General features: G+C 35.1%; 2 long non-coding RNA genes across 2 annotated transcripts; one reads left to right on the top strand and one right to left on the bottom strand.

Moving 5' to 3' along the window:
- Positions 1-2,770: 2,770 nt before the first annotated feature.
- Positions 2,771-110,007, bottom strand: LOC135969816 (uncharacterized). Its single transcript, XR_010585223.1, has 3 exons — positions 109,779-110,007; positions 36,562-36,634; positions 2,771-3,095 (listed from the first exon to the last, which is right to left on the bottom strand). It is a non-coding gene; the product is annotated as an uncharacterized lncRNA (long non-coding RNA).
- Positions 110,008-110,039: 32 nt separating this feature from the next.
- Positions 110,040-117,261, top strand: LOC123572258 (uncharacterized). Its single transcript, XR_006696637.2, has 3 exons — positions 110,040-110,094; positions 111,565-111,626; positions 116,965-117,261. It is a non-coding gene; the product is annotated as an uncharacterized lncRNA (long non-coding RNA).
- Positions 117,262-144,179: the final 26,918 nt, after the last annotated feature.

The raw sequence follows: 144,179 nt of genomic DNA on the forward strand, positions 1-144,179 counted from the left end.
GGAGTGAATTAATCGGACTATCAAAAATAGTTTAGGGAAAGTACGTCAGGAAACAGGATTGAAGTGGATACAGGCCCTCCCCTTGGTGCTGTTCAAAATTAGATGCACCCCTTTAAAGAGAACAGGATATTCTACTAATGAAATATTATATCATAGGCCTCCTCCTATACCCTGGGAACTTCCAGGCATACCTCGAGAGTTAGGTGAAATTGAGTTACAGCGACAGCTGCAGGCCTTAGGAAAGGCTGCACCGGCAATTTCTGTTTGGATAAATGAAAGATGCCCTGTTAGCTTATTCTCCCCAGTTCGCCCTTTCTCTCCAGGTGATCGTGTGTGGATCAAGGACTAGAATGCAGCTCCTTTATGGCCATGGTGGAAAGAACCCCAGACCATTGTCCTGACTACTCCTACCACTGTGAAAGTAGAGGGAATCCAGGCTTGGATTCGCCACAGCCATGTAAAACCTGCAGCTGCTGAAACCTGGGAGGCAAAACCGAGCCCAGACAACCCCTGCAAAGTAACTCTGCAGAGGACGACAAGCCCTGCTCCAGTCATGCCCGGAAACTGACTGGTCTACTCATGGCTGAAGCATGAGGAAACTCACTGTGGGACTCGTTTTTCTAGAGATTTGGACGTGTATAATAAAAATTTTCCCCAAATGGAAGATTGCTCCCAGTTCCTCCATCAGGTTACAGAGGTAGGGCAACAAACTAAGATTATCTTTCTGTTCTATAGTTATTATGAATGCTTGGGAACTTTAAAAGGAACGTATTTGTATAACAACACTCAGTACAAAGTGTGTAGCCCAGGAAATGACCAGCCAGACATGTACTATAAACCCTCTGAGCCTCCCATGATCACAGTTTTTGAAATAAGGTTAAGGACTGGTCCCTTCCTAAGAGATACAAGTAAAGTACTAACTAGGGTAGAAGAAAGGGGAGTTCCCAAAAAGATTACTTAAAAGTCTGATGCTTGTGCAGTCATTAATAGCAACAGGCTAGGAATGGGATGTGGATCCCTCGATTGGGAAAACAGCTATACACCAGAAAATAAGTATATATGTCATGAACTAGGAAATTGTGGAGGTTACTTCTACTGGTCTTGCATCATTTGTTCTACTTGCAAAAAAGATGACAAAGACCCCGTCAACTTCCAGAAAGCAAAAAGTAACTCTTCTTGCACTAGTGGAAACTGCAGCCCATTAGAACTAATAATTGCTAACCCACTAGAACCCCGCAGGAAAACAGGGGAATACGCAACCCTAAGAATTGATGGGACCAGTCTTGATCCTGGAGTCTGTATCTTGATATGAGGAAAGGTCCGAAAATGCTCTCCTCAACCAGTATTTCAAACTTTCTATGATGAACTAAATATGCCAGTACCAGAAATTCCAGGAAAAACTAGAAACTTGTTTTTGCAATTAGCCGAGCATGTAGCTCAGTCTCCTAATGTCACTTCATGTTATGTTTGTGGAGGAACTATAATGGGAGATCAGTGGCCATGGGAAACCTGAGAATTAGTGCCTATAGACCCAGTTCCCAATGAATTCCTGGCCCAAAAAATCATCCTGATAACTTATGGGTCCTAAAAACCTCAATAATTGGACAGTATTGCATAGCTAGAGAAGGAAAAGAATTTACCCACCCTGTAGGATGGCTCAGTTGTCTTGGACAGAAATTGTATAATAGTGCTACCAAAACAGCCTTTTGGTGGAGTTCAAACTACATCGAAAAGAATCTATTTAGTACATTTCCAAAGTTGCTGACCTTGTGGACCCACCTGGAGTCCCATCAGGATTAGACGGCTCCCACTGGATTATACTGGAAATGTGGTCATAGAGCCTATGCTAAGCTGCCTGACCAATGGGCAGGTAGTTGTGTTACTGGCACTATTAAACCATCTTTCTTTCACTGCCCATGAAAACAGGCAAACTTCCAGGCTTCCCTGTCTATGCTTCCCACAAAAGGAGAAGCATAGCCATAGGTAATTGGAAAGATGATGAATGACCCCCCTGAAAGAATTATACAGTACTCTGGGTCTGCTACGTGGGCACAGGACAGTTCATGGGGGATGCTGGACCCCCATTTACATGCTCAACAGAATCATACCGCTGCAAGCTGTCTTAGAAATCATCACTAATAAAACTGACCAAGCCTTGACTTTACTGGCCCGACAAGAAACTCAGATGAGAAATGCTATGTATCAAAATAGATTGGCTCTCAACCACTTGCTGGCAGCTGAAGGAAGGGTCTGTGGAAAATTTACCTTTACTAATTGCTGTCTACACATAGATGATCAAGGGCAAGTAGTCAAAGACATAGTCAGAGACACGACAAAGCTGACACATGTGCCCATGCAAGTGTGGCATGGATTCAATCCTGGGGCTATGTTTGGAAAATGGTTCCCAGTGATAGGAGCATTTAAAACTCTTATAATAGGAATTATAGTAGTGATAAGAACCTGCCTGTTACTCCCTTGCTTGCTACCTGTACTCCTTCAAATGATAAAAATCTTTATTGCTACCTTAGTTCACCAAAATGCTTCAGCACAAGTGTACTATATGAATCATTATCGATCTGTCTTGCAGGAAGACATAGGTAGTGAGGATGAAAGTGAGGTTCTCAAAGGGGGGAATGAGAGAGGAGACCACTCCTCATATTGTCTTATACCTAATTTCTTGTATGCTGAAAAGGTGGAAGTTGAAAAAATAAGCAGAGTTGAAATTCATAGTCAGACAAACTGGTGCCACATTTCAGGCCTGGTAGTTAAAATTCAACCCCTGACCTCACTGCTTGTGTTATCTATAGATTCCAGACATTGTATGATGAAGCATTGTGAAACTCCCTGTTTTGTTCTGTTTCATTCTGATTATTAGTGCATGCAGCCCCCAGTCACGCACCCCTTGCTTGCTGAATCGATCATGACCACCCCCCTCACACAGCCCCTTTAGAGTTGTGAGCCCTTAAAAGGGACAGAAATTACTTATTTGGAGAGCTCTGCTTCTAGGATGTGAGTCTGCCAATGCTCCCAGCTGAATAAAGCTCTTTCCTTCCTCAATCTGGTATCTGAGGGATTTTTTTCTACGACTCTTCCTGCTACAACACAAATGTAATTACTGTGTAATTATTCACTGGCATATATATTCATGATCTGTATACATTTTGATATTGTGTTAAATTACAATAAATAAATATATTTTAAAAAGAATGGAATTTCTAGATTCAGTTCCAAAGGTAAAGAGCTTACAAGTCATCCCTCCCAAATAAATTATGTTTCCTGAACCTTTCAGCCAATTGCAGTTGCAAGGCAAATAATCACCCGGAAATCTGGCTTTCCAGATTTACAGCATTCGGCAGACACTGCTAAGATCTGATTACCTGGAGGAGAAGCTGCTAGGAACATAAAGTGACACAACACTTGAATTTTGAAGATTTTCTAGAGGTTAAACTATGGGTTAGCTTAAAAGTGAGACTCTTCTGGTGGCCACAGTCTTAGGAGGACCCTACACTTTTTTTTTTTTTTTTTTTTTTTTTTTTTTTTGAGATGGAGTTTTGTTCTTGTTGCCTGGGCTGGAGCACAATGGTACAATCTCAGCTCACTACAACCTCCACCTTCTGGGTTCAATCGATTCTCCTCCCTCAGTCTCCTGAGTAGCTGGAACTAAAGACACCCACAACCACACCCAGCTAATTTTTGTATTTTTAATAGAGACAAGGTTTCACCACGTTGCTCAGGCTGTTGTCAAACTCCTGACCTCAGGTGATCAACCCGCCTTGGCCTCCCAAAGTGCTGAGATTACAGGCATAAGACACCGTGCCCAGCCAGGAGGCCCCCTACTCTTTCATGAGCTTTACCTCCAAGAACTCCATAAGGTCTTCAAAATGAAGATACCAGAATGATTCCCTTTTGTCTGGAAGAATAGTCATAGAAAGAGTCCTTCAGAAACTTCTACATTACAAAGGCCTACTTTTCAGTGGAAAAGACTTTCCTAGATTCTTACCACAATGAAGGAAGAACATTCCTTCAACTGCAGCCTACTTTTACTCTCCAGTTCCTGCTGAATGGGGAAAACAGCTATACAACAAAATAGTTGTGAAGTTCTCACCCCAGACACACAGGCCCAATACAAGATTGAAATTTAATTATAAGATTCCCTTCCCACACATCTATCAGAGCAGCAGGGGTAGAATGGATCCTCATAATTTGCAGATTTTGCATTTGTTCATTTTCCCTCTTGCTAAAATGTATTTGTAGCCTCTAACTCAGCACTCTCGGAGCTTTTATGATCACATACAGACATGCAGAGTGGTGAAAATTTTGAATCACCTGACATGTACGTCCCAGCTGAGATGGAACAAAGTAAGAGCAGAAACAAGAAGCTCTCATACTTTAACCAAGTGTCTTTTTTGTGGTCTAATTAGTGCTATGTTTAAAAAATTGTTCGTGCTTTTTTGTTGTTATTGGTGATGGTGATTTCATTATTTAAAATGGCCCACAAGGGAAAAGATAAAGTGGTGTCTACAGTTTCTAAGTAAATATAAAAAGGCTGTGATGTGCCTTACAGAAAAAAGAAAATATGTGTTAGATTTGTTTCATTCAGGCATGAGTTATAGTACTGTTGGTTGTGAGTTCAATGTTATGAATCACAATATGGTTCAATGATAAAAAGAAAGGAAATTCACCAATCTCTACATGAGGTTTCTCTAAAAAGTGCTAAAGTAACATCTGCAGTGTGTGATAAAGCTATTGAAAATATGCAAAAGTGGCTAAGTGTGTGGATTCATAAGATAACAATAATAAAAAGAACATAATGGACAGCATTGTTTTGAGGTCAAAAGCCAAAGAAATGAACAATCGTCCTACACAGGATGAGAGAAATGCTAAACCAGTCTTAGCAAGTACTGGATGACTCACACATTTCAAAAAATAATATAGCACAAAAAATGTTAAACTTATAGGTGAGGCAGTTTCTGTAGAATACGAGGCTGCAAAGGATATTTTTTTTAATCTCCTAAGTGTTACATGGGAAAAGGGTTATGTGAAAAACAGGTTTTCAACCTTGAGGAGAGTGGATTTTTTTAAAGGATGATAGCAAATGGACCTATATAACACAAAAAGCATTTCAGCGGGTGAAAATATGATGAGAGGCTCAAGGGAATTTAACTCTTGTGTTTCCTTTAGCAGCAACAGCACAGTATTTGTTAGAACATAAACTATGGTGAATAATGAGACTTCCATCTGTATATTAATAGCAGATATGGCTGAAAGTGCTGCAGGAAACAGGCTGTTTATAAGGGAGGAGTGCTCATGAAAGTTAAAGGAAAAATAAAAACAATGATGCTGCACCATTGAGTGTCTCTGACACTTGTTATGTAGTAAATAGTAAGTACATATTGCTCTCTAGATTAACACAAATTCTTTTGCTGACTTATCTACCTCAGTTTATATAACCTAATACATCATATTTGGCTTTCAACAAAAAATGCCACAAGGTGAGAAAAAAACACACTAAGAAGAGATTAGGCAATTATCAGAACCAGACTCGGAGGTGAAACAGATGTTGGTGTATCAGACAAGAATTAAAAACACCTCTGTTTTACGACTTCAGGGTTCTAACAGACGAAGTAGACACAATGAAAAAACATATGAATAACATATGAGAGAGAAGGAATAAAATAAATAATAAAAATTAGAAGAAAATTAATGAAAGTCAAAACAGAAAGATAACATAAAATATAAATGAAATCATAGGCTGGTTCTTGGCTGGCCAAGAAAATCAAAATAAAAAGATGGAAGACACGAATTACAAACATCAGAAATCAAAGATCACCTATCATTGCTTATTCCCATTGAAAAGATGATGAAGGGATACTAAGGAACAACTCTGCCAAAATAGCAGAACTCAGTTGAAACGGTTAAATTCCTTGAAAAACACCAACAACAAAACTACAGAATCTCTCACAAGGAGAAACAGATAATTTTTTTTTTTTTTTTTTTTTTTTTTTTGAGACAGAGTCTTGCTCTGTCCCCCAGTCTGGAGTGCAGTGGCCGGATCTCAGCTCACTGCAAGCTCCGCCTCCCAGGTTTACGCCATTCTCCTTCTCCTGCCTCAGCTTCCCGTGTAGCTGGGACTACAGGCGCCGCCACCTCGCCCAGCTAGTTTTTTGTATTTTTTTTTTTTTTAGTAGAGACGGGATTTCACCGTGTTAGCCAGGATGGTCTCGATCTCCTGACCTCCTGATCCGCCCGTCTCGGCCTCCCAAAGTGCTGGGATTACAGGCTTGAGCCACCGCGCCCGGCCCGAGAAACAGATAATCTTCCTAGTGCTATATCTATTAAAGAAGTCACATCAATAGTTAAAAACCTTTTTAAAAAAGTATGAAACCCAGCACTTTCATTGGTAAATTTTACCAAACATTTGGGAAAAAAGTGAATAAAGCATGACCAAGTGGGATACACCCAGCCATTCAAGCTGGTTCATCACTTGCAAATCAGTCAATGCAATCCACCACATCCAAGTGTTAATCAAGAAAAAATATATATAATATATTATAAATATATATATTAGCTCAAGTGATGTAGAAAAAAATATATATTATATATGTAATCTCTATATGATCATCAAATGATTTAGAAGAAGTATTTGGCAAGATGTAACATTTATTATTAACAACAACAACAAAAAACACTCTTGGGACACTAGAAACAGAGAAACTTCCTCATCTTGATAAAGAGCACCTCCCAAAACCCTACAGTTTATATTATATTTAATGGGGAGAAACTTAGAAACTGGTTTCCCTCCCGCTAAGATCAAGAGCAAGGCAAGAATGTCTCACAGACCACTTCTATTAAACATCGTATTACAAATATTTCCCAGCACAATAAGACAAGAAAATGAGATGAAAGACACACAAGTTGTGAATGAAGAACTAAAATTGCATCTATTCGCAAATGACATGACTATCTCTGTAGAGTATCACAAAGAATCAACAGAAAAATCCTGGAACTAGGAGGCAACAGCAGCAAGACTACATGACACAAGGATGATATGCAAAAGTCAATTACTTCTTTATTAATAAAAAATGATTGGAATTTGAAAAAAGGTATCATTAATTAAATCAACCAAAAATGAAATATTTGAGTATAACACTAACAAATACGTACAGAATTTATACATAAAAAATTAGAAGACATTGATGCATTCAATCAAGGAAGTTCTAAATAAGTGGAGAGAAATTCCATCTTCATTGTTTGAAAGACTCAATATTGTTAATATGACCAATCTTACTAATGTAATTTATAGATTCAACACATATACCACTCTAAATGAAGGCAAGATATATTTTGCAGATCTTGACAAAGTTATTCTTAAATTTATATTGAATAGCCAAAAAATACTGAAGAAAAAGAATAAATGTGGGGGAAATATAATATCCATTTTCAATACTTGCTATAAAGCTACAGTAACTAAAATAGTACCATATTACAAAAGAACAGGCACACAGAATAATGAAACAGAATAGAGAGCCCCAAAATTGATCCATGCAAATGTAACAATGAAACTTTGACAAAGGAGCAAATGCAATTCAATGGCAAAAGGGCAGTCCTTTTTAATAACTGATGCTAAAACAATTCAAAGTTCAAATATGAAAAAAATTGAATGTAAACACAAACTGTACCTTTTCCAAAAGTTAACTCAAAGTGAATAATAGATTTCATTCTTAAATAGAAAACTCTAAAAATTCTAGAATGAAACATTTTAGAAAAACTATGTGAACTTGATTTGGGTGATAATTTTCTAAATAAAGCACAAAAAAATGCCCATGAAAGAAAACAATTTTATCAGTTGACCTTTATTAAATTAATAACTTCTGCTCTGTGAAAGACAGAAAACAGTAACAAAAAAGCAAAAAAAAAAAAAAAAAAAAAAAAACAATCAATAGACTGGGAGAAAATATTTGCAACCTACATATCCATTAAAGGTCTTGTATTTAAAAAATCAAATTAAATTTTAGAGAAATTTTGAAAATTTAACAATAACCCAACCAAAAACCCAATTAAAAACAGGCAAGAATTCTGAAAACCCACCTTCCCAAAGATGATATAAATATGAAAAATAGGTATAAGAAAAGAAGCTCAACAAAACTTACCATTAGAAATATGCAAATCAAAATAAAAATATCACTATAAAATATTCTAATAGCAATTTTTTAAAAGACTATACTAATTACTTATAATATGTGGAACAACAGAACCTGAACTCTTATTCATTGCTGGTGGGAAGGCAGAATTGTACAGACACTTCCGTGGCCAGTTTGGCCATTTGTTATGAAGCCTAGCATAGCTTCACCATGCAACTCAGAAAGTATTCTCCTAGGTATTATACAACTTGTTTGAAAATAGTTTCCATACAAAAACCTAAATGCAAATGTTGACAGCTCTGTTATTCATAATAGCCAAATTCTAGAAGCAACTAAGATGCTTATGAATATGTGCATTGATGAACAAACTGTGGTATTTCCATATAATGTAGTTCTATTTACTAATAAGGAAGGAACTAGCTATCAAGGCACAAAAAGACACAGAGGAACCTGAAATGCATATTGCTAAGTAAAACAAGCAAGTCTAAAATTCTACCTACTGTATGATTACGATGATAAGACATTTTGCAAAAGGTGACACTATAAAGATGTAAACAGACAGTGGTTTCCAGAGGATCAGATTGGGCAAGAAGGTTGAATAGGTGAATAGAAGTTTTCATAGTGGTAAAACTATTCTGTATGATTTTGTGTGGTGGGACATAATACTAGCATTTGTCGAAACACATAGATGTTTAGAACAAAACAGCAAGCCTTAATATATCCAAGAAAAAAATAATTTAGGAGGTAAAGGATTCCAGGATGCAAAGTAGACTGTGACCAAAGCATTTAACTATATTAGAGTTGTATTGTGGAACTTCAGTGATGAGGTGGATGAAAATGGTGCTTTCTTATGGAACTTTGGAAATGACTAAAGGCAAAGTGACTAAATAAGACTGAAGGCAAAAGTACTGCCTGTAAATATTGTACCCTAGTGGATAAAGGTATTTCTCACTGTTGTATAAAACTAATAATACTGAGACCACCATACATATATGTGTATATGTAAATATAATGAGATCAAAAATTTAACTTAATGGGTAGTAGGTAGTGAAAACTGGTATCTCACTATAGGAGTTTACAGATAAGCAAGATGAGAAAGCTGGAATGATTTATATGATAATGAATTAGAGCAATCAGTATGGGCTCAGTTTATTTTAATATAGATACAGATGATGCAATCAGTATGGGCTCAGTTTATTTTAATATAGATACAGATGATGCATACAGACACTTTTTAAGATAGCTACATGAATACAGGTTAGTATTTACTTGTATATTTCTTTACCCTGTCAGCTAACAGACAATAAAAGCAAATGGACCCCATTAAAAATGAATATAACTAGCACCATGACCTTGGTTTCTAATACCATTCTCCAATAAAAGAAGCTAGAGTCCTTTGGAAAAACAACTAGTTCTAGAATTGGGGCACAAAATATACAATATAAGCCCAGAGATTATTTCTGTTCCACAAAGTAAGAAAGTGCTAAAAACAACCAAACGATAACAATGGCCAAAGCTGGGACAGTTTGAGGAACAAAACAAAGTACTATTGGATAATAGCTCAAAGTATATTCATGAATCCATACTAATATAAACAAATGATTGAATAAAAAAAATGAGGAGAAATAGAAAATAATTCTGCTGAGTTTCAAATAATTTATGTAGAATCTTTACCCTGAATCTGGTGGAACATAACTCCCCAACACTCACTTGTTGAGGGGTCTGTATAACAATGACTTTCTTTCAAGGAGTGTAGTATCAAAAGGGAATCTGGAAAGAGTAAGTTAACAGTGGATAATCCAGATAAACACTTCAGCAGGGTAATCAAGTTAAAAATTAACAGTAATGACACTTTGGGAGGCCGAGGTGGGCAGATCACGTGGCCAGGAGACCATCCTGGCTAACACGGTGAAACCCCGTCTCTACTAAAAATATCTGCCTAAAATTCCATAACACTAGTCTAATCATGACAAAAATATGAGACAGGTCACAAGCGAGGGACATTCTAAATCTGCCTGACCCCTACTTCTTAAATGTCAAAGTCATCAAAATCAAAGAAAGTCTGTGCAACTGTCACAGCCTATGAAAACATGATGAATAAATGTAATATGTTCTCCTGATTGGGATCCTGGAACAGACAGTGGACATTAAGTGGAAATTAAAGGAATCTGAATATAATATGGAGTTTAGACAATAATTTATCAACATTATTTCATTAGTTGTGACACACATATTATACTAAAATATTAGCAATAAGGGACCCTGGATGTAGTGTACATGGGAACTCTCTGTACCATGTTCTTTTATGTAAATCAAAATTTATTTTATATTAAAATATTTTTTAAAAATTTTAAAATGGAATATAAGTGTTATTCAACAAATATTATTTAGAAACAGCTATGTGCCAGGCATTGTTATAGATCCTATGTGTATAGTGTATAAAATACACATTTAAAAATAAAATTCTTGCTGTTACAGAGCATATATGCCAAAGAAATTGGTTTAAAAAGTGAATTGTACTACTGAATGATGTCATTCCAAATTTGAAATAAAATATATGTTTTCTTAGATTATTAAGGCTATAACTTTTAAATTTTTATTATTCTGATTAATTGTAAACAATTTCCAAAATGAATTCTAATTCTCAGTTTTCACTGCAAACACAAGTTACCATAATATACTATATTTCAGATATCTTAAGGTCATAATTACTAAATAAAATTGAAGTGTTAAGATTCCACACAGATATTTCAAATTGTGCACCACATAGTTTTGCCACACATAAGACCACGTATATTGATTTTGCTCTTGTTCTTGTTTTTGTATGTATTTTTCATATCTTATAAGTATTTATTGAACTAGAAATATTCCTTCAAATGGATAATTTTGATTGTGAAACAAATCTCTCCTCCAAAATCTCAGTGGTTTATAACAGCAAGGATATACTCTCATTAATCTGTGTGTTTCTCCCCACTTTCTGGAATGAGTGCTCTGGTCAGCAAGTTTTTTTTCTTTTTCTTTCTTGGTTTTTTTTTTTTTTTTTTCCTCACACTGATGGCAGAGGTACAAGACTGTAAATGAAAATCCAAAAAGCAATAAAGTACGTTACAGCTTAACAAATTATCACTTCTGCCTTCTTGAACATGCCTAAGCAAGTGAGACGGTTTAGCCAAGATGAATGGTTGAGAAATCTTTGTCATTGTTTTAGCAAATTTGTGGATATAAAGTTCAACGAGAATTTGGGGATAACTACATGTATCCCACCTACTATGAGTCAAGCACACTGAAATGTAGTACAGTGTAAATTAAACCTGGCAGGACCCTTGCCCTCATGGAAACCTGTAAGTCAGTGAAGTCAAATTTCTGGTAGAATAGAAAGTTCTTTGTGTGAATCAGGAAAAAAAATCCTTTGAGTGTGCAAATTAGGGAAAGGGAAAAACTTATCCTTCCTCTGGTTAAGTAACTATATCCAAGGGTATAGTTTGATGAATGGAGTGGAAAATAAATTTTAATCTTCATAGTACAAGATAGGCAAGCCCCAAAATTGGGGCTTAGTCTGGGAGGGACCTTGGATTTGTCAGCAAAAGGATTCAAGGGCCACCTGCTGATGTTAAAGTGCGACTTATACTGAAGTGGCAATGTACAGTAGCAGCAGAGATACTGCTCCTTGCATGCAGAGCTACCCCAGAGGCAGTGTGCCAAGATTAGCAGCTCAGAGGCAGTGTGTATTAGTTGATTTTCACACTGCTGATAAAGACATACCCAAGACTGGGCAATTTACAAAAGAAAGAGGTTTAATTGAACTTACAGTTCCACATGACTGGGGAAGCCTCACAATCATGGCAGAAAGCAAGGAGGAGCAATTTCTGTCTTACATGGATAGCAGCAGGCCAAGAGAGAATGAGAGCAAAGTGAAACAAGTTTCCTCTTAACAAACCATCAGATCTCATGAGACTTCTTCACTACCACAAGAACAGTATGGGGGAAACTGCCTACATGATTCAATTATCTCCCATTAGGTCCCTCCCACAATACATGGGAATTATGGAAGTACAATTCAAGATGAGATTTGGGTGGGGACACAGAGCCAAACCATATCATTCTGTCCCCTGGCCCCTCCCAAATCTCATAACATCACATTTCAAAACCAGTCATGCCTTCCCAACAGTCCCCCAAAGTCTTAACTCATTTCAGCATTAACTCAAAAGTCCACAGTCCAAAGTCTTAGCCAAGACAAAGCAAGTCTCTTCCACCCATGAGTCTATAAAATCAAAAGCAAGTCAGTTGCTTCCTAGATACCATGGGGGTACAGGCATTGGGTAAATACAGCCATTCCAAATGGGATAAATTTGCCAAAACAAAGGCCCCATGCAAGTCCAAAATCCAGCAGGGAAGTCAAACGTTACAGCTCCATAATGATCTCCTTTGACTCCATGTCTCACATCCAAGTCACACTGATGCAAGAGGTGAGTTCCCATGGTCTTAGGCAGCTCTACCTCTGTGGCTTTGCAGGAAACAGCGTCTCCCTGGGAGCTGTCACAGGCTGTTGTTGAGGGTATGCAGCTATTCCAGGTGCACAGTGTAAGCTGTCAGTGGATCTCTCATTCTGGAGGACAGTGGCACTCGTCTCACAGCTCCACTAGGCAGTGCCCCAGTAAGGACTCTGTGTGGGGGCTCTGATCCCATATTTCCATTTCCCTTCCACACAGCAGTAGCAGGGGTTGCCCCTGCAACAAACTTCTGCCTGGACATCCAGGTGTTTCCATGAATCTTCTGAAATCTAGGCAGAGGTTCTCAAACCTCAATTCTTGACTTCTGTGCACTGGAAGGCTCAACACCAGAAAGAAGCTGCCAAAACTTGGGGTTTACACCCTCTGAAGCCATAGCCCAAGCTCCACATAGGCACCTTTCAGCCATGGCTGGAGTGGCTGGAACACAGGGCACCAAGTCCCTAGGGGGCTCATAATTCGGGGACCCTGGTCCCATCCCAAGAAACCACTATTTCCTCCTAAGCCTCCTGTGATAGGAGGGGCTGCCATGAAGACCTCTGTACATGATCTGGAGACATTTTCCCCATTATCTTGGGAATTAACATTTGGCTCCTCATTCCTTTTGCAAATTTCTGCAGCCAGCTTGAATTTCCCCTGAGAAAATGAGATTTTCTTTTCTATTGCATTGTCAGGCTGCACATTTTTCACACATTTATGCTCTGTTTCTCTTTTAAAACTGAATGCTTTTAACAGCACCCAAGTCACCTCTTGAATGCTTCAGTGCTTAGAATTTCTTCTACTGGCTGAGCACAGTGGCTTACACCTGGAATCCCAGCACTTTGGGAGGCCAAGGCAGGTAGATCACGAGGTCAGGAGATCGAGATCATCCTGGCTAACATGGTGAAACACTGACTCTACTAAAAATAGAAAAAAAAGACATCTCCCCATTTCTTCCCCAACTCTCATACCTGTGATAACCATTGTCTCATTCTTTATATCTGTGTATTTGAGCTGTCTCTCTTGATTAAAAAAGGTTCTTCATAAAAAAAAAAAAAAAATAGAAAAAAAATTAGCTAGACATGGTGACACGTGCCTGTAGTCCCAGCTATTTGAGAGGCTGAGGCAGGAGAATCACTTGAACCTAGTAGGCAGAGGTTGCAGTGAGCCAAGATTGCACCACTGCACTCCAGCCTGGGAGACACAGTGAGACTCTGTCTCAAAAAAAAAAAAAAAAAAAAAAAAAGAAAAAGAAATTTCTTCCATCAGATACCCCAAATCATCTTTCTCAAGTTCAAATTTCCATAAATCTCTAGGACAGGGGCAAAATGCCATCAGTCTTTTTGCTAAAACATAACAAGAGTCACCTTTGCTCTAGTTTCCAACAAGTTCTTGATCTCCATCTGAGAGCACCTCAACCTGGACCTTATTGTCCATATTGCTATCAGCATTGTGGGTAAAGCCATTCAACAAGTCTCTAAGAAGTTCTGAACTTTCCCACATTTCCTTGTCTTCTTGTGAGCTCTCCAGACTGTTTCAACCTCTTCCTGTTACCCAGTTCCAAAGTCGCTTCCACATTTTTGGGTATCTTTACAGCAGTGCCCCACTCCTGGTACCAATTTACTATATCAGTCCATTTTCACACTGCTGATAAGGACATACGTGAGACTGGGTAATTTACAAAATAAAGAGGTTTAATTGGACTGACAGCTCCATATGGCTGCAAAGCCTCACAACCATGGCAGAAGGCAAAGAGGAGCAAGTCCCATACTACACGGATGGTAGCAGGCAAGGAAAGAATGAGAACCAAGTGAAACGAGTTTCCCCTTATCAAACAATCAGATCTCATGAGACTGATTCACCACCATGAGAACAGTATGGGATTAACCATCTGCATGAGTGAATTATCTTCCACCAGATCCCTCCCAGAACATATGAGAATTATTGGAGTACAATTCAGGATGAGATTTTGGTGGGGACACAAAGCCAAACCATATCACAGTGCTTCAGTTATATGTATACCTACTTTTAATTATGTGTAAATTAAGCAGTAGTTTAGGCAGAAATTTCTAGGAAAAGGGTGGTAACTTCCAGGTGCTCAGTTCATTGCCATGGAAAAGGGTGGTAACTTTGGGTGTTGCCATGGCAATGGTAAGTTGACATGGCATACTAGTGGACATGTCTTATGAAAAGCTGCTTCCGCTGGGCCCTATTTCAGTCAGTCCTCAATACAGTCCAATGTTCCAGCTGCCCCATTTGGTAGGGGCAGCCAGTAATGGCAGCCTATCCTGCCTCACTCTGGAGGAGGCAGATTAGATAGTCCTGCCTCCTACCTCACCCTCAACTATTCTTTGTGGTGACTTTGTGTGCAAGGAACTAACCATAGCAGCCAAGTTATCACACAAAATTATCATAAAATACACAAATACATTCATTAAATTTATATTTGCATTGAGGTATGTGATGGTCTGAATAATGTCCTTCTCCGAATAAGAGATTCAGGTCTTAATCTCTAGAACCTGCGAATGTTACCTTATATAACAAAAGAGGACTTTACAATTGTGATTAAATTAATAATATTGATCGGTAGAGACTGTCCTGGGTCATCTAGGTGAGTCCTACCTGCAGTCACAGGTGACCTTGTAATAGGCAGGCAGAGGGAGATTTGACACACACAGAGGGGGCAAGGCAAAGTGACTCTGCAGGCATAGATTGGAGTGAGGCAGCCACAAGCCAAAAAATGAGGACAGCCACCATAATCTGAAAGAAGCAAGGAATGAATTATTTTCTGGAGCCTCAGGAGTAGCCCTGCTCTCAACTTGCTTTCATCCCAATGATACTGAATTCATACTTTTTGCTTTCTGAAAGTGAGGGAATGCATTGACTTTGTTTTAAGCCACTACGTTTTTGATAATTTGTTAAAGCACCCATAGGAAATGAGTATAATCTATAATATAAATATGGTAAAATTTAAAATTTTCATATGTTCGATACTATGAATTTTGAAAAAATGCATCATTTAACCATCAAAACAACCAAGATACAGAATAGTTCTATTATCCTCCCCAGTTCTTTTATGCCCATTTATAGGTAACCTCTCCTTCAGCTCCTGGCAACTACTGATTATGCTCCTTTGTCTCTGTATTGTGCTGCTGCAGAATGTCATAAAAACAGAATCATATAGTATTGTAGCTTTTGAGGTTGGCATCTTTCATTTACAAAAATGTATTTGATATTTATCCTATTTTTTGTGGGGGTGGGGGGAATGGAGGCTCCCTCTGTCATCCAGGCTGGAGTGCAGTGGTGGATCTTGGCTCTCTGCAACCTCTGCCTCCCGGGTTCAAGCAATTCTCCTGCCTCAGCCTCCCAAGTAGCTGAGATCACAGGCTTGCACCACCACGCCTAGCTAATTTTGTATTTTCAGTAGAAATGGAGTTGCACCAATTGGCCAGACTGGTCTTCAATTCTTGACCTCAAGTGATCCATCTGTCTCTGCTTCCTAAAGTGCTGGGATTACAGGCATGAGCCACTGTGCCTGGCCCCATATATATTTTTTCTATATGTACATAATTAGCTCTTTTTAATAGCAGATTAGCATTCCCTTACATGAAAATTTGGCATATCAGAATCTGTGTCCATTCAACAGGTTAAGGACATTTGATTTATTTCCAGTTTTTGTCAATTATACAAAATAGTCACTATAAACATTCACATATGCTTATTTTATGTGAATATAATTTTTACTTTGGGATAATGAATACTGTGAATGAATGCCGTGTCATTTTGCAGAGCAGGTTTACACTTTTCTAAGAAACGGTCAGCCAGACATGGTGGCTCACACCTGTAGACCCAGCACTTTGGGAGGCTGAGGAGGGCAGATGACAAGGTCAGGGGTTTGAGACCCGCCTGGCCAATATGGTGAAACCCCATCTCTACCGAAAATACAAAAAATTAGTCAGGCGTGGTGGCAAGTGCCTGTAATCCAAGCTACTATTTTACTTCCTCGTCCTGCACCACTGAGATAGGAGAATTCTGGTTGTCCCCCATCCTCTCCAGTACTTGGTATTACTTTGTCTTATTTTTTAACATTCTAATAAATATGTGATAGTCTCTCATTTATTAGATACATTTGCATTATCTAATAACCAAACATTATCCTAATTCTTTTTGGGTTGTTTGTGGTAGTCTGTTTATTATTATATTTTGAGACTTCTTTATGTGTCCTGGAAACAAGTTCTTTACCAGATATGTGTTGCAAATGTTCTTTCAGTTGCAAATTTTGTCATTCTCCGAATAGCATCTTTCAAAAAGGTGGAAAATTTTACTTTTGATAAATTCCAATTTACTGATTTTTTTTTCTTGTTTGAATTATGCTTTAAGTGTCATATACCTATATATCTTGATAAACAATATTTGACCTAGTTTCCAGCTGATTGTCAATTCTGGGAATATAATTACTTTAGTCCCACAACTTTTTACTTTTCTGAATTCTCAGTTTTTAAATTATGTTGTCCATATGGCTCATTTAATGAAAGACAAATTCTTAAAGAAGAGGGCTTTCACTCCTGACCATAATGGAGTAACAAGGATCATATTTGCCTTCTTACCTTAAAACCACTTGAAGGCTAGACAATATCTATGGAAACATAAAGCACAAATGAGAATCAAGCATCGGACCACAAAATAATGCAAGAAAGTTAGCACTGAGGAAAGGAGATATATGTGGTGAAACCTGCATGGACCCATCTTTTCTTTTTTTTTTTTTTTTTTGTGCCAAACCAATTTTTTTTTTAATTCTGCTCTCTTAATTAATTTTATTATTATTATTATTATTATTATTATTATACGTTAAGTTCTAGGGTACATGCACATAACGTGCAGGTTTGTTACATATGTATACTTGTGCCATGTTGGTGTGCTGCACCCATCAACTCGTCAGCACCCATCAACTCGTCATTTACATCAGGTATAACTCCCAATACATTCCCTCCCTCCTCCCCCCTCCCCATGATAGGCCCCAGTGTATGATGTTCCCCTTCCCGAGTCCAAGTGATCTCATTGTTCAGTTCCCACCTATGAGTGAGAATATGCGGTGTTTGGTTTTCTGTTCCTGTGATAGTTTGCTGAGAATGATGGTTTCCAGCTGCATCCATGTCCCTACAAAGGACACAAACGCATCCTTTTTTATGGCTGCATAGTGTTCCATTACTATGTATTATACATAGTATTCCATTACTATGCAGCCATAAAAAAGGGCCCATCTTATTGCTTGGAGAGAGTTCGAAGCCTGCATGACAGAGCAGGAGAATCCAAATTCAGCAGAGGACTTTCATTGAAAGGAAGAGAGTTTGAAATTCATGGAAGCCCCTGTGGCTAAAATTTTCAGAGAACACTAAAGAGGGAAAAGTATACAGGAAGAATCTCAGAGATGAGCAGTGAGTTCCCTAAAGTTTTATCTAACTACTGATCTAAGCATGTATGTGAGGAAAATCCTTAAGGCCAGAAAACATCAGAGAAGGAGTAGGCTGACTGGTCAGTAGAGCTCACACAGAAAGGATGTTATATTCCCCCACTCAGGATATAAGAGCGGATATTTCATAGAAAATTTAATAGAGCTGGCCGGGCATGGTGGCTCATGTCTGCAATCCTAGCATTTTGGGAGGCTGAGGCAGGCAGATCATCTGGGTTCAGGAGTTCGAGACCAGCCTGACCAACATGAAAAACCCCATATCTACTAAAAACACAAAAATTAGCTGGGTGTGGTGGCATGCACCTGTAATCGCAGCTACTCGGGAGGCTGAGGCAGGAGAATCCCTTGAACCCAGGAGGCAGAAGTTGCAGTGAGCTCAGACCTGCCACTGCACTCCAGCCTGGGCAACAGAGCAAGACAAGAAAGAGAGAGAAGAAAGAAAGAAAGAAAGGAAGGAAGGAAGGGAAGGAAGGGAAGGAAGGGAAAGAAAGGAAAGAAAGGAAAGAAGGAAAGAAAGAAAGGAAGAGAGAGAGAAAGAAAAGAGGAAGGAAGGAAGGAGAAAGAAAAGAAAGAAAGAAAGAAAGAAAGAAAGAAAGAAAGAAAGAAAGAAAGAAAGAAAGAAAGAAAGAAAGAAAGAAAGAGAGGAAGGAAGGAAGGAAGGAAGGAAGGAAGGAAGGAAGGAAGGAAGGAAGGAAGGAGAGGGAGGGAAGGAAAGAAGGATGGAAGGAAGAGAGGGAGGGAGGGAGGGAGGAAGAAAGAAAGAAAAAGCAAGCAAGGCGGGAGGAAAGGAGGGAAAGAAGGAAGGAAGGAAGGAAGGAAGGGAGGAAGGGAGGAAAAGAGGGAGGAAGGAAGCAGGGAGGGAGGGAAGGAAAGAAGGATGGAAAGAAGGAAGGAAGGGAGGGAGGGAGGAAGGAAGGAAGGGAGGAAGGAAGGAAGAAAGAAAAAGCAAGCAAGCAAGCAAGGAGGGAGGAAGGGAGGGAAGGAAGGAAGGAAGGAAGGAAGGAAGGAAGGAAGGAAGGAAGGAAGCAAGCTGGGAGGGAGGGAGGGAAGGAAAGAAGGACGGAAAGAAGGAAGGAAGGAAGAGAGGGAGGGAGGGATTCAGTAGAGCCAAATCTGAAGGCTGCCCTGGACTCATGAGCCAAAGGGCTTCTGAATAACAAGTATATCACTGAACCAATTCCAATAAGATAAAATAAATATAATAAAAGTTAATATGTAAAATTACAACATTCAAAACTTCTTACATTTGATCAAAAATAACCAAGAATGCTAACTGCACACATAAAAGGTCATTTATGTTAGAATTAGTAATCAAGGAATTAAAAATAGTTACTATAAATAAACTCCATATTTTCAAGAAGGTAGAGAAAATCATGAACATTAAGAGGAGAGAAAGAGATATTATAAACAATGAAAACTGAAATAACAATTTCTAGAGATGAAAAATATGATACCTAAAGTGAAAAATATGCTGAATTGAAATAAAATCTAAGTAGACACTATAAAAGAATATATGAATTAACTTAAAGACATAGCAATATAAAATAGTGAAAAATAAAATGCAGAAAAAAGACCAAAAGAAATGAAAAGAGCATCAATGACCAGGTGGACAATATCAAGTGGTCCAATATATAAGTGAAAAGTAGAAAGCAAGAGGAGAAAGAAAATGTATTTGGAGAATAATAGCTAATTCTTTTCAAATTTTGAAGGAAAATAGAAGGCATCGTAGTTTAAAAAACTAACAAACCTCTTAATAAATACAAAATTAACATAAAGGAAAAACACTTAAGAATAACATAAACGTATTCCTGAAAAGAATAATAAAAACAAACTCTTAACTCTGACTACATATCCAAAATCTTAATGATTCCAAAACATAAATAATATGAATAGAATACAAGAAACTTCACAATTAGGTTTCTGAGAAACAGTGATTTTAAAAGCATTAAAAACAGCCACAGAAAAATGGACACATTACATACGGAAGTTACAAAATATAACAATAGCTGACTTCTTATAAGAGTATACATGCCACAAAATAATGAAGCGAGTCTTTAAATCATGGAAAACAAACATCAAAACTAAAATTCTGCCTCAGAAAAAATACTTTTCACCAATGAAGGCAAAAATTAAGTATTTTAAATTATTTAGATAACGAGCACATAATAGTTGTTTATATTATGGAGTACATGTGATGTTTTGATACAGGCTTATCATGTGTAGTGATCAAATCATAGTCATCGGTGGATCCATCATCTAAAGCATTTGTCTTTTATTTGTGTTCGGAACATTACAATTATACTTTTAGTTACTTTGAAATACACAATAAAGTATTGTTGACTATAGTAACTACAGTCACCCTATTGTGCTATCAAATACTAGATCTTATTCAATCTATCTAACTGGATTTTGTACCCATTAACCATCCTCACTTTATTAATCCTCCCTCTTCTCTACCCTTCTCAGGTTCTGGCAATCATTGTTCCACTTTGTCTGCATGAGTTCAAGGTTTTCTGGGTTTTTTTTTTTTTTTTTTTTTAAGCTTCCATATATGAGTGAGAACATGTGATATTGATATTTGTCTTTCTGTGCCTGGCTTAATATCCTCCAGTTCCATCCATGTTGCTGCAAATGACAGGATTTTATGCTTTTATATACATATATATATGAATTTTTCTTTATTAATCTAATGATGAATATTTAGGTTGATTCCATATCTCAGCTATCACGCATAGTGCTGCAGTTAATGTGGGTGTTGACATCTCTTCGATATACTGATTTCTTTTCTTTGGATATATACCCAGCAGTGGGATTGCTGGATCATATGGTAGTTACTATTTTAGTTTTTGAGGAACTTCCATACTTTTAGCCATAGGTGGCTGTGCTATTTTATAGTCCCATCAACAATGTATGAGGATTCCCCCTTTTCCACATCCTCACTGGCATTCATTATTGCCTATCTTTTGCATAAAAGCCATTTTAACTGGGGTGAGATATCTTACTGTACTTTTGATTTTCATATCTCTGATGACTGCTACTTTAATGCATGTTTTATATACTTGTTGGCCATTTGTATTTCTTTTTCTTTTTTTTTTTTTTAGAACTGTCTATCCAATATTTTGCCCATTTCTTAATTGAATCATTTGGATTCTCTCCTATGGAGATGTAGCAAGAATAATTCACCAACAGCAGACCTGCAATATCAGACCTGTTAAAGGAAGTTTCTTATGTAGAAAATCAGTTTTAGAAAGTAATATTTTGTGAACTTGTGGAGAGTTCATGATTCCAAATTACAACACAAAAATAGTCTGCTAATGAAATTATTAATTAAATATCCCCAAACCACTAATGTTATCCCCAGAAACAAATTACTCAAAATGTAGTGCTCTGAAATAACTGCCTTCTAAAAAAAAATGTTTCTGGATTCTGTGGATAAGATATTTGGATGGTTTTACATCAGAAGCTGATTTTCTTTGCTCCACAGTGCCAGGGACCTCATCTTGGAAGACTCGAAGGCTAGGCTAATGCAACGACTGAAGGTTGGCATCAACTGGAGGGTCCTTCACTGATAGGTCTGACAATGGAGCTGCAATGGCCCGAAGACAAAGATTGTCAATTCAACTTGGAAAGTCTATGTATTCTGGTTCCTCACAGCGTCATGGTGAATACCCAGAATAGCTACATGATGCTTCAGCGTGTCCAGATTGTCTATTCCAAAGTCAAAGGGAAATCTGCTTTTTATTTCATTACTTACCATCAGACATGCCTTGGCATCACTTCTGCCATACTCGATTACAGTCACAGCAGTGAAACGTCTGCCCAGATTCGATGGGACAAAGCATATACCCTACCTCTAACTAGGAGGAGTGTCAAAGACTCTACTGCCATTTTTTTAAGCATCCTACTTAGGCTCTCTGATTCTTAATCAGCTTCTATACCTTTTTGTGTGTTCTGTAGCAATGAAGTGTGCAGTTTTCTGCTTTCCTCTGGATTTCTCTTCCAATATATTCTTATCCTTTTCCTTAACCAGCTTCCTTTTGTTATTCTTTTTTAACACAACTCAAATGACTGTCAATGGTCATTGCATGTCATTTCATCTCAAAATAGGATATACTATACCCTACAAGAGAAATCTCCCCTTTATTACTTTTTGAGAGAGTGTATGATCAAGGACAACTTTATCTAAAACCACTAAATGCGTGAGTCAATGACCAGCACTACATTGAACAAGACCAGGAAAGGGTGATAGGACGTAGAATGGAGTAATTTTATTGCTTCTCTTATCGAAGGAGATCTTTGTGTTTCTGTGAGTCTTTCTGGAATGCTTTAACTATATACTATATAAATATCTTACCAGTTCCATCAGACTTTTGGTTTATGACAGCAAATCAAAAAATAAATGTCTTGCTTTAAAAATTTTTATGAGCACAAGTCAAAGGCCATTTAACTAAAATAATATTGAAAACAATAAAACATAAAGCAGAACAATCTATTTAGTATCTTTTTTTGGATTGACAAAGATGTTCCACATTTGAATAATCTATAGACAAAGAAGTGTATTTGAGGTAATGCTAGCACAACTATTTTTTTGGCTTTTGAAAGAAAATGAAGGATCTCATATTGTATTTTATATTAAAATAAAACCAGTCTCCTTAACAAAGGGAATAATTATCTTAAAGAGGACTTTAAGTGATTTTTTTCCCAAACTTCAAGTCGAGAATAAATTAGAACTATTCTCTATTCCTATTGAAATGATATCATAAAAACCTTACTCTCCAAAAATTTAATTAAACTAAATTGGACATTTGCCATATAATAGATACCACAATAATCAGTTCATTTTCACTTTTCATATTAGAAGTCTCAAAAAATGCAGGAGATGGCTATTATAATCTGTATTTTCCAGATCATATTACTGAGCCTTAAGGGTTTAAATAACTTAACTGGTAAGGTATATCAATAAGGATAGAATAAGAAATTAAATCTGTCATAGTCCAAAATGGGGGGGAAAAAAAACAAAACAAAAAAACATCTGGCTGGGCACAGTGGCTCATGCCTGTAATCTCAGCACTTTGAGAGGCCAAGGTGGGTGGATCACCTGAGGTCAGGAGTTCGAAACCAGCCTGATGAACATGGAGAAACCCCGTCTCTACTAAAAATACAAAATTAGCCAGGTGTGGTGGCGCATGCCTGTAATCCCAGCTACATGGGGGGCTGAGGCAGGAGAACCACTTGAAGCTGGGAGGCAGAGGTTGCGGTGAGCCGAGGTCACAACATTGCACTCCAGCCTGAGCAACAAGAGCGAAACTCCGTCAAAAAAAAAAAAAGACACCTAAGAGTAGATATTTTAGATATTTGACCAAACTGGTAGATAAGAGAGACTCAAATTTTATTATAATTTTATTTGGATAACTAAGGAAATGTGACTTTTCTTATATACAGTCATTAGAAGATCAAGTATACTGTATAAAAGTAAAGATACTAAAGTTTAAAAAGTGTAATTAATTTGCTGAGTACATATATCTTGTTAGCTGCTAGGCCACAACTGGACCCAAATCTCTTTTCTCCCATGCTGCAAAACTCTTAACTATTTTCTTCATCATAATATTCTATTCATGTGGAATTTCACTCACGCTCCTTACACAATCACTATAAAACTTATCTACGGCCCATCTAAATCTCCCCTACTCCACAGGTCTTTTCTATAATTCTACATATAAAAGCGACTTTCAAAAACACTTATTCATAATACCATCTGATAGTGTATTGACAGTAATTTGCTCTGCATTATTCTAATTAATTAACAGTGACATATCTTTTATAAGCTTGATAATTTTAGTAAGATACAGGATAATATCATCAGCTTTTTCTTTTTCTTTTTCTTTTTTTTTTTTAATCAGTGTGCCTTGTCTATGGAAGCTTGTTAATGCAAACTAACAATTTGGGGATAGGAAGTAATCTTAAATCATCAGTTAACACTGGTAAAAATTGTCTCAAAATATGCATTAGTTCCTAGAAATAAAACACTACCCCAAGACCAAAATAGATTTGCTCAAGAATAATAAGCTTTATTACAAATGTTATTAAAGATTTTTTACAAATGAAAGTGTGCTTCTATGTGCCATTTAGCTCTGTCTTTAAAATGGATTCAATGTATTTATTTCATGTATTGTAACAATAGTATTAATTACATTAAATTAGGAATAATATCTTTTGGATTTATTTCTAAATGTCTGCTTTTTGTTGTCATTGTAATTAAATTTTAAAAACACAGATTGTTTATTTAATGGATATTTTCTTCCAAGAATTGTTTTGCTTAAGGATTGCACTGGGAACAAGATGTGAGCAACTTTCATCTAGTGCAAACATTATCTGACAACCACTACTAAAACTCTTCTCGGGTCAGTTTTGTGTTTCAGACAGATAAACCTAGGAGTAGGTGAATAAATCATTTAAGTATCTAGCTTATCTGCTGCACTAAGATCTTACTAAATAATTTGTTTAAATTGGTACACATATGACGTCAGGCACTACCAAAACAAAACACCTGATTTAAATCTATTAGAATAATAAAACATATTCTATCCTTTCATCATCATTCTCAATTGGAAAAAAAATGGTGTAGGGTTTTATTTGCATTTATGGAAAACAATGTCTGCTTGGGAAAAATTAAGGAACACAGACAACCACTTTAAATGTGCAAGGTTAATGCAGTGTATTATTTTCTTAAAATACATTTTTTGGATTAAGCAAGTCTATTTGCCAAAGTTCAATGTTGTTTTGTTACACACACACACAGACACACACCACACGCACACACACACAAATTTTGACAATATTTCCATTAGCAGGTGTTTTTGTATCAACAATGCCACCTTTGAAATGTACAGGACTCAAATATTATTTGATGTTTAGTATTGTTTTATTCCAGATTATAGCACCACACCCCTGCTAATCCCTGAACGATTTGGCAGTCACAGCGATGGTTGGAGGATAGCTTTAAGCTGTTTAAATCATCCCAGATTCTGTGTTCTTTCTTTCTGCCCAATTTGACTGATGTCTTGCTCCTTGATTCTATTTGCATATGGAGCTCAGTCACTTTCCTCAGATTCTTTAAAACTAAATAGAGGGTTAATAAGCACATACTTCATCTTGCACCATACAGTAAATTGACAAGGTTTTGTTCTGTAGAAGCTTTACTGAAGTTACGGATAATGAAAATTTTAATTACAACACAACAGAAAATATAACATAAAATTGGGTGTTTTGATGCTCTACAATCATTTTCAATCCACTATTTTTATCCTCCCACAACATTATCACTTTTTCTTTCTGCAAAAACAAATTAACTCCACTCCCACTGGGATTTCCTCTAAAAAATGTCTTTTAAAAAATAAACTAAATAGGGCCGGGTGCAGTGCCTCACGCCTGTAATCCCAGCACTTTGAGAGGCGGAGGCAGGCGGATCACGAGGTCAGGAGATCAAGACCATCCTGGCTAACACGGTGAAACCCCGTCTCTACTAAAAATACAAAAAAATTAGCCGGTCGCGGTGGCGGCACCTGTAGTCCCAGCTACTCGGGAGGCTGAGGCAGGAGAATGGCGGGAACCCGGGAGGTGGAGCTTGCAGTGAGCGGAGATCGCACCACTGCACTCCAGCCTGGGCGACAGAGCGAGACTCCGCCTCAGAAAAATAAATAAATATCCAAACAAACAAACTAAATAGAAATGAATAGAAAGTGTGATGGTTAATATTGAGCGTCCACTTGATTGGATTGAAGGATGCAAAGTTTTGTTCCTGGGTGTGTCTCTGAGGATGTTGCCAAAGGAGATTAACATTTAGGCCGACCCACCCTTAATCTGGAGGGCACAATCTAATCAGCTGCCAGTGAATATAAAGAAGGCAAAAAAAAAAAAAAAAACATGAAAAGGTGAGACTGGCCTAGCCTCCGAGGCTACATCTTTCTCCCATGCTGGATGCTTCCTGACCTCCAACATCGGACTCCAATCTCTTCAATTTCAAGACTCAGACTGGCTCACTTTGCTCCTCAAGCTTGCAGACAGACTATTGTGGGAACTTGGGATTGTGTAAAAGTTAATACTTAATAAACTCCTTTATATCTATCTATCTATCTATCTATCTATCTATCTATCTATCTATCTATCTATCTATCTGTCTATCTATCTATCCATCCTATTAGATCTGCCTCTCTAGGGAACCCTGACTAATACAGAAAGCTAAACAAAGCAGTTCAGCTCTTATGAAAATACTTTGTACTTGCCGTGTCCTTCCATAAATTGCCTACGTCCAATTTTGTCCACACTTTGATAGGCTATCGGGTGTTTCCCTTAATAGGTAATGTTCCTCCACTAATAGATGCCAGCTTTTAAAATACTTTATTTATTTTTTTTAATTTATTTATTATTATTATACTTTAAGTTGTAGGGTACATGTGCATAACGTGCAGGTTTGTTACATATGTATACTTGTGCCATGTTGGTGTGCTGCACCCATCAACTCATCATTTACATCAGGTATAACTCCCAATGGTTTTATCCATTGTTTGTATGGAAGAGTACATTATATCTGTGACTATATTGATGGTAAATTAAGTATATTATTTCAATAAAATTTATAAAGAAAGCATTAATCACAGGATCCATTTCTTTAAAATATAACTAAATTTAATCCCACTATTAGTGATTAAACATAATGCCTACTTTAACTGATTTGTCTGGGTTTGTTGAATCTTCAAATATTTCAACTAAATTTTTTCATGTATATAGAAATATATCTATATGTTCCTAGATGGAAGACAACAGGATTTTATTCACCAAATAGTATTTTAAGGAAGAAAGAAATGGCTTAAATCCCTGTTCCTGGTATGGAAAAATGAGGAAGTGTATATTTTAACATTGAAATCAAAGGAGTACTCTGAGTTGAATGAGAAACAAAGTATAATATATATTCTTTCTTGCATTTTAGCACAGCATCCTTTTTACACAACGTATTTGACTGCCTGTGATTTATGCAGCACAATAGCTTTCTTATGACACTTATGTTAATCTTTTTCCCCCTTTCCATTACCTGAACATATCAGTATGTTTTCTTGTTGAAATAATTTGGAGTAGTAATTTGCAAATTTCTTCTGACAGCCCTTAAGGTACAATAAATTTCTCAAATCAGTAGGAGCTCTTGAAATGTGTTTTCAATATCCCTGCTGCAAATGAAACTAGCGAGCTACAAATGTGCAAGTGCACAGAAAATCAGAAAGAATGAATTTTTCACTTAGACAGAATTGGATGTTTCCTTAATTATTTGTAACCTAGGGCCATAAAAAAGTTTCTCATTTTAGAATTTGGTTTTACAACCAGGATTTTTTGTTTATATGAATGTACTAATGAATTTGAATCCATAAAAAAACAGAAGGACAAACACAACCGCCATATTATACCATTTCTTTTAATAAATTATAAGATTGTATGTATATAATATTAAATCAATATGTAAAACAATGTTACTGAATACCCATGGGATAGAATAACAAAAATATTTAGTCTAATATAAATTTTCACAGATATTAAAGATTTTCTTCTGTGACTGATAATGACGATGGCAAGAGCAGGTGGCAGAGAGTCTAACTTATGTAGAGTTTCTCCATGAGAAAATATGTTATATCCTCTATATCTTTAAAATTCTACCATTATGATATATTTTATTTTTGATCTTTTAAAAAGCATTATATTTCACAGTCATGACAAGTGCGCTTTTGCCTCCAGGGCAGTAGGCTGTAATTAAACTGTACGTCTGAAGACAGAGCACTGGAGTGCAAATCCTTGCTTTTTACTAATTAACTTGGGCAAGTGACTTGGTTTATTTAAAATGCAAAAAACTATTTCTAAGATTGGCAGCACATACAAGAAAATCCAATATAATAATGTCTTAAATATGTAATTGGCTACTTTTCTCTCATGAAGATTAATTCTAATGGCCAACGATTCTGAATTTCTAGGAAGACTTGATTGAGTCAACAAAAATTTAGTCTCCTTCTGTATGTCTATCTCTACTGCCATCTTCAGGTTTCCATCCTCAATGGTATATGATGGGAACTGGAGCTCTAATAATGATGGTTACATCTTTATTTCAGGGTGCATAAAGGTAGAAAAGGGAAGGACACAGACTCTAACCTAGCTTAGCCATTTGTTTCCTTTAAGAAACTTCTGGCTGGGCACAGTGGCTCACACCTGTAATCCCAGCACTTTGGGAGGCTGAGGCGGGCAGATCACGAGGTCAAGAGATGGAGATCATCCTGGCTAACACGGTGAAACCCCACCTCTACTAAAAATACAAAAACAAAATTAGCCGGGCGTGGTGGCAGGCACCTGTGGTCCCAGCTACTCGGGAGACTGAGGCAGGAGAATGGAGTGAACCCGGGAGGCGGAGCTTGGAGTGAGCTGAGATCGCACCACTGCACTCCAACCTGGGCAACAGAGCGAGACTCTGTCTTAAATAAATAAATAAATAAATAAATAAATAAATAAATAGAAAAGAAACTTCTAGGTAATTTCCAACTTTCATTTATATCTCATTGGCTCAAACTTATTCACTTGACTATAGTTAGCTTCTGCTCCACTTATTATCACTGACTAATCACCTCAAACTTTGTGGAATCAAAGAACTACCATTTTGTTATGTTTGCAGGAATTTAGAAAGGACATAGAAGTAATGGCTTGTCTCTACTCCAAAATGATTAATGCCTCAGCTAGACAGACTGAAAAGCTAGGAGTAACTTGATGGCTGTAGGCTGAAATAGTCTGAAGTCATCCTCACCGATGTGTCTTAGGAGTAAACATCCAACATAAAGCACAGAAGCTGAGTTCTTTTCTAACCTAGACTTGAACATCACATGGTATAATTTGAATGCAGTCTTTTCCTGCACACATACATAAACCTTTGCAGATTAAAAAGGAGTAGTGGCATATTTCCAGAAAATCATATTTTGTAGGAGATACTGTTTGTCATCTTAGGAAAATTCAATCTCCTGTCTTTACAACTGAGTCTCAGAAAATCTAATCCTTTGTCTGGGTGCATTTTACCCCTGTAAAAATTGTGGTTTGGGTGCCTCTATAAAGATGAGAGGTTATTCAGCAGAGGTCTTTGAATGACCTCTGTTTGTCTATCTATAAAATAAGCAATATGATAGTAGCTACCTCTAAAAGTTATTATCAGCTGTAAGTGAAATAGTAGCAGTTATCACTTTGGGGACATTGTAAAGAAATATGATGAAATATGATAAAGCACCCACAGCCTGGTACTTTACTCCACATGGATTCCCCATTGCTCAGGATACTTCCAATGTGTTATCATAACCTGTTGATTCCCAGCATTTTCATATCATGGCTCACACAAAAAACATAATAATCTGTGACAAAAATTGAAGTGTCAAAGGTTGCTCATAGCCTGAGCTGCCAGAACAAAGAGCTCTGAGTCACATAGGCCCAACTCAGTTCACCTGCCTGCTGAGGAGATCAATAACTCTGCAAAACTTTAACACACTGTCCACCGTTATCAACCTTTGCTGGGCCAAGAACCTTTAACTTGTAAACTCCTTCATATAATTTTTCCTCCTCCCTGGAAGTTCATGAGCTATTCCATCAGATTAAAGATTTAAATTTTAACCAGAAATTTATGTAATCCTGAAAGCATTTCAAAGTTTTCTATCACTAAACTCTAGTTAAGTTTGAATCTATGTTCCATTTCCAATGAACATCATTTTGCTTCCCTAAGATTTATTACTTCTGGGTTGAGTAGGATTAGGTCTTTATAGTTCTGTAGAAATCCCTTAAAGTGAGTATCACATTTTCTTTACTAAATTTGTTTTTTCTGTCAAAGAATTTGCTGCACCTCTTATGTGTCCAGCTCTTTCCATTAATTGCCACAGAGAATCCCACATTTAAGGAGATTCTACATTAAACATTCTATTCTAAGCAACTCGTGCAGGTATTTTCCTCTAACATAAGTTTCCTTGCTAAGAGGAATTCTGGCTCCAGTTATTCTGTTACCTGTACTACTTTACAGAGAAATTTTTTGAATGAGAACAAGTTGTGTCAGGTGGAAAATCACCACTTTGCTATGGTAATCTTCAGGAAACTATGAGGCAAGAGCTCCTGGAGTTGAAAGTCACACACACCTCCTGAAGATTTGAATTACATTGTCTACTGAATCAATTTAAAACATAATAGAATCAATAGCAAAATGGGATAGGTTAACACAGTTAGAATAGGGCACATGTTGGGTGGAATGACCACAAATGTACACTGTGTTACACAATATTAATACGTCCTGTCTCTTACTCTTTTTCTGCCACAACATCCTTCTCTGCTGATAATGTGGTTATGAGAATCAAAGGTAAGATTTGAGCAAGGGGATTCAGCAGAAAGAGGATGCCTGGAGCCAAGTATACTAGCTCTGTTGGAAGGATGAGCAGCCAGTATGCCTGTTCAGTAAATATAGCTTGCCTGTGATTTGCAGAGCAGCCATGCTTATTAACTACATTTCTGCAGTAGAGCACACAGGAGTTCCACATTGGATCATAATAAATGTCACCAACAGGTGATTTATTTAGGGATAATTTCACTGTCAAACTGAAGGGGGTATGATTTGTGCTTCTTAAGATTTTAGATTTACTGGTTCCTTCCATCCCTTTCTATCCATAATGGAACTCTTGCTTTTGTCTTTATCTACACCATTTATTCTATTTATCTTTTACTTTATATTATAGGTTGCTAACTTATATTTTCTTCTTAACAATTTTATGAATTTTTCTTTTGTCTCATAAGCTATTTTCTTGCTTACTCTGTATCCTTAATACATCCTATGATTTTCACCCATTCTACTATTTTTTCATCATCTTTAGCAGAATTGAATATTCTTAAATAATACAATACATTGCACTTTGATAATACAACTGTTTGAAACTCTGGCTATGTTTAATGAGGTAGAACATAGACACCACAAGGATTCTGAACTCTAGATTGCTCACATTCCATTCTGAAACTCATCAGCACTCATCCTGTTTCAGTTGCCATTGAAACCCTGTGTAATTACTTTTCAGTGACTGGTGTTAGGGATAATTTGTGTTCTGCAACGACACTTCTCTGGTTTCTGGTCAAATAGCTTCTTTAAAAAATTTTCCTTGCCCTATTGTAAGTTTTCAAGAGGATTCAGACATCCCCCAAGGTAGTCTATAATTTCAGATCACCGGTAGCTCTTGGAAGAAGACTAACTTCCAAGAAGATATAAAAGAAAATATAAACATCTTCTTTTTTGCCAGAGACAATTCATTCATTCTAATACATTTATTGATTATTACTGTGACCCATGTGCTCTTGCAGGTGTTTAGCATAGGACGATGAACAAAGAGGCCCCTGTACTTCAATAAGTAGAGACAGACTTGATGCATGCCTGTCAGATCTCCATTTGTGAGGAGTGTAATTAATTGCCAATTACAGATCTTATGCTCTAAAATTAATCGTTTTTGCCAAGGGCATGCTTTCTGTTGTTTTTCAGTGCCAATGACTGAATGAGGCAAGGGTGTTAAGGTGATCACGTTCAGGAGGGTGATATGGTGCTTCTTTGATGGGACATTTTGACGCAAGAACTTTACAATAGCCTTGTCAAGTCTCTTGGTCTATACAGCAGGCTAAGTTGTTTCATTCTTTCCTTTGTTCTTTTTATCCCTTGCCCAGGGCCAACTGGCATCAAGGTCTGATAACTTTTCAGACTTCCCCAGTTCCCCTCTGTTATCCCTCCAAGGCATTGTCCCTGGTAGGTCTCTTGCATGACTAATTTCATCTTGTCTGCATCTCAGAGAAGCCAGATGAACTTATAGAACAATGGAAATAAACAACAAAATATATAAGACATTACTTTTTGAAAAGTTCTATGGCGAAAAATGTGAAACAGGAAAATAGAGATAAGAAATAAAAGGTAAGTGGAATTGCTATTTTATGGTATTTGGGCAGTGGAGGTTACAGACCTCAGAAGGTGAAGCAGCGAATATGCAGTTATCTCAGGAGGGCTGTATTCCTGACCCTACACCAAGCCTGTCCAACCTGTGGCTCACAGGCTGCATGTAGTCCAGGATGGCTTTGAATGTGGCCCAACACAAATTCTTGAACTTTCTTAAAACAGTATGAGGTGGGTTTTTTTTTGGCAATTTTTTTTTCACAATTTTTTTTTTTTTTTTTTTTTTTTTTTAGCTCATCAGCTATCATTAGGAATGTTAATGTATTTTATGTGCAGCCTAAAACAATTCTACTTCAATGTGGCCCATGGAAGCCAAAAGATTGCACGCTCCTTACCTAGACTTTGCATCTTAATCTTTGGGTATTGCTGTGATACACCAAATTAGGGGCAACATCTAGAGGAATAATGACAATGTATTTTTTTCTTATTCATGGATACATTTATCCTATTCATATTACCCCATGGTGTAGAAGGGCCATTGAGTAATATGGATCAAAGCTAAATAAAAGCACCAAATTAACATAGCCTTAGAGATGATCAAAGAAGAGACATCTAATAGAAGGTAATGAAATTATGTAAGACAATATTGTAAGTTGTCTTCTAGATACTGTGATTAGAGTTAGGAAACTTTTTGAGACTGTAGTAACTTAGGATAAATGAAGTTGCTGGAAATGCTTGAGTTTGCATACAATAGACGGGCTAGTCTGTTCACAATGGGGGAGTTGCTTACTTAGCTATACAAATAAAAGATTTCTCCTTTAAGCCAGAGGCAGAATATCAAGATATTGAAATCTGGATCTACTATGTAGATAAGTTATTTAATTGATTTTGTTCTTATTTTTCTCATTTATATAAAAATTGGATTTATTTTAAGTGATTAGACAATATATGTAAAGAATTTAGAACTGTACCAGGCTTATTATAAGAGCTAAACAACTATTAAACCAAGTGAATTTTAAACAACCATGGAAAAAAGATATCTCAGCAATTCTAAAAGCATTGAAAATTATTGTTCATTAAAGAGCTATAGTTAGGAGTATGCAACAGATTCTTTAGTTGAATTTAACAACACAGATTGATTCAATTATTGATGAAGTTCTATTTTCACTTACGAGAAACTCTGAGAAGTATTTTACGGCATACTTGTTTCCTTTGACTTAGTTTTTTGAGATGTCATTGCAATCATATTGACTTAAGTATTGTGTGGATGGCATTATGTTTGCAATAAAATACAATAAGATAGTTTTCATTAACTACACAAGTCATAGTGATAAAAGAGCATGAGTATCCAGTATTTTAATTTCTCATTAGTCATTCATAGAAAAATTACTTTTGTGAAGTCCTCAAATAAAATAGCTCCTAAAAATAGTTATAATCAAGAAAGGAGACTTGTAAAGTGGAAAAATTATAAGTTACTTGAGTTACCTTTTCAGTACAAGTTTATCTTGAATATATATTTATAGCTTGGGAAGCAAAGGTAATTTGAATTGAATAAATATTACCACTACTAATTTGAAGGATTAAAGAAAAAAATTAAAATTTATCATTATTTATCCTTTGCAACATCCTTGCTATAATATCAAAGAAATTTTAATAAAAAAAGAGCCGTTACACTGTGGCACAATTTAGCCTCTATTTACGGCCATGGACAGATAGTCTGTTCTTTTACTAATACCACATTGTCTTAAATATTGTAGTTTTATAGTAAGTCTTAAATTCTAGTAGAACTTTGCTCTCCTTCAGTAATAAGTTGGCTATTCTGGGTCTTTTGCCATTCAGACTTTTTTCTTTTTTCTTTTTCTTTCTTTCTTTTTTCTATTTTTTTTTTTAGCTGGAGTATAGTTTTTATTTTTGAAGGAGATGAAGTCTCACACACTCTTGCCTTGGATAGTCTCAAACTTCTGTACTAAAGCAATCCTCTCACCTTGGCCTCTCAAAGTGCTGGGATTACAAGCATGAGCCACTGCACCTGACCCAGATCATTTTTAAATTAATGTTTACTCAAAAAGTGCCAATTTCCAAGGGAGGCAGGAAAACCTGAGAGTCATTTAGTTCACTATTAATGAACACACCATGTCTACACTTAATAACTCAAAAACAACCCGCCAAAAGAAAAAAAAAAAAAACTCTTTAAGTTCTGCTATGGAGAGTCCATTCTCCAAAAACACAAACTGTCTGTGCCCATAAGTAAAGGCTAAATTGTGCCATATTGTGATGACTCTTTTTTTATTAGGCAACTATATAAATAGAACAGAATAGTGAATCTATAAACTGACCCACATAAACACAGTCAACTCATCTTTGATAAAGAAGAAAAGACAATACAGTGAAGAAAAAATAGTCTTTTCAACAAGTGGTGCTGGCACAACTAGGCATTCACATGAAAAAAAAATAATAATCTGGAAACGCTTCACAAAAATGAGCTCAAAATGGAATATAGATCTAAATGTAAAACAAAAAATGTAAAACTTCTGGAATATAACATAAGAGAAAATCTAGATGAGCTGGGGCATGGGAATGACTTTTTAGATATAATATCAAAGGCACAATCTGTGAAATAAATCACCAACAATCTGAACTTAATTAAAATCAAAACTGCTCTGTAAAATGAAATGTTAAGAAAATGAAAAGACCAGCCACAGACTGGAAAAAAATATTTGCAAAAGACTCATCTGATAAATGACTGTTTTCCAAAAATCTACAAACAACTTTTAAAACTTAACAAGAACAGGAATAAAGATGTTAATAAATGGACAAAAGACCCAAATAGATGGCTCATCAAAGAAGGAATATGATGGAAAATAAGTATATGAAAAGATATTCAACATCATATGTCATTAGAGTATGGCAAAGTAAAACAACAATCAGACGTCATTATACGCCTATTAGAATGACCAGAATCCAGAACACAATACTAAATGCTGATGAGGATGCAGAGCAATAGGAACTCTCGTTCATTGCTGGTGGAAATGCAAAATGCTACAGCAAGTTTGGAGAATAATTTGTATAATTTGGCAGTTTACAAAATTAGACATAATCTTACCATACAATCTAGCAATAGCTCTCCTTACTATTTACTCAAATGAGTTAAAAACGTATGCTCACACATAAACCTGCATAGGGACATTTATGAACAGTTTTTCATAATTGTTGAAACTTGGACGCAACTAGGATTCCTTTGGTAGCTGAACAAACTGCTACAAATAAACTGGCACACCCAGACAATGGATTATTTTTCAGCACTAAAAAGAAATGAGCTAACAAGCCATGCAGAGATATGGAGGAATCTTTAATGCAAATTACTAAGTGAAATAAGGCAATCAGAAAAGATTACGTGCTGTATGATTCAAATGATATGACAATCTTGAAAAGAAAAAACTGTGGAGACAGTAAGAAACTCAGTGGTTGCAGGGGAAAAGAGGAGCTGTGATAGGCAGAGCAGAGAGGATTTTAGGACAGTGAAACTATTCTGTATGGTTCTACAATGGTGCATACTCATCATTATACATTTGATGGAAAAAAACAGAATATGTAACACCAAGAGTAAACACTAGTGTAAATGATGGACTACGTATGATAATGATGTGTCAATGTACATTGATCAATAGTAACAAATTCACTCCTGTTGTGCTGAATGTAGATGATGAAGAAGTTTGTGAATGTGAAGGGGCAAGTCTTACATAGGAATTCTCTGTATTTTCCACCCAGTTTTGCTGTGAACCTCAAAGTGTTCTAAAAGAATAAATTCTATTTTTTAAAAAAGATCCAATCTCTCATCTCAAATTTGTAAGTCCCAAAGGAAACTGTTGTTTTTATATGAGTAGGAAAATGATGCACTCTCATAATTATATAATGATTTTCTTATAAAAACTGTCATATCAAATATCAACTAAAGCAATAATCTATGTCTTTGAACTTTCAATAAAATGGATCAACCAGCAGCAAGATGGATGAGAAACAAAGACAAAATATTTAAATACATTTGTATTAGAAATATTAAAATGAGACACTTCTGCACATATCCTACACAAATCATTTTCATACAGGCACATCTTGTGGTGGATATACCCTAATGAGCAACACCTTTATAAAGTCTCCTCCCCTGATGTGAAGCAGAAGCAGTCACTTCCAGCTGGTAGAATAGGGCAAAGACAAGAGAATGTTGCAAATATAACCAAAATCCCAAATCAGCGGATTTTGAGTTAATTAAGAGGAGATTATATTGGATGGGTCTAATTCAAACAGGTTAAAGTTCTTAAAAGAGGGATTGCAGCCCTCGTAAGGTGAAAGAGCCTCTGTCCTACTTGCACTGAAAAACCAAGCTGCCATAAGTTATTCACCAATAAGAAAATGAATTTTGCCACCAACCCAAGAAACTTGAAAGCTTAATTTCCCCCAGTTAGATCTCTTATGAGAATATGTCTCCGCACATACCTTGACCACAGCCTTTGGATATCCTGAGCAGAGGAACCAGGTAAACCATATACAGACTCCTGGTTGATGGAAGCTGTAAGATAAGAAAATGTGTGATGTTTTAACCTAATAAGTTTCTGGTAATTTGTTATTCAGCTGAAGCAAAGTAATACAATTACTAAGAGTGTAACAGTGATTTATGAGTAATGAAAAATTACAACAAAAAAATAGCGTTTCAAAAACCAAATCCATAGTCTAAATTTTTCCCCTGACAATGTACATGTTCCATGTATTTTAAAATCTAATTTTAGGGAAATATATGGGATATAGATAGTCCTATTTGTTATACAGAAAGCTATTTATTATTTACAAAATAAAAATTTAAAGCTTACAAAATAATTAACTAGTACAATTTACCCTAGGAACGCAAAATAGGTTGATATTTTTAAGTTATCATTTGAATTCTCCACATTAATTGATTACAGGAAAAAAACTCTTGGTAGATTCAGAAAAAGCATCTGAGAAAAACGTATCAAATGTGACAGATTATAGCAACTTGATAAACTTCTCAAAAATCCAAGCAAAATCATCCTTAAAGAAGGGAAATGCAGTCATTTTCCTAGTATATGCAAAGTGCTAGCTTGCCCACTGATGTCACTAATAATCTACAGGGTACTGGAAGTCTTACCTGAAGAAATACGACAAAACAATAGAGTAACAAAAAGTAGAAAATGAAAACAAGCTGGTAAATTTTTAATATAAATCTCATAATGATGCAGAAACTAAAAGAAAATCAATCTTTAAACTAAGATGTATTTAGCAGAGTAATTGTATCAAAATATAAAAGTAGTAGCATTTCAACGAATCAACAATAACAATTAGTATGTTTTAAAATATGAAAGGAAACATTTAATATGACGGACATATTCATATATGAAGCTACAAAAAGTTTTCAAAACTTAATGAAGAAATTTGCTAAATGCTTTTGAATATTAGATTTTGACTCTTAAAATTTAAAAACCTCTGTGATGTCAAAAGCCAATAACCTTTTGACCATTTATTAATCAAATTATTAGATTTTTTTATATTGAGTAATTTGAGCTTCCTTTGTATTCTGGGTATTAATCCCTTGCCAGAGGAATAGTCTGCAAATATTTTCTCCCATTCCGTATGTTGTCTGTTAACTTTGTTGATTATTTCCTTTGATGTGTAACTTTTTAACTTGATGTGATCTTATTTGTCCACCTTTCTGTTTCCTGTGCTTGTGGAATATTACTTGAAAAATATTTGCCCACTCTAATACCTTGAAGAGTTTCCCTAAAGTTTTCTTTTAGTAATTTTATAGTTTGAGGTTTTAGATTTAAGTCTTATTCCATTTTGATTTGGTTTTTGTATATGGCAAGAGATAGGGGTCTAGTTTCATCAATATACATTTCCCAGAAGAAGACATGCAAATGACAAACAGGTGTATGAAAAGGTGCTCAACACCACTGATCATCAGAGAAATGCAAATCAAAACTATGATGAGGCTGGGTGTGTTGGCTCACACTTGTAATCCCAGCACTTTGGGAGACTGAAGCAGGTGGATTGCTTGAGCCCAGCAGTTCAAGACCAGTCTGAGCAACATGGTGAAACCCTGTCTCTACCAAAAAACAGTAATTAATGGGGCATGATGGTATGCACCTGTAGTCCCAGATACTTGTGGGGCTGAAATGGGAGAATCATCCAAACCCAGGAAATCAAGGCTGCAAGGGAGCCATGATTGTTCCACTACACTCCAGCCTGCCCTGCAGAGTGAAACCCTGTCTCAAAACAAAAAAAGAAACAAAAATCAAAACTACAATGAGATACCATCTTATCCCACTTAAAATGGCTTTTACTCAAAAGACAGGCAATTACAAATGCTGGTGAGGATGTGGAGAAAAAGAAACCCGCATACACTGTTGACGAAAATGTAAGTTAGTACAACCACTATGAAGAACAATGTGGTGATTCCTCAAAAAAATAAAAATATAACCACTATATGATCTAGAATCCCACTGCTAAGTATATGCCCCAAAGGAAGAAAATCAGCATATCAAAGAGGTATCTTCATTTCCATGTTTACTGCAGCACTATTCACAACAGCTAAGATTTGGAGGCAAACTAACTGTCCATCACCAGATGAACAGATAAAGAAAATGTGATCATACACACAATGGAGTACTATTTAGCCATAATAATGAAAAGATGAGATCCTGTCATTTGCAACAACACAAATGGAACTGCAGATTATTATGTTAAGTGGAATAAGCCAGTCACAGAAAGACAAACTTCACATGCTCTTACTTATTTGTGGGAGCTAAAAGTTAAAACAATTGAACTCATGGAGTCAGAGAGTAGAATGATGGTGACCAGAGGCTGGGGAAGAGTAGTGAAGGGTAGAGGAGAGCGGGAGGAGAGTGGGAACGGTAAATGGGTACAAAAATATAGTTAAATAGAATGAATGAGATCCAGATTTGATAGCATAACAAGGTAACTACAGTCAACAATGATTTATTGTGGATCCTAAAGTAACTAAGAGAGTATAATTAGAGTTTTTTGTAACACAAAGAAAAAATAAATGCTCTAGGCAATGGATACCCCATTTACCCTGAGGTGAATATTACCTATTTTATACCTGTATCAAAATAGGTCATGTACCCCAATAATATATACACCTACTATGTACCCACGACAATTAAAAATGAACCAGAATAATAATGTTAAAAAAATTTTAAAAACTGGAAACGGATATTTACATATAAGACAACAAATGACGGCTGGGAGCGGTGGCTCATGCCTGTAATTTGGGAGGCCAAATTACAGCACTTTGGGAGGCCGAGGCGGGCAGATCACCTGAAGTCGGGAGTTCGAGATCACCCTGACCAACACGGAGAAACCCTGTCTCTACTAAAAATACAAAATTAGCCCGGCGTGCTGGTGCACGCCTGTAATCCCAGCTACTAGGGAATAAAGAAAGAAAGAAAGAGAGAAAGAGAGAAAGGGAAAAAGAGAGAAAGAGAGAAAGAGAGCGAGAGAGAGAGAAGGGAGAAGGGAGGGAGGCAGGGAGGGAGGGAGGAGGGGAGGGGAGGGGAGGGGAGGGAAGGGAAGGGAAAGGAAGGGAAGGGAAGGGAAGGGAAGGGAGAATGGAGTAGGAAATGGATATAAATGGTAAGTCTATATTAAAGTGTGTGTATTATTCTACCTTTATACTTTTCTGGATAATTATGTTACCCCCAATATACTTCCACCTTATAATTTACCTGAATGATAATAATAAAATCCTTGCAATGAATTTAAGCAGCCACATAGTGATGCTCTGAAAAAAAATGTATCTGCAAATGGAAGGTTAAATGACTTTATGAAAACTCAAGTCCCAACATTTTCATTATAGAAATGAAACACAGTTTTTCTTTCAAATAAAAAACTCACATTCAAGTTTGAGGAAATAAGTGTATGTTATTAGAATGTAAAGCATGGGAAGTGATAAGTGAGAATACTATGAAAACATGATGGAAGAAAATATGTTAGATTTGCTCAAGAAGAATAAAGGGGATAAAGCTTAAGCTAAATTTTAAAAGGCAACAATAAGATATTACTCAAGATAGGTGACTCGAATGAGAATACATTTCTAAAAGAAAACCTGCAGGAAAACCTAATTTTGAAGAGCACAAGGATAGACATAGATACTTCAAAAAACTATAATTTATTTTTCCTTAATCATGCTCCTGGCCATGTACTAAGCACTTTACGTGTATTTCTTTCCTACAAAAGTCTTGTAAGTATATATTAGAAGATAAAAGAATTAGACTTAGAGAATTTAAAAGGGTTAAATAAGAAACTCCTTATAGACACAAATATAAGCCTTTCCTGATTCCAAAACTCCTGTTATAAAAACTAATGGCAATAAACATTATGAGTGGCTTCATACAAGGCAATAAACAAAAACTTCCAAAAGGATTACAGTTACAACAGAGAATTGAAATGAAAATTATACAATAGAGTGTGAATTAGAGAGTGGCAGGTAGCATTTATAGTGTCACTGAAATAGGATAGAGGAAGTCCGTATGTGTTCAGTTGCAGAATGATTAGGGAGTGAAGAGCCAAGGTTACTAGGTGTACTATTTTAAATGACTGCACTGTGAATGAAAGCAAATGAGAGAACATTTACTAAAAAAATTGTACATGCATTTTTAATCTGAGAAAATTTTATGGATTTTGAAAACTATTTTGTAGTCTATCAACATGGTACTGGAAGTCATAGTGTGATAAGAAAAGACATTTTAAAAAGAGAGTGGCATTAAGATTGGAAGGCAATAAATAAACTGTGTTTCTTCTACATATAGCATATATAGGATTTTTTAAAATTATAGACAAATAATAATAATTAGTAAGGAAATTTAGCAAGGACAAAAATTAAATGTAATTCTCACTATAAGGAAAAACATGGAAAATAGAAGATAAAAATGAAACGTTTTCAATAGCATTAGAAAGATAAAATACATAGTAATATATCTAACAGAAGAAGAGCAATAACCTTTCAATATGAACTACAAAATGTAAATACCATCAATTAAAGACTCTCTAAACAAATACACTGTTCAAGGTTCAAGGTTTGGAAAAGTCAGTATTGTAAACATGTAATCTCTCCTAATTAATATATTGATTCAATGCAACTCCAACAAAAATCCCAGCAGGTTTCTTGGCAAAACTAGATAAGCTGTTTTTGAAACTTATATGAAAAATAGAGCCAATAATAGTTTGAGAAATCTTGCAGAAGTATTAAAGAAGCTGAAGAACTTTTATTCTCAGATATAATTATCAAATATACATATATATTAAGTATGATAATATACAATTAACTTAGAAATAGACACCTAGACAAGAATATTATAAAGTGCCAGAAAAAGGCTTTGGAGTCTTTTGTGTGACTTATGGAGCCACATAAAAATGTGATATATATTGAAATGGGGAAGAATTTATTTTTGATACTGAGCCAATTAAACATCAAAAATGTAAATCGTGACTCTTACATCATTGTATTCACAAAACTCAATTCTCAGTGCATTGTAGACTCAAATATAAAAGAAAAATACTATTTTCTAGAAGAAAATATATTTCAATCTTTATGATCTAGGAATAAGCAAATATTTTTTAAACAGGACAAAAATATATAAACCATGTAGTAAAATATGAACGTTTAACCTACATTAATCTTAATCACTTTTATTCATCAAGATGCACCATTAAAAGAATGAATAGACAAATCACAGACTAATTTACAGTTTAAATTACTGAAAAATAACTTACATCCAGAATATATACAGTATTCTTACAAATCAGTAAATAACAGTCCATCAGTTTGTTACAACTGTTGCAACAAATAACCACAGACAGAGTGGCTTAAACAACAGAAATGCATTGTCTCAGTTTTGGAGGTTAGAAATCCAAGATCAATGTGTCACAGGGTTGTTCCTTCTAAGGGCTATGAAGAAAAAAAAACAGTTTCATGTCTTTTTCCTAGCTACTGGTGGTTGGCTGGCAATGTGTGGCATTTGTTGACTTCAGCTACGGCATCCCAATGTCTTCTTTAATCGTCACATGGTATTCTCCCTATGTGTCTGTGTGTCAGAAATTAAACTTTCCCTTTCAATAAGGACATCAAGTATATTATATTAGAGCCCACCCTACTTCAGTATGACCTCATTTTACCTGACTACATCTGCAATGACCTTACTCCCAAAGAAAGTCTCATTCTGAGGTTCTGGGGGCTAGGAACTCAACACGCGAATTTTTGAGGAACACAATTCAACCCATAACAGTCAGATAACTGAACAGATCAAAAATGCAAACACCAGAAAACTGGATCAGCTACAACACAGGAAAACATGCTCTACCTCATTAGTTAACAGAGACCTGCAAGATAAAATCACGATTAAATTTTAGTACACAAACACTAGGATGAATAAAATAAAAAAGACAATAGCAGATGTTGTTCAACTGTGAAGATTGCTTATAATAGCCAAAGAAAACCTGAAAACTCAACATTTATAGTAGATCACAAACACAGACACACACTTTGTTTGTATTTTCATGTAATAAAATATTTCATAACAATGATGAAAATTAACTATTGTTTGGATATCTCACTAAGTAAAAAACGCCAGATGCGAAATAATCTATACAGTAAAATTCCATCTTGCAGACTATACACAAATATGCAAAGTACTTAGTGTTGAACATCAGAAGGATTATCAACTTGTTGGAGAATTTTAGTGACTTGGAAGGAAGCTGAGGGTAGCTTCTGGGGGTTAGTGATGCTTTATTTCTTGATCTAGCTGATGGCTATAAGGAGAACTCATTTTATGAAAATCCATCAATTTGTACATTTACAATAACTTCTTTAAAGTTTTTGTATGTATATTCTCCTTCAATTAAAATTACATAAAACATTGGAAAGTTATTATACCATAGTGCTCAATATCACAAGAGTCTCTCTAGATAAATATAGTACATCTATATATTCAGTTTCAAGATAATTCTGTTTGAAATGAATAGATCATGTTTTTAATAAGAACATGAAAAAGTATGTGAAATAAAATATAATGTTTTTCAAAAGCTATTTTAGTGCTTTAAATGCAATAAACTTTGCAATAAAAAATTATACAATTTTACATATGGTCTTACTTGATTTTGCTTGTTTATCTTAGTGTGTCTAGCATAGTATATTTGCAAGTTGTTCAAATCCTTTTAGAAAAAAACACAAACACAACTATAAATCGCTGGAGTCACACTGACATATCCAGAAATACATTTTATTTATTTTCATAACAATCAGTATCATCAGGATAAATATTATCATAATATATAGGAATTTTAAAAATATAGTAATATTACAATAAGAATAATTCTGGAACTAAATGAAATCTCACTTTTAAAATTTTTTCTTATTTACTTATTTAAATAAAGTTTAAATTTGCATAATCATTTGAACGAGGGTTCCAGTATACTGATTACATAGTATATAATTCCTACGTGCATGACATATCATCATTTCTCTCATTATTAAAAGTTTTTAGATTTAATCAAAATTTGCTTCTATGTTGGGCAGTAGAAAACATATTCAGGCCTGGTCATGCCTTAAAATATTTATAAATAAGACTTGAAATCATATTTCAGTCAAAACTATCATCACTATGAATAATAGAAAAAAACCCTTAAAGACAAGAATTATAAATACTAGGAAAAAAATGATCTCTTGCTTCTTCCATAGATCTTGACTAATAATGATTTTAAAAATATTTTCATGATAAGCCTGCTTGTGATTTCATATGTTTTCTTAAACAATATTTAAAAAAATAAATATCAGTTATTCAGAGTTGACATTAAAATAAAATCATTATTAATTCAAACTTAAGAATGTCAGCAATATGGCAAAGAAAAATCCTTGACCCCCATTCCTCTAAAAGAACGTTCAACTAGCAACTGTCGACAGACAGAACATCCTTTCGAAAACCTCGGCATCTGGAAACAAGCCTGAGACACCTGTGCAGTACGCAGAACTAAACAAAATCTAAATTTGATGGCTAAGACGAATGGTCTCACTCCTACTGCACCCCCACCTCCCCTTCTACCAAAGTAGCATAGCACCAGATAAAGATTTTCCTGGGCTCACAGTTTCTATGAGGGGAAAAATGAACTTCAAACAGTTATCCGACTTCACTAGCATTCTGAAAAACTTCTCAGGAAGTGCACTGTGGTCTCACTTAATGAGGAATACTAGGAGAAATGGCATGCTTGATCACCCAGGAGTAAAACAAAGGAAATGACAAGGATTTTGGTGTTCCCACCGCATCCCGTCAGCTGTAGCACTTGGTCAGAGGCATCAACCAACCTCTTAGCACACTTACAGAGCTAAGCTTGTCACCTTTAAGAGCATGGTAGGAAACACAATCTAGCTCACACAGAGTGAGCCCTTAGACGAGTCTCCCCAGCCAACTCCAGAACCAACCACAAACCTGTCCAGTCAGGGAGACTCATGTCTTCACAGATTTCAGAGATGTGAAGGAGCTACACATGTTTGATCTGGGAAGGTAATCAGAGGTGCCACATGGCCAAAAAGCCTGGCCAATGACCCCACCCAGGCAGAGAGATTCCTGTCTTTGCAGATTTCAGAGAAGCAAAAGGAGCCAGACTGGTTTGACCCAGGAAGGCAAGCAGTGACCCCACACAGTCAAACAGCCCACAGAACAATCCCAACTAGGCAGAGAGACTCCCATTTCTGTACATTTTGAAGAAACTTAGAGGCTAGTCCTACTTGATCTGGGAAGTCAAACAGCCACTCAACTAAGCCAAAAGCCCACCCCACAGCTCCACCCAGACAAGGAGGCAATCTCAAATTGTGCGTTTGTAAGGAGCACAACCTAAGGTCCTGCCTGTTCAGAGTAGTGACTCCACCTATTCTTAGAGTCCAACCTGCAGCCCTGCTCAAGTGCAGATTTCAAATAGCAAAACTGACCATCCAGGGAATATATATTGTGCCGGGTCTAACCAGAAGCCACTGAAGTATGAGCCAGCATACCACCTAATAGCAGAGTCCAACCAATGGTCTCACTGGTCAGCAGAACCAGATAGTAACTCCATTCAATATCAAAGCAAAGGCAGTGACCCAGCCAACTGGATAACTTATAACAAGCTCGCCTCTCCAGGATCATCACCAGCTGAAGCTTCCAGGACCACAGCCTAGACAATAGCTCTCTGTCTGCTAATAAATCTGTGCAGGACCAAAAAGGAACCTGTCTCTTCACATATGCAGGTCACAGCATAAGAATACAAAGATTATGGATAATCAGGGACGTATAATTTCTCAAAAGGAAATAAATAAACCTCAAATAATGAATCCCAAATAAATAGAGATCTATGCAATGACTGACCAGTAAGACAGAATAATATTCATACAGAAGTTCGGTAAAGTTTAAAAATATACAGATGGAAAATTTAATGAAGTTTGGAAGCCAATATTTGAAAAAAGTGAGATCAATAAATAAGTAGAAACTAATAAGAACACAGTAGAAATCCTAGAAATGAATAATACAATGACTGCAATAAAAAATTTAACAGAAAATTTTAACAGAATAATTTATCAAGTAGAAAGAAAGAATCAGTAAGCAGAAAGGCAGATTTTAAATTATCCAGTCAGAGGAGAAAAAGACAAAAGAATAAAAAAGAATGAAGAACATCTATGGGAATTATAGGACACAAATAAGAGATCAAATGTTTTTATAATAGAATCAACAGAAGAAGAAGACAAAGGGAAAGGTCCAGTAAGCACATTTAAAGGAATAATGACTGAAAACTGCATTAACCTGTGTTAGATACCAACACACATATATAGGATGCAGAGAGGTCTCCAAGAAAATTAAATCCTGAGAGAAATACAACAAAACATAAAATAATCAAATTACCAAAAAAAAAAAAAATTTTAAAGCAGCCAAGTGATAAAAACACATGGCATACAAAAGAATGCCAATATAACTATTAGTGGATTTATTAGCGGAAACCTTACCATCCAGGAGACAGTGCTATGATATATTCAAAGCACTAAAGGAAAAAAAAGCAACCAAACTGCCAGCCAAGAATACTTTAGTCAGCAAATCCATCCTTCAGATGTGAAGGAGATATAAACATTTTTCCAGACAAACAAAAGCTGAGGGAGTTTTATTTGTTTTTTAACTCCAAATCTGTCTTATAAAAAATGGTAAAGGAAAGAAAGAAAGCTTAAAGAAAAGGATGCTAATGAGTCACACACACATACAAATATTTTGAAAGTATAAAACTCACTGATAAAAATTGGTAGAGTCAAATAAAGAATACTCTAATACTGCAATGATTGTGTATGAATCATTTATATCTTTAACATAAAGATTAAAATACAAAATTATTAGAAATAGTAAAAATTAAAATATTTGTTAAGAAATATGCAACATTAAAAATAGGTAAATTGTGACATAAAAATTCAAAATATTGGAGGGAGTGAGGTCAAATTGTAGAGTCCTTTTTTTAAAAACATTAAGATCAGAGTTAATAACATCTCAGACATATAACAAGTTATTTTAAGCTGTTATATCTATGAGATATTACTTGTTAGCTTCATGGTATCCACAAAGCAAAAGCAAAAACCTTTAATAGCTACATTAAAAATAAAAATTAAAAAAAATTCAAAACACACTACTAGAGAGAATTATTTAACCAAATACGAGGACAGGTAAAAAGAAAGAATCTATAAAACAATTAGAAAATTTTTTAAATGGCAGTAATACATCTGTACCTATCAATAATCACCTTGCATACTAATGGGTTAAATTGTACAAGTAAGAGGAATAAAACCCAGTGTTTTGCATGGGCCTGTAGTCACAAATACTCAGGAAGCTGAAGTGGGAGGATTGCTTGAGGCCAGGGTTGTGTACAAAGCTGTAGTGTGAAGTGATTGTGCCTGTGAATAGCCACTGCCCTCCAGCCTAGGGAACACTGAAAGAATCCATCCCTAAAATGATAAACCAATAAAGATCTTGAAAATGTAAAAATAAAAAGACAGAGTGGATGAATGGATTTTTAAAAGACCCAATGATATGCTGCCTATAAGACACAAATAGACTAAAAGTGAAAGGATAGAAAAAAAATATTTCATACAAATGGAAGCCACAACACAGTGAGAGTGGCTGTACTTATATCAGGTAAAAGAGACTTTGGATTTTACAAAAGAAGCAGAAATGAAGTTCATGACATAATGATAAAGGGGTCGAATCAGCAAGAGAGTATAACAATTGTAAATATATATGCACCTACCATTGGAGCACCTAAATATATAAAGAAAATATTAATAGAGCTAAAGAGAGAAATTGACTATCATACCAAAATAGTAGGGAATTTCAACATCTCACTTACAACAATGGACAGATTATCCAGTAAAAATAAATTATAAAAATAACATTAGATTTAAACTACACTCTAGATGAAATGGGCCCAGCAGACATTTGCAGAACAGGTACAAAATATACATCCTTCTCTGCTGCACACAGAACATAGATCAAATATAGATCATATATTAGATCATGAGACAAAATGAAATTTAAGATTAAAATTACATCAACTATCTCTACTGAGCACAATGGTATGAAACTAAAAATCAATAATGGAGGAAATACAAAACCTTTACAAATATGTAGAAATTAAACAAAATGTTCCCAAACAACTGATGAGTAAAGACATTAAAAGGAAAATTTTTAAAATGTTAAGACAAATGAAAATGGAAATGAAACACACCAAAACCTATAAATACAGTTAAACACATTTCTAAGAGGGAAGTTTCCTGCAATAAAAACTTACACCAGAAGGAAAACATCACAAATAAACTACCTAACATAGCACCTTAAAGAACTAGATAAGAACACACTAAACCCCAAATTATTGGAAGAAAATAAATGATATTCAAGAGGAAATAAATTAAATTGAGACAAAAACTTAATAAAAAAATGTCGATAAAATAACTAGTTGTTTTTTGAAAAGATAAACAATATTCAAAAACTTTTGATGACTCTAAGGAAAAGTGAAAGACAACTGAAATAAATAAAATTAGAGATAAAAAAGAAGACATTAGAATTGATACTATAAAAATACAAAAAAAATAGCAACATATTGGATAGTGGTAGAAGAAACAGATAAATATCTGGACACATGGAACCTATCAATATTGTATCTTGAAACAATAGAAAATCTGAACAAAGCTAGTAATGAGCATTAAGATGTGAATAAGTAATAAAAAGTTTCCTTTCAAGAAAAAATGGCCTCACTGCTGGATTCTACAAAACATTTAAAGAAAAAGTAATACCACTTCGTATGAAGTTATTTCAACAAATAAAAGGAGAAGAAATACTCTTAAACTCATCTACTAATCCACCATTACCCTGACACCAAAATCAGACAAGGATACAAACATACAAACATACACACACATGCACATGCACATCTACTCACACCAAACCAAACAAAAACAACTGACTACAGGCCAATCAATATCCCAAATGAATATTCATGCAAAAATCCTCAAGAAAATACTAGCAAAACAAATTCAAGAGCCTACTAATATTAAAAAGATCATTCAACATGATCAAGTGAGCCTCATCCTAGGAATGCTAGAATGGTTGAACATAAAATATGAAAATCAATAAACATGATACATCATATCAACAAATGAAGGACAAGAATCATATTTCAATTTCAATAGATGTAGAAAAAGGATTTGACAAAATTCAATATCCCTTTATAATACAACTCTCAACAAGTTAAGTATAGATGAAATGTACCTCAATCTATTAAAGGCCATATATGATGAACTCAGGGGTGATACAATAGTTGAAAGCTTGCTCTCTAAAATCTGGAACAAGATAAGGATGGCCACTCTTGCCACTTGTAGTCAACATGGTATTGGAAGACTTAGCCAGAGTAATCAGGCAAGAGAAAGAAATAAAGGGAATCCAAATTGGGAAAGGAAGAGGTTGAATTGTCTCCGTAGGTGGCATGTTCTTATATATATAGAAAACCCTAAAGATTCCACTAAAAAACTGTTAGAACTAATTCACAAATTCAATATAGATGCAGGATACAAAATCAACATACAAAAATTAGTAGTGTTTCTGTACAGTAGTAGTGAACTATATGAAAAAGAACTCAAGAAAATAATTCCATTGACAACAGCTACAAATAAAATAAAATACTTGGGAATAAAATTAGCCACAGAGGTAAAATATGTGTAAAATAAAACCAAAAAATTGATAAAAGAAAATAAAGAAGATACAAAAAAATAGATATTCCATGCTCATAGATTGAAAAAAATGATATTGTTACAATATCCACAGTACCCAAAATGATATACAGATTCAATGTGATCTTTATCAAAATATCAATGACATTCTCTACAGATACAGAGAAAGATACTCCTAAAATTCATATGGAGCCACAAAGGACTCTGAATAGACAAGGTAACCTTGAGCAAAAAGATCAAAGCTGAAGTCATGACATTTTCTGTCTTCAAAATGTATTATCGAGCTAGAGTAACTAAAACAGCATGGTGATGGCATCAAAATAGACACATAGACCAGAGGAACAGAATAGAGAGCACAGAAAAATTCCATACACTTACAGTGAACTTATTATGGACAATGGTGCTAAAAATGCACAATGGAGAAAGGTACTCTAATCAGTAAATGGTTCAGGGAAAACTGATGTCCACATGCAGTGAAGAATGAAGATAAACCCCTAGGTCCCACCATAAACAAAAATCAACTAAAAATTATTAAAGTATTAAATGTGAGATCCTAAATAATAATATTACTATGAGAAAACACAAAGAAAACACTTTATGACACTGGTCTGCACAATAATTTTTTGAATAAGACCCCAAAAGCACAGGCAACAAAAGAAAACATAGACAAATGAGATTACATCAAACCAAAAAGCTACTGCCACAGCAAAGTAAACAATTAAGAAAATGAAGAGACAACCTATAGAATGGGGAAAAAATGGCAAGCTAGTCAGCTGATAAGGTTTTAATATACAGAATATATAAGAAACTCATAAATAATTCAATAGCAATATTTTTAAATTAATCAAAAAATCTGAGTAGACATTGCTTAAAAGAAGACAAGCAAATGGTCAATAGATACATCTAAAAATGCTCAACATAACTAATCATTAGAAAAATGCAAATCAAAACCGCAATGAGATATCACCTCACCCCAATTAGAGTAGCAATTATCAAAATAAATAAATACTCGTGTGGATGTGAAATCAGAGAAATTCATACATCGTTAGTGAGAACGAAAATTAGTACTATTATGGAAAGCAGGATGGAGGCTCCTCAAAAAATCAAAAACAGAAGTACCATATGATCCAGTAATCCCATTACTATTATTATTTATTATTTATAGCCAAAATAAATAAAGTCAGTCATGTTGACTGCAATACTATTAACAAAAACCATGATAGAGAATCAACTTAATTGTTCATCAATAGATAAATTAATAAAGAACTTGTGGTATATATACCCAATGGAATACTATTAATCCATGAAAAAGAATAAAATCCTGTCATTTGCAGGAACATGAGAGAATCTGAAAGGCATTACATTAATTGAAATAATCCAGGCACAGAAAGACAAATACTACATGATTTCACTAATATATGAAATCTAAAATAGTTGAACTCTAATTCTCTTAGAAGTAGAGAGCTAAATTGAGGTAACCAGAGCTATGGGTGTTGGGCATTGGGGAGATGTAGGTCAAAGTATATTAAATTTCAGTTACATAGGAGTAAGCTCTGGTGTTTTATTACACAATGCAGTGACTATGGTTAACTCTATATATTTCAAAATAGCTAGAACAGGGAATATTGAATGTTCTTACCACACAGAAATGATAAATGTATGAGGTGATGGATATGCTAAATAGCCTGATTTAATTGTTACACAATTTATACATGTATCAAAACATTACACTGTACTAAATAAATATGTCCAATTATGTCAATTAAAAATATAATAAAAACAAATGAGAGAAAATTACTGAACAGGCAATCTTTTAAAAGTTTCAATTACATTAGTAAAATACAGTATTACATGTACACATGCTTTTGTTTTTGTAGCTTAAATCTTTTAGTCTTTTACTTGTTACCTAAAGTATAATATTAAAATGAATGAAATAAAATATTTCATAATGAAGAAAAAAATTATGTAGCTAGGGTTTCCCAATTTATTATTCTATTCCATATTAGGTTAAAAATATAATTAAAATTATAATATACAAAAAATATTAATGTATTATGTATACAGACATGCAAATATATATTTGTGCTATATATAAAAATATAAGTGTATACTTGTGAATGTATATTTGTTTATATACATGTATACATAAATACATATATACATATGTCTTTTCTCAAGATGAAAATGCACCTTCCCAAAATAAATATACAAAATATAATAAGCTAACTTATCTTTGAGGATAATCCAGTAATCCCACTACAGGATATATATCCAAAATAAATAAAGTCAGTCTGCTGGGTGCAGCGGCTCACGCCTGTAATCCCAGCACTTTGGGAGGCCTAGGCAGGCAGATCACCTGAGCTCAGGAGTTTGAAACCAGCCTGGCTAACATGGTGAAACCCCGCCTTTATTAAAAATACAAAATTAGCTGGGCGTGGTGGCGCATGCCTTTAATCACAGCTACTCGAGAGGCTGAGGCAGGAAAATCACTTGAATCCGGGAAGCAGAGATTGCAGTGAGCCAAGATCGCACCATTGCACTCCAGCCTGGGCAATAAGAGCAAAATTCTGTCTCAAAAGTAAGTAAATAAATAAATAAAATAAATAGTCATGTTGACTGAAGCACTATTAACAGAAACCATGATAGAGAATCAACCTAATTATACATCCACGGACAAATGAGTAAAGAAAATGTAGTATAAAAATACCACATAATACAAGTCAATTTTGTCAGGCTCTCAATGACTTAAATCCTTTGGGCATGGTGGTTGGGTAAAGGGAAGAAAAACAAAACTGACTTAAAGATAGCTGGTATTCTTACTTCTTCTCACTCCCAGAGCCACTCTTAATGCAGCTTATCCCAAGATTTAACTTTATAAACATTGCTTTCTTCTTTCAGGTACTCCATATTCTTCTTATCTTTTGCTGGAAATCTGATAAAATGGGTTATTTCCTGGGGTAAAGGTAACCTGAAGGGTTTTTTTTACTGAATTATCTGGATCTACATCAGTACTCTCTTAATAGACGTAATTTTCTATTGGCTAAACCTTTTGAGCAAAGGAGTATTAAGAACACCAGTGAGTTCCCTTGGGTCTTATTTACTCCTATTTTGTAGCAGTATCCCAGTTCATGCTTGGTAATTACATTTATTCACTTTGGTCACCCTTTTCAGTTTGTTGGTTCTTTAACACGAGATTCAAAAAATGTCCGTGGGTGAATGAGGAGTCAGCGGTTTATTCTCCTAAGTATCGATATATTCTGAGTATTAAATTTCCTTTCTTTATTGTAATGCTTCTGGCATTATTACCTTTCCTTTTTTAAATTTTATTTCATTTTAAGTTTCAGGGCACATGTGCAGGATGTGCAGGTTTGTTACATAGGTAAATGTGTGCCATGATGGTTTGCTGCACCTATCGACCCATCACCTAGGTATTAAGCCTGGCGGGCATTACTATTTTTCCTGGTGCTCCCCCATCTCCCCCAGCAGGTCCCAGAGTTTATTGTTCTGCTCCCTGTGTCCATGTGTTCAGCTCCCACTTATAAGGTAAAACATGCAGTGTTTGGTTATTTTATTCCTGCATTAGTTTACTGAGAATAATAGCTTCCAGCTTCATCCATGTCCCTGCAAAGGACATGATATCCTTCCTTTTATGGCGGCATAGTATTCCATGGTGTATATATATTACATTTTCTTTATCCAGTTTATCATTGATGGGTATTTGGGTTAATTCCATGTCTTTGCTGTTGTAAATAGTGATGCAATGAACATATATATGTGCATGTATCATTATAATAGAATGCTTTATATTCCTTTGGGTATATACTCAGTAAATGGATTGCTGTGTCAAATGGTATTTCTGGTTCTAGATTCTTGAGGAATCACTACCCTGTCTTCCACAATGGTTAAACTAATTTCCTTTCCCACCAACAGTATCAAAATGTTCCTATTTCTCCTCAATTTTGCCAGCATCTGTTTATTGACTTTGTAATAATTGCCATTCTGACTGGCATGAGATGCTATTTCACTGTGTGGTTTTAATTTGCATTTCTCTGATCATCAGTGATATCGAGCTTTTTTTCATGTTTGTTGTCTGCATGTATGCCTTCTCTTGAGAAGTGTCTGTTCCTGTCTTTGCCCACTTTTTAATGGGATTGTTCGTTTTTTTTCTTGTAAATTTGCTTAAGTTCCTGGTAGATTCAGGATATTAGACCTTTGTCAGATGGATAGATGGCAGAAATGTTCTCCCACTCCGTAGGTTGTCTGTTCACTCTGATGATAGTTTATTTTGATGTGCAGAAGCTCTTTAATGCAATTACATCCCATTTGTCAGTTGTTGCTTTTGTAGCAATTGTTTTTGATGATCTCATCATAAAATCTTTGCCCATGCCTAGGTCCTGAATGGTATGGCTTAGATTTTCTTTTAGGGTTTTTATAGTTTTGAGTTTTACATTTAAGTCTTTAATTCACCTTGAGTTAATTTTTTGCCACAAAGAGAATAAAATATCTAGGAATACAGCTAACAATGGAGGTCAAGGACCTCTTCAAGGAGAACTACAAACCACTGCTCAAAGGAAATCAGAGACAACAGAAACAGATAGGAAAAACATTCCATGATCATGGAGAGGAAGAATCATTATCATGAAAATGGCCATACTGCTCAAAGTAATTTATAGATTCAACAAGTTACCATTGATTTTCTTCACAGAATTAGAAAAAACTACTTCAAATTTCATATGGAACCAAAAAAGGGCCTGTATAGCCAAGACAATCCTAAGTAAAAGGAACAAAGCTGGAGGCATCATGCTACCCGACTTCAAACTATACTACAAGGCTACAGTAACCAAAACAACATGGTACTGGTACACAGACCAATGGAACAGAATAGAGAACTCAGAAATAAAACCACACATCAACCATCTGATTTTTGACAAACCTGACAAAAACAAGCAATAAGGAAATGATTCCGTATTTAATAAATGATGCTGCAGAACTGACCAGCCATATGCAGAAAATGGAAACTGGATCCCTTCCTTATACCTTATTACCTCTCATCATCTTACAGAGCGCCTATGTATCAACTTGTAATCTCATAGGACCACTTTCCTTAATTTATGGTAAAGTAAGTATAACAATGTGATTACATGCACAGGATTTATTGGTTTGAACACATGATTAGAAAGAGCAGGCTCAAGCAGAATGATGGAACAATATGCTAGAGATTTTGTTATAGAAGCCTTGCCTGAGAAATTGGATGTGGTAACAACTACTCCTTAGTGAAAATACCCTGGTCTGAGAATTGGGTAGAAGACAGGGGCATGAGCTCTCTCCCAATTACACCTAAAGATATAGAAGATATTGTAAGATATATGTAAGATATTGTTTCTTCCAAATCTTGAATTCAGATTAGGACATCTGGAAGTTTTGGTACTCAATGGATAAATATTTCTCCCTAGAAAAATACTCACATCTCCAGTGGTTTGGAAGTTGAGGCTGACTTCTTACCCACCTGCCAACAGTTTTGAGATTTATGCCACTGAACCAATAGGCAGAAAAAGAGGTCAGTGTTCTTACTGGCCAAGGTGAATAATTCTAACAACCGAGCATGAATTGTTGGTCCATATACAAAGTGACCATGTGATAAATATCGAGGCTATCCATGGACTCTAAAAATAGACCCCTGCTCACCATGGATAACCTGTTTACCCTCATTGCTAAGCGCCTAACCTATCAACATACAGCCTTGTATGTGAAGCACCACTTTTCAGAAGTAAGCACCACTTTTGAAGCACCACTTTTCAGAGGTAATGCCAGCCACCTGGAAACAAGTTGCTTGTGTTGAACTGAATAACCATGGAGACACAAAGTAATAATTAGGGTGCCTGGGGAATAGGGCACCTAGATACCCATAGGCTACTCATAACAGGCCACTGAAAAATTTCTAGTCTCCCTGAGTCATTGGGTTTCTTCCCCTTCTATAGTCCAGGGATATTCCGAAATTTGTCTCTCACTGACTAAAGGTCCCATCTGAGTTCAGATTAACTAACCTAGCTGACAGTTCCCAGTTACTAAAAGTATTCCCTAATTCTGAGTTGGTTCATCCATATCAACACATTTGGCCTGACTAGTTTCCCCCTAGAGCAGTTAAATGAAGCTAAATTATGTGCAGTATTTATACTTGCCAAATGGCTTAATCTGTCATCTCCTTGCCTCTACCCACATTTCATCCTATGCCAATTAGTGGAAAACTTAGTATTAATCATGCCATTTTCAGTGTTCAATTTGCACAGGTAATACACTCAGAAGGAGTCATTTCAAATGCCTTAATAAAGCAACACATTTATAAGGGTATAAGCAGGGATGGTGAGGTACCCTGGGGCTAGTGGTAGAGCAGAACTATTATCCACCATATCCAAGATGCACTACCTAGTACCTACCACAATTGTTTCATGTCAGAAGCATTTTGTTTTTAATTGCTGCATTTATTTGTATAAAATAGAAACAGAGTTTAACCTTATATTTGTAAGATATATTATAGTAAACCATAAACAGAAGTTGTTAGTACAAATTTGTAGCAGCAAATGTTAAGTTCCTTCTGAGTTGCACATAACCCATATATCAGTGATTTCAATAAGTTAGAGTTATTTTTCCCTCATAATAGTCAAGAGCCAGGTGGTCTAATGATGATAAAACTTCTTAGCCCATGAAGTTTTTAGAGATTGATATTCCCTTGTGCTAAACAATTTATCCCTTATGAAATACATGATCCAGAGCTCCAGGTATCCCATCCTTATTACAGGCAATATAAGAAAGAAGCACAAAGTGTTTGAACTGTCTTTGACAAAGGATCCTTAGGAGATTCCTTGTAACACTTCTATGACTTTGATTTGCCAGAACTTAGTCACAGGCCAGACTGTATGGAAGACAGCCTAAATACTACAGTTTTTGGACTTTGGTGGTTATGTTTACAGGTAAAGGGTTCTTACAATAGAGGAAGTGAAAACCTTTACTGGGATTCACCTAGTTGTCTCTGTCCCACAACACTGACAATTCTAGCATAGGCAACGTAAGTGGGGATAGGGAAAGATCTGAATAAGAATTTTTAAGTTCTATAGTTGACTCAACAAAGCCATTGAAATGTTGTTTATAAATCAAAATTTAGGGGAAACATTTTAAGTGCAAATGATATATTACAAATTTATTTAACTTGAAATAGGGCAACTAGAATCACTACATTGTTAAAATTGTTGTGAAAAATGAACTAAATGGTTTTTCCATTGACATACATGATATTTCATTGATACTCCTTCTCATTGATCTTGAGACCATCAATATATTTTTCATAATGAGGTGATTTTCTGCTTCACTAAAATTCCACATTGTGTGCAAGTAAAAAGCTAACTTTGTCTATGAAAATTAATATTTAACACAATTTATAAAAATGTAATTATTTGAGAAATTCTAAATGATGTTATATAATAACATTATTTTGACTATTCAAAATATAATTTATATAGTTTTGATAGTGAAAAAATTAAAATAAATCAGTAACATTATCATGTTTTAAGAAAATAGTATATACTGTACCAAATCCTTAATGCATTTCAAATTATTAAAAGCATATTTTCAACTTTATTTCTAACATGGTTACATATGCCCTTAATTATCCTAACATTAGATAATAAAATTCAGAATTCTTGTGTTTTTTGGTGTTTGTCTGTTTTTATTTATTCTTTTGTTCACTATATTTTTTCAATTGAATTTTATTTCCCAGAGGAAAAAAAAGTAATTATAAAATGTCACATAATAACATTTGAGGCATTTTAAAAATCATAGACCTATGTCTCAAAGGTCAAGTTTATTTCATTTAAGGGAAATAAATAAACACTGCAAAGGGATGTTTTTGAGATATTATGAAGGCACTCAAAATCCACACACTATAAAACCATAACCTTGGTTAATGCTGTAAATATCATTACAGCATAAATATCAAGTAGCCATAATTTTTCAGTGAAAAAGTATAATATTTGATTGTATATAAACACTATTTTACATAAGACAATGAAGAAAACATCGTATTTACCAAGTTAGAAACAAAGTGTGCTTTTTAAACAAGTTATCACCATAAAATTTGAAAAAATGAACAAATGAAGCAGAAAATTTTCAGGTAATAGAAGGCATTTACTCAAGTACTAAGAAGAATTCATCCATCATATTAAAATAGTACAGTTACATGAAACAAAAAAGGTCCATATAATTTTTGTTGAAATGTGCATGACAACACTGAAATATGTAAATCTCTAAAAATACACTTGTGAAGTTGTTTAGAAAAAATGACCACCAAAGTATAACAAATTTGAATTACAACATATTTTTAATATATTTCATGTCTAGAAAAATTTACAAAACAAAAAATATTAGAAAGAATTTAGAAAGTCATAGATGATTTTGTGCAAGTGTTAAGTATTTGCTTAAGTGTGATTCAGAAAACAATTTAATTAAATATAAAGCTGCTTTACCTTTCAAACACAATAAACTCACACCTATAAATTACACACATATACATACACACATATATTTATATATTTTTTAAATTTAAAGATAGTGCACAATGATTTCTGAATCTTCATATTTGGGGATGATGTTCCCCTTCTAGTGTTATTCTTTTATATAATCTTCTTCAGGAGTACTATTCTCAGTATTTAGATAACATATGCTTATTAACACTCACCTCATTAGTATCGATGGTAATGATATACAGTTGATAAAAAGTGGCAAATCCATAAACGAAAAATCTTTTGATAATTTGGGGTTAGCAGTTTTTCTCGTCATTCACTGATTACTACATTCATTTTGTCATATGCTCTCTTAGTTCTTAATCTATTCCACAGCACATTCATTTATTTCAAAACATTTCTTAAGTGTCTATTCTATGCTTCACTCTCTATGCGTAAGCATTAAATATTTGCTTATGTGCAGCAATTCAGAAAAAAGTCCCCTGAGTATCAAAGAGGGTAGTAATCAATTCCACCTACATCCACAAAAAAGAATTGGACTCAATAGTAATTTTGGAAGCTGTCAGTTTGAGATATGATAACTATTGCAGAAAATGCAGAAAAATAACATATAAATAAATATGAATGAGCAATAATGCTGAGTAAATAGACTATAAAAATGGGCACATTTCACCAGCATTTTTATTTTTATGGAAATATTAAGTGTCCTCTATTGGAATATGTTGGATATGAACAGAATATAGAGCCAATTATTTATCTAGAAATTGCAAATACCAAAGAACAAAATGAACAATAAAAGTTATATAAAATGATGTTATATATTAGAATATGAATCTAAAATGTAAAGACAACTTTTTAAAGTCTAATTTTGTTTTCAGAAATGGCTTTTGTTGACTTACATGTAATGAATACAGGAAAATAGAAAAGGCATATGACTGCAAATTACTGAATTTAACTGAAAATTCATTTTTTTCATACTGAACTTGAATGTGATAATAATCTGTTGCTTCATATTTATTAAAATGCACAGAATTTTAAGACACTACATCTTCTCAAATTCCATTTACTCTGCACTTACATTCTATTCCAGCAGCCAATTTTGATAACTTTTTGGGTAATTTATACTATTTCTCTACAAAAACTGAACCTTCATTAAGAAGTAGGTATCTCTGATAAAGTCTCATTTTCATTCCATTGATAGTTTCTTCCTTTCCTTGAGGTTGAAACTACTTTCCTGGTAGACATTTTAAATTCAACTCAAAAGTTCTCTATGTTCTGGCACAAAACACCATGTTCCCCTCTGTTGCCTTTTCAATGTTTGTCACTGATACTGCTAAGGATTACAAATTTTTCATTACACCAGCCTTAAGATGATACAATGGCACAACATATTTTAAATACAGTATCAAATTAAAAAAAAACAGACAACTAAATGAAAAACAGTAACTCATATTTGCCCTTTAATGTCTCAACTTCCTTACTTTGGCTTTGAAGAATTAAGGACCCCTAGGCCTTTTCATTTTATGTCAAAAGACATGTTTTAAGTTCCATTTCATGTTCTATTCACTGTATTCAGGGACTTGTTCGGAAAGTATTTTTGGAAAATATTCTTTATGACTGCAACGTATTGAATTGTGTCCTTCAAAACTTCAGATGTTGAAGTACTAACCCTCAGTACCACAGAATGTAACCTTATTTGACTGTAGGATTGTTGCAAATATAATTAGTTAAAATTAGGTCATCCAGGAGTAGGGTATGACCCTAATTCAATATGACTAGCCTCTTTATAAAAGGGTAAATTTGGACACAAACATGTATACAGGGAAAACACTTGGGGAACATCGAGGCAGATATTGGAGTGATGCTCTGTAAGCCAAGGAATGTGAAGGATTTCTAGTGAACCTCCTGATGTCAGGAGATAGACATGAAATAGATTCTCCTTAACAAATCTCAGCAGAAAATAACCCTGCCAACACCTTGATCTCAGGCTTCTAGCTCCCAGAATTACAAGACAATACATTTCGGTTTTCAAGGTCACCTAGTTGGCAATACTTTGTTACGGCAGCCTATAAAGTAGAAAATCTAGAAGAAATGGATAAATTCCTGGACACATACAACCACCCAAGACTGAATTGAATCCCTGATAGACCAATAACAAGTTCTGAAATTGAGGCAGTAATAAATAGCCTACCAATGAAAAAAAAAAAAAAAAAAAAAAAACGAAAAAAAAACCCACCAGGACCAGATGGAGTCACAGCTGAATTCTATCAGAGGTACAAAGAAGAACTGGTACGGTTTTTACTCAGACTATTCCAAAAAATTAAAAAGCACTGACTCCTTCCTAACTCATTCTACGAGGCCAGCATCATCCTGACACCAAAACGCAGCAGAGATATAACAAAAAAAGAAATCTTCAGGCTAATATCCTTGATGAACATTGACGCAAAAATCTTCCAAAAATACTGGCAAACCGAATCTAGCAACACACCAAAAAGCTTATTCACCACGATAAAGTAGGCTTCATCCCTGGGATACAAGGCTAATTCAACATATGCAAATCAACAAATGCAATTCATAACATAAACAGAACTAAAGACAAAAACCACATAATTATCTCAATAGATGCAGAAAATGTCTTTGATAAAATTAAACATTGCTTCATGTTAAAAACTCTTAATAAACTAGGTGTTGAAGGAACATATCTCAAAATAATGAGTCATATACAACAAATCCACAGCTTTTGCCTATCATACTGAATAGGCAAAAGTTGGAAACATTATCCTTGAAAACCAGCAAAAGACAAAGATGTCCTCTCTCACCACTCCTATTTAACATAGTATTGGAAGTTCTGGTCAGGACAATCAGGCAAGAGAAATAAATAGTGAATTAAAATAGAAAGAAAGGAAATCAATCTATCTTTGTATGATCCTATATCTACAAATCTCCATCAGCTCAGCCCAAAAGTTTCTTAAGCTAATAAGCAAATTCAGCAAGGGCTCAGGATACAAAATCAACGTGCAAAAATTGCTGCATTCCTATAAACCAGGAAAAGGCAAGCTTAGAGCAAAATCAGGAATAGGCTTTCATTCACAATTGCCACAGAATGAATAAAATACCTATGAATTAAGTTAACAAGGGAAATGAAAGTCCTCTTCAAGAACTACAAACTACTGCTCAAAAAAAATCAGAGATGACACAAACAAATGGAAAACATGCTCATGGATAAGAAGAATCAGCATCATGAAAATGGTCAGACTGCCCAAAGGAATTTGTAGATTCAATGCTATTATCATTAAAAAACCATTGACCTTCTTCACAGAATGAGAAACAAACTATCTTAAAATTCATATGGAACTAAAACAGAGCCTGAATAGCCAAGGACATCCTAAGCAAAAGGAATAAAGCTGGAGGCATCATGCTACCTGACTTCAAACTATATTATAAGGCCACAGTGACCAAAACAACATGGTACTGGTACAAGAACAGACACATTGACCAACGGAACAGAATAGAGAACCCAGAAATAAGACCACACACCTACAACTATGTGATGTTTGACAAACCTGACAAAAACCAGAAATTGGGAAAGAATTCTCTATTCCATAAATGGTGCTGGGAGAACCGGCTAGTCATATGCAGAAAATTGAAACTGGACCCCTTCCTTATACCATGGAAAAAAATTAACTCAAGATGAATTAAAGACTTAAATGTAAAACCCAAAACTATAGAAACCCTAGAAGAAAACCTAGCCAATACCATTCAGGTCATAGGCACAGGCAAAGAGTTCCTGACGAAGATGCCGAAAGCAATTGCAATAAAAGCAAAATTTGACAAATGGGATATAATTAAACTAAAGAGCTCTGCATAGCAAAATAAACTACCAACAGAGTAAACAGAAACCTACAGAATGGGAGAAAATTTTTGCAGTCTATCCATCTGACAGAAGTCTGATATCCAGCATCGATAAGGAACTTAAATTTACAAGAAAAAAATTTTTTTGAGTGGGCAATGGACATGAACAGACACTTCTCAAAAGAAGACATACATAGAGACAACAAACATATGAAAAAAAGCTCAACATCACTGATCATTAGAGAAATGCAAATCAAAACCACAATGAGATACTATCTCACAACAGTCAGAATGGCTATTATTAAAAAGTCAAAAAAAAAAAAAAAAACAGATTCTGGTGGGGTTGTAGAGAAGAAGGAATGCTTTTATACTGTTGTTGGGAGTGTAAATATGTTCAACCATTGTGGAAGACAATGTGCCACAATCAACTGCTCAAAGACATAGAGGCAGAAATACCATTCAACCCAGCTATCCCATTTCTGGGTATATATACCCAAAGGAATATAAGTCATTCTATTATAAAGACATATGGACATATATGTTTATTGCAGCACTATTCACAATAGCAAAGACATAGAATCAACCTAAATGTCCATCAATGATAGACTGGATAAAGAAAATGTGGTACATGTACACCATGGAATACTATGTGGTCATAATAAGGAACAAGATCATGTCCTTTGAAGGGACATGGATAGAGCTAGAAGATATGGATAGACATGGATAGAACTAGAGCTTTCCTTAGCAAACTAATGCAGGAACAGAAAACCAAATACTGCATGTTCTTACTTATACATGGGAGTGAAATGATGAGAACACATGAACACATGGTGGAGAACAACACATACTGGGGGCTATCAGAGTGGGGAGTAGGAGAAGGGAGAGGATCAGGAAGAATAGCTAATGGATGCTGGGCTTAATAACTGGGTAATGGGATGATCTGTGCAGTAGATCAACATGGTAAACGTTTACCTATTGATATAGTTTGGCTCTGCGTCTCCACCCAAATCATATGTGTCAAGGGAGGCACCTGTAATCCCCACGTGTCAAGGGAGGGAGGTGATTGGATCATGGTGGCAATTTCCCCGTGCTGTTCTCCTGATGGTGAGTGAGTTCTCATGAGAGCTGATGGTTTTATAAGCATTTGGAAGTTCCTCCTTTGCTTGTCTCTGTCCTGACACTTTGTGAAGAAGGTGCTTACTTCCCCTTCACCTTCTGCTATGATTGTAAGTTTTCTGAGACCTCCCTGGCCATGGGAAAGTCTGAGTCAATTAAACCTCTTTCATAAATAAATTACCCAGTCTTGGATATTTCTTGATATCAGTGTGAGAACAAACTAATACACCTATGTAACAAACTCTCTCATCCTGCCCATGTAACCCTGAACTTAAATAAAAGTTGGAAATAAAAATTTTAAATAAATTAAAAATAAAATAAAATCACTTAAATATGATATTTCTATTGAATCATTTATAGTGATAACATTAAAATATTAGAATTTAATCAGCTAACACCATTATTTATGCTTCAGCAGTTTGTGTACAGTTTTGTGTATCTATTTATTAAACCTTTGTCACAAATGCTTATTTTCAAATGTCATAGATCATTCTGCATAAACATCTGTTAATTTTTTTTATTTTTAATAGAAAAACAGCATGTACAAGTGCATATGTGGGAATACACAACTATATATATACACATATATATATTACACAGTTAGAATTAACTGTATATAATTAGAATCACAGTAATTCTCATGGAAAGATTTTTCCCACAAATGGCAATGTTTGTGAGAACAGATTTCTCCAAACTATATTCTCTAAAATTCTAGACATTTCAAGAATCCATACAGGACTACCACACAAATATAAACCCTGACTATGTTGTTGCTACTGACTGTAATTTTACTTACTTTTCTTTCTTCAAGCAATCTGTTTTCTCTTTTTCTAGAGTAGGAGTTTTTCTGATTATTGACATTTGTCAAGAATCATCTTATAATGTTGTTTTTAAAAATTCTCTTAATTTGAGAGTCCTTTAAAATCTATTTTTTAGAATTCATCTCTAGTTTAGAATTTAGAATATTTTCTAACTTTGATGCTAAAACTGACTTTTAGAAAATTGTTTCTGTTTATATAAAAAATTTTCTTACATTTATTTAACTTTCACATCTTGTGTCTTTAAGTATTATTTAGAATAATTAAACATTATTCTTGCAAGCACTCCTACAATAGTTTTACTACTCTTTCTTGCCTACAAGTCTGTTTCAATGCTACTTTGCCCTGGCTTAAAATGCAAACATGAATTTGAAAGTAAGTGATATTTAAATTTATGTAACTATTAAATGTAAGCTGTTTTGTTGGTAATATTTAATAGATTAATATATCTGTATGTAATTCCAGTAATACCTAATTATTTAGTATTGAATTTTGGCTGCCAAATTTAAGATGATATTCTAAGTCCATAAAATTGACTCCCCTTTTCACTAATTTTCTACATAAGTGACCAAACTAATATAATAAATACAATATTATCATTCCATGACATTGCTAGAAATATGGGATTTATCGGTATATTAATATTCCCACAAACATGATAAACAATGGTAGTAATAAAAGCAGAATGAGTGTTGGGGACTACTAGAAGCCACTGGGGAGAACTGGGGATTCCTAAACTTTGGCAGAGCCTCATCGGGGAGTTAAATTAAAAAAAAAAAAAAAATCTGCCAGAGCTCCAGGTAACGAAGCATAAAAAGAAAGAAAGAAGAAAAGAAAGAAGAGTTCTCTGACAGAGGATCCAGCTTCTCAGGAAGTCACATGGAGCAATCGACACTTTACCAGTGTCAGGATGAATGAATGAGGGTAGTGATAAGGAAGCAGTCCTTCTAAGAAGGCTAGCAATTGGAAGGAAGGGTGCTGTCACACTGATTCAGATATCCTAAGGAGCTATGAATGAAAAAGATATGCCTAGCAAATAATTGAAAGAAGACTAAAAAGTTAATTATAGAGCTTAAATCTGCCTAAAATATTGAACAAAAGTTTTCACTCTGTAAGGACTAGCAAATGTGACCATAGTCAGCAATTTCAAAGAAGGGAAACAAACTTATTTTGAGAACAGACAACTTGTTTTTTGGGGTGCGGAGAGAAAGGGTACTAACAGCTATAACAAACAGAAACAATATACATAATAGCTGAGTACACCAAAAGAATGTTTTTATTTTTGTTTTTAATTATGTAAGAGTGGATGGTGATGCCTATGTTTTCAGAACATCTATCCTCCATTCCCATGTCCATTCAAGGAACTAGACTGTCAGAGACCTTTGTGTATCACACAAATAGTTTCTAAGTTTGTCTTGGGAGTTTTATTCATCCCAGCCAACCAAGGGGAAATAAACTTGGGGAAGTTGAAAAGAGTAATTTTAATGAGTCAGAATTTTCACAGGCATGCATTCCTTCCACTCTTACTCCATTGGTTTAGTCATATTGCCACACTGAAACAACAGAAGCTGGGAAATGCAGTCAATCTGTGAACTCAGAGCAAGCAGAAGATTTTAAGTTCAGCTAGCAGGTTATGGCACATTACTTTTGTGAAATTGCAAGAAAACTTGAAAAAATATTTAAAACCTCTAACACTTTTGATAAAATGTTATGTATTACAAAAATTTGGAAAAAATATTAATATTAAATATTAAGACCAAAAAATAATTTCCAACTTAAAGAAAGACCATCACAACACAATTAAGGCTGCCAATATTATATAGAACTATTTAGAAAAGAAGAACCTTTGTATTAAAAACTTATCTTCATGAATTATACCAAAACTCAAAGAAAAATGATACAAATTTTGAAAATAAATTCTTACTATCTGCAGGTATATTAAAATGAAAATAGTTATTTACAAGCTACACTTCTCCAGTTAACAACAGTTCTAACTAATACAAGGAAATAAAGCAAAATATATCTAATTTGTGATCTACACACACACACACACACACACACACACACACACAATCATCCTAAAGAGATGCTAATTTTATTATTGAGGTAAAATGTTTTATTCATTATTTTTATAAAATAAGAAAAAAAATGTACTTAGTTTACTAATACCCGGATAAAAATCTACTTTAGCAGTTATCTGGATGTGTAATTATCACTAAAGAACTATGGGCTTGCTTTGTCATCTATAAATTTGTGATTAATAATAATCAACCTTTAGGATCACTGTGATATTAGAATGAAACAGTCAACATGAAAATATCTAGTTAGTATCTTCCATTAATAAATATTTGTTGAACCTAACACATTTCTCAATAAAAACATCAATTTTTCCATCAATTTGTACAATTTCTACCTACAAAAGAAAAATTAAAATGTAATAGAATTAAACTCTATGGCAATTTGTTAACAAATGTTTAATACAGTTGTTTTACTAGTTTTAGTGTGCATCATTAGCTGATAACTGTCAGCAGGAAGTTTTTGAAATAATTTTAGGAGTTACATTTATAAAAATGTGTTTTTGAGATCTCACATGTTAGGTTTTAATAAGTAACAAATACATTTTTGAAGCTTTGCTTTGAAATAAATTTGACATTTGATTATTACAGTAACTATGGTTTCCTTTACCATTTAATCATTTTTTTTCCCTCAGATTATTATAACATAGTTCATTTACATGAAGACTCAGGGATTTTTTTTCTTTATGTAGCTGCAGCTGTGTTAACACCTTAGAATGTTTTCTTCATTAAGTTGGAAAATACATTCCAATCTACTCAGAAATATTCATAGTAACTATGCTTTTGCATGGAATTCAGGAATGTGAAGTAAATTTGATGCTAAAATTTTATAATTGCCAGTTACAAGGTAGCTGGATGCAATGTAAGTATATGATGTGTGACTTGGTGACTAGGTAGAAAAATAATTATTCGAGGTTCTGAATTGATTTCATGATCATTTATTATGCAGAAATAGGAAACTAATAAAAGATTTTGGTACCTAAAACAGAGTGCTACTGAAAGAAATACCTAAAATGCTAGAGTAGCTTTGGAATTGCGTAGTGCATGAAGGCTGGAAGAATTCTCAAGAGTATGGTAGAAATAGTCTGAATTGCCTTGAATAGATTTTTAGTAAAAGTATGGATTACTGAAGATGTTGCTGAGGAGGGCTCAAAAAAAGAAAGGAATACTAGAGTGAAATCCTAAACTGCCTTAGAGAAAGCTCAAATTGTCACATGCAGACTATTATCAGAAATTAAGACTTTAAGAATATTGCTGGCCAGGCGCAGTGGCTCAGGCCTGTAATCCCAGCACTTTGGGAGGCCAAGGCGGGCGGATCATGAGGTCAGGAGATCGAGACCATCCTGACCAACATAGTGAAACCCTGTCTCTACTAAAAAATGCAAAAAAAAAAAATTAGCCTGGCATGGTGTGCCTGAGGTCCCAGCTACTTGAGAGGCTAAGGCAGGGGAATTGCTGGAACCCAAGAGGCAAAGATTTCGGTGAGCCAAGATAGCACCACTGCACTCCAGCCTGGCAACAGAGCCACACTCTGTCTCAAAAAAAAAAAAAAAAAAAAAAAAAAAAAAAAAAAAAATTCTGCTAGAAAGGGCTCAGAAGTAATGAGGACATCTTACTCCAAACTGCAGGAAGGAGGTTGAGAAACGTGGTTGAGAAAGTTTGGCAAAATTGCATCCTACAAATACCAAGAGAGTAGAACTTGTAAGTGCCAAACCTCAATATAAGAAGTCTTACAACAAAGTGTTGAATATAATGCCTAGCTTCTTGTTGCTTACAGTAAAACGCAAGAAGAGAGAAATATATTAAGGTAATAATTATTAGACAAAAAGCAATCAGGTGGAGATTTTGGACACTTTAGCCTGTTCAGATAGTAACAATACTAAAAGAATGATATCCCAGCTGAAAGTGTGGTATAGAAAAAAGGGAGTATATTTCTATACAATTATTTTCCTGAATTTTTGGAAAGACCAAAATGTCAGTGTGTGTATTCACAATTGATTAAGGGTGTGCTTCAAAGGTTTCTTCATCAAATCAGAGGAAGCTTAAGGGTCACAGAGCCATCTTGACTAGAGCCAAAAATAGAAAAATATTATAGCAGAAATATATCTGGAAATGAATTTTGTCTAAAAGGGTGAAACCCAGTGCAATTGATGCACGGCCCATGAGTTTCTTGAATTTTTCTCATCAGAAATACTGCCATCTGGGATTGAAAGGGACAGAGAGAGTACAGATAGAAAAATCCTGTTGGACCCCCAAAATTATACTGGCCAGCGTAGGCTGATAACCTAGTTAGTTCGAAACAGGTGGTGATTTTCATGACATATGAAGGATGACTCAGAGGGTAGAAACTGGAAAGCAGGGGTTGGAACTAAAAGCCTAGTAGGCAGAATCAAGAGTTCAGAGGAAGTAACTGAGAACCACAAAGGATTAATCCCAAGCCTTGAAACCCAGTTGAAGAACTCTAGCTTGAATTTGCCCAGTTGATACTGAAACTGTGAAAGTCAAAGATACTATGATGAAGTCAGTGTAGTCAGAGCAAGAAATATTGGGGCCAGGAGAGTACAAAGGAGAGGAATTCATGCTTGCATGTATGAAGATCAAAACTGTTTCAAAGACTTTTAAAAATAACCCCGCAATCAATTCTCTCACACCCTTCATGCATCTCATGCTTTCAACAGCTTGCATGTTTTGCATATTTACACATGTTCCTAGGACAGGATTTATCACTAGACATTGTGTAGGCACAGAGCAACTCTGGAGAGAACATTTTCCCAGTAACAGCATCTCCACCAATGAAGTGCAATGTACTGATGGCATCTTTGACTTTGAACTTCAAGAACCAATAAATTCTATTTCCAAGCAGATTAAATAAACTCCTCTTTTGCTGGAAAAAGAAGAAAAGAAAAGAAAAGAAAAGAAAAGAAAAGAAAAGAAAAGAAAAGAGAAAGAAAAGGAAGGAAGGAAGGAAGGAAGGAAGGAAGGAAGGAAGGAAGGAAGGAAGGAAGGAAGGAAGGAAGGAAGGAAGGAAGGGAGAGAAAGAAAGAAGGAAAGAAAGAAAGGAAAGAGAAAGGAGGAAAGGAGGAAGGAAGGAAGGAAGGAAGGAAGGAAGGAAGGAAGGAAGGAAGGAAGGAAGGAAGGAAGGAAGGAAGGAAAGAAAGAAAGAAAGAAAGAAAGAAAGAAAGAAAGAAAGAAAGAAAGAAAGAAAGAAAGAAAGAAAGAAAGAAAGAAAGAAGGAAAGAAAGAAAGAAAGGAAAGAAAGAAGCAAGCAAGCTAGCTTTCCTTCACCCTCCCTTCTTCAGATGCATTTGTGGCATGCTATATCTGTGCATCCCAGAATACAATCCTTTCTGCTTATTCTCTAATAAAATCATTATTTTAAAATACATTTTTCTCTGATATGTTTTGTTAAATTGACAGCTTCCTGCAATCAGAGAATTATTTTTGCCTTCTACATACTCCCCTTTTTGAACTTGAATGTCTATAAGGCTTATGCTATGCACATATCACCATGTTATATCGAGAATGTTAAGGTAAGATAAATTATTCCTTTAGTGTCCTAAATTCACATATGGAGAAGAACTACATTATGGGAATCTTTACTTACCAGAGTATATTCAAGATGTTCAATGGTACTTGATTTAAAAGATTTGGAAAACGACCTCTAAATGTTTAGAGCTGATGAGATTTTGAACTTCGAACTGATACTGTAATAAAATAAAAAACTTGAGAACATTGAGAAGAACATAAACATATTTTGCAGACAGAAAATAAATACCCATTAAAAGGAGCATGATAGATTAGCACCAACCTATTTAATGTTTAAAAATTTTGTTCAAAACATAATTTTCTATTCTATTGGGATAAAAACATTCACGTTTTGAATTTTTAAAATAATTATCTTTAATATGCCAACATTTAGAGCTAATTATGTTCAGCTCTATTCCTTTTTAAACACCTAAGCATTAGTAATTGGACTTGAAAGTTAGTTTTGATTTTTAGTCCTTCTCAAAATGTATCTCTAACCTAGAATTTTTGTGAATGTCAAATTACTACAATGTGAATGTTTCCTGTATAATTTCTTTGAAGTTAATTTTCAAACACTGGTTTCAAAATTATTAGCTGTTGCCTAGTTTTTAACACGTCTAATTGTTGTGAAGTCACCTCAACATTCGTCTATGAGAATTGCCATGCTTTTTTCAACTGGATTCCATGATATTTCAACCAAATATTAAGAAAAATAAAAAGATAAAGCCCTTCTGTCTTGAATCTAAGTACTGCCTTATTTCTGTCTCCAAGTAAATGGCAGTGAGAATCACTATGAAGTGTAGTGAAAACCCTCACCTTAGGTGTGGCATGATTCCCGTATTGGTTAAGATATAAGGACAGGGTGCTGAAATGGATTCTCAAATATATGTTGACTAAAATTGGATAAGCATCTCCTTATCTCTCACATGACAGTCTGGAAATAAATGAGGGTGCTCGGATAGGTAAGCAGTTTTACTCCATTTTTTCTTCCATCTTCTTGCTTCATCATCCTAAGATGTTATACTATTCATAGCCAAAGCTGTTAAAACTTCATCCCTAAATTCCAGCTGATGGAAATAAATAAGAAAAGAGATGAAATGGCTAGCTAACAAGTCGTCTGGCATTTGTACTAGTGCTTGCATTCACATTCTACTGCCAAGAGATCAGTCACATGGTCAAAGTTACTTGTAAGTCTAGGTGTGAAATGTAATCTTCATAAAACCATGTGCCTCGATAACCTTCCAAAACTATGAAAAATGGACAGAATAGATTTGTGGAGGGCAGAGAGAGGGATCAACTAACATTCTGTAATAGTCTCCATAACAAAGCAAAGCAATTTCAATATTTCAGTATATGTATTTTCCAACCTCTGATAAGAACTATCTGGAGTGGCACAACATACGGAATTTGATAGACTATCCAGGCTCTGAGTTACTAACATCACAAACCGAAGACACACTGACTTCATCTTCATCACAACAGCTTTTATTCTTGATTTTGACATTATCTCTTGGAAAAAAAAACATGTGCATACATTTCTACCAAGAGGAAAAACGTGGTTCAGACTTGTGGTAAAACATTCTTCTAACCGTGCCAGGGCTTAATGATACTGAGAGACCTAAACGACATTTCTAATACTGACATCTCATTGTAAAAGGGCATGACCCAAATTAGTGAATAAGTATTGGTTTACATTTTCCATAACTGAAGGATTCATCCTGACAGTTCTTCTCAGAGGAAAGAGAGCATGTGATTCTAGGAGATATGCCAGGGTTTACTATAGCATGCATGACTTCTAGTTTCATTATATTTAAGGTCCAGCCTGCGGAGGCACTTTTTGACTCAGATTAAAGAAAAAAAAAATTTTTTTTTGATGATATAAAGAATTCCAGCCGCTTTCTATAGAGCCAAGAAAGTAATAATAAGGTAACCATCCTTTCTGATTGCTGTGTTTCAGTCTTCAAATTTTCTGAACAGATTACTGATGAACTGGTAGTATCGGGGTAACTATTCTATTCATTTTTCTCTCTTCTTTCAAACATGAAATTAACAAAACAATCATTGAGATAAGATGTGCTTTGAATATTGTTTTTAAAACAATTTAATATAGATGGAGAACATGCCTAACCCACGTAAAGTTTATTTTTACAAGATCACAATGGTAGTATCACATATGATGAACTGAAAGAATTATTCTTGGTATAATGGGTATTTAATGTGAAAATAAATTTAGATAATTAGAAAGATTAAAATAATCTAAATTTCAATTATGATATTCTGCATTTTCATTATTGTTACATCTATTTCACTCACTTTTATTTGAAACTACTGCAAAAAGAGGAGAAATAGACACAACATATGATAATGCAATAGGAAGTATAGACATAGTCCTGGTGAATCATATGTATGTATGTGTATGGTAGTATATGTGTGCATTCTTATATGTTTTCAAAATAAAACACCATTCGAATGTGAAATTATGTCCTTATGCCTTGTTACCCATTACTGACTCTATCCAAGTAGAATACAATCTATCTTTCATTCAGTCTTTACCCTACTCAGCTTTATATAATTTAAGCCCATTCTTCACCATAAGCCACACAGAAATTTTCATGCAAGCTCAATGAAGATTCAAAGTTGCTTCTGGTGTGAAAGTTCTGTTTTGATGTGGGCTCAGTTTTGTGTATGTACTGGAACTTACTGAGCTCACATTGGTATGGTCTTTTTAGCTCATCCTTGCTACACGGCTACCAAACTGTCCTTTACTTATACTACAAATGTATACCTCAAAGGTCTAATTGACAGTGTTTGGAAGAACAATGAAAACACTATGTTCATGAGGCACTGCTGCAGTGGTTGTCGAACTAGTAGCTGTGTGGTTTTCACGTCCTCACCAGGATTCATGGATGCCGATTGCCACAAGTAGGCACTCTGTGAACAACCAACTGCAGATGTCTTTTGAGAAAATTACAGTGTTGAGCTTCTAACCTAAGAATATATTATTAAAAGGACAATTTCTCTTTGGGGAGCAGAATTTTCTTAGAGAAGACTCTTGGGTAGGATTTAAATAAGGTCCCCCAAATGTTTCCTCATGGCTAGGAAATAACATAATGCTTTCAATGAAAATAGAAATTGGTGTGCTGTTGAAGCTGCGTAAAGCAACTGTTATATAGAAAGGTAAATCTTTACCTGTAATTGAAAAGCCAGCAAAAATTAGGTAGAATCATTCAAGCCAGGCACTTTGTAATATATTGCTTAAAAGACAGAATGATCGAATGAGTTAATAACTGCAAAACATTGATATAAGGTTTACTGTGTTCCAGACACTATTTTGTATGTGTTATATATATGCATATTTATTTATATATTGTATATATTATATATTACATATAATTTTTGTATTTATACACGCACATACACTTAAGGCTCACATTTCAAAAGATGCTCTGAAAACATTTTCAAGTCTATAAAAATGCATAAAAAATATAATCATCCATTGTAGAGCTAATGCACATGGGCACAAGTGAAGAATATTCATTGAGGAAATTTTATAGTCAGTTTATTACATTTTTACAAATAAAACCTTATGGAATTACGGCTGAGATTCACATCAGTGTTAAAACATTCACTTATAATCAGTTAATATGAGGCCATGAGCAAATTCAAAAATACTGCTAAGAATTCTAGATAAAATCGATTTTGTAAGTTTGTTAAATTATTCTGATTTTAACATGCAACTAATTTTCCAAATAAGCTATTGCTTCATGACATTTAATATCTAGTCTCAGAGCCACTTTTTGATTCAGATTAACTAAAAATAGAACAATGCTGATACTGTAATGCATTCCAGCCTCTTCCTATCGAGCCTAGAGAGCAAAAATAAAGTAGATTATCTTTTCTGACCACTTTGTGTCAGTCTTCAAATTTTCTGAAGGAATTCTTGATTAAATGGTAGTATTGGAGTAAATCTTCTTTTTCAAAGAAAAAAATATGATATTCAGTTATTAGTATAGTTTTAAATTCAGTAGACATCTTTTGTTAACTCAAATGAAGGCTTTATAAGAATGTATATAGATTATACTATATGTACATGTAAAATTGGATTGTTTGAGTTATACCATAGTGGTTAATAACGGCACCAACAACTCTATTAAAATAAACAGTCATCAAAGAAAACAGGGCATTTTTTTTCAAACAAACAAAAAACAATACACACATACATCCCTTAACATATTTAATATCTATGAGGAAACAAAAGAGGTCACGTGTAAACTAATTATTCAATGACATGCCTTAGAATATAAAAACACTAGAATATCATAACCATAGTGAATGTAATGTGAAATGCAAGTAAGAAGACTAGTTTTAAAGAGTCACTAAAATAAAATGTCATATTGAGCTTATTAGCTTATTAGATAATCTCTATTGTTTTACAGCAACCTTCACTTGTAATCACTTCTTTCGGAAATGCTAATTATATGGGAGTTTGATAAGTGAGATTGCTTAATAAACTTAGAGAGGCAAGTTTTTTTTTTTTTTTTCCTAAAAGAACCTTTTATATTTACAAAAGGGTACTTACTGGTATTATTTACAAATCCAGTATTTTATGAAAGAAAAGTTAAGTTTTCTGCAAGCCCTACTCAATCCCACCCTCACCCTTCTATAAATACACAGAATAAAATATGTAACGGCTTGGGGACACAAATCTGTTTCTTCTCTAGGCTTACATATGCATATATATATATATGCATACCTATAGGTGTATATACACATTTATATGTATGCATATACATGTATATGCATACTTACAAATATATTCATATTATATAGTAGCTACACCTAAAGATTTTTACAGCTGAATTATGCCCCATAATGTGGATGGAGTATAACCTATTTAATAATTTGCTATTGATAGAATTTCTTGTTTTTGTCATTTATTTTAAAATATCATTATTCAAGAACTGCATTTCCTTTCAGGATAGCAGTGTACTGCTACAAATACTGGCTTAGTGCAGCTCAGTCCACACCTGAGAACAGCTTGTCCAATAGACTTTTTGTACCAGTTCCCTGGTCCTTGCTGTGGTAGCTTCTCAGCCTTGACTCTCAAATCCGTATATTACATTTCTCTTCCCATTTGTTATGAATTGTCTCTCCAATATTACTCTATTCTTATCCAATACTAGTTTCACCTGGTTTCCCCCCTCAAAATAAATTTAATTCCATGTACGTCTTACATCTTTGTTTCTGATTCATGATGAATTCAGGTAAAGGAAAAACAGTCCATGATCTAAAAGTGAGAGAGAAGAGTGGGAAATAAACGAAGTACAGCCATAGTACAACCAAGTACAACCATCTCTATAGTGCTGGTTCTAAATGTAACACATAGGTACATTCACGTACCAAACGTGTCTTGATCCCCAACCAGGTGCCAGGTAGTGTCCTCAGGGGTTGCGATACACTGGTGAGCAAAAGAAAAGTCGCTGCCTTCTTGGAGTTTCCATTGTATGGTGGAGAGACAGAAAATGATCAGATACTCAACAACCGAATGAGTTATATTTACAGAGGAGTAAAGGAGACAGAGTCACAAGTATGCCAAAAACCACTTAATTTTAAACAATGTTAGGGTGAATCTCAGTGAAAAGCAAATTTAAGCAAAAACTGAAAAACGTTGCACAAGTCACCCAGGTGTTTACAAGGTAAAAGAGCATTCTGGACAAAACCCTTAAGGAAGGAGCATACTCGGATTCTGAAGGAACACCAAGCTGACTAGCATAGCTGGAGGAGTGAGGAAGAGGGAGATGAATGGGAGGGGGTTAGAGAGATAAGAGTTCCTAATCACATAGAACCTGGTAGAATATTGAAATCAGGATTCTCATCTGAGTGAAATGGAAGCCGTTGAAGGGATTAGGACAAAAGAGTCCTTTAAAGAAATCAGTAGCTTGAGAATGCATGGTGACTAAGACTTGGGGAGACCATTTATATGATTATCTCTAATCTAATGCAAGATAATGGTGAATCAAACCGTGTTTGCGGCCATGAAGGTAGTGAGAAGCGGTTGAATTCTGAATATACTTTTCAAATTTCACATAAATTGATTTCAGAACATAACGCAAATGTAAAAACATAGAAACACAATGATAGTTTCTAATATCTAATATCATTTACTTAGAACTTTAATAACAAATCGAATAACTTGATCTCAGGGTGTTAGAGTACACACATACACACACACACACACACTTTTTTTTTTCTAACTTTACACATTTTTTAACCAGTCTGTGAGCTAAAAAATAAAGCAATATTTACCCCAAATTTATTATTAGAATATATTCTTATTCTTTGTAGATACAATATAAAGAAAACCCCCATGCCTGTAGACACTAGAAATTTTAAACACATTTAATTTATGCCCTACCAAAATAAATTTAATGAATTTAAAGACACATATGAATATTTACTTTGCTTGATAATTAAAATATTTTAAAATCCTCATTCTCCCAACTGACAAAACTGTTAAAAAGTAAAAACTGAGTATATGAATGGTTGGGTAGATAGACAGAGAGACAGACAAATAGGAAATGTTAAAACACACACACACACACACACACACACACACACGACTCCAACAGATGTAGTACAAGAGGGTAACAGCAGAATTCTATCACAACTGACTCATTAGCATTAGAAGAATTAGAAGAATGTAGTCCAGAACTAAATAGCCTCTGGATACATGTTTACAGCTTCTTGGCCGGACAGCTGGTGTCCTGAGATGCTACTTCACTGCTCTTTTCTAGCTGGAAGTTGCATCCCGTCATCCCAGGGCAGTAATTAGTGCTAAGGCTCTGTGTAAGTGACAAATTTGGGGATGTTTTAACAAATTAGCATTTAACCTTTTTAAAAAAAAAAAAAATCCTAAGCAGCTAAATGATTTTCTTACGATTCTGTAGTAGAAAGTTATAAAGAATTTAATGCAGTACATGCTTTAGTGAAATCAGATCAGAAGTACTGAGTTAATCTGGAATTCAGTTTACAAATGGAAGCTACAGAAATGTTTTTTCTTGCTCTAAAATAAATGCCTTATGTGAGACAGCTCTACACCTTATGGTGATTTTTTTAGATCAACGTGGATGTTAGAAAAAAAAATTGGAAAGGAAATGCATATGAAGTTATTGGCCTTAAACTCTATTTAATTTTCTCTAGTGGAAAGAAGATGGGTAACAGATGGTAGGAAAGGCGGCGAGTAGACCCCATGCAGGAAATGAAAATGGAAAATTAAGAAAAGAAAACAAGCTCAGTGAAAAGAAAAATAAAGAGGGATGTTACTTCAGCCACGTAACATTTTTGTCTCATTCTAGTCTCAAGAGAAATAATTGCTCTTCTTTTGGATTTAATACTATGGCAGAGATGATAAGTAGAAAATACAGAGAAAAGCCATAGTATTGTTCAAGACAGTTCTCCTTATAAACTCCCAGAAGTACGTTTATTTATCAAATGTCACACCTTGCCTTGACAAGGTACAGATAATAACCATAGTTTGTTCTGTTTCAAGGTACAGTGTGCATACTAATTACAATGATGTTATACTTTACAAAGCTAGGTTTATACAAAACAACAAAAAATAAATATGCAAGAATGGAAACGTACTACTATCTATTAAAGTCCTGTTAGGCTGAGTCAAATTAACTTTCAACTTCTCCCTGTACATTTTTTAGCAGCAATAATGTGTTTTCTTCTTTATATATACACAATGCACATTTAAATCCAGGAGATTTTTCATCATTTTTTGATGGATATTTAGTTGCAATTTTTATATTTTTATATTCGAATATTTTCATATTGGCAGTTGTAATTCCAATAAAAAAACATGCCAGTTGCTTCACGGCAATTTCAGAAAACTTTCCCATCCCTTTGTTTCTTCATCTCTCTAGATCCTTAAGAGTATCCAAAACTATTAATTTTGTAATTATAGCTGTGTCTTATTCTTGGTAAGTTCACATATGCATCTCAGGAGGTAATCCCCATATTCTGACCATTTTTTTTTCTTTGCTAGTTTATACCTTGTACATTTCAAACCTTGTACATCATTACATTCTAATACAGAATGTAGACACTCCTCTCTTCCAAAATTCCAATTATATGATAAGGAGTAATTTGTATTGAAGATAAATCTCTAAAACAAAATCTAGGAAGCAAGAGAGATGTAATTTTGATAGGGAGCTTTAAAACAAAAAAGGACTACACTAACAGTTTTACAATAATCTAAGGTTCAAGTTCACCTTTAAATGCATTTAAGTATCTATTAATTTAAATGTGTATTTAGAGCATAACAATTATTTTAACATTTTTACTCAAGTATTATGCAATGCTGCCAGATCTTGAGCTCAAACAAAACAAACCAACTTTAAAAAATGCCTTTTATGTATTAATAAGAACTAAATAATCTGTGTCTATGAAAATATTATAGTGCTTTCAGTCATTTGTTCTCTCTTCACACACACAGACACAGGCACACACATTAACAATACTTATAACTTTAGGTTATAGAAACTTTCTGGTAACTGGCAGTGGCTACTGAGATTCAAGGTACTAAATAGAGTCTTCATATATTGCAGCTATTGAATTTAAGCATTATATAATCAAAATAACTCTTGGTATTTCCTCTCCTAAGTAGGTTACAATCATTTAGTGCACTGGGTTGGTACTTGGGGAGATATAAACATAATCAAACTGCAATAAAATTCTCACAAATTGAATTATTAATGTAGATAAAAAATGTATACACACTCAGAATAAACTAGAACAGAAGTTTAGCTCCAAAGCATAAATATAGTTTTAGGGACATTCAAAAGAAATTACTTATGCGTTCCTGCATCTAAAATGCTGTATTGAAGAAATATGAACTTGAAATTGAAGGATATACAGAATTAAAAATTCTGCAGTAATTCTTAATGACTTGGGTCAAATGATATGTCACAAATGTTTCTTTGGTTTCTTCAGGATAGAAATAATGTCTAACTTTTTGTGCCTCAAATAGCACATATAAGTAAACCTATTATAATGTTTCCTGTAGAATTTTAACTGTTTTAACCGTTTGTTTTACTTTGGTCTCCAATTTCTGTTAGCTTCATAAGAGCAAATATTATGCTGTTTTCATCTTTTCCTTTTCGTGTTTTTATAGCATTGAATTAATTTATTCTTACTTCTGATCAGGTTATTCCATATCCACTGGTTTTCTTTAGGTTCCTATTACACATTAAGTAAAGTTTAAACTTTATATGTGTCCAAATCGGAGTCTAGAATACATTTATTTTTTCTAGAGACAGGGTCTCACTCTGTTGCCCAGGCTGGAGTACAGTGGTGCAATCATAGCTCCCTGAAGCCTCAAATTCCTGGACTCAAGTAATCCTCTGGCCTAGCCTCCCTTGCAGCTAAGACTACTGAATTTTTCCTTCCTTCCTTTCCTTCCTTTCCTTCCTTCCTGGACTCAAGTAATCCTCTGGCCTAGCCTATCTTGCAGCTAAGACTACTGAATTAATTCCTTCCTTCCTTCCTTCCTTCCTTCCTTCCTTCCTTCCTTCCTTCCTTCCTTCCTTCCTTCCTTCCTCCCTCCCTCCCTCCCTCCCTCCCTTCCTTTCCTTCCCTCCCTCTCTCCCTCTCTCCCTCCTTACTTCCCTCCTTACTTCCTTGCTTTTTTCTTTTTTCCTTTCTCTCTCTCTTTCCCTCTCTTCTCCTCCCCTCCCCTCTCCTCTCTCTCTTTCTTTCTTTTTCTTTCTTTTCTTTTATTTCATTTTTTTTAAAGATGGGGTCTCACTATGTTGCCCAAGCTGGCCTCAAGCAATCCTCCCACCTCAGACTCTCAAAACTCTGATTTACACTTTTGAAAAATTATGTTGATTAACTTCTATTCATGTGCTTTAGGGGTGCTGAAAGTTGTGTATATACTAAGTAAATTTTCAATTATCTTTTGAGCATTTCTGTGCCAAAGCACTAAAGTTTTTCATGTATTATAAATAAACTATATGGCTAAAATCACAATACGCTATAAAAATATGATAAACTTCATGCATTCACTCCATTATTAATACCTAAATTCTGTGATCATTTGCAAAATACACTTTTCTTGATTAAGTAACCATTTAACACTTATTAAGAATTGTTACCAGTGATAAAAATTGGGAAACTTTAGTAAGCAGTTTGCAGCATATTACTGGTCCTCTCTCTTCTAGTCTTGATTTTTGTTTTATTTGACAATCTCCAACTTCAGAAAGTTCATGCATTTTTTTCTCTATCTCACATTATGTTGAGCAAGTATTTCATTAAGTATAGTCTGTATCATTTAATTTGCTGTATGAAACATGGAAGTAGATATTCAGTGTTCTGTGGTTTCTAAGAGATCTCAGCATTACGAAATTGTGAATATTTGAATAAAATACTGCAAATTTAACTGCTTTCGACTCTTCAATTTGCTTCCAAAAATGACTAGCTGACTAGCCTTCCATGAATTTTCAAAGCCTAAAACAGTGTCATTTGACAGCATATTTAAAAACAGCACTATCTTTTTCTTTAGTCATAGACGCATAGATGGCATCCACACAGCTATATTCAGTTATAGATGCACACACATATGTGTACATTTAAAACCAAGATACATGTCCAAAGGTCAGATAAATCTGAAAGCTGTATAGACAAGAAAGTGTCTTCTTTTTCAGCCAGTTTGACTGAATTTTTTATCTTTGTAACTAGATGATAGTGATCATAATTAAACCTCTTTGATAACTCAGGACCATGAGTGTGTGTGCATTTAATATCACTTTTTAGGATACTAATTTTGCACATTGTGTTTGGCCATGTATTGTACATATCTGCATGAGAAAAGCATATATTTTTGGCTAAATTTATACTTGTCTCAAGCGTGCTCTGGAGGCATTACTTTATTTTTACCTCAACAAAATCAATGACATTAATTCATTTGCTTCTTATTTTTGTCTTTCATATTATAGTATATTATCGAAAGGCAAAAATAAAATGTTATTCATAAGATAAGAATTCTAATTATATTCTGAGGACAAGGTGTCTATTAAACTAAGGCCCTAGGAACAAAGTGTGGGGCAAAATTTCTGTAATGCAATTGATGATAATTGTTGAATGACTATCCTTCAAGAATAACATCTCAATCATTTTGACGAGGCTGTCATAAAAAAAAAAATACAATATTACAAAACAAAGGTGTTTCTTGAAAGAAAAATATCCAGGCAAATTTTAAACTATTCATGAAAAAGAAATTGCAATTGCTCATTCAAGTGAGCATCAAATTCTGTTCAAATCATTTTTTGCTTTTAAGTTTAAACTTTAGTAAACTTTACTATTGCCGGCTTTTTAAGATGAATTACCAACAAAATTACAAGGGTAAAATAATAATCCCAAGCTTTTACTCAGAAAACTTTCTCAAATATTTTATTTTGGCAATCTACAAAAGCAAAATAAAGTATGCTATTTTATTAAATGTGAACAGAAAGTTGTATACATTAACATGATGGCATTTTCACAAATTGCTAACATTTTTTAGCAATCCTCAGCAATATACTAGATGAGCTCAAAATAATACCATCAAGCCAGTGCAGAAAATGTTAAACATTTTTCATGATTGTCACTGCTGTTCCATTAACTATTCTGAGTCAATCTTTTTGTACCCAGTTATTTGCTGTTTTAATAGTTTGATGGCATTTGAAACAAAGCACAAACATGTAATAGCAAAGCATTAAAAATATACAGACTTTTTTCATTTAAAAAGAAGTTACATTTGATCTGTATAATACATTTTTTCTATATTTTATATAAGAATGCTATAACTTAAAAAAGTCTGAATACACATTTGTTTTAATATGTCTTCAGTCATGCTTTTTCCTTTTTATTTTTCTTTACCCATAAGCATCTTTTGAATTTCCTAAGACAATAGGATCAAATAATGATTTATTCATATATTTGTCATAGTTCAAACGAAGAAAAAACATTCTTGGTTCCCCCATTATAATCTTGAAATGAGTTCATATGAATCCCCTTAGGAGTCATAAGAATTAATTCAAATTATTTTTACATTAGCAATATATTATGTAAAATATCCAAAAATTACTGAAATTAATGGTGTGTATTCTCGGTGTTTTCTTTACAATATTGAAATGTCAACAAACCATTATAAAAATTAAAAACATTAAAAGCAAAAGTTTAAGTCCTTTTAATATATTGTTTAAGATTTATTTTAACATTAATGGAATCTTCTATATTATAGAACAAGTTGAGCAACTGTAATATTTTTAAATTGTTTCCATGATTGGCAGAAATACTAGTATATTCTCTTTCTAATTTCTTTTCCCAAATCACATTATTTTTGGACATAACACTTGGTATCACCTTCAGAATTTCAAGTAGATATATCTTGTGATTTCCCTATTATGTGATTGATAGCTAACTTATAAATGATTTAAAGAAAAATTCAATTGCGTATGTCTAGGTTTTAAATACATATTAATATATCTTAGAATTGTTACTAAAGATTTCTGTGTTCATTTAATGATGGAGGGCTTAAAAATATAAACTGGAACCAAAAGAGTTTCCACATCCACATGAAGAAAAATCATAAGAAGTAAGTGCTGTGCTATCTGCTTTTTGTCTCTCCAATGCACTCTCCATTCTTCTCTGCCTTGCCCTGGGACACTGACCTGCACCAAAAGTCTCATTTGCTCCCTGATGTGTTTGGCCATTGGAGAGCAGCAGCAGGAGATCAGAAGTTTGGAGATGAGTGAGAATGGGATATTTATTTCTTCGTTCTCATATGATTGAAAACACGGCCTTCTTTTTGATCCCAAAGAATAAGAAATAGGATTTAATAAATACTTTGAGTGACAAATGACCAACGAAACTTCTCAACTAAATACAGCAACTCGAGAGACAGATAAGATTAAGGGAATGATCCTCCCTTCTCTTTTTCTGGATAGCCTAAAAATAGTCATCAGTGAATTGAGAGAATTGGGTTGAGAAAGCCTGTTAAACTAGCATCAAGAGTAATATCTAAGAAAGAATTTTGAATTTATTGGCACATGAAATTGACTGAAAGCAGAAAGAACTCTACTGAAATATTGATAGAATTCCATTGCTAAGAAATCACCAGCTTGTACTAAAAATGCTTTGAGTAAATAAGACATAAAACAAACTTCTGTTTCTTCCTTACATATTCAGGAAGGGAGCTGTAAATGCTAACTGAATCCAACAAGTACATATTCCAAAACGTCTATTTTAGTCATGACCATAAAGAGTAAATGAAAAACCTCTCAGAATGCAGAGTCAAGAATCTTGGACAAAGTATTCTCCTATCCCCAAGAGCAGATGAATGAATTAATAAAGGAACCTTACCTCCTCTCTCAGTCAAGAATGTTGCAATGCCTGCCTTGTAATATTTGGAATTTTAAATAATTTTATTGTTATTTTATTTGAGATCCATAATTGTATATTTGGAGCTAGGGAGACACCTCTCACCCTTGCTCACATTCTCCAAGAATAACTTAATCTAGGTATGATAAAAAGATTACATATCAGCTGGAGATCCTATATTTCAAACTGAATTCAATGTTGGAATGGAACTCGGGTTTGATTCCCTCGCAAAAACATGATGATGCTTTAAGGGACAAAGAATGAATGAGTTGCATAACTGGTCAGTAGAGGGATAGACTGAGGCAGAAATATTACTATTAATTATAAAACCATTTAAATTTATTTCTGGATGTGTGAAAAACTATACTATTCACCACCCTTTCTTTTAGACAAGACCATAAATATGGTTGTGGTCAATGTAATGGGGCGAAAGGTTGTGTTCAACACATCCATACTGTATTATAGTTCTCTAGAGAAAGAGAACCAATGGAATACACATACACAAACGCACACACTCACTGCCATATATATACACACACACACATATACATATATACTATTTTACTATTTAAATATTAACATTGATTATAAGCCAGTTCCTTATAATAAATATCTATATACTTAAGGAGAAATTGATTATAAAGAAGGAAACTGCTCATAAGATTATGGAGGCTGACACATCCCATGATCTTCTGGGCGATTTGACAAGTTAGAGACCTAGGAGAACTGATGGTTCAAAAGCCAGCCCAAAAACCAGCAGACTTGACACACAGGGAAAGCCACCATTTTTGTTCTGTTTAAAAGCGGGAAACTAGCTGATGTCTCAGTTTGAAGAGAGTCAGCCATTTTGTTCTATTCAGGACTTCAACTAAGTGAATGAAGCCTACCCATATTGCAGGGAGTAACTTGCTTTACTCAGCCTACAGATTTAAATGTTTTTCTCATCCAAAAACATGTTTACAGAAACACTATGATAATGTTTCGCAAAATATCTGGGTAGTACATGGCCCAGTCAAGCTAAAATATAAAAGTAACTTTTACATGTAATTAAATATAAAATGCTCTTGAATAGCCTGACATCTCTCTTCCTCCCTTTCTTTCCTTTGATATGGTGAAGCTAGACGATTAAATGGGTTCTGGTATTTGAGTCATTACTTGAAAATTCTTTGCTATGGTCTGCATGTTTACATGTTCCCCAAAAACTAGTATGATGAAATCCTCACCCGCTAGGTGATAGTATTAGGAGGTGGGATCTTCAGCAGGTAAGTAGATCATACGGGCAAGGCCATCATGAATGTGTTTGAGCCTTTATAAAAGAAACTTGAGGGAGTTCATTTAATCCTTTCACCATGTGAGGGGACAGAAAAGGCGCCCTCTATGAGCCAGACTAAAGACCCTCACCAGAAACCTAATCTTCCTTGATCTTAGACTTCCCAGCTTCTAACACTCAGAAGTAAATTTCAGTTTTTTATCAGCTACTTAGTATATGGTATTTTTTGTCAAAGCAGCTCAAACAAACTAAGACAGTCTCCTTACCTATCAAAGACAGAGAATATGAACAGGAATTAAAAGTTTACCTATGGACTAAACCAGAATATTTAACCCCAAAATATAACTGAACTAAAGAAGCAAAGTCAAGGTCTCTCTGACCTTTGTCTCCTCCTAACTAAATTCTCTCTCTTTCCCAAAGCACAGAATGAAGATTTATGAAGAAATCAATACTGCTGAGGAGGAACACAATGGTCTTCTTTGAAATGTATTAACCAGAGAAGATTAAAACTCATATCACAGGAAGAAAGACTGAAGTCTTTCAACACACCCAGAAAGACATTTTTCACAAACCATCGTCTGTTCTGTGGGCCCACAGACTTTGTCTCAGGCCACTGTGTGCTCTCCAAGCTGACTGAATTCCCCTAAAAATCTTCTATTACTCCTCTAAAGTACTTCCTTATTTCCCTTTCACCTTTTGTCACTTGATTTTTAGGGACTGTCCAGAGGGCAAAGGGGAAGTTTTCCTTTGGTCTCTCCACCTATTAAGTCACTGAAATATTGTTGTTTGATATTGCAGCATGCATTATGCTTAATTAAAACAACTAAAACTGCAATAGGATATTAGAACATTTCCAATTCAGTATGAGCTTTAACAATCTTCTACAATAATAGGGAGTTATAAAAGTGAACCTTTCACTAAAAACACCAGGATAGAACCCTTGATGTTTTCACTGGATTCAGTCAAGATAAGAACACTGAGCTCTAAATCCTTACTCAGGGTGTACAATTCCAGTAAATTACAGTCATATTGGATTCAAAGCACTTCTGTTTGACCATATCTGAACCACAAATGCTGGGTGAATCAAGCTGGATAAGATTTAGTAGATAAAATATAATAAATGATAAAAGAATGTACACAAATATTAGGAAATACTAATTTTAAAAAAGAAATTAACAATGTTTTTAACTCTAAGAAAATACATCAGAAATATAGAAGGAATATTTAAGATTTAAATAGTAAACTATATTTTATAAGAAAAACATCATAATGCTTTAAGCTTTCACTACTGCAATACAAACATCAGAAATCTAGTGACTGATACAGTCAAGATTCACAAAGAAAGGATGCAACAAATGACAGTAAAATTCATCAAGCTGCAATAAATTTATAAGTAAAGTTTTTTCAAAGCCACAATTAAAATTTATCCAGTTTTTTTATCCTTCAAGTGAAGAATACTCTGAATGCCAAGACTAATTGAGGAACACTTATATTGATTTTAAATTGTTTTTAAGTGACAAGTTCTCATTGATAATATTCATGATTAAACCAGGCTTCAAATAGAGAAATGAAGATTTTTTGATGAATCTATCACTTTGTGATGGATGTTGTATAAATGTATCCTTAAAAATACAAAAGTATATAAGATATGATACAGTAAATATGAGGTAATAAGTAAAATAGAAAAGGAGGGCAAAGGAAAGGATGACAGAAAAGACAAAAATAATGCACAATTAAAAAACAATTGTATGGATTATTTTATTATTATTTAACTTGGGAGATTTATGCAAAAAACACCAAGGAAATATTTTTGGAGAAGACTTATCAAAGATCATTTGCATTATATTAATTATTCTTAAAAGCCCTTGTGATATATTCTCCCTCAAGTGTGTTGCTAAAAATGTATTTTTGTTTCCAAAAATGTATGCTAATATTAATAAATTTACCACACACAGTAGAGAAGTTCAATATTTACTATCAGTGGTGAATCATCTTAGGTGCCTGCTTTTACTTAGTTATTATCTGTTGTTTTTTCTCTTTCCATTCCATTTTTTTCACAGTATTGTGCTTTAGTTTTTATTTGATTTTTATGAAGAAATAAGAGATAACTTTATCCATTGAAATAAAATGCAAAGTTTACATTAATCTTCATATTTTATCCCTCTTCTCTCCATCACATTCCATTTTACTCCAAAGTCTTCGTTGGAAGTTGTTAGTACTTTGTGTTAGTGATAATAAAAACTAATCTAGAAGAACCAAAGTCACCTATGTCAAGGGTGTATTTATTGGCCTAATCCAAGATGAAACAAGCTTACCCAAAAACAAGTTCCATGAATGTCTCTAAAAGAAGAGTGGGAGAGCTAAAGCAGAGTAAAGCAGAGTAGTCTAGAAGTACCCAATGGATTAGTTGAAAGAAAGATTGCAAGGTGGCTTTTGTGGGGTTTCTCATTATCATTTCTGTCATTATTGGAATAGGCTCTAAGCATGAACATTAAACAGTCAATAAGGTTTCAAATGAGTTATATCAAGTTGTATTTATTTTCATAATCAAGGTCATGAAAAGGCATAAGAACTTAACATTTTCAGTTCATGTATTTTTATGCACATTCACATAGAACAGAAAAACTACCTCCACTAAACCATTAAAACAAATATCAGTGTGATTTTAGTCATCATTCTTAGAAGCATCAAATTATCTTTATTCCAGAACTGTTGAAGATGAATTTCTCCAGAAAGTTCTGACAAACCCTGGCAGTCTATTCTTCTCTGGGGCTGTTTTCCTTTTCAGTCTGATCTAACCTTGAAGCAGGATTCAACTTTTTAAAAAATTTTAAATCCAACTTAATAAAACAAGATTCAGAGAGTTTTGGTTAAGTGTTGGAGGATTTCTACAGAAGGAGGAGAGGGGGTTACACAGTATTCTTCATAAGACACAACAGCATAAAGCTGTTGTGAAAAGCATAATTGCTTTTTGCATTCATTTTCTGGTCACATCTGAATTGGAGTTGTGGAGAGTAGGGTGGAAGAGATTTGATCTTTGTCCCTCCCCTGTATTACTCTTTGTTACAGTTGAGTTTCCTCTGCTCCCAGATCTCACCTTGGGTCTATAAGCTAGTATCACATTTTTATATAGAATAATTTTTCTCCTTTGAGTTTGTATTGCTTTCACATTTTGTTTCTCAACAAATAAGGCAGAAATTACATCCAAAAGTACATTAAAAATTTGCAGGGCACTGTGACTCACGCCTGTAATCCCAGTATTTTGGGAGGCAGAAGTGGGCAATCACTTGAGGTTGGGAGTCCGAGACCAGTCTGACCAACATGGAGAAATCCTGTCTCTACTAAAAAAAAAAAAAAAAAAAAAAAAAAAAAAATCAGCCTAGTGTGGTGGCGTACACCTACAATCCCAGCTATTTGGGAGGCTGAAGCAGAAGAATTGCTTGAACCCGGGAGGTGGAGGTGGAGGTGACCACTCCAGTCCGAGCAACAAAAGTGAAACTCCATCTCAAAAAAAAAAGTTTATGTATTTAGATCCCACACTGTTTTAAAACTATAATTATTATTAAAACATACAAGCAAAAATTTTTGTATATCTAAAACTCTAAGCAATCAGACACAGAGAACTGTGGTGGAGTATTTTCCTAACTTCTGTCTTACTTTCTTATTTTTTTTTTTCTTCATGCAGGCTTTGTTTATTTTGATTGGTCTTTAAATCAATGGTTAATCTCATTTTCTAAAAAAAGACAGAGAATGAGGAAGAGTGTTGTATATTTTAATATCCACAACATTTTGGTCCAACCTTGTCAGGATCTGAAAAAATACATGCCTATATGTTAGGGGAAATGTCTAAAGGCAATATTCAGTATGATTACAGGTAGATCCATTGCTGTCTCTTCAATTTCTTATCTCATCCCACGCATGGAGCTGCCACAGTATAAGGGACGTTTTGGTTTGGGAATGTTTATGTCCTTTTTTTTGGAATCATTTTGACTATTTATCAGTATACCTTCATAGATACCAAGGGTTAGCAACAAAGAGGATGGACCTATGGGACACTCATAATCAGGAATGGAATGCTGTGTTGAAAAACCTCAATCAGCCAATACCCCAGATTAAGAACACAGAAACTGTTTACGAAAAACATGGCCAGACCCAGGAGAAAAGTAATCTAATAAATTTGTGATTGTCTGCAGTTTGTGACTCAGTTGTACAATCTGGATTCAACCTTTTATGGAGCTTAATAGTGTTTCCAGCTGGGTTTGGCTCAGAGCTCATTTTTGGTTTTGGCTTTAAAAACGTTGTGGTCTCCTCTCCCAGGAAAATTGAGGGTTTGAATAAATATTAGTAACCTATATATTTGCTCTTACAAACATAAGCATCCAGATTCCTCTTTCCTGGGGTTGCCAAGGAATCTCTTACTAACTAGCTTCAATACATGCTAAGCCGTAGAATCATCATTGCTCAAAGTGTCTAAGCCTTAACAGCACACCCTTAGACATCATGGGCAGAAGTTTCTGCCCACATACATGGATGAACTCACGACTTCCAACAAAGAAGTTTATTTTGCTGAAAGTAACTTCTGTGCCATATAAACAATGAGGGAGGTCGGAAATGAGTTATGATGGATTAACTCTCCTCAGATCAACTCCAGTAACAAAAGAACGATGAGGTGGAACGACTAAGTAAATTCTGACATTTTCACATAACAAATTAAAACCTATCATTAAAAACAAAATATAATGAATTTTGTTTATATATTGTAATATATAAATAGTATATATATATATAGAGAGAGAGAGTATGGGCTAACATTTTTAATAGTTTTTTTTTTTTTTTTTTTTAGAGCAGTTTTAGGTTCACAGCAAAATTCAGAGAAAGGAAGAAAGATTTCCAGTATACTCCTGCCCTCACTCATGGACAGCTTCCCCCATTATGAACATCCTCTATCAGAGTGGTACATTTGTTAAAACTGACGAATCTACACTGACGCATTATAACCACCTAAAGTTCACAGATACATTAGGTTCACTCTCGTCATTGTAATTTTATATGGTTTGGGGCAAGTGTGTAACTATGTGTGTCTATCATTATGGTATTTTACAAAATATTTTCCCCGTGCTTCACTTCTTCATTCCATCCCCTCCACCCCTGGCAACCATTGATCTTTTTGACTGTCTTCATAGCTTTGCTTTATCCAGCATGTCATGTAGTTGGAATCACACAGTATATAGCATTTTTAGATTGGCTTTTTCACATAGGAATATGCATTTGAGTCTCTGCCATGCCTTATGACTTGATAGCTTATTTCATTTTAGTGCCAAATAATATTTCATTGTCTGGATGTGCCACAGTTTATTTATTCATTCACTTACAGAAGGACATCTTGGTTATATTCTAGTTTTGGCAATTATGAATAAAGTTGCTATAAATATCCAGCATGTTGATTTTTGTGTAGACATAAGCTTTCAACTTATTTTGTAAATAATAAAGAGTGAGATTGCTGGATCATATCGAAAGAGTATGCTTAGCTTTGTAAGAAACTGCCAAACTATCTTCTAAAGTGCCTGTACCATTGTGCATTTCCAGAAGAAATGAATAAGAATCGATGTTCCACATCCTCATTAGCGTTTTGTCTTCCAGCGTTCCAGATTTTAGTCATTATAAACCACCAAGCTGTCTTCAAAATGGCTGCATTTTGAGTTAAATTTTATGAAAAGTATTAAATCTGTGTCTACATTCATATTTCACATGCTGATGTTCAGTTGTTCCAGCACTATTTGTTTCAAGATTATCATTGCTCTATTGGACTGCATTTGTGCCTTTGCCAAAGATAAGTTGACTAGATTTATATGTTTGTTTTGAGGACTGTCTAAATAGTTCATTGCTCTGACTGTTCTTTCACCAGTACCACAGATCATTAATTTCTGTAGTTCTATAATTAACCTTGAATTTGGGTAGTGTCAATCTTCCCACTTTGTTCTAATTCAACATTGCATTGGCAATTTTGGATTTTTGCCTTTTTATATAAACTTTAGAATGAATTTGCTTGTATCCACAAAATACTTTCTGAGATCTTGTTTAAGATTGCATTGAATCTGTAGATCAAGTTGGGAAGAACTGACATCTTGACAATATTGAGTCTTTCTATCCATGAACATAGACTCTTTATTTATTTAGTTCTTCTTTAATTTCATTCATCAGAGTTTTGCAGTTTTTCTCACATAAATCATGTACGTATGTTGTTAGATTTGTATCTAAGCATTTCATGTTTTGTGGTGGTATTGTAGTAAAAGTTGTTGTGTTTTAAAATCTAAATTTCAATTATGTATTGCAGTTTACAGAAATACAGAGTAAGTGTTTATATCTGGATATGAAAATATAAGATACATATAATTAAACGTATTTCCAACCAATAATTCCTTTTTTGTAGTGTTAAGCTCAAAAAACAAACTGGATAATAAGAATGTGATACATAATAAGGAATTTATATGAAGCTTGCCTCTAAATTTACGGGTTTAGAATTTCTTTGAATGTTAAATTCCAGTTTCTAGACAGTTTGCAGGGGAATTATGGTGAAGGTGGAGCAAAGGAAAAATCTGTATTTTCTTTGTTTAAGACTAAATTTAGAATGCCAGTGCTTTTTTTCAACCTAGAAAAACTATTTATTCCAATTTTTTAATTAAATGCCTTTTAAAATTCAAATACTATATTTAGAAATATACAGTGAGATTTTAAAAACATGATCAGTGTATCATAATTTTAAAAAATATATGTTTTACTTACATGTTAGAAAATCAGAACAATAATTGTCAATAATTAAATGTATGAATTCTGATATTACATGAAATTGAACAGCAGTAAACAAAATCTGTTTATTCTTACAGAAAGCATGATTACAAAGGGGTACTTACAGTAGTAAGTCATTGTATTTAGTGTTAAGATAAATTAAATGGAGTCTTAAAATGTTGGAGAATGGCCTATTTAAAATGTTCTTTTCTCTTTTCTCAGGTTTGAACAAACTTTTCTGTCTTCCAGTAAATAAAAATTGTCACAAGAAAAACCTCAACCTTCTAAAAATTTAGAAATTTGAGATGTAGAATGCCAGAACTCTCATATGAAAATCTAACTGAAACAAGTGACCTAATCTAAAATAACTAACAAGATTCATCAATAAATATTTAAATAGCCACAAAGACTGAGAAAATATAAGTGATTCTAGAAGGAAGAAATTTGACTTCAGATATTTAACAGCATAAACTCTATAAACTAAATAAACCACTAGAATATTTTGAAATTCAGTAATTGTACTGTATTATTAATAATATATTATTTTGCAACAATTTACTTGTAAAATCTGCTAGTACAAATAAGTAATTATATTTTATTAAAAATTTAGAATTTCAGTGTAAGAAAAAATTACTTCAATAAAACAAATTTCCTACTACAATCACAGTGAAAATCACAAAAAGTGATATTAACTATAAATGCACATTTAAATAAAATTTTAGAAAGTGTAAACATATACTTTCTGTATATGTGTCACTGAAATGGAAAGTATACTAATACTTTTATCACAAACTACCTTATATCTCAGATTTATATCTCTAATACAAGTTCTATTAAAAGAAACTGGTTCTCCTTGAAAAAAATGGCTGATTTCATGTCTGGGGTTGAGACAGATTGATTTTTGAACATTCTGTTGTATCAGAAAGAAAGCAACTTCCAAGACTTAATGGAACTGCATCAAAAGGACAAAGAAGCCAATCTAAAGTGGGCTCTCACTGGATAAGCTGAGAGACATGAGCATCAAAAGGGGAGTATTGGCTGAGATCAATGATATACAGTAATTCTAAAAAGTCATGAGTCCATAATGATATAAAGAGGAAAAGTTAACATATAGTCATTGTGAACATAACAGAATGTTTCTGTTGAGTTTTGTTATTCAATCTTCTTGATATTATTTACTCATTTATTTTATCAACTTGGAAAACAATAAATTAAACATACCATTTAGTAGGAATTTTCTCGAAGACATATTAAATACCCAAATTTAATTATATATAATTTTATGTAACTTTGAGCATCAATAAATGTGCAATTCATTTGGTTGCAATGTTTCAAAAACTGCATTTCTTAGTAGATCCTCAAATACAAAGATGTGGAAAATACATTACATATTTTAGAACTTATCAACTTAAATGTTAATTGCAGACTTCTAATCCTCCACAGAAGAGTCAGGTGAAGTGTGTAACTCAAATTGGGAAAATTTGGCTAATTCCTCCTTGAACTAACAAACACTTTGACATCAAATTGTCACAAAAATAGGTGACCTGAGACCCTTCCAATTATTCTAATTTTATAGTCTGCAACTTATAGAATTGTGGTGTACAGGTTATAGGAAAGAAGCATGAGATGGCTCAAGAAGATTTCAACACCTGGAGAATATTTTGCCGACACTGTCAAATATTCACCTCTATTCTAAGTTTCCTTGTTAGCTTAACAGTGGCTTCTGGGTCCATACTGAACTTGATATCCCCTAGGCTCTATCCATTTGGAAGACCGGATCTATGGAAAGGGATTATAGAGAAAGCACTGTTTATTACCTAGTGCCTTGTGGAAATTTCTGAATGATCTTCATGCACATACATGCATCTTATTACAAATTGTTCTACAATCCATCAGACATCCATAGAGAAAACGATAATCACATCAAAATAAGGTGGGTCTGAATTTTCCACAAATCATACATACCACTTATAATCAAAAGTTGGGAGGAAAGCCCCCAAATTTTCATCACTCTATAACTTTTACTTAGAAATTTCAAAATGGTTTAGCTTGTAGCAACTATTCCTGGTTGAGTAAACACCACAGTGAAGTCATAAAAAATAATGAGGGTACCCAAGACACACAGCTGAAGGTCATCTGGCATGAGTTAGAAAACTACTGACCTAACATTGGCAAGAGGATTCATAAAGCTTTATCTTGTTTTTATTTGTAGTTTACTGCTCCTTACCTGGCTCTCATCATGTTCATTTCTTTCAAGTGTCTCTTACAATGATGGTAAGAAATGCTTTTAAAAGGGAATATTTGGAAAGGTATACATTCAGCCTCATAAATATATAGGTATGAAAGTTTAGATTTGTACAGACACAGAAAGAGTGCTATGATGAAAAGCAGCTAGCATAATCCACATAGCTTCACATAATACATTCTAAAATTTAAATAATTAACTAGCAAAAAAATTTAATTTACTGCCTCAATGTCATAGTCTCATTGTTCTTCAAAATGAATAGTGTGCCTTCTCTTCATTTCAAATGTTTATGTGCCATCTCCTTTCATACGTACACCTTATTTTGTTACTAACTCTTCTGGTTTTAAAGTATGTAGTGGATTTGTTTTCTAAACGTATATTATTGCTTTTCTGAAGTTTGTTTTAATATAAGAACAATTCTTGCATTGGTAGGATATCTTGAACTGTATACATGTATAAATAGAGCACTAGACGTGTTCAAAACTCAAGTTTGGAATTGTTGCCATGTTTTCTTCCTGCACGCAGACCTTTTAAAAATCAGCAAAATCTATATTTCAACAAACTAAAAAAATAAGATACAGTGTTGTGGTCGAACTGTGTGGGACTTCAGCCTGAAACTTAAGCTTATATTTAGAGACAGCTCAAGGACACTCAAAGAGCCAAGTAACAAAGGTTCCAAGAAAGAACACATTTGTGCTAGTGACTGTATTTGCAACATCCACATTTCGTGGTGGGACAGAAATGCCTAGTCACCAATATAAGGTCAGGTATTAGATTGAGATATATTTTGCCTGGGAGATTTGGTTTCTGATTTATGTCTCAACTCAATATACCCCTTAATGCACATATATAGACATTATCATACTTACCGTGTAAGGCTGTTCATGTAGGAGATGTTTTACCACCAAATATTGGATCATTTTACCTGACTGTGTATCTGTTTCACACTAAAGTTTTTATCAAAAATTTCCATGTACAGCATTTTCATGACTTCAAATTAATTACTCATATTTTAGGATTTAGAATTCACAGATATCTATTTTTAGTCTTTCAAGCCTTTCTATGTACTTTTAAAACTCAATCCCACCTTAAAAATCAGACTCTAAATGCCAAGAACTGCCTACACAAAAAATAAACATTGAACAGAGCTGAAAACATTTTTTCAGTATTCTGTACAAAACAAACCTTGGTATGTACCGTGGGGGGAAAAACATAACATTCTTTAAGAAGTTATCAGGAAAAACACATAGAATGACAGGTTGCATCACTTCAGTAAAGTAGGGTGAGTGTATTTTATACGCTATTGAAATATGTTATCATCTATGTGATTTTCTTACTTATCAGCTAAAAAAGTGTGGCTTATTATGAAACTGCCACAAAAATAGTTAAGCTAAAAAGTACGGGCTTTTAAAACATCAAATTCACATAGAGTTTCTTTGTTATATTTTCTTCAAAACTTTTTCATTGCTAGGTTGACATTTTGCCAACTTTTTTTGTAGAAAGTGAATAAACTAGATCTAACTTTAAGATAAAATGGTTTGTTAAATTTTAATTTTTGAAGATGCAGAGGATAGTATAGTAGACTACAAAGTAATGAATTTTTTCACTTAAAAAAGTTAAAAACCAAATAAATTACTGATGAAGTCCTCTTGTGATTCATAAAACAAATGTTTTAATATTATTAAAATACAATGGCTCCCTTCTATTATCTATAATAACAACCAACCAAAGGAAATATAGGCAAAATATATAAATAGGCATTTCACAGTTTTTAAAAATTGTCTAAAATTTCAAGGATGCTGTGTTTTTCCAAAAGTAATGCAAATTAAAACAATATTGTGATATGCATTTTCATTATTTTTAACAAAAATAAAATTCTGACCTATAAAAAGTCTATAAAATCTAGGTTTGAATCATAATTCCAAAGGACACAATTCCAAATGTCACGAACTTGAATGCTGAAATATTTTAAGATTAAAATCCCTAAAGTTTAAAGCTCTAAAGTTTAAAATTCCTAAGCTCTAAAATTCCTAGGGTCTGAAATTCTGAAAATCACAATCACAGGATTGTTGCATCATGTTAGGCAGATGAGTCCCTTGTTACTGTCTTTATTTGGGAATTAAGTATGTTTCAAGGAGATGCATATAGGTGCCAAATTGACAAGGGGTGGATTTGATTTTAGGTGTCAACTTGACTGGCTGGAGGAATAGCTGAAAACCTGATAAAGCATTATTTTGAGTGTCTGTGAGGATGTTTCCAGAGGAGATTAGCGGGTGAGTCTGAGTTGATTGGGTGGGGACAATCCAACCAGCGGGGGGCCCCGGGAGAACAAATATAGAAGCTGGCCACGTCTCTGTCTGAGAGCTGGGACAGGCTTTCCTTTTTCTGCCTGCAAGTCTGAACTCCAGGCTCACTGGTCTTTGGACTCCAGGACTTACACCAGTGGCCCCTCAGGTCTCAAGGATTTTATGCGGAGTCACACTACCAGCATCCTAGGGTGTCCAACTTGTGGAGTCTTCTTTCATATATCTAGATACATACCCTATTCGTTCTGTCTCTCTGGTACACCCTGATTAATACATACTTGGCGTTGGAGGAAATTAACTATCATTTCTCCTTACTGTATTCCTTACCACACAATAGAAAAGAACTGTGAAATTGTTACCTCACAAAAAGTCCGTGATAAGTAAGTATACCAGGTTACTTAATGAAAAAGTCTAAAAGCTGTTATTATTGGTACTGCGAATTGGTACTGCAGAAAATTGCTTAATGCAATGGCCAATAACCAGACTTGCAGATGGACATCAAATTACTTACAAACTGTGTAGACCACAACCACTCTTCAATCCAAGTGCAAAGTGCTTTGAAGATCATAAAAGTAAAAACACCAGTGAAAAATACAAGAAACTCCCCTGCCAAATTATTCAATTGTGTACACCTTCTGCCTCTTAACACAGCACCATGCTTGCCTTCCAAAAGCGCTCTTTGTCAGAGAACAAAAAGAATTTAATGAGCTCAGTGACCTTGTGAACTGAAGACACTTGCAGATATTGAGGTTCCTTCAGTGTTACAAAACACATTAAATGGAGAACTATTCTTTCTTTGAGGCAGGGTCTCACTCTGTAAAACAGGCCATAGCGCAGTGGCGTGATCACATCTCACAGCAGCCTTGACCTCTCAGGATCAAGGGATCCTCCCACCTCAGGCTCCCAATTAGCTGAGACTACAGGCGCAAGCCACCATGCATGGCTACTATTTTAATATTTTGTGGAGTTGGGGTTTTGCCATGTTGCCCAGCATGGTCTGAGACTCCTGGGCTCAAGGGATTCTCCCACCTCAGCCTCCCAGTGTTAGGATAAAAGGCATGAGCCACTTTGCATAGCCATGAACAATTTTTTTTTTTTTAACTTTTAAGTTCAGGGGTACAAGTCCACGTTTGCTACATACGTAAAAGGAAGGGTTTGTTGTACAGCTTATTTCATCATTCAGATAGTAAGCCTAGTACCCATTAGTTATTTTTCCTAATCCTCTCCTTCCTCCCACCCTCCAGCTTCTGAAAGGTCCTGGTGTGTATTGTTCTTCTCCATGTGTCCGTGAGTTCTCATCAAAAGAAAATGTGGTACGTATGCACCGTGGAACACTATGTATCCATAAAAAGAACAAGATCATGTCCTTTGCAGGCACATGGATGGAGCTGGAGTATCCTTAGCATACTAACAGAGGAACAGTGAACCATTCTCGATTAGAGATTTGACTGTTGAAAAAGAAAGAGGTGTTTTTTCTTTTTTCTTTTTTTTTCTTGAGACAGAGTCTTGCTCTGTCACCTAGGCTGAAGTGTAGTGGCTTGATCTCGGGTCACTGCAACCTCCGCCATCTGGGTTCAAGTGATTCTCCTGCCTCAACCTCCCCAGCAGCTGGGATTACTAGCGTGCAGCACCACGCCCAGCTAATTTTTGTATTTGTAGTAGAGACAGGGTTTCGCCATGTTGACCAGGCTGGTCTAGAACTCCTGACCACAGGTGATCTGCCCGCCTTGGCCTTCCAAAGTGCTGGGATTACAGGTGGGAGCCACCGCGCCTGGTCGAAGATAGAGTTTTTATACTTAACATTAAATCTAACAGAAAAACTGGCAAATGCTTCACTCTGGCTAATGGATGGCACTTTCTAAACTGTCCCCACTGTTTTTTTAATCAACTGTATACAAGTCATGCCCTGTTGGATCCACAAATTCTATAACTTATTTGCTCATTTATGTATTAATGACTGGAACAAATGAAGCACTTTATAAATGATTATTTGAAGATCTGGTGGACTTTATAGAAGAAAATGGATGTCATTTGAATCCCACACCATCATGACAGATTTGGAATTGGGCATGGTCAAGGATATTTAAAGTGGAGTTCAAAGTGTTACCAATAACATTCGTTTTTTTTCCATTCAGCCCAATGCATTTGGCAGAAAATGCAGATGGGTGTATGAGCCACACAAATACCAAAACAATGAAAACCTTAGCTTAAAATTGTGTCATTTGCCTGCATTGGAATTCCTTCCAGCTGATGACATTCTAGGAACTTTCAAAGCTTCATTTGCCTGAAGAAGCCACCCAACTTACTGACTGGTTTAAAATGTTTATATGCTTGGCAAAATAAAAAGACACTCATGCAATGGCACTGCTATCCAATCACCAGCATTGTTTCTGTCAAACCTGTGCTCTGTATGAGTGCAAAGCAGAATGGATTTCTGTGTGTCCCCAAACAACATAGGCATGGAAAAACTTCACAGAGAATGTATATGTTGGTGTATATAAAATCATAATAGAATTTCAAAAAAAGCAATCCCAACTAGAAAATGAATGTAAATGTATTCTGTAAGGAGAGCACTGTACTAAAAGACTAAAAAAATAAAAGCAGCTATTCATCATGATGCAAAACTTCAAAATAGAATTGGTGATCATGAAAGTTGTTCAGGTCTTAGGGATTTTGTGGAATTGCCCATGATCTATCCCTGTAATACACTTATTTTCGTATGTAGAATTTTCTTTTCAGTTTTTAAGGTTTAAGTTTTTCTCCCACTATTTTAAATGGTTAGCATTTTTGTTTGTTTGTTTGTTCTTTGAGACAGGATTTCATTCTGTCACCCAGACTGCAGTGGCACCACCAAGTTCCCACTGTAGCCTTGACCTCCTGTGTTTAAGCAATCTTCCCACCTCAGCCTCCCAAGTAGCTGGAACTACAGGTACGCACTACCACATCTGGCTAATTTTTCATTAATTTTATTGTTTTAGAGACAAGGTCTTGTTATGTTGCCTAGGCTGGTCTCTAACTCCTGGGCTCAAACCGTCCTCCTGCCTTGGCCGCCCAAAGCATTGGAAATTGCAAGCATGAACCCGTTTTTTATTATTTTTAATTTTTTTTAGCAATTCACAATGCTATGTATTTCATCTTTGCATCATTTCCAATACTGGAGGTATAAATTATGTAGAGGCTTTTAGAGAGTTTTAACTTGTTTTATGCAATTTTCTCAAATTTGACTCTGGAAAAGTGTCTTATCACAATATTGACTTTGTGTGTAAGCACTGTGTGTGTGTGTACATAAAAACGTTGAAACATTCTCAATAAATGAAGATATGTCCTTTTTGTACATGTGCATTTTTGAAAGATAAAACTTCTCAATATCTAGACTCTTCAGATGATGGCGTATATGATTGTGATCCATCATGATTATGGATGATGCCATCAAAAGATCTTTACGTTGTTTATCACATTTCAGATCAGTCATCCGAATATAGCTGGATGCACATGATTACCAACCATAGTGATATACATTTACATAATTTGCTTTTCGACCTATTTCTTTATGAATATGATTTGTCTGCTCATAACTTATACCCATGTGACTTTCATTTGCATAACTGAATCTCTATGCTTACAAAAATATAAAGTTATTGTTGCCTATTTTATTGTGTAAAATGGCCTATGAAGAGTTCTGTCGTTTTATGTTTCCCAAATAAATCCCTTTTAAAAATAAAGATATTTTAAATAATTCTTATTAATTTTTCTACCATGATATTTTCAGAATTTTGATCTTTTGGAATTTCAACATTGGGAATTACAGTATTGAGGACTGTGTCTTTTGGGAGTATCATGGGCTCCCATAAAATCCAGAACTGGCCATAAAGGAAAGAATCAATATTTTCATGTATGATTGTTTCAGTTGTAAGGTTATATTGAGGGGAGGCGGGACTCAAACACTGGAACAAATTGAGGACTACCTAAAACAGTGCCAGGTTGTAAGCAGCTTTCTATAAGACACACCCACCAGTGTGCCACATCAGTTTACCATTGCCATGGCAATGCCCAGGAGTTACTGCCCCTTTCCATGGCAACGGTCCCATGACCTGAAGTTTACCACCCTTTCTCTAGTGATTTCTGCATAAACTGCCTCTTATTCTACATGTAATTAAAAGTAGGTATAAGTATGACTGCAAAGTTGCCCTAGACTGCCACGTGCAGCAAACTTGCTATGGGGTAGCCCTAGTCTGCAGGAGCAGTCATGGAGCTGTAACATGGCCAGAGCTGTAACGCCCCTGAAGCTTAACACTGCTGCTTCAAAAAAGCTCTTTTCTTTTACCACTGGCTCACCCTTGAATTATTTACTGGGCAAAGCCAAGAACCTCAATGGGTTAAGCTCCACTTTGGGGTTCACCTGCCCTGCATTAGTATAAACTTTTGGAGATTAATTTGGCAGTGTCAGCCTTGAAATATTTATATTTCCTCTGTTCCAGCAATTACACTTTTTGAAATATGTCTGACAGAATACTTCAGTTTCTCCCATTCATCACATAATTTCAACAAAGCATCCAGATTATGATCATTTGGTTATGAGTGTGTCTAAGCATTTTTATAGTTTTAAGTGTAATTCTATTCAATTATTGATATGGCAACACTGAAAAAAGGTCAACTCCACTTACAGAGTTGTTCCTGGACCTTACTAAATTACTGAAAACTTGTCCTATACACTCCCATGGCAGTAAAAAATTTAAATAAACTCTGTATGGCATTTTAATACGTACTAAAGTTATAATTTCATTTATGTAGATGATCAAATGTCCATATACTAATTATGTGTCTTATATTGTATTTTAAAAGAATGTCAAAGGAAACAGAAAAAAGACACAAAAATAGGCTTTGTAGCACATGAAGAGACCTTCCACTTTCTTGAAGAGCCACAAACTCAAAGATTTTAATGGGACAAAAGTATCTACTCCTAGAAAGTATAACAGTTCTTCAGGTTTCAATATTTTTTTTTTCTATCTAATTTAGGCTTTCTAAAGAGAATCTGGAAAGAAAATGAAAGCTTAAACCATTCATTATGAATAAAAAGAATCATGATTTTGAAATCATAACATGCTATACATTAAGAAGTAGTTCCTTGAAAATTCTCAATATAACAGTCTCTCAGTGTTCATTGTATTTCGCTCCAGAATTTCCATATTTTAATACAGACTGAAAATCTGAATTCTTTCAAAAAGAGTCAAAAATCTCATTTCATTTTTGTGGTCCTTCATTAACAATCCTATGCATAATTTTTCCAAGTTTTCTATAGGTGTGGAGCAATGTGCAGAATGCCTTGATTTTCTTTAATGTTAGGATTGATTTTTCCCTTTAGTGATACAGTAAAAGCTTATTATTATATAAAACTATTTATTAATTCTGTTAATATATTAAGCAGAATATATTTTATTTTGTTTAAAATCTATTAATTTCACTAGGCTGAAACACAGAGTTCCATTCCCTTACTCCCTTTTCACCACCCCCTCCAATAATGAAGCTTTAACAGCTTCCTCTCAGCTTCCTTTGTGCTGTTTGCCACTACAGCTATTTATGACACTTCAAGCAATGGCAAGAAGGAAACACACTATTTAAGCTCAGGCACCAACTGTTCTCATTCTGAAAATATTAGCAGTGAAAGTCATTCAGCTGGGAGCCCATACTGGTTTCTAACCTTGATCTTATTTATTATGACACCAATATACTCTTGTCAAAAGAAAAACAACCTATATTTTATATATTTAAAAAGGTCCAGTTCAGATGCTTTTGGATCCATGCTGGGCTCTCTATCACAGATTTTATTTTATTTTTAAATAATCCTTACAGCTTGCAGTCTTGGGATTTATTATTATACAAATAAAATATAAGGGTTTTTTATAGTAGAATCTGAAAACTAATACATCATTTCTATTTTATCATCTCATATTTGTAATTTTCTATGTGATCATGTTATTTAGCAGCTTCAGTATACTTCCTAATCAAGATCACAAAAATTACTTTTGTCATATGCTTAAAATTTCACATGGTTACACTATATTTTCTTTCTCTAAACATTATATATTGCACTTATAGCTTTCAAACTTATTTGAGTATTGCAGTTAAAAAACAAACCTTCCACATGTGTCATGAAACATATCCCCAAAATTCTATATTCTAGGGATTAGCAATCATTCACATTTATTATATAATTAACTGAGAAGCTTATGATTTTGTTTTATTGCACTATGGTCTCAAGCATTCCACAAAGATATTTTCATTTCACAAAGTAATTCAATTCCGGATTATGATGTTTGGTACCTAACTGGTATTTCTTCAGCTATCATTTAATTTCTTCACTCTTAAAACAAATTCCGACCTGTTTTGGGTTATGCAATGTTGTATCATCTTTGTTCTCTTAACACTGTCACGAAGCACATTACCTTGGAGGTAATGTCTATATGCCACATTCAAATGGAAGATAAATTTAGTTATTAATGTTGTTACTTTGAGGGCCATAGGGAAGGAAAATGTGTTACAACATATGAGTGGCCTCAGTTATTATTTTAAATGCTCTGTATTACAAAAATTGTGTCTATTTTTGTCCATCATGGTTTTAAATCTCCACAGCAATAATCTTGTAATAAAACTTAACCTTTCTCCATCTTTTTCTTATTGCATAGATAGCTATAGTATGGTAATAAAATCCCAAAAAACTAAAGAATACTGAAGAATGTTAGACTAAAATTTTGTAGTTACATTACCTGAATGATAAATATTCTTATAAGAAGTTATTTTAATTATCATACCACAAAAATGTTTATTTAAATTAAAAAATTCTTAAATTACCCAATAAATGAATCAATATATATTTTTTTTTGAGACAGAGTCTCACTCTGTCACCCAGGCTGGAGTGCAGTGGCATGATCTCGGCTCACTGCAACCTGTGCCTCCTCGGTCCAAGCAATTCTCATGCCTCAGCTTCCCGAGTAGCTGGGATTACAGGCATGCACTACAATTTCCAGATAATCTTTTGTATTTTTAGTAGAGATGGGGTTTCACCATTTTGCCCAGGCTGATCTTGAACTCCTGAACTCAGGCAATCCACCCGCCTCAGCCTCCCAAAGTGCTAGAATTAAAGGCGTGAGTCACGGCGCCTGGCTAAATGAATCAGTTTTAATTTTAATATTATTCATTTAGAAAGTATATTACTGATCATAATTTTATTTTATTATTATGAAAAATTAAGGAAATAAAATTTTAAAATCAAACATTTTGAAACAAATCAAGATTGGACAATTCTGTGTTTTGGAATAAGGCGTAAGATTCAACTTCTACATCTGTAAAATGAGATTATATACACTTAAGTGGAATTTTGTGACAGTCAAATATAACTATTTGTAAAGTACACATATCAAGTGGGCAGATGTAGTCTTCTGTCCTCTCTCTCTTGCTAAGTTCATCAGGTCCGTTTAGTTTGGAAAGAATCTTTAGCTTAGGAAGCTTCAGTCGTTACTTCAAATGCTCCATTTTACAAAAATAGTGCATATTTTTGTCTATCAATAGCTCTGTGACTTACTGATTCCTTCAAAAATGTTTATTTTTCATTATGTTCAAAGGATAATGCAGACACAAAGTGAAAATGCAAATCAGGCCATCACAGGTTCTTACGGTGTTCACAACCAATGGGAGAAGAGATTTAACCTGAATGGAAGCAGAATGTGACTTCTCGGAAGAGATGGCATAAAATCTGTCTTTAAGGGCAAATAGACTTTTCAGTGGAAAATATGATCTAGAAAAAAAAGTATTACAAATAGAATAAATAATATTAGAGAAGCCTAGAGTTTTAAAGAATGTGATAAATCTGGGGAACATGAAAAATGTCCTACGGATATTGCCAAGGTAAGGAGAAATCAATGATAGGAGACAAAGTGATACTGAAATATTGAGGCTATTTCGAGGAGGCCAAGGGAAGGGGCTTGGATTGCAGCCTGGAAGTTAATGCAAGTTTAAATAGGAAAGGACAAATTCATGTATGATTTGTAGGAAAAACTCTGTTGAGTATGCGGACAAACTGAAACACAAAAAGACTTATTCCTTTCATCTCACTCTATGTTGGCTGTTCTGACTTCCTAAAATAACTAATTACAATACTGATCATTTTAAAATGTAACAAATATGCCATAAAATAACAGGTAATTCTTGAATATGTAACTAGTGCTAACCATTGTCCTAAAAACCATACATTTTAAAATGTAATTGTTACAACAAATATTTGAAATGGGAATTACTGCATACTTATATAATTACTATATACTTATTTTGCAGTTGAAATTGAAGCACAAAGTTTAAGTATCTTGTTCTAGGTCTCATAACTACGAACCGGAATTAGGTAATGATTTTAGGTGTTTACATAATTCTTAAGAATGCTACCTCTTTGGAAACCTTACGCATGCTAAGTATATTTTAAAACATCTATGTTCAACAAAAATTCTGAATAACTTTAATTTTAAATATCTGTTAGGTTATACTGGAGGTATTTATTTATCTGAACAGATAATTATTCTGTGAAACTTGCATTGATATTACCGCTTTATATTTATACTTTCAGTTATGGTGTAAAATAACAAAGTTATTTTCCTATATTCTAAGAAACAAGTTTAGATTTAACTGAAAAGTAAATTTAATTTTTTTCTTTTTAAATTCTATGTAATTCAACAATACATAATGTTGGTAGGTTTTGATTATTTTTCCATTGCCATGTTGATCTTCATTTTTATTGGCTTATTATGTTAATTATGTATAAATAAATGATATTAACCTTTTGGAACATATGCTGCTAGTATTTTCCTTGATTTATAATTTTGCTATTTATAATTTTAATTAATACACATAAAGTATTTGTAAATGAAGTCAGAGGGATAAACTTTTGCTATTGACTTTTGTGTCTTTCATTTTGTGTTTTAAAAATACCAATCACGATCCCAAAGCATATGGATATTAAGCTCTATTTATCTCAGTAACAATGATACGGTTAATATTAACTTATTCTTACACCATTTGAACAATTCATCTGTTTTCTAATGATTCACCCCATTACCCATCTAACTCTTCTTAGTTCATAATATACAGCCTGCTCATCAATACTTTCTCTTCTTCTTTTCCCATTCCTCTAATGTAACGACCAATGTACATCCTTCTATTGAACGGTATAAAGTATGTTTTATCCATGTTGAAATTCTTACAGCATTAAATATTGTTATTAACAAAATCATATTAAAATCCTTTAATTTTTACATATATATTAACTTCATGAATACATTACAAAACATTGGAAGGCAGAAATTTTGATGAGCTATTCTATAATCTCATAGTCAAGCACATAGACTTTGTTCCGGACTCCCTGATTCTGCAAGCTGGCCCTGCAGCAAAGTGGCTGTGCAACTTATTTAACCTCTCCCTGCTCCTGGTTTCTTAGCTGATAACTAGAAAAATAATAACGCAATATTAAATGAATTAGTACATGTGAATCTTTAAGAAGACTTTTTGGCATACTGTAAACACTATGTAAAAATTAGCTATCACTAGATTTGATATAAATTGCAAGCTTTTAGTAACCTATTTAATTTATTGCAGTACAAAATACAACTTTATTCAGTGACTAAAACCTATGTGGAAGCTTCAAAGTTTTTTCTTCCAAAATTCAGACACAAAGAATTTTGAAAAATACACACAGACTTGCTACTAAGGTCAATAACAAGGCAAGGATGTCCACTTACTGCTTCTTTTCAACATCATACTGGAAGCCCTCACTAATCCGATAAGACAAGACATATAGTTACAGAGATTGGAAAGAAAGAAAACTGTCTTCAGATGTAGACAACATTATTATCTATGTAGAAAATATAAAAGAATAGTCAAAAGACTCCTGAAACTAATAAGTGATTATAGCAAGGTTGCAGGGTACATGATTAATATACAAAAGCCAACTGCTTTCCTATTTACTGGAAATGAACAAGTGCAATTTAAGAATAAAAATAAAATACCATTTACTTTTGTACTTCCCCAAAATAAATACTTATGTATATATAAGTTTAAAGAAATGTACCAGATCTATACGAAGAAAACTACATAACTCTGATAAAATACATTACAGAAAAACTAAATAAGTGGAGAGCTATTCCATGTGAATGGATAGGACAACTCAATATTGTTAAGATGTCAGTTCTTCTCAACTTGATTGAGTGCCATCCCAATAGAAATCGTAGCAGGCTCTTTGTGGGTTTCACAAACTGATTCTTCAGCTTGTATTGAGAGGCAAAAGAGGAAAAATAGATGGCAGATTATCAAAGGAGCACAAAGTTGGAAGACTGGCAATACCTAACTTTAAGATTAATTATTAAACTAAAGTAATCATGACAGTGTGGAGCTGGTGATATTTATATCAATGGAACATAATATCCCAGAAATGAAACCATACAAATATCATCAACTGATCTCTGACAATGAAGCAAAAGTAATAAAAGTGATGAAAGGGTAATCTTTTCAATAAACAGTGATGGAAAAACTAGACCTTCAAACACAAAAATAGTAATCTAGACACAGATCATACACCTTTCACAAAAATTACCTCTAGATGTATCTTTCATACACCCAAATGTAAAACACAAGACAATAAAACTCCTAGAGGATAGCACAGAGAAACTCTATCAGTTGTGGCATGGCAGTGACTTTTTAGAAACTACTCCAAAAGCATGCTCCATGGAAAAAAAAAAATCGATTATTTAGATTTCATTAAAATTAAACATTTATGCTCTGCAATTAAAAATATCAAGGGATGACTCCAGCTTTGTTCTTTTTGCTTAGGATTGTCTTGGCCATACAGGCTCTTTTTTGGTTTCATATGAAATTTAAAGTAGTTTTTTTCTAATTATGTGAAGAAAGTCCATGGTAGCTTGATGGGGATAGCACTGAATCTATAAGTTACTTTGGGCAGTATGGCCATTTTCACGATATTGTTTCTTCCTATCCATAAGCATGGTATGTTCTTCCATTTGTTCGTGTCCTCTCTTATTTCCTTGAGCAGTGGTTTGTAGTTCTCCTTGAAGAAGTCCTTCACATCCCTTGTAAGTTGTATTCCTAGGTATTTTATTCTCTTTGCAGCAATTGTGAATGGGAGTTCACTCATGATTTGGTTCTCTGTTTGTCTATTATTGGTGTATAGGAATGCTTGTGATTTTTGCACATTGACTTTGTATCCTCAGACTTTGCTGAAGTTGCTTATCAGCTTAAGGATATCTGGGGCTGAGGCGATGGGGTGTTCTAAATATACAATCACGTCATCTGCAAACAGAGACAATTTGCCTTCCTCTCTTCCTATTTGAATACGCTTTCTTTCTTTCTCTTGCCTGATTGCCCTGGCCAGAACTTCCAATACTATGTTGAATAGGAGTGGTGAGAGAGGGCATCCTTGTCTTGTGCCGGTTTTCAAAGGGAATGCTTCCAGCTTTTGCCCATTCAGTATGATATTGGCTGTGGATTCGTTATAAATAGCTCTTATTATTTTGAGATACATTCTATCAATACCTAGTTTATTGAAAGTTTTTAGCATGAAGGGATGTTGAATTTTGTCGAAAGCCTTTTCTGCACCTATTTAGATAATCACGTGGTTTTTGTCATTGGTTTTGTTTATGTGATGGATTACATTTATTGATTTGCATATGTTGAACCAGCCCTGCATCCCAGGGATGAAGCCAACTTGATCGTGGCTTCAAACTATACCACAAGGCTACAGTAACCACAAAAACATGGTACTGGTACCAAAACAGATATATGGACCAATGGAACAGAACTAATTCTCAGAAATAATGCCACACATCTACAACCATCTGATCTTTGACTAACCTGACAAAAACAAGCAATAGGGAAAGGATTCCCTATTTAATAAATGGTGTTGGGAAAACTGTCTAGCCATATGCAGATAACTGGAACTGGACCTCTTCCTTATGCCTTATACAAAAATTAACTCATGATAGATTAAAGACTTACATGTAAGACCTAAAACGATAAAAACCCTAGAAGAAAACCTAGGCAATACCATTCAGGACATAGGCATGGGCAAAGACTTCATGACTAAAACACCAAAAGCAATGGCATCACAAGCCAAAATTGACAAATGGGATCTAATAAAGCTAAAGAGTTTCTGCACAGCAAAAGAAACTACCATCAGAGTGAACAGGCAACCTAAAGAATAGGAGAAAATTTTTGCAATCTATCCATCTGACAAAGGGCTAGTATCCAGAATCTGCAAAGAACTTAAACAAATTTACAAGAAGAAACAAACAACACCATCAAAAAGTGGGCTAAGGATATGAACAGACACTTCTCAAAAGAAGACATTTATGTGGGCAACAAGCAGATGAAAAAAAGCTCATCACTGGTCATTAGAGAAATGCAAATTAAAGGCACAATGACATATCATCTCATGCCAGTTAGAATAGTGATCATTAAAAAGTCAGAAAACAACAGATGCTGGAGAGGATATGAAGAAATAACACTTTTACACTGTCGGTGGGAGTGTAAATTAGTTCAACCATTGTGGAAGACTGTGTGGAAATTCCTCAAGGATCTAGAAACAGAATTACCATTTGACCCACAATCCCATTACTGGGTATATACCCAAAGGATTTTAAATCACTCTATTGTGAAGACACATGTACACGTATGTTTACTGCAGCTCTGTTCACAATAGCAGAGACTTGGAACCAACCCAAATGCGCACTAATGATAGATCGGATGAAGAAAATCTGGGACATATACACCATGGAATACTACATAGCCATAAAAAAGGGTGAGTTCATGTCCTTTGCAGGAACATGGATGAAGCTCAACAAACTAACATGGTAGCAGGAAACCAAACACTGCATGTTCTCACTCACAAGCGGGAGTTGAACAATGAGAACACATGGACACAGGGAGGGGAACATCACACACCAGGGCCTGTCACAGAGTTGAGGGCTAGGGGAGGGATAGCATTAGAAGAAATACCTAATGAGATGACACGTTGATGGGTGCAGGAGCCACCATGGCACATGTTTACCTATGTAACAAACCTGCACGTTCTGCACAGGTATCCCAGAACTTAAAGTATAATAACAAAAAAAAAATTAAAAAAAAAAAAATAGAAAATGTCAAGGGAATGAGAACACAAGCCAAAGACATGGGGATGTTAGCCAGCAGAGAGGCTCTTCCTTGCTGCCTAGTTCTGTGTGTTTTGACGCAGTTGGTCAGTAGTGTTCTGTGGTACAGGGGAAGAGAGTGATGACTCCCTCACATAGTCCGCTTCTGTGCCTTGGAGGAACCTCCTCCGATTACTGACTCCGTGCCTGGGTTTATTTTGCTAGGTTTTCTGGTCCACGGGGTTCACTAAGGCAGAGGCTGGCTGGCAGACAAGACATATCCTTACCCGTTGGGTGCTGGGAGGGAGACACATGCCTGCTCCTCAACCAGCCTGCAAAACTGGGCACCTCACCTCTCAGTGACCTGAGAGTTAGGGCTCCACTCTGCCTGAGTACTGCCCAAGCCAACAAGTCCTGGTTGGCTGGGATCTGCAGGGGTGTTGTGGGTGGGGATCACCTCATTTGCTGTACGGGTGCTTCCCAGGAGAACACAGGGTTGCGCATGCAAATAGAATTGAGGCAGAAACGAGACTGCTGGGCTGGAAGCTCTAGTGAGTGTGGTCCATTTGGCTGCTACAGGCGGGGGTGCGTGGAGCTGTCCACCCTGCCCTCTGCGTATTTCCCAGGGCAATAGGAGGCTGTGCAGCTCAGCAGATTTCAGGGAGAATTAAGGCCCTTGGGCTGGAAGCTCTAGAAGGCGTGGCCTGCTTGGCTAGGAGAGGTGGGGTTGGTCAGAGTCACCCCTTCCTGCTATCCAGGGGTTTCCTGGGACAAGAGGCGACACCTGCCGGTTGAACTCACTCAGGAGCAGGAAAGCGGAGCTGGAAGCTCCTGCGGGCGTTGCCTGACTGCCTCACTATCTGCTCTCTGGCCAGGTATTTCCTGGAACAACAAGTGGTTGCGCCCGCCAGCTAAGTTCAGGCATACGGGGCTGCTGGGCTGGACGCTGGCGCTGAACCCTGTGCATGTGCAGGGTGGAGGGGTGGCGGGTGGCTGGGGGCTGGAGGGAGGGGAGCAATGCGACTGCCCCTGGGCACTGTGACTGCAGTCTCTACTGGGGAGATGGCACTGGTGCCTCTGTTCCTGGGTCCAAGGCTTATGGAGGTCCCCTTGGACTCGAGAGCTGCCTCTACAACATTTCCAGCGGCTCTCTGCCTCAGTTTAGAAGCTGGTGGGAGGGTGCGGGGAGGCCAGCGGGGGAAGGGGGGCGGCGGTGGGGGTCTTCCGTTCGCAGACTCACACAGGATCCCGCGGAGAGCGTGAATCCCCTCACGGGCCCCTTACTCACCCTTTCCTGTGTCGGGGAGCTTCTCCCGGCTCCGCGTTTATCCCAGACAGGCTGCTGCCCAGCTGCACGCCTCTCTACTCTCTCTGTCTGCTTGCTGCCTTGCTGGAGTCCGACATGGTTGCTTAGACATCAGCTTGTGGGGTCAGTGTGCGCCAGGCTTTTGTCTCCTCTCTGTGAGAGCGGCGCCCAGGAGCTGCTTCTAGTCCGCCATCTTGACTCAACCCCTCTTAATCGCTCTTCCTGTGTCTCCGGCTTTTAGAACTAAAGCAGTTATAAGAATACAGACGTATTCCACTCAGTCGGAGTGTTTATAAAGGTGTTTATTTTATTTATTTATTTATGTAATCCCTGCAGGATAATTCTAAGTTGGTTTACTATACTTATCCAATGCATTTGTCTTTTCTTTGGTACCTTTTCTCCATGTAGTTTTGTTTGAGGTAAAAGACAGACCCTCCCGGTTTTGAGGTAAAGCAAACCTTGAAAAGAAATTATTTTAAAACTGCAGACTTCAAGCTGGTATGGAAAAAAAAATCTTGTTTTTAAATTACACTACTAAAGATTTAGATTTCTTTTTTGTGTGATGGAGTATCTCTCTGTCGCCCAATTGCCAATAAATATATATGCCAGGGAAGCATGCAGCACATCAAATGTAGTTAATATAGCATCCATAAACTTTTGCTTAGATGAAAAAAAACATTTAAGAATAACTTGATTATTTGAACAAGTCATAACATCAAATAACTAAATGGAAAAACCTGGGCTGTGTTTAAAAAGAATACATGTTGGGCTGGGCGCGATGGTTCAGACATGTTATCCCAGCACTTTGGGAGGCAGAGGCAGGTGGATTGCATGGGCCCAGGAGTTTGAGACCAGCCCGGGCAAAATGGCAAGACCCTGTCTCTACAAAACTTACAAGAATTAGCCAGCATTATGACACATGCCTCTAGTCCTGGCTACTCAGGTGGCTACTCAGGAGGCTGAGGTGTGAGAACTGCTTGAGCCTGGGAGGTGGAGGTTACAGTGAGCAAAGATGGCACCACTGCACTCTAGCCTGGGTGTCAGAATGAGACCCTGTCTCAAAAAACAGAAAAGAAAAGAGAGGGAAGGGAGGGAGGGAGGGAGGAAAGAAGGAAGGAAGGGCATACATGTATGCTTTGTAAATTATGCTTTTTAAAAACAAACTATTAAAACTTTTGCAACTATCTAGAAATTTTAGGAAAACGTACATATATATACCCTGTATTCAACACTACTCTAAACAGTAGTTTTACATCAGAGAACAATATAGACAGAAATTTCTACATTTACACAGCTTACATTATTGCAGGAGGTAAATAATAATACACGTAATTGTTGACTACACTTTATAATGTGCTAGAAAATGTTAAGTATTACGTCGTTGAAGTACTTGCATCTTTATTTTCCAGTATTTTACTCAAGAGACAGCTGTATATATGTTACTCCAATGGGCAATGCCTTTATTCTTTTTCAGTTGGAAGTTCTTATTCTATTGGACTATTTTTTAATTATATGAGCAACAGAAAATTCATCTGAAAACACAATCTATATTGTAGTTATTTTTGAAAGGCAGTATTTGTTTTACAGTCTAAGGAGCATCAGTTTAAATCTTATGAATATAATATAATGAGATGTAAAATCTGGAAATTTTTTTACACTACACAATTTTTCTATATTCAACAAAATATATTATGCCTTTATTAGAACACTATTACTTGCACATATTCAATACAATGTAGTTATTATTTTTGTATTTCCTTTTCCCCAGCGATATTAAGCACCATACTATGTCTCAGCAACATACTTATGTTTGAATGGAGTTCGTGAAAAGTAAGAGGAAATAGGGTGGAAATGAACCACTACCTGCTGATCATACTTCATTTATCTGTTTGGTGTTATGAAGATTTAAGATTCTTCAACTTAACCTCATTTCCACTATCTAGAGACATTAAGACTATTTTGCACAAAGTTGAATAACCACACACTTGATTACTTCACCAGAAATATTAAACAATGACAATCTGGAGGTGTACAAATAATGCCACTCCATAATTATTGAACTGAGATTCGTGTTATAATGCAAATAATAAGATTATATCCTCAGTTAAATTATATAAAACATGGTAACCTCCAAAAAATGTCACCATATCCACTCATATCACTAGTTTGAAAATATGTGTTTTCAATTTGATTACACAGAATATATTTTATTATAAAAATAAGTAATAAATTATCCTACAGAAAGGAATATTTTATTATTGGCACAGAGTCATCTACACAGTCAAGGAATACTACTTCATTAGTACTTAGTCATCAAATGGTTTTTGTTATTTAAAACTTCCTTGAAAATGCAATGCATTTGCTACAAAGTTTTACTAAGTTATTTATATATATATCACCATCCACTTTTCTGTATGTTCTTTAGGCACTCTGTGCTATATGCAAATGGAACACATTTTTCTCTCTGGATATTTGATTCTTTCTACTGTGGTAGACAGACCCTAAGGTTTTCAATCTCTTGGTGTTAAAAGCCTTTGTGTAATCCCCTTCTTTAGAATGTGAGCTAGACTTGTGACTTGCTTATAAACAATAGAATATGACACACATAAAGCAGTGTCACACCTGTGATTACATTACACTGTGTAAAACTGTTCTGCTAGCTCTCATTGTCCTGTTTGGTCTTTAAGAAGCAAATTGAGATGTTTTGGTGAGAGTCTGCTTATGAAAAAGGTTATGTGGCAGAAAAGATAAATGGCTAAGCACTAAAGGTGGCCTCCATTTGACAACCTTCCTGGATCCAGAGCGCTCAGCCATAGAGCTTCAAGAAAACAAATTCTACTGACAGCCTACATGAGCTTGGAAGTGAGTTATTTTGCCATTTGAGACTCCAGATAAGTGACACCCTTGATAGCAGATTGTAAGACCCATGGTATTTTTCTGTATTATGAATATATAGTTACCACTGCTTCAACAATTTGCTGTTTTTAGAATCCTGCTGAACACATAAACAAAGTTATTCTTATTTGTGGCTAATGAGCAAGAATATCTATAGTACAGTCAAATAGGTGTGTACTTGTTGAGTCAAAAGACATTAATTTGAATAGATATCATCAAAATAGTCTCCCCAAATTAGGATTTAATTTATCCTTTTATCATAGTGCAAAGAATTCATGGTCCAAAGGAGATTTAACCTCCACAACCTCCCTAAGAACTCAAAGCTAGCACTGCCAACAGACAATGGATTTTAGAGACTGCCCTAGATTCATTGCCAGTGTTGTCTCTGAAAATGAGATTTAGATCATGACACATATGACACACCATTCATCTGCATGATTCATTGTCCTTCAAATAGCTCAATTTGGGGTGGGTTTATTTGATTGACAAAATATCATAGGTTTGTTGTTGAATTACAAGTAAAGTTAGTAAAGTGAATATCTACCCTGACTTGTTTCTTTAGTAAATTGTACTGCAATGTTGTATATGCCCAAAATATAAAGTTCACCAAAAAAAAATGAGGCAAATGTCCACCTTATATTAATTTATTCATTTATCTACCAAAGCAATTCTAAACCTGTTCTAGTACGTTAGTTATATATATAGACTTAGGTATGCCCCAGAGTATTACTGAATATACATATGTATGTGTGTATGAATATATGCATATATATGTGTAAATGTGTGCACGTGTCTTATTCCAACTTCTACTGGTATGACAATACCACAGACTGTGTAATTTATAAAAAATAGAAGTTTATTTGGGTCCTGATTTTGAAGCCTGGGAAATCCTAGAATATAACACTGTCATCTGTCAAGGGTCAAGCCATGGTAGAAGGTGGGATGTTGGAAGTGAGTATGTGAGACAAAGAGTGGAAGTTGGGTGAAACTCAGTCTTTTCATTAGGAGGCCACTCCAGTAATACCTAACTCACTTCCACAATACTGGCATTAATACATACATGAGGGCTCCACCCTATGAAAGAAACATTCAAACCATAGCAGTATATATATATATGCACATATGTGTGTGTGTGTGTGTGTGGTTGTGTGTATACATACACACACACATATATTTGAATGAAGTCACAACAATTAAAAAGAATTGTGCCATTTACAGATAAAGAAGTTTAAAAAATAACAAGTCAGGGGGACAATGAACTTACTTTTGGATATGTGCCCAACACGTCCAAGTGAAAATGCCTGCATGAACTTGAATTAAGTTTCATGAATATAAAATTCATGAGAGAAAAAGGCTTAAGAAATTTATTTTTGATTTATGAACTTGATACTGTAGTTACAATTGATTAAAGTGAAGTAAAAAGAGTATTGTGGATATATATTGACTAAGAAAACTGCAAATATTAAACATGGTAAGGGAAGGGGGAAGGACAGGAAACCTGGAAAAAGAGGTAGAGATTTAAACAAAGTTTAAAAAACAACTAGTGTTAAAAATTATCAGCAAAGTACAATTATATGACAGGAAAATTTCCATTTTTGAAATTTGTAAGATATCAGATATTGTATTAGTCTGTTTTCACACTGCTATAAAGAACTACCTGAAACTGGGTAATTTATGAAAAAAGAGGTTTAATTGGCTCACCATTCCACAGGCTTAACAGGAAGCATGACTGAGAGGCCTCAGGAAACTTACAGTCATGGTGGAAGGCAGAGGGGAAGCAAGCACCTTCTTCACATGGTGGCAGGAGAGACAGAGAGAGAACCATGGGGAAGTTCCACGCAGTTTTAAACCATCAGATCTCGTGAGACTGAACTCACTATCACAAGAACAGCATGGCGAAATCTGCCCACATAGTGCAATCACTTCCCACGAGATCCCTCCCCCAACATTGGGAGTTACAATTCAACATGAGATTTGGATGGGGACACAGAGCCAAACCATATCAGAGATATGTGCAAGAACAGTTTGAAGAGAATTAAAAGGCCAAGAACAATGCATTGAAAAGTTACTGTGCCTGCGGAAGTAAAGGAGGCAAGCATAAAGCAGTCTTTCTAGAAGTGCGCATGAGAGGATTAGCAGGGAATTAGAAAAGGTGCCAGACCAAGGGGAGGATAGCTTATTTGTTTTTCTGTATTTTGAAAAGTGATACTCTTGCATAATTCCTATGCTTAGACCAAAGTGTCCATAGGCAGAGTGAAATTAAAGGCAAAAATAGATTCACATGTGGAGAAAGGACCTGCTAGAAATGAGAAGAGAAATGTTGCAGGTGTATATATAAAGAGGGAAAAGAAACTTCCTGTTTCGGGGGAAACTTCACAGAAAAAAAAAAAATTATATATATTTTTAAAGCCCACACTTTCTGAGTTCAGAATGGAAATAGAAAATGACACTCTGACAGACAAAAAGGCGTGCCTGCCCAGAGATATAGAGAACATGCCAAACTTCACGTAGGGCTGCAATATGGTTTGGATATTTATCCCCTCCAAACCTCATGCTGAAATGTCATCCCCAGTATTAGAGATGGGACCTAGTGGGAGGTGTGTAGGTCATGGGGATGCGTCACTCATGAGACTTGACGCTATCCTCACAATAATGAGGGAGTTCTTACTCGGAGTTCACGTGCAATCTCATTGTTTAAAAGAGTGTGGCACCTCCCCACTCTCACTCTTGCTCCCCTTCTTGCCATGTGACACAGTGGCTCTCTCTTTACTTTCTGTCATGATTATAAGCTCCCTGACACCCTCACCCAAAGCTGAGCAGACGCCAGCCCTATTCTTGTAGAAGTCTGCAGAATGTGAGCCAATTAAATGATTTTTCTTTATAAATTTCCCAGTCTCAGTATTTGTTTATAGTGACACAAATGGAATAACACAGCTATTTTGTATTTTTATTTCTTTGGACATAACTCCTTTGTATTTACCCTTTTTCATTTTTTTCTCCTGAAGAACTTTTATTTACTACATAAAATAGACACAGGCATTATTTTCTCAGAAAAAAATCCTTCTTCTCTTTTTTTGGTAACATATTAAGTAAGATAGATCCCACTCCATATTTGTTCTCCCTTTCACAATGCTGTATATATCTACTGATATATGTATATATTTTTGTATATATAACTATATATTTTGAAAAATATTTTGAAAAAATATTATGGAAGTTCCACAAAAAAGAAAAATAGAATTACCATCTAATCCAGCAACCCCATTTTTGGGTATATTCAAATGAATTGAAATAAGTATGGTGAAGAGATGTTTACACTCCTATATTCACTCCAGTATTACTCACAGTAGGCAATATTTGGGAGAAACGTCAGTATCCATCAGCAGATAAATACATTTAAAAATGTGATACACACAGATACACGTACACGCACACACAGAGAGAGAGAGAAAGAGAGAGACATAGAGAGAATGGAATACTATTAAGCTTTTAAGGTTTGCAAAAAAATAAGCAAATCTGGAGGATATTAGGCTAAGTAAAATAAGCCAGACACAGAAAAACAATTATCACATGATCTCACTTATATGCAGAATTAAAAATTTGAACTCATAAATTAACAGAGTAGATTTGTGGTTACCAGAGCTTGGGGGATGGGGAGGACATTGATGGGAAAAGGGGAAATTTTGTTCAAAAGACACAAATTTCAGTTACATGAGAGGAATAACTTCTGATGATCTATTGCACAGTGAATTAACTAGAGTTAATTGTTATGTATTATATATTTCAGAGTTGCTGAGAGTAGATTTTAAAGTTTCCTCACTGCAAAGAAATGATAAGTATGTGAGATAATGAATATGCTAAATTTGTTAGTCTGATATGGTTATTCCCTAGTGCATCAAATTATTGAAGCATCACATGCTACATTGTAAATAAGTAAAATCATTTCTCATTAATTAAAAGTAAAATTTTTTTAAATGTGAAAACTGCTTGAACCTTCAATGCTTTGCAGCCCACATTGTAGAAATAATGTAAGGTATTATTCTTATTACCGATAGGTGTTATCTAACTTGTGTATATATTTTACTCCGGGAGAAAGACATTTACCAGTAGAAAAAACAACACCGGATTTGGGAAGACTTCAACCTCTTCACTCCCCAACCTCCACTCCCTTCAGAGGTAGAATTTTTCTGAAAGGATCAGGAGAATGTATTTTCTCTGAAAAATTTTCTCAGAGAAGTATACCAAGAATGTTTGCTCCTTATACTCTACCTAGCCATCATCTACCACAGTCATTCATCTGGACTTCAAGTCTGGCCTGCTGGGGTGTAGGTCATCACCTCTACACCAGGCCACTATCAAGATCCAAAATGTGCTAAAACTTAAAGTCACTGCTATATTTGGTAGCAATCCAAAGTGGACCAAAACATTCCCTAAGTAATGCCAAGGTCAAAAAGATGATGTCGATATGTCAAATTTTGATCTCTGTGAGTGGGTACTACTAAATAGAGAGTTGTTATAAGTAGGATAAGAGAAGAGCTGTTGGTTGTTTCATCAAAGCAAAGAATATTAAGGAAATTAAAGTAAGCTATCAACAAGGACATGTCCTGTTTAATTTGTAATGTTTTCCTCAAATATGTTAAGTGTTATCCTCTCCCTAAAAGAAGAAAGGACCCTGCCTCTTTATAAAATTTATAGGATGGTACAATACAAGGCTAAAAAATGTCCTAGTAGACCTGTTTTTTAAAAAATATTAATGTGCCACTTTAGGCAGAAGGAACATGATCCTGGAGGGAAGCATAAGTACGCAGACAGAAATAAAGAACAATAGGGATGGTAACAATACAAGTAAATCAATATTAAGAAGAAAAGAACCAGGTAAGCGCCCATAAGTGTTAAATGTATAGAGAAATAAAAATAATTTTTAAAATCACATAAATGGTGAGAGAAGTAAACTGTTTTAAGGTCATAATATTATATGACAAGTTGTAAATTTTCTTATTTATACATGGGTATAATATGTCAAGAATTCATGTTGCTGGGATAATAGAGTAGTTAAAAAATGTATATTGATAGTAACATAGGAAAAATTGGAATTTAAAAAATCTTGGTTAATCCCAAAGGAGGTAATATAGTAAAGAAAATAAAAGAGTTGAGAGAAACAGTAAAGGAAAACAGTATACATAAACTCAAATATAAGAAAGGAAACAATGTATGTCAACAAACAAAATATTTCAATTAAAAGGCAAAAATTATCTTTTCTACTTTTAACTTCAATTTAAAAACACACACATGGTAAGTGAAGGGAAAAGGGCAGGAAACCTGGAAAAAGAGGTAGAGATTTAAACAAAGTTTAAAAAACAACTAATAGTGTTAAATATTATCAGCAAAGTAAAATTATATGACAGGAAAATTTCCGTTTTTGAAATTTGTATGCTATTGGATATTGTATTAGTCTGTTTGTTTTCACACTGCTGGAAAGAACTACCTGAAACTGAGTAATTTATGAAGAAAGAGGTTTAACTGACTCACAGTTCCACAGGCTTAACAAGAAGCATGACTGAGAGGCCCCAGGAAACTTACAATCATGGTGGAAGGCGGAGGGGAAGCAAGCACCTTCTTCACATGGTAGCAAGAGAGAGAGAGAATGAAGAGGAAGTTCCACACGGTTTTAAACCATCATATCTCATGAGATTGAACTCACTATCGTGAGAACAGCATGGTGAAATCTGCCCTCATAATGCAATCACTTCCCACCAGGTCCCTCCCCAACACTGGGAGACACATTTCAACACACAATTTGGATGGGGCCACAGAGCCAAACCATGTCAGATATATGTGCAAGAACCGTTTGAAGACAATAAAAAGGCCAAGAACAATCCATTCAAAAGTTACTGTATCTGCGGAAGTAAAGGAGGCAAGCATAAAGCAATCTTTCTAGAAGTGCACATGAGAGGATTAGCAGGGAGGAAGAAAAGGTGCCAGACCAAGGGGAGGATAGCTTATTTGTTTTTTTGTATTTTGAAAAGTGATACTGTATAATAATTCATATGTTTAGAATAAAGTGTCCATAGGCAGAGTGAACTTAAAGGCAAAAATAGATTCACATGTGGAGAAAGGACCCGCTAGAAATGAGAAGAGGAATGTTGCAGGTGTGTATATAAAGGGACAAGAAATTTCTCGTTTCGCAGGAAACTTCACAGAAAAAAAAATTATATATATATTTAATGGCCACAGCTTCTGAGCTGAGACAGAGCCTGTAATCCCAGCATTTTGGGAGGCCAAGGCGAGTGGATCACGAGGTCAGGAAATCGAGACCAGCCTGGCCAATATGGTGAAACCTGTCTCAACTAAAAATGCCAAAAACTAGCCAGGCATGGTGGCATGCACCTGTAGTCCCAGCTACTCAGGAGGCTGAGGCAGGAGAATCGCTCGTACCCAGTTGGCGGAGGTTGCAGTGAGCTGAGATGGCACCACTGCACTCCAGCCTAGGCAATAGAGGGAGATTCCATCTCAAACAAAACAAAACAAAACAAAAAAGACAACACTGAGGTCTTTTGGAGGGTGGAGGGCAAAAGATGGGAGGAGGGAGAGGATCAGGAAAAATAACCAACGGGTTCTAGGTTTAATACCTGGATGTAACAATCTGTTTTCACACTGATATTTAATATAAAGAAATACCCAAGACTGGATAATTTATAAAAGAAAGATGTTTAATTGACTCACAGTTCCACATGACTGGGGAGGCCTCAGGAAACTTATAATCACAGTGGAAGTTGAAGAGCAAGCAAGGACCTTCTTCACATGGTAGCAGAAGAGAGAAGTGTAAGCAGGGGAAATGACAGATGCTTATAAAACCATCATTTCTCATGAGAACTCACTCATTATCACAAGAACAGCATGGAGAAAACAATCCCCATGATCCAATCACCTCTCTCCCTCAAGATGTGGGGATTACAGGTCCCTCCCTTGACACATGGGAATTACAATTCAAGATGAAATTTGGGTGGGGACACAGAGCCAAACCATATTACTGGGTGATGAAATAATCTGTACAACAAACCCCTATGACTCAAGTTTACTATGTAACAGACCTGCACATGTACCCCTGGAAAGTTAAAAGAAAGTAATAAATACATAAAAAAAAATGTAACCTCTCCATTATTCTCAACAAATACCATCTTTCTAATGATTTGTTGTTTATTCTTTTTGCTATGTAGATTTCCAAAGATATGATAAAAAGATTTATAAAAGATACAGTAACATGATATATTTTTAATGACAAGTGATACTGATATTCAAAGATTTTCACTCACAGTAGACTCAAGATAATAAGAATTCAATTTCTTGGAACTATGCAGATTCCAGTTTCCCACAAGAAAATGCAATTTTTACTATGAGGCTTGCACCATGCATGATGATCTCACTTTGGCCTGTCTCTCAGTCACTGCACGCTTGAGATTCTGGCCACGTTACCTACTCATCACACATAAGTAACTGGCATAAGTAAAATAATCCTGACACAGTACTGAAAATTTACTGTGTGCCTGGAAGAATCAAAGGTCAATATCTTTGTCAGGCCATCCCTGAGCAAAACCAGATTCAACCCTGCTGGGGATTTATTCTGTTAAGCTTTCTCATTATCTTTTTCTAAGCTCTGCCTTGAATCATTGACCAACTCTTTGGTGCTCATGCTTTGTCTGACTTATCAAATACTTTTAACAAAGCCTGTTAACTTTATCCCTAACCATATTTTAAACCTACACTTTTATTTTGTGGAATTAAAGTAATTTAGTTCTTCTAAATATGGACCACTTGCTGATTTCTTGTTCCTGGAATCTTCTCTATATCCTCCATCCTCTGTTTTGCTGCCAGAGTATTCTTGGTTACACAAGTTCTATTCATCATATTTCATCCTAACTTGTCTCACATTATCTTTTTGTCTGGAAAATAAATTTTAAAATTCTTTTTTCCTGAATATGGTTCTCTTCATATCCGCCTTCAGTCTGCTTTCCCATTTTTTCATTTTTACTTCTCACTATACTCCATCTTACCGATGATCTGTATGAATTTGTGTGAAATCGAATACATTTCCTTTGTTAGTTAGAAATCAGCTGATGTTGTAACAAATTACCTTTCCAATATTAGTATTTTATCACACAGTTTATTTCTGACTCATATAACTATAATGGGTATTTATCACACCATTATTTACTAAGCAGAGGCATCATGCAATCAAGATCATTCCATAATGGAATTCTGCTATTTTCTATGGCTTCAGAGTCTTTCTATTCCAGAAAGACCATGGAGAGGAGTAGGAGGGAAGTTTTACACAAGGGGCTGGAAATGGCCCCAGGATAAAACCCAGTAATATGGACACATCCAACTGCCACAGAGGCTGGAGTATACTTTTGCTGGGTACCAAGGAAGAAAAAGAATGCGGTATCTGTGAACACATTGCTTTTTTTTTTTTTTTTTTTTTAACACAATGCCATGTTCCTATTTTCTTTCCATGAAATACCCTTCTTTAATCTTCTCTTGATATTTTAGTATCATTCAACACTCTACTTTTTTTTTAAATTCATTTATTTTTTATTATTATTATACTTTAAGTTCTAGGGTACATGTGCATAATGTGCAGGTTTGTTACATATGTATACTTGTGCCATGTTGGTGTGCTGCACCCATCAACTCGTCAGCACCCATCAACTCTTCATTTACATCAGGTATAACTCCCAATGCAATCCCTCCCCCCTCCCCCCTCCCCATGATAGGTCCTGGTGTGTGATGTTCCCCTTCCCGAGTCCAAGTGATCTCATTGTTCAGTTCCCACCTATGAGTGAGAACATGCGGTGCTTGGTTTTCTGTTCTTGTGATAGTTTGCTAAGAATGATGGTTTCCAGCTGCATCCATGTCCCTACAAAGGACACAAACTCATCCTTTTTTATGGCTGCATAGTATTCCATGGTGTATATGTGCCACTCTATCATTTTCATCAAGCTTATCTTTGACTGCCTTTTATCTTCCCTAGTAAATAGCATTATTCCTTAGGTAAAGTATTGCCAGGATTTAATTCCTCAGATCATTTACTCTATTTATTTACATGTAGTAGATATAAAATAAAAATATTTATTGAATTTGTTAATTATTAATTATTCCTCCCTAGAACCAGAATTTTGCAGGCATACCAGAGATATGTTTGTTTCAACTAATTATTTTTATATGCTTGTTAACACCAAAATAACTAGTAGAGGCAACAAATATTTAATACATCTGGAACAGAATAATCTCTTAATTATAATATGTTTTTCTCTCAGAAATGAACTGGCTACTAAACATTTTATAAGGTACTTTAAAAAGATCTCCATTCATTCTTGTTCCAGTTTTTTAATTACTTCCTGCTACTTTTGTTATCTTCAGTTAATTTAATTCTCAACATATTGCAGCAATTATTGCTGCCTACTCAAGCACATTTGTAAAATTACTACATATTATGAATATTCATACTGATATATTAAAGCTGAAGTAAAATTGTCCAGCAAAGGACTTGTACCAGAACAAACATTTGCCATTAGACTACCGTCTAGTATATGAAACAAAGTGGTTCACTCTGATAGACTAATACACACACACAGGAATATTTATATCTGCACAGTGATAACTAAAATATATCATTATACATGTGTCAATATTAATATATCCATTCAGAGAGTTTCAATAAAATATTATTTAGTTAATGCCATAACACTAAATTTAAATACATGGAAAATTGAGAAAATACACAAATCAAAAGCAAACAAATAATAAAACATGCCTTGAAATGTAAACAGGTAGGTGTTTTGTGAACTGTACTGAATAATTTAAACATGATTATTAGGAAAAATATATTTATAAAAGATACATTATAAATATAAGAATTGTGATGACCAGTAAATAAAATTAAGTATATGAATACTCACTGTTTGAAAAGTTGACTTTATAACACGATGTATAAGTGATCATTTTAAAGGAATTTGATGAGTCCAAGAAAATTTACTGGAACCATTAATAGCAAATGGTTTTAGTCTTCCCATACTAGAAGAAACACCATGTGAAACTTCAGAAAAGTTTGGGAGCAAAATATAGAGAATCATATATGTTAAGCTTCTTTTCTTTGCTTATTTACTTGTTAAACAGTAAGCATTAAAAAGTGGATATCATTGAAAAACATCATCTTAGTCCTAGCACTATAAGAAAATTTCATAGGCTGGGTGGTTTATAAATAACATAAATTTATTTTTCACAATTCTGGAAGCTGGATATTTTAGATGTCAACATGGCTTGATTCTGATGAGGGCCCACTTTTTGGTTCCTATAGGTAGCCATATAATTGTTGTATCCTCACATAGAAGAAAGAGGTCTAGAGAACTCTGGTGTCCTTTTTGTATGGGCAATAATCGTGTTCATGAAGGCTCCATCTTCATTATCAAATAATCTCCTAAAGACCCCATCTCCTAAGACCATCACATTGAAGGTTGTCATTTCAACATTTGAATTTTGTGGGGACACATTTAGTCGAGCACAGTGGTTAAACATAGAAATAAAATCACATCGATCTCATTGTTGATTCTTACGCAGTGTGCAGCCCGGGGAGCTGGACCAAGTGGCCGGTGCGAGGCCGCTGTAGTGGGGTTCAGCCACCTGTGCTGACTGCCAGGGGGCATGCTGAAACCTGGAGGACTTGGAGGGCCTAGCTCCTGTAGGGAGCCGTAGGTGCCCAGTGCCCGGGCTGGCAGAGATCATTCCAAGATGACCAAATAGGAACAGCTCCAGTCTACAGCTCCCAGCATGAGTGATGCAGAAGATGGGTGATTTCTGCATTTCCAACTGAGGTACGGGGTTCATCTCACTGGGACTGATTGGACAGTGGGTGTAGCCCATAGGGTGTGAGCCGAAGCAGGGTGGGGCATCACCTCACCCAGGAAGCACAAGCGGTTGGGGAATTCCCTTTCCTAACCAAGGGAATCTGTGACAGAGGGTACCTGGAAAAATGGGACACTTCCACCCTAATACTGCACTTTTCCAATGGTCTTAGCAAACGGCACACCAGGAGATTATATCCTGTGCCTGGCTTCGCGGGTCCCATGCCCAAGGAGCCTTGATCACTGCTAGCACATTAGTCTGAGATCGAACTGCCACAGGCAGCAGCAAGGCTGGAGGAGAGGTGTCCGCCACTGCTGAGGCTTGACTGGGTAAGCAAAGCGGCCACGAAGCTTGAACTGGGTGGAGTCCACTGCAGCTCAAGGAGGCTTGCCTGCCTCTGTAGATTCCACCTCTGGGGGCAGGGCATAGCTGAACAAAAGGTAGCAGAAACTTCTGCAGACATCCCTGTCTGACAGCTTTGAAGAGAAGAGTGGTTCTCCTAGCATGGCATTTGAGCTCTGAAAACGGACAGACTGCACCCTCAAGTGGGTCCCTGACCCCTGAGTAGCCTAACTGAGAGACACCTCCCAGTAGGGGCCGACTGACACCTCATACAGCCAGGTGCCCCTCTGAGATGTAGCTTCCAGAGGAAAGATTAGGCAGCAACATTTGCTGTTCTGCAGCCTCTGCTGGTGACACCCAGGAAAACAGGGTCTGGAGTGGACCCCCAGCAAACTCCAACAGACCTGCAGCTGAGGGTCCTGACTATTAGAAGGAAAACTAACAAACAGAAAAGAATAGCATTAACGACAGCAAAAAAGACATCCACACCAAAACCCAATCTGTAGGTCACCATCATCAAAAACCAAAGGTAGGTAAAACCACAAAGAAGGGGAGAAACCAGAGCAGAAAAGCTGAAAATCCTAAAAACCACAGCGCCTGTTCTTCTCCTAAGGATCCCAGCTTCTTGCCAGGAACTGAACAAAGCTGGACGGAGAATGACTTTGACAAGCTGACAGAAGGATCTTCAGAAGATCGGTAATAACAAACTTCTCTGAACTAAAGGAGGATGTTCGAACCCATCGCAAGGAAGCTAAAAACCTTGAAAAAAGATTAGACGAATGGCTAACAAGAGTAAACATCATAGAGAAGACCTTAAATAAGCTGATGGAGCTGAAAACCATGGCACGAAAATTACGTGATGCATGCACAAGCTTCAGTAGCCAATTCAATCAAGTGGAAAAAAGTATCAGTGATTGAAGATAAAATGAATGAAATGAAGTGAGAAGAGAAGTTTAAAGAGAAAAAGAGTAAAAATAAACAAAGCCTCCAAGAAATATGGGACTATGTGAAAAGACCAAATCTATGTTTGATTGGTGTACCTGAAAGTGATGGGGAGAATGGAACCAAGTTGGAAAGCACTCTTCAGGATATTATCCAGGATAATTTCTCCAAACTAACAGGCGGGCCAACTTTCAAATTCAGGAAATACAGAGAATGCCATAAAGATACTCCTCAAGAAGAGCAACCCTAAGACACATAATTGTCAGTTTCACCAAGGTTGAAATGAAGGAAAAAATGTTAAGGGCATCCAGAGAGAAAAGTCAGGTTACCCACAGTGGGAAGCCCATCAGACTAACAGCAGATCTCTCAGCAGAAACTCTACAAGCCAGAAGAGAGTGGGGACCAATATTCAACATTCTTAAAGAAAAGAATTTCAACCCAGAATTTCATATCCAGCCAAACCAAGCTTCATAAGTGAAGGAGAAATAAAATCCTTTACAGACAAGCAAATGCTGAGAGATGTTGTTACCACCAGGCCTGCCTTACAAGAGATCCTGAAGGAAGTACTAAACATGGAAAGGAACAACCAGTACTAGCCACTGGAAAAACATGCCAAATTGTAAAGACCATCAATGCTAGGAAGAAACTGCATCAACTAATGAGCAAAATAACCAGCTAATATCATCATGCCAGGATCAAATTCACACATAACAATATTAACCTTAAATGTAAAAGGACTAAATGCCCCAATTAAAAGACACAGACTGGCAAATTGGATAAAGAGTCAAGACCCATCAGTGTGCTTATTCAGGAGACAATGTGCTTATTGCAGAGACACATATAGGTTCAAAAGAAAGCGATGGAGGAAGATCTACCAAGCAAATGGAAAACAAAAAAAAAGGCAGGGGTTGCAATCCTAGTATCTGATAAAACAGACTTGAGACTGACAAAGATCAAAAGAGACAAGGCCATTACATAATGCTAAAGTGATCAATTCAACAAGAAGAGCTAAGTATCCTAAATATATATACACCCAATACAGGAGCACTCAGATTCATAAAGCAAGTCCTTAGAGACCTACAAAGAGACTTAGACTCTCACACAATAATAATGGGAGACTCTAACATCCCACTGTCAACATTAGACAGATCAGTGAGACAGAAAGTTAACAAGGATATCCAGGACTTGAACACAGCTCTGCACCAAGTGGACCTAATAGACATCTGCAGAACTCTCCACCCCAAATCAACAGAATATACATTCTTCTCAGCACCACATCACGCTTATTCCAAAAATGACCACATAGTTAGAGTAAAGCACTCCTCAGCAAATGTAAAAGAACAGAAATCACAACAAACTGTCTCTCAGACCACAGTGCAACCAAATTAGAACTCAGGATTAAGAAACTCACTCAAAACTGCACAACTACATGGAAACTGAACAATCTGCTCCTGAATGACTACTGGGTACATAACGAAATGAAGGCAGAAATAAAGATGTTCTTTGAAACCAATGAGAACAAAGACACAACATACCAGAATCTCTGGGACACATTTAAAGCAGTATGTAGAGTGAAATTTATAGCACTAAATGCCCACAAGAGAAAGCAGGAAAGATCTGAAATCAACACCCGAACATCACAATTAAAAGAACTAGAGAAGCAAGAGGAAACACATTCAAAAGCTAGCAGAAGGCAAGAAATAACAGATCAGAGCAGAACTGAAGGAGATGGAGACACAGAAGACCCTTCAAAAAATCAGGGAATCCAGGAGCTCGTTTTTTGAAAAGATCAACAAAATAGATAGACTGCTAGCAAGACTAATAAGGAAGAAAAGAGAGAAGAATCACATAGACACAATAAAAACGATAAAGGGAATATCACCACCTACCCCACAGAAATACAAACTACCATCAGAGAATACTATAAACACCTCTATGCAAATAAACTAGAATATCTAGGAGAAATGGATACATTCCTGGACACATACACCCTCCCAAGACTAAACCAAGAAGAAGTTGAATCCCTGAATAGACCAATAACAGGCTCTGAAATTGAGGCAATAATTAATAGCCTACCAAGTAAAAAACGTCCAGGACCAGACAGATTCACAGCCGAATTCTACCAGAGGTACAAAGAGGAGGTGGTACCATTCCTTCTGAAATTATTCCAGTCAATAGAAAAAGAGGGAATCCTCCCTAACTCATTTTATGAAGCCAGCATCATTCTGATACCAAAGCCTGGCAGAGACGCAACAACAAAAAAGATAATTTTAGACCAATATCCCTAATGAATATCGATGCAAAAATCCTCAATAATATACTAGCAAACCGAATCCAGCAGCACATCAAAAAGCTTATCCACCACGATCGAGTTGGCTTAATCCCTGGGATGCAAGGCTGGTTCCACATATGCAAATCAATAAATGTGTAATAAATACACAGAACCAAAGACAAAAACCACATGATTATCTCAATAGATGCAGAAAAGGCCTTCGACAAAATTCAATAGCCCTTCATGCTAAAAAGTCTCTATAAACTAGGTATCGATGGGACGTATCTCAAAATAATAGGAGCTATTTATGACAAACCCACAGCCAATATCATACTGAATGGGCAAAAACTGGAAGCATTCCCTTTGAAAACTGGTACAGGACAGGGATGCCCTCTCTCACCACTCCTATTCAACTTAGTGTTGGAAGTTCTGGCCAGGGCAATCAGGCAAGAGAAAGAAATAAAGGGTATTCAATTAGGAAAAGAGAAAGTCAAGTTGTCCCTGTTTGCAGATGACATGATTGTATGTTTAGAAAACCCCATCGTCTCAGCCCAAAATCTCCTTAGGCTGATAAGCAACTTCAGCAAAATCTCAGGATACAAAATCAATGTGCAAAGATCACAAGCATTCTAATACAACAATAACAGACAAACAGAGAGCCAAATCATGAGTGAACTCCCATTCACAATTGCTTCAAAGAGAATAAAATACCTAGGAATCCAACTTACAAGGGATGTAAAGGACTTCTTCAAAGAGACCTGCAAACCACTGCTCAATGAAATAAAAGAGGATACAAACAAATGGAAGAACATTCCATGCTCATGGATAGGAAGAATCAATATCGTGAAAATGGCCATGGTGCCCAAGTTAATTTATAGATTTAATACCATCCCCATCAAGCTACCAATGACTTTCTTCACAGAATTGGAAAAAAACTACTTTAAAGTTCATATGGAACTAAAAAAGAGCCTGCATTGCCATGACAATCCTAAGCAAAAAGAACAAAGCTGGAGGCCTCATGCTACCTGACTTCAAACTATACTACAAGGCTACAGTAACCAAAACAGCATGGTACTGGTACCAAAACAGAGATATAGATCAGTGGAACAGAACAGAGCCCTCAGAAATAATACCACACATCTACAACCATCTGATCTTTGACAAACCTGACAAAAATAAGAAATGGGGAAAGGATTCCCTATTCAATAAACGTTGCTGGGAAAACTGGCTAGCCATATGAAGAAAGCTGAAACTGGATCCCTTCCTTACACCTTATATGAAAATTAATTCAAGATGGATTAAAGGCTTAAATATTACACCTAAAACCATAAAAACCCTAGAAGAAAACCTAGGCAATACCATTCAGGACATAGGCAGGGGCAAGGGCTTCATGATTAAAACACCAAAAGCAATGCCAAGAAAAGCCAAAATAGACAAATAGGATCTAACTAAACTAAAGAGCTTCTGCACAGCAAAAGAAACTACCATCAGAGTGAACAGGCAACCTACAGAATGGGAGAAAATTTTTGCAATCTACCCATCTGACAAAGGGCTAATACCCAAAATCTACAAAGAAGTTAAACAAATTTACAAGAAAAAAATCAAACAACCCCATCAAAAAGTGGGCAAAGGATATGAACAGACCCTTCTCTAAAGAAGACATTTATGCAGCCATCATCACTGGCTATCAGAGAAATGCAAATCAAAACCACAATGAGATATCATCTCACACAATTTAGAATGGCGATCATTAAAAAGTCAGGAAACAACAGGTGCTGAAGAGGTTGTGAATAGGAACACTTTTACACTGTTGGTGGGAGTGTAAACTAATTCAACCATGGTGGAATACAGTGTGTTAATTCCTCAAGGATCTATAACTAGAAATACCATTTGACCCAGCGATCCCTTCACTGGGTATATACCCAAAGGATTATAAATCATGCTACTATAAAGACACATGCATATGTGTGTTTATTGCAGCACTATTCACAATAACAAAGACTTGGACCCAACCCAAATGTCCATCAATGATACACTTGATTAAGAAAATGTGGCACATATACAGCATGGAATACTATGCAGTCATAAAAAAAGATGAGTTCATGTCCTTTGTAGGGACATAGATTAAGCTGGAAACCATCATTCTGAGCAAACTATCGCAAGGACAAAAAATCAAACATTGCATGTTCTCACTCATAGGTGGGAATTGAACAATGAGAACACTTGGACACAGGAAGGGGAACATCACCCACCAGGGCCTCTTATGGGGTGGGGGGAGGGGGGAGGGATAGCATTAGGAGAAATACCTAATGTAAATGTCGAGTTAATGGGTGCAGCACACCAACATGGCACATGTATACCTATGTAACAACCCTGCACTTTGTGTACATGTACTGTAGAATTTAAAGTATAATAAACAAAAGAAAGAAAATTTTTAAAAAAAGAAAATCACATCTGTGTTTTAGATGGTGAGGGTACCTTCTGTGGGAAAAAATGGAAATGGGGGAAAAATAAAGAAAAGCCTTGTGAATATGGCAATTTTAATAAATTTTCAAGAAAATAAATAAGATGTCAATATTTCTATTGGCTTCAAAAGGAAATTATTAGTCCAAAAATGGCATTATATATTGAAAGGAAAATTGTAAGTTGATGGTAACTCTGAAATTGAATTTGATCAGCAGTAATTTTTATTTTATTTATTTATTTATTTATTTATTTACTTATTTATTTATTGAGACAGAGTCTTGCTCTGTCACCCAGGCTGGAGTGCAGTGACGCGATCTCGGCTCACTGCAACATTTCCAGCCCAGGTTCCAGTGATTCTCCTGCCTCAGCCTCCGGAGTAGCTGGGATTACAGGTGCCTGCCACAGTTCCAGGCTAATTTTTTTGTAGTTTTTAGTAGAAACGGGGTTTCATCATCTTGGCCAGGCTGGTTTTGAAATCCCGACCTCGTGATCCACGGCCTCCGCCTCCCAAAGTGCTGGGATTGGAGGCGTGAGCCACTGTGCCCGGCCAGATCAGCACTAATATTTTTAACTGGATACAAAGCTCTTAACTTGTTGTTAAGAACAAGTTTTTGTAGCAAAAAGAGGAATTATCAGTCTGTTGGTCTTGTTGAAATGACTTTAGACCTTCAAGGCGGAACTATCTGGCAGGTTGTTAGAATTACGCATTTCTTCTCAACTCAGTGAATAATCTGATACTAGAAGTACAGTGGTAGAAGGGATCAGAATAACATTTAATTAATTTAATTGTTAGAATAGATGGAATTGCTATGGAAAAGAATTAGAGAAAAAAAAAACTGAGCGTGGAATTCTTGGAGAAACTTTTAGATTAAATTCAGAGTAAAATAAAAGGGTGTGGTACCCAGAACGGCTATGTAAAATTCATAGCACCACATAGTTCTCTGACTAGAGAAATAAAAGTGGAGGCTGTCCACAGAAGACATCTCAAATGTGAGGAAAAAAACGTAGAAAAATAATGTGTTTCATTTTAAATTTGTCTTTTATTTGTGTGACATAACACAAATACAAACTGGTTTTAAAATGTTCTAAAGTAATATACAATGATACAGGCTACAGTAGTTAAGCATATAGCCTGGGAACAAATTCTTGTTTCAGCTATCTTAGACTTGTTTCTGTACTCAAATGGTTAGCTTCTATAAATCTTTATTTTCTGAATTATAAAACAGAAGTAATGATCACATTGATCTTAAGCAGTTGACTTAAATACTTTTTATAATGTACAGAGAAGTATTCTGAATGTTTGTGTCTATGATCATTCAAAAGTGTTCCTTCAGTATTGTACTTCAATGTCCAAGTAGGACTCTACCCTCAGTATTATTATATTACTTTTAAAAAACTTTTATTTTAGGTTCAGGGGTACATGTACAGGTGTGTTATACAGGTAAACTTGTGTCACGAAGTTTTGTTGTACAGATTATTTTGTCACCTAGGTATTCAGCCTAGTACCCATTATTTATTTTTCCTGATTCTCTCCCTCATTCCACCCTCCAACCTTCAGTAGGCCCCAGCATCTGTTGTTCTTCTCTATGTGTCCATGTGTTCTCATCACTTAGCTCTGTCTTATAAGTCAGAAGATGCAGTATTTAGTTTTCTGTTCCTGCATTAGTTTGCTAAGGATAATGACCTCCAGCTCCATCCATGTTCCTGCACAGACATTATATCATTATTTTTCATAGCTGCATAGTATTCCATGTTGTATATATACCACATTTTCTTTATCCAGTCTATCATTTAGGTTTATTCCATATCTTTGTTATTGTGAATAGTGCTGCAAAAAACATACATGTCCATGTGTCTTTATAATAGAAGGATTCGTATTCCTTTGGGTATATATTCAGTAATGGGATTGCTGGGTCTAATGGTATTTCTATCTTTAGGTCTTTGAGGAATCCTCACACTGTCTTCCCAATGGTTGAATGAATTTAAACTTCCAACGATAGTGTGTAAGTGTTCCTTTTTCTCTGCAACTTCACCAGCACCCCTTTATTTTATTTTATTTTTATAATAACCATTCTGATTAGCATGAAATGCTAACTTATTGTGGCTTTGATTTGCATTTTTTGGATAACCAGTGATTTTGAGTTATTTTTCGTGTGTTTGTTGGCCGCAAGTATGTCTTCTTTTGAAAAGTGTTCGTTCACGTTGTTTGCCCACTTTTCTTACGGGTTTTTCTTTGTTTGTTTGTTTGTTTGTAAATTTGTTTAAGTTCCCTATAGATGATGGATATTAGACATTTATCAGATGCATACTTTGCAAAAATTTCCTCCCATTCTGTAGCTTGCCTGTTTAGTCTGTTGATAGTTTCTTCTGCTATCCAGAAGCTCTTTAGATTGATTAGATCCTATTTGTCAATGTTTGCTTTTTTTGCAATTATATAAAGTACTTGTAACTGCAGCACCAAGAACTTAAAAGAGCAGGACTTAACTTTAGTACTTCTGGTGCCATGGTTCATGCTTTACCCATCTCACACATTTGCAAGACACACAGACACACACACGCAAACACTCCTACAATATACATGTATATATCTACTTGCACTGATCTGCTTTAAGTGATTTTTGCTTGAGTTTTTCTTACATGCTCTCCCTTCATCCTTCATATCTCAACTGACTAAGCAAAACAAAATTTTCTAAAATATCAGAGCCTGCTCCTTATCTATTCATAGCACTTATCACAAACTATGTATTTCTTACATGATTTTTAAATTGTTCAATTATTTAACTCTTCCACTTAAAAATATCATTAAAGAGGAACAAAAAATATTTTGCCACTACCTATACACAAATCTAGCACAGAGTAGACAGTATTTTTTTGTTTCATGAATAAATATAAGCATGCGAGGGGGAGGTTAAATTATCCTTTGGTGGATTTCATTTTGTTCTTACTCATTTGCCTTTTCCTGTATCCACTCCTTTTGTCATGAGACTATGTAGACCCTCCTATGAAAAGAGGAAGGTATATTTTCTCCTTGTCATTTCTTAGTGTGCAGGTTGTGATTTGCTTGAGCCATTAAAATGAGGCAGGTCTGACAGCCAATTCTTATCCTAGTTCTTAGGACACCTTGCAGTTTTTCATTTTCACGTGAAAACTATCTGCCATTACCTTAAATAATTTAAAGACATAATTTTTGAAGGCATAGTAGACTTCAGAATTCTTGCCTAAGTAACTAGAAATGTTGAGTTACCAGAAATTGAGTTGACAAAGACTATCAAAAACGTGGGTTGGAAGGTAGAGAGTTCTGGAGCTCTAATTTGGGAATACTATGATTGATATGCCTATTGTGTATACCAATAGAAATGTGAAGTAGGCAGTAAGATACAGTGGCATGGGACCTATCTGAGAAGGATTCCATCCCTTGCCTTTCCAACTTCTCCTAATAAGAGATTTTCATTTGTTTACTAATTTACAGAACACAGGTCAGCAAATTTTAGCTCATGGGCCACAATAGTGTGTAATTATTATAACTTACAAACTTTTGATCCATATTGCATTGCTAGTGAAAGATGGAGCAGGACTTCAGTTTAGGTCTTTTTTATTTCAATTTTGTGTTTTCTCTGTATCTCCAGAAGTCTGAATAATGTGAACTGTTTATGTTTGTTCCTACTATTGTTACAATTGTTTTTGTTGTTGTTACCAGCCCCCACACTATAGCCCATATGTCTTTGAGAGACATTTAGCCACTGAGAAGTTTCTGTGATGATCAAGGTGGAACTTCTCTAGCTAACTCAAACTGATGGTCTTCACTTGGCTCAATGGCAACTCTGCCCTAGTACTCCCTATTTCACATGGTAATTTCACCATGAGAATTTCACATGGTAATTTTCCATGAGATAGCAACCTATCCCTAAACCTCAGCTTTGGTAAACTTGGGTGATCTGACTCAATTTCAAAGTGTTTTTGGCCCATTTTATGAGGCTATACTTTGTTTCCACCACATTTTCTCATTTACAAACAACTTTAATGACCAGTCTCATCTAGAACTAGGACCTAACACTCTTGAAAGTATGGACATTGAGTTTTTTTACGCTCCACATGTCAAGGCCCATCTTGGCCCTAACTTAAAAGCATATTTAAATTTGGAGGTAGCATAACGTAAAAGAGAAAGAGTAGGGGAAACCACCCACCTATCAGGACTGTGGGAAGTTTAAAAGTGGAGGACGTATGGAAATTCCCAGGAATTTTGTTGGTCATTTTAGCTTTTTTCTCTCCTTCGCTTCTTGTGGACTTAGTTTTGTACTGTTTCCTCAATTTGAAGAGTAAAGATGGTGCTCTTGCTACATTGACAAAACTGCACCAGCCCTGCTTGGAAATCTCCAGGCTTAATCCCAATTGGGGAATGAACAGTATGTGGCAATAAAATTTACTATTTTTAAAAGGGAAATAACCAAAATTATGGAGAGAACAGAGTGAAAAGTTCTTCACATTGTGACATCTGAATCACAGTGTGCTTAAAATATTTTAACCAATTATTCTATTATTATATTATAGTAAATAAAGTAATAACTAACTCAGTCCTGCGTATTTCTTCTCCCAGCTAGGGAATTTATTTATCTCTAGTTTCATTGTAAAAGTCCTGCTAAACTTGAAGGTAGAAATGGGTTTGTTAGTGGAAGATGTTTTATTTTAGCTGACACTTTCTTTGTACTCAAAAAAGAAGGCTTTCAGGCATGAAAGTTATACTTTGACCTTTGGCGAAAACTCAGTCAAAGCCCAAATGTAATAAAAAAAGGAAAGCCTAATGAAAGAAGTAATAGCCTCAAGGACAGTTATGAAGTCCCTAGTGACTCCATAGTACCTGTAAACACCAGAGAAGGCTATAGATGACTTTTGTGTCTGTGTTAACTGCCACTTGAAAATTGTCATCAATTCAACAGATAATAATAGCAGGATGATTGTGTTGGTTTCTACCATGAAAAAAAATTTTTTTAACAAAACCACTCTCTTTCTTCTACCTTTGATGGTATATTATAGTGGGCACTCTTTTCCCTTACCCTGCCAATCCCAATCTTTGTTGAAGTACTTTGAGCAAATATTAAACTATAAAAATACAATGTAAGGAAGAAAAATGCATTCATAGTTTTAGAAATAATAAAAAAGAATTATTGTTAGGCTATCTTTTACTTCTAAGGCTGTTTCATAAGGATATCAGACAATGTGTTTTGAGATTTCAGAAATTTCCTCCTTAAGAATGAAATACCTGTTTATAGATAGTGCCGCTTTATTTATTCATAACTTACTCTAGTGCTTACACACCTAACTCGGAGGTTTTCTGTGATTAAAAAAAAAAGTATCTTACTTCCAGAAGAAATAACTTCTATAAAATAGATTATTCATAAAGCTTATCTCTAAATATTTTTTCACCAATTTTTGCAATACTATATGCCTCTGGGTATTTCCTTTTACAAAGCAAACACATATCAACATTTTGATATTGGAAAAAGAGAAAAGCTATGTGTGATTGAAACAATTAGATATTTAGTATGCCCTTAGGAATATATTTATATACTTGTATATATATGCATATGCAAATGAATTGTTAAGTTATTAGAATGAGGCATAATTTAAATATTTGAATCTTACTTTTGATGCAGATTAGTTAGAGATCTTTAATCAATGCAAAGGATGTGCATTTATTATTAAAGTAATATATTTATGTTAAAATTACTTGATATAGTCATTCTATAGACTTAGTAGAAGTATACATATGTATATAATTAATATTTATAAATCTCAAAGGCATAGCTGTTATATATCTCACCTCTGCACTCATAAGTTTCCCTCCTAACATATTGTGCTAGCAAAAATTATTCACAAGAAGAGGTTCTTATCTCTACCTTGCATAATTGTCATCTCTAGGAGCCCTGTCTGGAGTACTCCCATTCTGTTCAGCACACAGTCCACTCTAGGGGTGCCCTGAAGGGTCCACAACATGTTCCCACAGTATGAAACCCATCTGTGTATGCAAATCCCAGAGGTTAACACCAAATCCCTATTTGCTCCCATCCCTTGTTCTTCTACACATTGCTCATTTCAGCCTATTTCTGCATAAAAGCTGGAGTTTTATTTAAATTCTGCTATTTAATTTTAGTTTTCTTTTTTTCCAGCAAGTTAAGTTTCATTGTTTTATATTTCATTGTTTTATATTTCATATTTAAACATTAATTGAACCAAAATTTTGATATTCCTTTTTAGAATGCTGTCTTATTTATAGGAGCTTTTATATGAATAAATATAATTGTGTCACATATGTTAATATTTTTCAGAATTTCAGGAGTGTGCATTGTGTCCAGTTCTGTAATAACGTAAATAAATAGATAATATTAAAGTCATTAGTGATTTTAATAATTTATAAGAGATACTGCAGTGAGAGGTTGTTACATAAATATCAAACTAAGATTGCCATTTTAAAGTAGAGGATGCCATTAATTTGCTCTCTTTAGTGAACAAAATTAACCACTTTAAAAGATAAATATAATAGAATTGACTTTAATTTAGATAATAAAGTTAATGTTTAGTATTAACTTTAATAGGTTTAAATATTAATGTATATTTTTAAAAATTTGTATATTTTACAAACATTAAATCCATTATGTTTAAGTCACAATTTAGTCTTAATTTATAAATTTAGAAGAATCACAAGTTGTAGTAAGAACCGTGTAATTATGACTTAGGGTATTGATTTTTTCTAATTTTAGAAGATAATATCTATGAGGTAAAAAGATAAAAACATCTTTTTGTAACATTAAATTGCTATTTCTGTAGCTTTCAAAATATGATACGCATATTACAGAGATATGTATTCTCAGGCTGTACTTTTGAGTATTTTTCCTGAAATCTTTATATTAAAGCAATTAAATCTTTCCAAATCATCCCACTAAAATTCAGCTATCCACATGTTAAAGGAATGGGGGCAGGAGTGATATAAGAAAATCGAAGGCAAGTTAGATTGCGGCCAAGTTGGGAAGATAATTAAATTTGATTCTAAAGGGATTAAACTTCAACTTTTATACATTAAGAAACTAGGGTTCCTTTTTTCCTTTTTTCAGCAGTGAAGTTTCATGATCAAATCTGTCCATTCAATATGTAAATGTGAATGCAATTTGCATAGAAAGTTGCAACACATAGTCTCTGCAATATAGAGAACTGAATGATGCTACTGCAGTGAAGAGATACCCTAAAACTGGCATTAAAATTTCAGAACTCAAGTTGTTTTAAAAAAATAATGCAATGGTGGTTATTTCTTTTATCGTAGAACTTGCTCTTGACTGGCCGGGTGTGGTGGCTCACGCCTGTAATCCCAGCACTTTGGGTGGCCGAGGGGGATGGATCACGAGGTCAGGAGATCGAGACCATCCTGGCTAACACGGTGAAATGCCGTCTCTACTAAAAATACAAAAAAGTTAGCCAGGCGTGGTGGCGGATGCCTGTAGTCCCAGCTACTTGGGAGGCTGAGGCAGGAGAATGGCGGGAACCCGGGAGGCGGAGCTTGCAGGGAGCCGAGATCGCACCACTGCACTCCAGCCTGGGCGACAGAGGGAGACTCCATCTCAAAAAAAAAAAAAAAAAAGAAAATGAACTTGCCCTTGACTGAAAAGAAAAGGAAAACCTTAACATCTTTTTGATGTTGGTAATATGACCTGTCATACAAAATTAAAATACAAATAATAGAAAATTGTGCAAGTAATAGAATAGCTAATATATACTAAAATCTGTGTGACAGCCTACACATTTTACATTGTGGTCTCATTTAATTTTTACAACAAACTTTAAATGATGTATAATATTATCGCCTTTGCTATAGAAGTTACATAAATTAAATTGGAAATTATAAAAGCCAAGCCACTTATCAAAGGTACTCCCAGACATGAATTGCAATGTCCGTATCTGGTCTTACCTGCTCTCAAAGTCTGTGCTCTGTCACTTTCTGCTAAACTGTCACCTTGTAATTTCCTGAGACTTTAAATGGCCCAATGATAACAAAGGCCATAATTTTAGTCCTTGTCACTTCGATTTTGAGTACTTCACAGAATAGTTAAAACTGATTATGCTTGATTCACTAAGTCAACAATCTCCTTACATTTACTTCTGTCTATATATGTTTTTATATTTGCGAAGCTAGACTTTTCTCTCAGATTTTACTGGTCCTGTTGATAGGTCAATGTTTTCCTTTGCCTTATCAACACTTAATGCAGGATCATTTGAACTAAAACAAACTTATTAATACTCCAAATTGGTGTAAAGTCAAACTAAGTAAAACAAATAGCATTTTTACAGCAAATCAAACCTTGTGGTATATTTGTCTCTGGCACATGGAAGACAAAAGGGTATAATATCAGATCAAAGATATACAGCTTGAAATAGCACATATACCATACTTAATTTTGCATAAATAACAAGAAATAAAACTGTAGGTGTCCTCTTGGCTGGCGAGTAATATGCTTATCTAAAAGTGAGTTTAGAATCTTTTGTTCATTCTCTGAACAATTCAGAATCATATTACATCACTGAAAGTGAATTCATTTACAGGATACTACTCTCTCATTAATACTAGGACTAATTATTTCACTAAAATGTCCTACATTTAGTTTTTCTTTTACATAAATATATCCATAAGCTTTTCTTTCCTGTGTCTCAAGGGTTGTCAATTATCCAGAAATATATTTTCTTCTGAGATGGTATCAGGGTCCAGGATAACTTCTCAATATTTCTTCTGGTCTTCACAGTTCCTAGCATTCAGGTAGTGAGCATAATATCTGATTGTTTTTCAACCCTTGCTCCCTTCCCTCTTTCCTTCCCAGTAGTCTCCAGTGTCTATTGTTGCCGCCTTTATGTGCATGAGTACCCAGTGTTCAGCTCCCACATATAAGTGAAAACATGTGGTACATGGTTTTCTGTACCTGTGTTAATTCACTTAGAATATGTCCTGCAGCTGCATCCATGTTGCCGCAAGAAACATGAATTCGTTCCTCTTGATGGCTGCATAGTATTCCATGGTATATAGGTAACACATTTTCTTTATCCAATCCACCATTGGTGGGCACATAGGTTGTTTCCATGTCTTTGCTATTGCGAAGAGTGCTGCAATAAACATAAAAGGGCATGTGTTTTTCTGATAGAATGATTTGTTTTCTTTTGGATATATACCAAATAATGGGATTGCTGGTTTGATGATAGCTCTGCTTTCAGTTCTTTGAGAAATGTCCAAATTTCTTTCCAAAGTTTCTGAACTGATTTACATTCCCACAAACAGTATATGAGCATTCCCTTTTCTCTTCAGCCTCACCAACATCTGTTGTTTTTTGGCTTTTTAGTAATAGCCATTCTGACTGGTGTGAGATAGTATCTCACTGTGGTTTTGATTTGCATTTCTCTGATGATTAGTGATAATGGCATATTTTCATGTTTGTTAGCCACATGTATGTCTTCTTTTGAGAAGTGTGTATTCATGCCTTTTGCCAATTTTTTAGTAGGGTTATTAGTTGAATTGTTTAAGTTCCTTATATATTCTGCATATTAGATCTTTGTCACATGCATAGTTTGCAAAAATTTTCTCTCATTATGTAGGTTGCCTGTTTACATTGTTGATAACTTCTTTTGTTGTGCAGAAGCTCTTTAATTAGGGCCCATTCTTCGATTTTTGTTTTTCTTGCAGTTGCTTTTGAGTACTTAGTAATACATTCTTTCTCAAGGCTGATGTCCAGAATTCTGTTTCCTAGGTTTTCTTCTAGGTTTCTTATAATGTAAGGTCTTACTTTGAAATCTTTAAATCATCTTGGTTTTCATACATGGTGAAAGACATGTGTCCAGTTTCATTCTTCTAAACATCACTAGCTAGTTATCCCAGCACCATTTACTGAATAGGGTGTCCTTTCCCCATTGCTTATTTTTGTCAAGTTTATTCAAGATCATATGGCTGTAGGTATGCTTTATTTCTGAGTTCTCTATTCTGTTTCATTGGTGTAAGTGTCTATTTTTGTACCAGTATCATACTGTTTTTGTTACTATAGCCTGATAGTATAGGTTCAAATCAGGTAATGTGATGCCTCTGGCTTTGTTCTTTTGGTTTAGGATTGCTTTGGGTATTAAGGCTATTTTTTGACTCCATATGAAATTTAGAATAGTTTTTTTTCTAATTTTGCAAAAAAATGACATTGGTAGTTTGATAGGAATAGCATTAAATCTGTAGATTGCTTTGGGATATTAAGAGAATCGAAGTGGTAAAATATCCTCAGTATTAGCTCAATTGTGAAGCTTTCAAGATGCCAACTCATTTTTGACTTAACAGTTTATATATTAATACAATTTGAAAATTTTTCTCAAAATGTAATGAACCCTGGCAATAATGCTTCCTTGAGTGACTCTAATATAATAAAAAGCAAATCCACATGTGACAACTTAAACCAAGTAGAAGGAAGAACTGATTGATTCTATCTAAACAAGTGATGATTCAAAATAAAGACCTTGGAAACGAGGACATTTCTAGTATCTTTGTCATTGCTCTTGTGGAATTTACCTAGTGACAATAGGTTAGTAATTTAGATCCTTTTTTATGTTTTATGTAAGGAGATGAAAGAGTTAAAAAACTACAGCCTTTGGGCCAAATCCCACTTTACACATATGATGCTTTTAATTGAGATATGTCACATGACATAAATTTTCTCCTTTTAAAGTGTACAATTCAGTGATTTTTAGTGTACTAATAAAATCATGCAAATACCAACAATACTTTTTTCAGAATATTTCCTTGATCCCAAAGAGACAACATGTACCCATCAGTAGTAACTCCCTGTTTACCCAAAAACCTGGCAACCTATTTTCTGACTTGGTGGATTTGACTATTTTGATCCCTTCATATAAATAAAATCATGCAATATTTAACCTTTTGTGCTAGTCTCTTTTACTCAGTGTGCTTTTAACTTGCCTCCATATTTTAGCATGAATCAGTTCTTTATTCCTTTTGCTAGATGAAAATATTCCATTGTGTGGAAATGTAGTGTTTTGTTTATTCATTTATCAGTGGATGGACATTTGTTTGTTTATACATTTTAGCTATTATAAATTATGCTGCTATGAATATCCATATATAAGACTGATATAGTTAGGCTCTATGTCCCCACCAAAATCTCATCTTGACTTGTAATCCCCATAATCGTCACGTGTTGATTGTGGAACAGGTGGAGATAATTGAATCATGGGAGTGGTTTCCTCGATGCTGTTCTCTTGAGAGTGAGTTCTCACGAGATCTGTTGGTTTTATAAGCCTGTGAAGAAAGTGGCTTCTTCTCCTCTGCCTTCCACATGATTGTAAGTTTCCTGAGGCCTCCCCGGCAATGCAGAACTGTGAGTCAACTAAACTTCTTTCTTTTATAAATTACCTAGCCTTGGGTATTTCTTTATAGCAGTGTGAGAACAAACTAATACAAAGACTTTTGTGTGAATATATGTTTTCAATTGGCTATATATTTAGGATTGGAAAGGCTGAATCACACTGTAATAATGTATAATTGTGCAGAATTGGGAAAACATATTCCAAAGAGACTAAACTATTTTACATTTCACACCAATGAGGTATGATAGTTCCAAATTCTCCACAACCTTGCCAGGAATTGATATATCTGCTTTTAAAAAATAATAGTCACACTAATGAGGTGAAGTGGTATCACATTGTGATTTTGATTTGTATTTCTTTAATGGTTAATAATTTTGAGCATCTTTTCACTTACTTGTTAAGCATTTGTATATATTTTTTGAACAAATGTCTATTCAAATCTTTTGCATAATTTTATTGGGTTGTCTTTTAATTGACTTGTAAGACTTCTTTGCATATTCAAAATATTAGACCATTATCTTGTATAATATTTACCAATTTTTTTCCAATGTTGTTGGTTGTTTTTGCATTTTCTTGATAGATTCCTCAGAGTACAAAGTTTTAAAATTTGATGGAGTCCACTTTATTTTCTCTTTTGCTGCTTCCACGTTCCATGTCATATCTAAGAAATTGCTGCATAATTCAAGATTACAAAGAGTTATGTCCATACTATTTACTAAGAGTTTTGTTTGTTTGTTTGTTTGCTTTTTCAGGTAGAGTCTTGCTCTGTCACCAGGCTGGAGTGCAGTGGCATGATCTTGGTTCACCACAACCTCCGCCTCCCAGGTTCAAGTGTTTCTCCTGCCTCAGACTCTCAAGTAGCTGGGATTACAGGTGCGCACCACCGTGCCCAGCTAATTTTTTGTATTTTTAGTAGAGACGGGGTTTCACCATGTTGGCCAGGATGGTCTCGATCTGTTGCCCTCATGATTTGACCACCTCCGCCTCCCAAAGTGCTGGGATTACAGGCTTGAGCCACTATACTCAGCCTTACTAAGAGTTTTATAGTTTAAGTTCTTATATTTGGGTTTTGATACATTTTGAGTTATCCTTTTTTGCATGTAATGTAGAGTATGATGTCCAACTTCATTGTTTTACATGTGGATATACAGATGTCCCAGCACTGTCTGTTAAAAAGGTTTTTTCTTGCTATAATCTCTTGATACCTTTGTCAAAAACAATTGCTCATAAAAAGCAGGTTTATTTCTTGATTTTCAGTTCTGTTACAATGACCAACTTGTCTGTCTTTATGCTGCTATCACAAAATTTTGTTTCCTGTATTTTCGTAACAAGTTGTGAAATTAGAAAGTATGGATTCTTTAACTATATTTTTTTCAAAATCGTGTTTGCTATTCTTACTCTTATGCATTTCCATATAAATTTTAGCATCAGCTTTTCAAGTTTTGAAAACAAGCCACTTGGATTCTATAGAGATAGTGTTTAATATGTATATCAGTTGAGAACATGCTACCATCTTATTGTAGCTTTCAGTGTACAATTCTTGCACTTATCTATTTAAATATTCTTATATATTTTGTTTTGATAGCATTATTAATGACAATGTTCTCTTAAGTTCATTTTTGGATTGTTAATTACTAGTATATAGAAATACAATTGATTTCTGTATATTGATCTTTTATCCTGCAAAATTACTGAACTCCTTATCTGCTCTAATAGCATTTTTATTCTGTATTTTTCATGTTTTTTTACAGAGACGATCATGTCTCCCTCAATGGAGATAATTTTGCTACATCCTCTCTTACCTAGATTTATTTATTTATTGCCTAATCAGCCTGGCCAGAACTTCAGGTACAATTTGAATAGTAGTGGCAACAATGAAGATCCTCATCCAGTTCCTGATCTTTGGTGGAAGATTTTTAATATTTTATTATAAAGTATTATAATAATTTTAGGGTTTTAACAAATGCCAATTTTAGCATGAGGATATTCCTCTCTAGTCTTAGTCTTCTGACTGTTTTTTTAATTATAAAAGGTTGTTGGATTTGGTCATTGAAATGGCTATGGATATTTTTATTTTTATTCTAGCAATATACCCTACAACACTGTTTTTTCTTCACTTTCGCTTTATTTTGTTTTGTTTTTGTGTGTTGAACCAACCTTGTTTTTTAAGATAAAGCACACTGATCGTGGTATATGATCCTTTTCGTGTGCTGCTGGTTTCAGTTACCTTGGTTTTTTTTTTCAGAATCTGTGTGTTTAGTCATAAAGGACACTGGTGTTCTTTTTCAGTAATGCTTTTGTCTATTTTCAGTATAGGGTATCACCAGCCTCATAGATAGAGTAAGTTAGAACGTGTTCTGTCTTATTCGGGTTTTGGTAAAATTAGTAAAGGATTTATTATAATTATTATTTTAACAATTAATAGAATTCAGCATTGCTAAGTTTTTATTTGTGAGTATAGACTTGTTATAGGTTTATTTGGATTTTTCTATTTCTTCTTAAGTCAGTTCTGGTAGTTTGTGCCTTTCTAGCAGTTTGTCTGTTCCATCTAGGTTATCTAATTTGTTGGATGGATGTGCTCATAGTATTCTCTTACAATCCTTTTTTGGTTTTTGTAAGGTAAGTAGTAGTGTCACCTTTTTATTTCTTGACTTTAGTAATTTGAGTCTCCTATTTTTTTCTTATTCAAATCTTTCTAAAAGATTGTCCATTTTTAAAATATTTTTGAAGAATAAATATTGTTTCATTGATTTTTAAGTATTTATTGGTTGATTTTATTTTAATTTATTTTATTTTTTTGAGGTGGAGTCTCACTGTGTCACCCGGGGTGGAGTGCAGTGGCACAATCTCGGCTCACTGTAACTTCCACCTCCCGAGTTCAAGCAATTCTTCTTCCTCAGCCTCCCGAGTAGCTTGGATTATAGGTGGGTGCCACCACTCCTGGCTACTCATTCATTTTTAAATTGTATTTCTATTCTCTATTTTACGGACTAAAATAGAGCTAATTGTTAACATGTACCTTCTTCTTTTCTTCTGGATTCAGTTTGTTCTTTTAATAGTTTCTTAAATTGGAGGTCTCATTATTAATTTAAAATAATTCCTCTTTTTTAATGTGTGTATTTATAGCTATACATTTCCCTTTTAGCAGTAATTTCCATACATCTGATGAGTTTGGCTAT

The sequence above is a fragment of the Macaca fascicularis genome, chromosome 3 (genome assembly GCF_037993035.2).
Source record: "Macaca fascicularis isolate 582-1 chromosome 3, T2T-MFA8v1.1".
NCBI lineage: Eukaryota > Metazoa > Chordata > Mammalia > Primates > Cercopithecidae > Macaca > Macaca fascicularis.